Genomic DNA, 144,179 nt, shown 5'->3' on the forward strand with positions numbered 1-144,179 from the left:
TTAATATGCATTTTTTTTATATTTCCAGTTTGCTGACAGTATAGTCTGAGTACACTTGTACTCTTTATAAAATATATTGACAATACATTATAAGGTCATTGTCAGTACACACTTTGCAAAATTAAACCCCGTACTCATATACTGTAAAGTACTCCATATATCCAAGTACATTCTAACGTTAGCGCACCACCAAGTGGGAATGCAGGATGCAGGACAAAATAGCCTTCACTGCATTAAAACCATTCAAACCATTTTATTTAATTGGGCAATAAGAAAATCAATGATTTTGCAGACCTCTTCCAAATGGTTGAGATGTCACTGTATGGTAAAAGTAACAATATGCAATATTTACAAATAAATAAATAAATAAATAAAAAGATATAAAAATAGACTAAGGATAGAAAAAGTCATGTACAATACAAATGTTTTGTGTAGTGGTCCAACAGCTCGAAGGTTTTTGGGCATCCGTTTTAGGTTCACCTGATTTCTGAAGGCGATAAAACGCCATCGTATTTCTCAGCCAAGTGCTGGAGATGACTCAAATCAGTTAAGGTCAACACATTTCAGCACACTCATAATAGGCTCTATCAAAAAGAAATAACAGAGATGAATTAAAGCTTGCTGTGTATTAGGTATAACTTGGTTTCATTTAAACACATTAGGCATACAGTAGCCAACTTTAACATTTGAAAAGGAAACTTAAGTAAATTATTATAGTTTTAGGACATCTACATTACTATATATTTTCACTTGGTTGTGTTTACGTTTTTTCAACTCAGCTCTATATTGTACTGTAGTATACTAAAACGCCTGCAAAAAATTCCTCCAATTTGGAAACTTTTCCATTTCAGAGAACTTCACCTCTGACTGCTTTTATTATGCTAGCTTGAGTTATAAAGATGCATAATGCAATATCAGTCTTAACAAAGGTAATGGCATCCCTTAAACAAGGAAGAAGCAAAGTTTGTGAGTGAAATCCCATAAAAGCATACAAGAAAAAAGAAAACTAACTTCCCGTAAGTTCTGTCAGACAGTTGATGTTTTATAAAAAGGAAATATTAATTTAATGTAAAGTGTGCACCTGTTTTATGCACATTTAAAAAAAAAACTTAACAGGAAAAACCTGGAATGGACTAAGAATCCAAATATAACAATAAAATGAATGTTTATTGAAGTGAAAATGTTTATTCATAGAAAAATTATGCAGAAAACTGGGAAACAAATTCTCTATTTTTTAACACTTACTGATGGAGGTAAAAAAATAAAATCTTAATAATAAAAACATATATTTGGTAAAAATAATAATAATAATAATAATAATAATAATAATAATAAATCACATTTTTGCTACAGTTGAAAGAAAGAAACTCTTCTGTTGGATGTATAAACCTTGTATTGATTATTGTAAGAATTTAATGTAAACAGTAAATTCAGTAACAAATGTTTTGTTAGGCTTAAATGACAAAGTTCTTCATTTACAGCATGTAACCAGTATCTTCAAGATAAAAAGCTTTGTTCAAACATTAAATGTCAAACTCCTCATTTAAACATTAAACTGTAAATATTATCAGTGTCACATCTCCAGGATCTCAGGTTCAGTCCTAAGCTCGGGCTTCTGTCTGCATGGAGTTTTGTGTGTTCGTTCTTTGTCCGCATCAGTTTCATCCCACCTTCTAAAAACATAGGTGTGTAAATGGATTGTCTTTACTAAATTGCCTCAAGGTGTGTCTAAATGCGAGAATATGCGTGCATGAAAGGAACTCCGTCCCACCCAGGAGATTATCCTGCTTAATGGCAAGACTCTTGATCCACCATGACCTTGATCATCATACGGGGCTTACTGAAGATAAATCTGTGTAAATATTGGCCTGAAAAATTGGCCGAAAAACTCAGTGGTTAATATTAATGCAGATTTCAAGAGCATTTAACATCACAATGTCTAACATCTGTTTTTTTTTTTTTTTTTTTTTTTTTTTATACTGGGCTACCTTGAGCTGCCAATTCTCTCATAAATGCTTTATCCATAAACTGCACAAAATAATAAATTAAATAATGTAATGAATATACATTACACAACTAGACGATTTCTTGCTAGGTGTTCGACATGACCACAGTGCCTGGTGTTAATTCATTTTCTATAACAGCAGCTCTGATAGAAGTTACAACTTTAAGGCATCTTCTACAGTAATATTGTTTTTTATAGTTATGTATTTACAGTATATCAGCATGTGACATTATTATTATATTATTTTATTTATTATTATTAATTATTTAACTTTTTTGCTTCGAATGTATCAAAGCGCATTCCTGCTGTTCCACCATGACAAAGTGTATGTACAAACCTGTACCTTATCTAATGATGAAATGAACAGTTTGACAGCAAAATGAGAACTCCAGTTTTGCATGTTTAAAAATAGTTTTAAAAACAATGAGTTTTTATTAAGTAAAAGTATTGCAAATGAAAAAAGATTTTTTTTTGTCTTAAAAGAAAACACTTGATTACCAATAGTCTAGTAATAGGAGAAAGAGGGCTAAAAGAGACATACTGTATTCATTTGAAACAGAAAAAGAATAGAAAATAACTATCACACTAATTATATTGGATGTTGATGACATCCAAATGGCTCATTTCAAAAGTGATTGATTTGACATTTTAGGAGGTCTGGGCTTTTGATCGAATGAATGCCCCCACGACATGTTCTTTATATGTTTTGTCTAAAACTTTTTTGCTTTTCAAATTAAAAGTGTTGTTGTGATTTTGCTCTATCTGGTTATTTATAACGATCATGTAATTATAAAGGAACTACGGTACTCTTGTGTTTTGTTCTTTAGTATCTATTTATCATCTTTCCTCTCTCTGTCTTGACATCTTCAGAATAAACCCTTTGTCTAATTTTGCTGAAAGCTTTTTTTTTCCTCGAAATAAATGCTGACATGTAAATGTTGATATGGTGGAGTTTTCTATGAGGCGCATTTAGAGAAAATGTGCTGTTATGGGCAAATAATAATTAGCAGGATCCTAACTCTTTACACCACTCAGTGGATTATTTTCCAGTAACAGCACATTAATAGATTTATATTTATATACATATACAGTTAAATGTACAATATATAGGTATAAATGTTTGTGTGTGTGTGTGTGTGTGTGTGTGATGGCACGGTGTGCGCCAATGATGGGCAAAAAAATGGCTTAGTACAGTAGGTCACCTACAGGTGTGCGGAGGGGCGGGGTTGCTAGATTGGGCACGGCTGGTCGATGATCATCTTTAATGCATCTCAAGCTTTCTCCGTGCTATAAAAACGAGGCAGGGAGCTTTTGGAGGGGGGGGGGGGTGATGTCATGCACATGTGAGTAGGGTGATGTCATGCACCCCAGGGACTTCAAAGGCTAGAACTGAATGCAGTCATTTGATCACCACTTCAAGAAATGCACAATTCCCGCGGCATTTTTACTCTAGTCTTTCGTAATCCTGCTGCGGAAGAGGAAAAAAGGCTACTTCACTCTACGCTAAGGCACCCGTTCCCAGTTGGAAAAGCGGCTTATTAACACAGATAATAAGATGACTGAGAAAACCTCACCATGTAATTTCAAGTTTCATTATAAAGCTTCTAGATACTGTAGAAGTTTAGATAAAACCAAAAATGTGTGCTCGAGCTACCTTTAAGATACATGACATATAAGATGTGTGAGTGGTGGCTCGGGCGGGTAAGGCTTTAGCTTGTTGATTTTTTTGTATTTGAAGATCCGGGTTTAAACCAGACTCCGTGCTGTGCCAGTCCCATTCGAGATATTTAAGTTTAACCTTTGTTAGATGTTAATGTTTGAGATATTATAAAACTGCATAATTTGTTTCCTCTAACCAGTTTGTCAAGCATTTATTTATTCCAACATTGCACATTTATAATGCAAGTGAATCTGAGTATTTTAAAATTGTGATTAATCGTGATTAATCACACACTATAACTGTGATTAATTAGATTAAAATCTTTAATCGTCTGACAGCTCTCTCTCTCTCTCTCTATATATATATATATATATATATATATATATATATATATACAGTGGTGTGAAAAACTATTTGCCCCCTTCCTGATTTCTTATTCTTTTGCATGTTTGTCACACAAAATGTTTCTGATCATCAAACACATTTAACTATTAGTCAAAGATAATATAATTGAACAAAAAATGCAGTTTTTAAATGATGGTTTTTATTATTTAGGGAGAAAAAAAATCCAAACCTACATGGCCCTGTGTGAAAAAGTGATTGCCCCCCTTGTTAAAAAATAACCTAAATGTGGTTTATCATACCTGAGTTCAATTTCTGTAGTCACCCCCAGGCCTGATTACTGCCACACCTGTTTCAATCAAGAAATCACTTAAATAGGAGCTACCTGACACAGAGAAGTAGACCAAAAGCACCTCAAAAGCTAGACATCATGCCAAGATCCAAAGAAATTCAGGAACAAATGAGAACAAAAGTAATTGAGATCTATCAGTCTGGTAAAGGTTATAAAGCCATTTCTAAAGCTTTGGGACTCCAGTGAACCACAGTGAGAGCCATTATCCACAAATGGCAAAAACATGGAACAGTGGTGAACCTTCCCAGGAGTGGCCGGCCGACCAAAATTACCCCAAGAGCGCAGAGACAACTCATCCGAGAGGCCACAAAAGACCCCAGGACAACATCTAAAGAACTGCAGGCCTCACTTGCCTCAATTAAGGTCAGTGTTCACGACTCCACCATAAGAAAGAGACTGGGCAAAAACGGCCTGCATGGCAGATTTCCAAGGCGCAAACCACTTAAGCAAAAAGAACATTAAGGCTCGTCTCAATTTTGCTAAAAAACATCTCAATGATTGCCAAGACTTTTGGGAAAATACCTTGTGGACCGACGAGACAAAAGTTGAACTTTTTGGAAGGTGCGTGTCCCGTTACATCTGGCGTAAAAGTAACACAGCATTTCAGAAAAAGAACATCATACCAACAGTAAAATATGGGGGTGGTAGTGTGATGGTCTGGGGTTGTTTTGCTGCTTCAGGACCTGGATGGCTTGCTGTGATAGATGGAACCATGAATTCTACTGTCTACCAAAAAATCCTGAAGGAGAATGTCCGGCCATCTGTTCGTCAACTCAAGCTGAAGCGATCTTGGGTGCTGCAGCAGGACAATGACCCATAACACACCAGCAAATCCACCTCTGAATGGCTAAAGAAAAACAAAATGAAGACTTTGGAGTGGCCTAGTCAAAGTCCTGACCTGAATCCTATTGAGATGTTGTGGCATGACCTTAAAAAGGCGATTCATGCTAAAAAACCCTCAAATAAAGCTGAATTACAACAATTCTGCAAAGATGAGTGGGCCAAAATTTCTCCAGAGCGCTGTAAAAGACTCGTTGCAAGTTATCGCAAACGCTTGATTGCATTTATTGCTGCTAAGAGTGGCCCAACCAGTTATTAGGTTCAGGGGGCAATTACTTTTTCACACAGGGCCATGTAGGTTTGGATTTTTTTTCTCCCTAAATAATAAAAACCACCATTTAAAAACTGCACTTTTTGTTCAATTATATTATCTTTGACTAATAGTTAAATGTGTTTGATGATCAGAAACATTTTGTGTGACAAACATGCAAAAGAATAAGAAATCAGGAAGGGGGCAAATAGTTTTTCACACCACTGTATATAGACATATGCTGTGTGGACTATTTACAACTATATTAGAAACAATTTAAGTAATAAACCGCCATCTTAGTTTTGCGCCATGCTTCATTACGTCGAGCATTGCCACATTTTCCACACTTTATTTCACACTTCGAGACTGAACGTACATCATCCACACTCGGCTAAAACCGTCTCGGCTATTTTTATCTCTTTTATCATTCTGAAGTGAATATTGTATCTCCCCACTGTTACCTGCCTCTGTTTACTCTCTCTCTCATATGCAGAGGAACGACTCCACGCCAGCTGAGACGTTACTGATATTAGCCGCCTGCTTGATTGATGAACGGCCATGCGAGCCAGCTTTGTTTATTCTTTACTTAATTATTCACTTGCTTCAAAATGTCAAACAGAAAAAGGTGGGCAAGAGAGGCGCGGGTGGGGGGGTTGGTTGAGAGAAGAAGAAGGGTGTGTGTGTGTGTGTGTAAGTGGGAAAAGGAGCTTTTAACCTGTTGTAAGTCTGTTGCAACAGCTCATCACCCAAGCAGTATGTTTTTTCATGCACATCACTCCTACATCACTGACAAAGTTTCAAAGCGACAGAGATGCAGAGGAGGCAACGTGATGAGATGTGTGCACAGTGTTGTATGAAGTGACAGCTACATTTCGCTTCACAAGCTAAACAAAACAGTCCATAATAATCACCCACAGACAGAGACCGAGACAGACAGGCAGACAAACCGGCCAGCAAGTTCACTAATGAAGAACAAAAAATTGGCAACATAATAATAATAATAATAATAATAATAATAATAATAATAATAAAAGGTAATAACACAAAATAATTACGTTTTAACATATTTTAATGAGTAATAATAGGGGTAGCTCAGTGGTTAAGGCATTGGACTACGGTTCGGAAGATCCCAGGTTCAAACCCCACAACCACCAAGTTGCCACTGTTGGGCCCTTGAGACTTGTGATGAAATTTCTGGTGAATGAAGGTGTAAAAGCGATTGACATTTACAGAAGACTTTAAGCTCAGTACGATGATGAGTCTCTTAGTCGCAGTAAAACATTTAAAAAGTGTAAACGTACGTCTGTAAATGATGATTCTGGGCTGAGGATCTTATTATTATTTTCTTTTATAATCTTACTGTATGTTATTTTCACTAAGGTCTAATTCATCCTCCTTATTTTTCTCACCCTCTTAAATTATGTCCTTTACTTCCTCCTCATCCTTCGCCTCCCTTATCCTTCGTGTATTGCTTTCCCACATCCCCTCATCTTCTTCTTTCATCTCCTCCTCCTCCTCCTCCTCCTCCTCCTCATGCACATTCCTCTACCTCATTCTTCACATTTTCCACTTTCTCATTTCCATCATCTTGTCTGCTCTTCTTCTCCCTCTCTTTTTCCCACATGCCCCAATTGCCCTCTTGTTGTATTCTTTCTTCACTTTACTATTATAATTTCTTCTTCACCTCCTCCTTCACCACCACCACGTCAAACATTCCTTCCTCCCTATCCTTCACTTTCTTCTATTGAAATTCCTCCTCCCTTTCCTATTCCTTCTTTTACTTATGCTCATCTTCTTATCACCCATTTTTTCTTCTTCACTTTGTTTTGCACTTTTTCCTCGTCCATTTATTTATTTATTTATTTTTTACTGTATATCCCTCCTTCAATTCTTTTCCTTTGTTTCCTCCTCCTCCTTCACCACCACTGTCACTAACATCTCCAATTCCATTTTCTCCTTTTCCTTCAATTTCTTTTTTATTCCTTGTATTTTTGTTTTTACTTATATCTGTTCATTTTAGATTCCTCCTATTCCTTTTCCTTTGACCTATGCTCTCGTCCTCCATCACCATCTCCAACTCAAGTCTCCAATTTCTTCTCCTTTTATGTTTTTCATTTTCTCCTTCATATCATCCTTCTTCTTTTCCTCCATTTTCTCCAGCTCCTCTTTTTTTCTCCTTTATATCCTTTTTTAAATTCTTTCTCCAGTTTCTCCTTCTTTTATTTTTCAATCTCCGCTTTCTCCTCCTCATTAGCACAAAGAAGACAGTATATACATTATTATACAAACAACCAAGCTGTGTTCATTGGCATATTTGCTCGATATGTCTGTAGAGAAAAATGAAAGACTTTATTCCACATATTTCATCCAACTTAACAAGGAGACAATGGGTGCATCTTGTTAAACTTTACCAATAGTGCAATATTGTGTGCAAAGCCAAGGTAATACTGACCCATAGGAAGAAAAACAAAAAGAAAATATTTACACCTAAATGTCATAAAACCCACAGTGAATAATATTCAGCACACACATACACAATGAAAATACAAAATAAAAACTGCTAAATGTATACGAGCATAGAGTTTGTTTTTTTTAAACTGCAAAATGTCAATCCGTAAAAAAAATAAAAAATAAATAAAATCCAGTGAATAATCACCCGTCCGTTCTGCCTCGACTCTTGATCCTCGGTGTAAACTGATTAACACTGACCGACTCCATTTATACAAATCAATAACCTGGGTTAAAATTTGCTGAATAATCCCCAAGCTGCAATTTTTTTTCTAAGCTAATATAATCAAGAGGGAGTTGTTTCAGCCATCCATCCACCATGTCACAGCTCCAACAACTCCATTAGCAACAAACTCGCAAATAACAAATGCCTTTAAAAGCTTATTGGTGATTTCAGAACAGTAATCATTATAAGCAGATAAGTAAAGATGTACTGTACAGTGATTTAGCCTCAGGACATTTTTACACACGTCTTAGTGATAATATCATGTGCAAAAAGACAACGCCCTTAATGTTAACATCTGATACCAGGTGATGTAAACCGAAGTACAGTACGAAAATATCAAACACCCATGTACCCATCCTTAAATACATGAATCCTAGTAAAACAACAAACACTTCAGAAAGTGTGGGCAAGATGAAAAAGCAGGTCGACACACAACACAAAAAAATATCAGCTATTATCCGGTATGTTGTTCTGTATGATTAGCTAAAATTAGATATCGACAGTGTCTTCTTCTTCTTCTCCTTCTTTGTCTTTCGGCTAATCCCTTTCAAAGCAAATCATCTTCCTCCATCTAACCCTATCCTCTGCATCCTCTTCACTTCATGTCCTCTCTCACTGCATCCATAAATCTCCTCTTTGGTCTTCCTCTAGACCTCCTGCCTGGCAGTTCCAACCTCAGCATCCTTCTACCGATATATTCACACTCTCTCCTCTGAACATGTCCAAACCACCTCAATCTGGCCTCTCTGACTTTATCTCCAAAACATCTAACGTGGGTTGTCCCTCTGATAAACTCATTCTTGATCCTATCCATCCTTGTCACTCCCAAAAAGAACCTCAACATCTTCAGCTTTGCTACCTCCAACTCAGCCTCCTGTCTTTTCTTTAATGCCACTGTCTCTAGGCCGTAGAGCATCGCTGGTCTCACCACTGTCTGGAAAACCATTCCTTTATCAGAAATAAGCAATCATATCTAGCTCAGGCACGTTTTATAATCAAGTAATCATGACAATAATCGTGGCAGGTAACTCATCGCTCAGAAAAAGATGCTTGTCAACAGGCCATCTGGTGTCTGAGTAGGCCAATTTATGAGTGGCCGACCCTAGCGCCCTTTCATACTGCTTTTGGATGAGATGCCCATTGTTTGTGGCTAGCCAACTGGGTGATGGTAAGAAAAGCCTTTTTTGGGACATTCTTTCCTATCTTTTTTTGGAGCAAGCATCGCCTCCCCTAAATAGGACTCCTTAGTCACTCAGGGTCCTGCCAAATCATGTTGTTATCTCAAGGTCAGTAACAAGCGACCCATACTTCAGAGCTGCCTACATGTGGAGTTGAGACTCTGACTCCCAGTGCTATCCAAAACCTGTCGTTTCATCTGTTCTCTGTCGCCGTAGGAGTTTCTTCCCACATGCACTCTGTAGGTTTATAGTGAGGATCAGTGTGTGCAAACGAACCATGAACCATGTCCAGGATGTACTCCACTTCGTGCAGAGAGGACGTACAGTACAGTACAGTACAGTAAGGCTCCTTCATCATCTTGAGTTTGAGGTTTAACAGCTACAAAGAAGGGAGACAGTGTGTGTTTGAAGCACTTTGTTGTGTGTCCCGAAAGAGAATTGTGAAACAGTCAGACATATGATTTATTTTATGAATGCATGGATTATTTTTCAGGTCGTGCTGCTTGAACTGAGAGTTCAGTATCTCTTTGTCTTCTAAACCTCACAAAAATCTTAATACACTTTCTTTCACATGTTATATAAAGTGATATTTTGCCTCCACATGATCACCATCTGAACATGCAATTTGTGCGATTATCCACACTATCACCTCCATTTTTTGGGGGGGGGGGGGGGGTTGGAGCGGCGATCTAATAGTCGTCCTAAAGATAAACTGGAGCATGAAAGCCCTGGATGCATTATTCTGAATCGTCAGAAGCTAAGTGGAATTCCGGCGGATGTGCGATTGGAAGTGTCTCACCACGCTCTTGGTGGGAGCTGCTGTCCTGCACATCCCACTGCAGCACTCCCTGCCATAAAGCACCCTAATTAATTCTGTCTCCATCTCAGGGCTTCAGCTGGAATATTTCTAAGATGCAAAAATAATGATATGTGTGCTCCGCTGTTACCGTGGAAACCATGAATTACAGACAGCTGCAGGAAGGCGTTTCCCTGGCAACAGTGCAATCACACCCTGCTGTCAGAGAAAGAAGGCGGGGCTCAGAGTCAATCTCTTATTTAGTCTCGCTCTATATATATATCTGTCTATCTGTCTGTCTGTCTATCAGTATGCCTGTCTGTGCATCCTTTCATCTATCTATCTATCTATCTATCTATCTATCTATCTATCTATCTATCTATCTATCTATCTATCTATCTATCTATCCATCTGTCTGTCTGTCCTTAATCTATCTATATGTCTGTATATCTGTCCCTCTGTCAAGCATTAAAAAACATCAAAAGCATTAGTAAAAAATAGTTGAGGTTCAGGTTTTCTCTTGATGTTTCCCCTGAAATGAGTCTTCTTGTACACTCTTGGCTTCAGAGGATAATATCTATACTGTATTAAGAAACATTACTCCAAAATCCAGGAGACAGCATTTCAATCAACTTTTTGTCTTCAACTTTCATTAACAAATACCCTGAAATCAAGTAAAAAACAACCCAAGTGTAGTAAAATGAGCTTACTGTGAACTTAATGAAACTTTAGCTTCGTATAAATGAATGTTCTTCCTGAAGATTTAAAATAAGGCGGGGATAATAATGTACATAATGTCTGATGATAATCTCCTTTTAGGGTTTTTTTTTTGGTACTGTCTGAAAGGTAAAATCATGCTGTATGGTTTTGATAAACTTGTTTAGAGGTAAAAAACAGGGAGGGGCAAAATAAAGAAGAGAGAGAGAGAGAGAGAGAGAAGTGACATAATTTACACATCCAATCACAGCACAGTTTTGTTTCTGGGAACGACATTTGCTTTTAGGTCTGGTTTCTATTTGCACATGAGTTTGCGTTCACAGACAGAATCTTAGCATCACTGTTCACATACAGCCCTTTATATCTTACATGCGTCCGAAGGATTACACGTTACATCCACTAGATGGCATATCAGACACAAAACATTCCTGATTATTTAAATTCCCAATCGAACTGTACAATGTGTAGAACTTAAATGCACTATGATGTTAATCACACTAACCTACTGAGCTTTGCTTCCCTTTAAAACGTCCCTGTTGTTGTTGTTGTTGTTGATATGAGCCATGTCTCAAAATGACACACCTACAGTACATTTAAAAAGACGTATGAATCAAGAAGGCTGGTCTACCATGAAGATCTAGAGGTTACAGTTATAATAGTGTGCTAGTGCTATAGTGATCAGTATGAAAAATACAAACTATGTACTGTTTTTGTATTATGATACAAATTTCTTGTATTGTACTACTTTTCGTACTAATTTTTATGTAACTCATCAGTTAACATTAAACCATAAAATTATGCATAATTAGGGCATAAAATTATGTGCTTCAAAAGTTAGCATATACATTAATATTAGCCACCGTAGTATTTCAGCTAAGCTAACACTAAGCTAGCTGGCTTGTGATAACGGAGGTAAGTACTGTAGGTGTCTTCCAACCAGCAGCCAGACCCTTTATGTTCTGCCCATTTTGTCCATGTATAGATTAACCGTAGAGTCAGCTGTCATGATGGCAATGATCAAAGCTCACAGTTGAGCTTTAAACCTGCTCTTCAGAGAGCCATTACATCATGGAGGTTTATCTAGTTCTTTTTTTTATACAGTCTATGATTTTAACATGGAGGCACGGTGGTGTAGTGTTTAGCACTGTCGCCTTCCACCTTCAGGGTCCGGGTTCGATTCCCAGCCAGGCTCGATTCCCGTCTCTGTGTGCATGGAGTTTGCATGTTCTCCCTGTGTTTGGTGGGTTTCCTCCTGGTACTCCAGTTTCATCCCACAGTACAAAGATATGCAGGTTAGGCTAATTGGCGTTTCCAAATGGCGTTACCCTGCGATGGATTGGCACCCTGTCCAATGTGTACCCTGCCTCCTTGGATAGGCTCCAGGTCCCCACGACCCTGAATACAGTATAAAGCAGTATAAAAGATGAGTGAGGGTTTTAACATGGCTTTCTTTTTACTTCCTGGTTTTGTGTCTGTCATTGGATGGTTTGCTTACTAAATCCACCTGTTTTTAAATGTTTTATGTCTGTTTGTATGGCTTTGAAGCCTCCTTCCAGTTATACAGTAGTCGTGTTTCTTACAGTAGCATTTTTTTTCCTCATCCTTGTAATTATTCTTATTCTCCTCTGATTTGTTCCCATCTTTTATTCATGATTATAGACTTCCCCTTTTTGATGCTTTGGATTTTGATGTCGATGAAGATTCTCAGTCGTCCAGGTAAAGTTGTCCAGAAGCTCAGTCATTTTAAGTTGACTTCTTTTGGTTGGTTTGAAATAATTTGATTCTCATCCAAGTAGCTTCTTCCATCTGAGAATGTTGGTTCTGCTAGATCTATAATAATTGTTTTTATCTGATCTTTATATAATCATTGATAGACAATAGACAAAATTAATAGACAATAATATAGACAATAGAGAAGGTGAGAATGAGTCAAAGTAATTAGCATATGATCATCTCACATCTTAAAATGCTTGTGTGAGTGAAATAATTAGTGACGTTGATGATGCCGCTATATTGCTGATCAAGTGTACTATAAGTGAAAGATGGTTATCCGGGCTTTGAAACTGTGTTATGTGATGAACTGCAAAATTCTATAAGATTATAGAATCTTATCACTTTCCCAAGTGACGCTTGTAATCTGTTTAAAATCTGTTTAATACAAATAGTTTCACCTGTGGGGTCATAGCTGACACTCAAGGTGATAAATACTGTATTAAATATCAAAACCTTTAGGCAAAATCTAAAAAAAAAAAAAAATCAGACACATTCTCTTTAAGAAATGTATCCGGCGTCTTTTATGAACATAAGATTTTTTATTACTTTTTTCTCAAGAGTAAAAGTAGCGAGTGCTTGAAGCTGCACTCGTATGGATTTGTGCCTGCACTTCGGTTTGACCCTCCAAGGTAAAGCAAACTTTTCTTATTCTTTATCAGCAGGTGAAACTGTAGAGTTGAACGATAGATAGACGCATTTATACTGTAGAACAGGTCAGATTCCCAGACTGCAGCAGTTAGTTGACTTGTATATTTTTTGAGAAAGTGCATTAACTTTGTGTAAACAATGGCCGAGAGAAAGTCCAGCAGAGAGCATTCAATCAGATGTACTGTATAAGATGTTCTGGTCTATCTGCTGAATACAGATGTAGAAAAAAATGCTTTAAAACTGAGCAGTAGAAAAGCTTTAACTATTTTCTCAAATAAGGCTAAGCATCATATAGGCCGTGGGCTATTAAGAGCATCATAACAACTTAAAAGCCAGAAAGTTATCCTTTAGAGATAAGAGAATTTTAACGTCTTGGAGTTAGATACTTAAATCTGAATCTAAACATGCTTTTAACATACAGCTGTCCATCACAGTTTTTAGAAGAATTCTCTTCATATTGTAGTCTGATAGAGGATGGGATACAGTAGTAACTATTTTCATTATTGGAACTATAGCCAAAATTTGTGTACTTAGACGTGTTGGGGGTCTGTTTATTGAAAATGTAAAATTTTTTTTTTTTTTAAGAAATTAATGACTCAAAAAAAGATTCTTTCATTTGGATGAACAGGATTTAAAGAACCGAGTCACTAAAATAATTCAAACTTACCATCACTATTGACGACGTAAGTGAGTAAGGTTTGAGTAAGACAGGCAACAAAAATCACTTGGCAGTGTGACACAGCTGTACAAGCTCTATCCTCTCTTGTGACCCCTTAAATTTTGCCTCCCTGGTTGATGTGTGAAGTGTTCTTAATCCTCCTGGGGATGGATGAAAGAGTAGCATGAAAAGTGGGAGACAGGTCATGTCTAGCTCTGTTGAGGGAAAGGTTTACACTTTTGTAAAGATGGCTTCTTTCAAACCCCTCTCTCAAGCATCTCTGTCTACCACGTGCACATTGTTGTCCTCAAATGTGTCTTTTTAACTTTAAATGAAGGTACACTGCTGAATGTGGTCGTGAAGTGTCGCTCCTCCTGTGCTGAGGAGTGTGAGGAGCTGTATGGTCTAGTACAGAGCTTTGAAAACACTTCACTTCACTGCCCTTATAGACTATGTCACTCATTGTGTGTTTTGGTGTTCGATCTTTAAAGTGAACCAGTCACCCCCTAAGTGACATAAGAGGCAAGAGCTTCATTGCCAAGTACATTTGCATATACAAGGAATTTGTTTTGGTAAGAGGATGTGGGGTATTATCAAATAAATATCAGTGGTATTGCACAGTCTTGCACCTGTTGCACATAATAATATTGCACATGTTTTTATTGTGTGGTGGGGAAAACATTTAACTACTCATGAGGTAGATTGCCTGGGGGGGAAAATGTTCTTGTGCCAGTCTGTCTTGGTGTTTGGGTTCTGTAGCGCCGAACAGGTGGCAAAAGTTCAAAGAGAAGCCAGCTTGGATGTGAAGTGACGACCTGAGCTATGATACATTACATCACCTGGTCGACGTGCATATCAGGAAAAATGAAGGTGCAACTGCAACCGTGTGCAACCACTGTAGACCCCACAGGACCTACTGTTTTAAAGAGATGGACAGACCCAGTTGTCAAGACATTATCATTAAAATGACAATGCTCATGTCCATATTTATCCATCCATCTATCTAGAAACCTCTGTAGTCCAACAAGGAACCATAGAGACCGATGGTGACCATTGTATTTATTCCCATTTTACGAGCATGGTAGTAGAACCGTATATTCACACACTTAATTTGGGGATGCTAACTAGACTAATGTGCATGTCCTTGGACAGTGGGAGGAAACCAAAGAACCCAGAGGAAACCCACCAAGCACGGTGAGAACATGCAAACTGAGGTGGGGCCAATATGCTTGTGCATTTTTTGGCTTCCAACACATCAACTTCGAGAACTGACTTTCCAGCTGCTGCCTAACATAACACCCCCGTAACCAGACAATTCACCCTATCAGTGGTTTTAATATCATGGCTAATCAGTGTAATCCAAAACCTATACACACACCTGAATTTCTTGAATTTCAGGTCAGTACATGATAGTGTTTGGGTATAACAAGGAATTGTTTGGATATAACAACCTAGGAGACCTCCAGGCCCCTGTGGTGGTTCGGTTAGCTTTATTTTACTGCTTATATCACTTTTATGCCACAAATTCCCCGAGGGCCTATGGATGCTCCGGTGGAAGCCTATATGCATTAAACTGAGACTTAAAAGCATCTTTGCAGCACGGCCCTCATACATATTCTGTACATGTGTGTGTGTGTGTGTGTGTGTGAGAGAGAGAGAGAGAGAGGTTTTATGGTTGGATCTTTTGGGGACAATTGGCTAATCTGCCCAATTGTTTTTCACAGCTAAGATAACTGCTGTGGAAAATAAAATAAAGAATGAAAAAAGAAAACCAACCTGACTATTACTTATTTTTATTTTTTTGTAACTTTAGTACATAAGCAATAACAATGACCCTCTGTGACATTATTGTGGTAAACAATCACCAACGGCAAAAAAAACTGGCACTCGAATCAGCTAACGCGTCACAGATATTTCAATATACTTAATATGTTTCTGGAAGGACGGGGTGACATTATGGTTACTGTGTTGTAAGTTATTGGGAAAAGGTTTGCTTGTAAAAGCAAAAACCAGAAATAATTTCCCAATCCTGGTGAAAAAAAAATACAGTTGTCTTTCTACAATTATTAACTGATGGAAAGCGTGTGCAGATTCTAGACGGGATGAGTGCATCGTGTTACTAAATAATTTAGATTTGCAAATGATAATATCTGTTAACATCAATTTATTTAAAAGGAGTGAGGCTATGGTAATATTATTTTGTGAAAATGTAAAACATTGCTTTGGCAAATATATCAGTGTTTAATAAAGCAACTGTACACGGGGACGTTTTTTTTATATGTTATCTCTCACACTCATCTTTAAATGGATTCAAATCATTGTACAGTACACAGAATACTCCACAATGACCAAGTAAAAACAAGTGTTGGGAGTGTGTCTTTATTCACAAAAAACAAAGACAGTAATACCTCATTTACTATATACAATACAGTGTTGTGAAAAAAGTATTTGCCCCTGGAAGAGCATTAAACACATTTTAACATTGCATAAAAAGAACCCAAGCAAATGCATTTAAATTGCAGTTTTTTAATGATGATTTCATTTTTTAAGAAGAAACAAAAGCTGTCCAAATCTTCCTGGCCGTATGTGAAAAAGTAAACGCCCCTAAACCTAATAGCTGGTTGTGCCACCCTTGGCAGCAACAACTGCAATCAAACGTTTGCAAAAACTGGCAATGAGTCTTTCACATTACAGGAACTTCAGACCCACTCTTTCTTGTAGAATTGTTGTCATTCAACCACATTGAAGGGTTTTAGAGCATGAACGGCTTGTTTAGGGATCTCAATCGGATTAAAGTCTGTAATTTTATCTTCCAAAACCTTGATTTGCTGGTGTGTTTTGGATCATTCTTCTGGTGTGCACTTGAGCCTGACGTCATGAACTGCTGACCAGTAGAGCAGAAAATTCATGTTTTTATCAATTAGGGCAAGTTGTCCAGGTCCTAAAGCTGCAAAGCAGCCCCAGACCATCACATTACCAATCAGGCCCCTATGGTAGGAGCCTTTTCTCATTAAGATGCACATGGCAGCCTGCTGGGAGTTTGCCTGAAAGACCCTGATGGACTCAATGAAAAACAAAATCTACAATGACACAAAGATTTAACTATTTGGAATCAGAAAAAATCTGAAACTGCACATGACTTTATTAAAATAATCCCAGACAAACATGGTGGTGGCAGCATCATGCTGTGGGGATGTTCTTTTCTGCTAATTGAACTGGGAGACTAGTCACTATTCAAATAATGCAAATAAAATAAAGAAGTTAATAAAAGTGAAACTTTTTTCAAAAGTGCTCAGGATCTCAGGCTTGAATGATGGTTTCCAGTTCAACAAGACCATGACTCCACCAAGAGGAGTGGCTTCATAACAACCCTATAGTAACTATTTGAATATCGACTTTTTAAATATTGTGAAAAAGTTCGTTTTTGCTTGAAATTGAATGTGAAAGGTAAAATGCTCATATATTCCAGATTTACTACAGATGAAGTGTAATATTTTAAGCGTTTTTTCAGTATCCAGTATGTCAAAAATTTTGAATAATTAATTTCAAGTTAGAGTAATTTGCTATTTACACAGTTTAAATATTGTGTACCTCTCAGTCAAGTTCAATACATGTGCGAAAAGACACAGGATGATTGCTTCCAAGCTGTACTTTACTGATGCAGTAATTCAAGCTAAAAGAAGTCCAACTATGTTTTGAGTTAATAAATTAACATAGTTTTTCAAGAATGTTTGTATTATAAATTGTTCTTGAGTTATCATAGGAAATGTTAGAATTATTCAAGATACTGGATTTTTAATTTAAATTAGCCATAATCATCAACAAAAATGACTTGAATGTACTGACTTTACATTTAATAAATATATAGAATATATAAGAATTTCACTTACAGAATAATTTTAATTTGGTGAAGGAGCTACAATTTGAGAGAGATCTGAGCTTTTGTACAGTACATGATTAGTATCTCAAATCTGCTTCATTTTAAATAGAACCAGTGGGATTTATATCATACTGAATATTCAGCATATTCCATTGTTTTATGTTTTGAAGCTATAAAAAAAAGTTCGAGATGTTAAGTGAAGTGTTAGTGTGAGTTTTGCATCTTGATACATGTGCGATTATTTTAGGCTTTACAAGATTGTCTCACTGAAAAGTCAAATTTCAAATATTTTATTTATCTTTGTTGGCATATTTTATATTGGTATGTTTGTATATTTATGGTAGAATAAAGATAAACAGCTTATTGTACGTTTGACAGGAACGCGTGCTCTACTGTGTGCATGGGTTGCTTATTTTAAATAAAGATGCAAAAACTTCTGCATCTTGCTGTAATAACACATAATTTAAATAAAAAAACATTACAGCTCCCACAGTCTTACCACCCAGGCCTGTAGTAAAAGTCTCGGTGTAACCCCTGCGTGTGTGCACAGAGAAGCTAGCGGATCATTATAGCCCATAAACAGACAGCTCTGTGTATATATGAATAGATGAGTTGCAAGTTTATTAGTTTATATGCAAGCTTGTTGGTGTGTGTGTGCATGTGTGTGTGTGTGTGTGTGTGAGAGAGAGAGAGAGAGAGAGAGAGAGAGATGAAGACTCATCTCTCTCATCTGTGTTTGTTAGACTGCTACATTATTTAGAGCGTAGTACTCGGTGCCTGCAGTTTTCCTCCACACACACACACACACACGCACACGCACATACACGCACCTACACACACACGCACACAAACTGTAATTGCTTCCTTTTTGGATGTTCTAATCAGCTGCTGCTCTCCCACTGTAATCTCCCTCCACTCTCAGCACAGCAGGGAGGAAATCACACTCACCATAACAGCACACACGCACCACATCGGCGCCAGCACACCACCAAACACCTGGTTCAACCAGTTCATATTCATCATTTGAGTGTCCCTAAAATATCTTTCAAAAAAAAAACCCTGCTACATAGCGATTTTCTAAGCCTTATAAAGGATGGACTGTAGAGCATTTGGTGGTCAAAAATGTGAAGCATTTGATGGCAAAAAGGTCATTTGTTCTGATGAGTCCAGATTTAACCTGTTCAGTGCTGGGTGCATCAGTGTAGGAAGAAAGATGGATGAAGTGATGCTATGCTATTAATAAACTCCTGATAATATGCTTAGGGACTTGTATGATGGACCTTTTACATAATAATAATAATAATAATAATAATAATAATTATTATTATTATTATTATTTTTATTATTATTATTATTATTGCCTTCTGCACCTACTGACTCCCTGTGCTGAACTGGACTTCATGTTAATTTAAAGAATTTCTGTTATATTGAACTTTCAGCTGCATAACACACATGATGTTATATAATTTCTACCCGTTATCACCCAGATGAGGATGGGTTCCCTGTTGAGTCTGGTTCCTCTCAAGGTTTATTCCTATTGCCCATCTCAGGGAGTTTTTCCTTGCCACTGTTGCCGTCATTCTTGGCTTGCTCATCAGAGGCAATCTCATTATTAACTGGACACATTTTTCTTACACATACACACCTCCATTAATTTTTGTTTAATTTTTGTTAAAGCTGCTTTGAGGTGGCACGGTGGTGTAGTGGTTAGCACTGTCGCCCTGCACCTCCAGGGTCCGAGTTCGATTCCCGGCCAGGTTTGATTTCCAGGGCGTTTGCATGTTCTTGCCGTGCTTGGTGGGTTTCCTCCAGGTACTCCGGTTTCCTCCCACAGTTCAAAGACATGCAGGTTAGGCTAATTGCCGTTCCCAAATTGCCCGTAGTCTGTGTGTGTGTGTGTGTGTGTGCCCTGTGATGGATTGGCACCCTATCCAGGATGTACCCTGCATCGTGCCCTAAACCTCCTGGGATAGGTTCCAGACTCCCCGCGACCCTGAATACAGGTATACAGGCTGCTGTAATTTGTCTGAACTAAGCTGGCCCACAAACATTCCGTATTATTAAATGAAACCGTTCATGGATAAAATGTACAAAATCTTAACAGATTATAGGTAACAAAAAAACAAAGCAACAAAAAAAAAATTTTGTGTTTTTGTTTTATTCATTGCTGATTGTCATGATTATAATATTGTATATTATATCAGAACCATAGACTGACACCTATGATAAAAAAAAATAGAGGTGTCCCAATATTGGTAAATAACTAACACCAGTGAGAAGCAATATTTTCTGCAGTCACGGTACAGTATACACACTACGCAAAATCAGTATTGACGGAACATCTGTCCTTATTATGAGTTGTATTATAAATATATGAGAAAATGTCCGGAACCAATCAAAGGTTTGAATTTATTTACATTGTAGAACAACACTGGATTTGTTCAACCATGAAATAACACATACTGTATGGCATTTGGTGATTAAACAACATCAGTCAGTTGTTATTTAATTTAATTTAATTTTATTTTAACTGGCTCTCATGAAAACCTTCCCAGGAAATCAAGAACAAAGCTTACCCCTCCTGCCGTGGTAAAGTTCATTAAGAGGCTTTACAGAGCATAACTAGCAAACACATCTCAATACCAACCACTTAAATGAGATTATTGCGTACTTTGGATGCCTTCAGCATTGTTTTGCAGTGTGGAAAGAAATTAAAAAATCAGAAAAGTTACCAGTGACTGCAGGGATGAGGCAGGATGGAGGCGTTAACACACTGCTCTCTGCATCGGTGCCAGCGTTAGGTCGCGCTCTGATTGGCACGGCACTGGGCTCTTGGCAGGAGGGATGGCTACGCGCTGCACGCTACGAGGCAGAACAAAGCTAGCAACCATGTGGAGGTGCCAAGTGCTCATTAGGGCGTCACGGTGCTCCATTCAATGCCCATATACACACACATAAGCAGTCATGCATTACATACAGACTTACTGTATACACAGCTGTAGAAACACAAAGATCATTATTTGATATGATTGTGTTTGTGGAATTTTTTTTTTGTCTATGATACTAAAAATATCAGTAGAAATGGCATTACACTGTATGTGGCCTGAATTCTACATCTTTCGCATCTTTATATTGGATTAAATTTGATTAGATTTACCTTTATTGTCATTTACATGTGCAAAGCCAATGAATTACTGTTTGCAAATAACCAGAAATGCGTAAATGACATATATACAGTAAATAGCAAAGGTAGAAACAAGGCTATGGTAGTCTTCTATACAAAGGGATGGATATCAGAGGTACATGAGGTGCAGTAGTTATTTTAAATAAGATATACAGTATGGTGCAATATATATGTGTACCTTCTAAACTATATGCAGATGAGCCAAACTAGTTGTGCTGATAGTTACGTTCAGTAAATACAAGGCTTTGTGGATAGTGATAAAAAAAATAAAATAAAAAAACAGAGCACCTGGTGCTGAGGATTAAATGCTATTTTGTTGCTTTGATATAATTACACACTTTAACACAGACCTGTCATCAAAGGTTTATTTTAGCTACACCTCGATAAACTGGACTTTAACTTCAAGTTTGTACAGTAACTGTTATTAAATTTGTAATCCTCTTAATGGCTGAAAGCATCAGGAACAATAATGCATCATACACAGACGAGTATAATAATAAGAAAAGTTGAGCACCAAACAATGAACACTGAATAACCCAACAAATCATCTGTACTTGAAATCTCAATATCCGTACAGGACGGAATAAAATCTAATCAAACGCTTGCTCGGCTTCTGAACGAGAAATCCCGTCAATCGATTGGGAAATAAAGGTTGTAAATGGTCTCAGAAAGCATAATTTCTGTAGGAAGTTAAATGAAAAGTAGAATGCTTAAAATTCTGCATGACCTTGAGTGTGATATGGCTTTTACAGTGGCTTTGGAACAGAATCATCCCATAATAATTATATAATTTTTGTTGTTTTGCAGCCCGAAACGAAGGCAGTTGCGGTTTTCGATTTTTCCTGCTGAATTTATTTATTTAGTGCAACTTTTAACATCTAAGAGAGAGATATAACATCAACATGTAAGAAAGAAAAAAAATAAAAATAAACAGAATTACTGATATGGAAAATTATCACTCCTTCCTAAAAATGACTTGTAAACTCAATCAGGTGAAGCTAATCACCTTCTCAATGGCACGCAAAGCCATTTCACTTTCAACTGTGCCCTAGATGTGAAAAGCTTCCTGTGTCATTGAAAAAGTGATTAGTTTAACTTGATTGAGTTTACAAGTCACCCTGTTCCAAATCAGTGACTCAGCCCATCTCTGGACACGTATACATTTCTCTTATGTGTGTTTTGGGAACCATACAGGAACCTCTATACTAATATACAATAGACATTCATGGGAGAAATTGCTTTAAAATCAATATTCTTCAGCAGTCCAAGATTACTGCACCATAGTAAATGAACACAAGTAAACCGGTATGTGAGTTTGTTATGTGTATTGATCTACTAACTAATGGACTTGTAAATTAGGTGTTTGTGCTTATGTACTGGTCTTAAAGATAACAGAAGTTAAATCCATTAAAGAGATAAAACCTGGAAATATATTGTTTATAGCAGATTGCTGATATTCAGAATAATACAACTTCTGATTAGAGGTCATAACTCAAAATTACAAATTGGGAGAAAATAAAGAGTCGGGCACAGTGCGTGGTTACCACTGTTGCCTTGCACCTTTAGGATCCAGGTTCAATTCCCTGTCTGTGTGCATGGATGCCCATAGATGTTATTGCTGTGCTTGATGGGTTTCTTCCCATAGTGATGAGGCACACAGATTAAACTAATTGGCGTTCTCAAATTGCCCATAGTGTGTGAATGAGTATGTGTGTATGTGTGTGCGTGCGTGCGTGTGTGTTCCGTGAGATGGATTGTCCAGGGTGTACTCCACCTTGTCCCCTAAGTCTACAATGTGATGAGAACCCACAGAATTGGGACTAAACAGCTGTGGGTCCATAAGAAAACCACTTGTTACTGAGACTCATCAGAAAAAAAAACGCTACAGTTTGCTAGGGAGCGTAAAGAATAGTCTTTGGAACGATGGAAAAAAAAGTCATGTGATCTGATCAGTCCAGAATGAGCCAAATCCTGAGTGATGGGCGTGTCAGGGTAAAAATGGGAAGCACATGAAGCGATGCACCCATCATGCATAGTGTCCACTGTACAAGCCTCTGGAGACAGTGTTATGATCTGGGGTTGCTTCAGCTGCTCAGGTCTAGACTCAACAACATTATTTGGCAATAAAATGAAGACAGCTGACAACCTGAATGTACTGAATGACCAGGTTATCACATGCATTTTTTTCTCTGATGGCGCGATGATGCCAAGGTTAATCAGGTTTAAAATTAGAAATAGTGGTTCTGGGACCATGAGGGGGTTTCAAGCTAAAACCTAATGCAAATCTGGATGGAAATTAATGTTGTAAAGTTGCACAATGCTGATGAAACAATGGCATGATGAATGTGTGTAACAATCAAAAATAAAAGAAATCCAATGCAATATTAGATTGTGTAAAGTTATATTAGTAAATGACGGTTATACCGGGAACCAGAATAATGACTTTAAAGATTTTGCTGTTTTTTATCAGCAGATAAACTCAGCTGACTTCTTACACAAATATTACATCATGTAGGCTCACCAAGCTCCCACATTTTGGTACTTTTATGGATGGCTGATTAGCCTTCAGGTATCGCTCTAATGCTAAGAGCAACAGGCATTTGTCCATAATCTAGCCCTATCTATAATAATGCACATCACATGCAGGGGTGTCAAGTAACAAAGTACAAATACTTCATTACCTTACTTAAGTAGAAATTTTGGGTATCTATACTTTACTTAAGTAATTATTTTTCAGCCGACTTTTTACTTCTACTCCTTACATTTTCATGCAATTATCTGTACTTTCTACTCCTTACATTTTTAAAATAGCCTCGTTACTCCTATTTTATTTCAGCTTGTCATACAAAACAAAAACAAAACAAAAAAACAAAAAAAACATCCGGATAAACCGCGCCCCCCGGATGGAGCGAATTTGATTGTGGTTGGATGTGAAGTATAAACATACCATTCCGACACCCTATTGGTTGGGACGCGATCCATCCCACCTGCACATGACGTCACGTCACGCACTCCAGCAAGGACGTTTGAATAAAATTGCATTTTCGGTTGACAATGTTGTGATAAGTAGATGAAGATGTCCGTGATAGAGACTCAAGATTCGAGCGAAATGTCACAACCAAGCACCAGCACCAGAAAGGTAACAGCACCAGGAAGGGAACAGGAATGATTATATATATATATATATATAATATATAATATAAAATAAATATAAAATTTGATTAATCACTTCGATCTTGGATTAATCATTCATTCTGACAGCACTAATGTTTATTGTAGACGACCATACAAGGGTAATTGTTACTAAGCCTGTCCTGGGAAAACTAATTTTCTTGTATGTTGCCCTCACAGATTCCTGCACCTGAGCTTGGATGTAAATTTACATTCTAATAAAGGTTACCGATGACACGCCTCTAAAGTTTGACTTTTTGCACCATTAAAATACTTATAGGCAACTAGTTATCATATCTTCTTCTCCATATAACATAGTAATGCTCAGTCGTACACATATATGGTTATTTAATGTATTTGCATTGGACTTAAATGCATTCTTTCTCAACTGCCATATATAGTATCCCAGATCACTATGGCCGTTAAAAAAACAAAAACAAAAAAAAAAACATTTTTCTTTTTTTATGAGGTGTTAGTGCAGTATATAGGCCCGTGGCACAGCCTAAGCTTTTATCCTTAATGCTTTTTTCCCCTTCATGTTACTTTTACTTTTATACTTTAAGTAGTTTTGAAACCAGTACATTTACACTTTTACTAGAGTAAGCAGCTTGAGTTGATACTTCAACTTCTAAAGAAGTCTTTTTAAATCTTAGTATCTATACTTCTACTCAAGTAATGAATGTGAATCCTTTTGACCCCACTGATCACATGACATCAGCTTTGTAATTAAACAGTCTAAGGATCCACTAAGCCACCTATGCGACTTGAATCCGCTGTATGCAATGCTAATGCTGTCCTACACCCCAGTCCTCCTGCCTCAGTGGTGTATAGTGGGCGGTGTAAAAAGTGTCTCTTTAGTTTTAATTTTTTTTTAAACACATGACTGTTTTTATATTGGAGTATTAATTGTGTGATTAGTGATTGTTGAGTACATGGCAAAACATGCACACACTCAATGGGACAACACACACTGTTTCAAGCCTTGACGCGCTGGTTGATTTCTAAACACAAAGTTGAACTTTAGAATATTAACGAGCAGCTAATGTGCTAATGTGTTCCTGTTAGAGCTTTCTTACTCACACTGCTATCCCTGCTCTCCTGACCACACACTCGCCGCTTACTCTCAGATCACAAGTACAGTAAGTGCATGCGAGTGAGCTTGAACTAGAAAAAAACTGTCATTATGTCAGAACATCACGCAAATGTAATTGATAGAGAAACTTCAAAACAGGCCATAAATTCCCAAATTTGTTTTCATAGTTTATATTCTACTGATCTTAAGTTATACTGTATTTACGTCACTTAAAAGTGTGAAAGCGATTTTTTTTTTTTTAATCTTGATGCTAAAGTCTTACAAACCAGATATTTCCAGATGTATGGACATTCATCAGTATCAGTACTTTTGTATTGAGATTCGGTTCATTCTGTCTACACCTGCTTTTAATTCTATTTATTAAAAAAAGAAGAAAAAATGTCCATGGAATATCCATGAGCCTGGACATTAAAAACAAGGGGAACTACACAGAGCTCCATGACACCCGTGGTTGTTTAATACCAAATGGGTAAATCATTTCACTATTAGTATTTAGAATTATTGGAAATTCCTCTTCATACTTGGACTGATAATATGAGGGGCATTCAACTCAAACCAGAAGTTTTAATGAATAAAGGCATAAAAAAACGAATGATTTCAAGCACAGAATGACGATGAGACTCAGAGACTCTGATGAGAGTTTAAATGGTGTAAACATTTTAAAGAAGGCTGTACGGCCGTGAATGACGATTTCCGCCAAGGTTGCTTGGAGCTCACTGCAGTCGTTCCTGTGAACATTCAGATAGTGAAAAAAATACATGAATTATCACAATGTTTGTGTAAACTGTACACACAATCATCAACCAACACCACTTGCACATTACAGGAACGCGGCAAGGAGTTATTGCCAGATCCCCCATTCCATCCTGACCTTGCTCCAAGACATTTCCACATGTACAGGAGTTCCTGGGAGGCCAGCATTTCAGATTTGATGCAGGCAATTCAATCATTGATCAAACATTCTACCTTGATGATATCTAAGCACAAGTGGGATAAGTGAATTAGTGTAGCAGGGGATTATATACAGTAGAGAAATAAAGGGAGTTTTTTTTTTTTGCTCTCATAACTGTGTTCTGTTATTCTCCACAATCAAAAGTCCTGCTTTAATCTGAACACCCCTTTAATGCAGTATTACTTTGGATCCTGCTTTTATAGAAAAATAATCAAAAACAAGGATTAACATTCAATTTCCACAATGTAAGGACTAAATCAATGCAATATTAAATAAAAATGCTCAATTGAATGTAAAGATGTAAAGCATTAGATATAGAAAAGCTTTAATTCTATCCATGAATTAGATTAAGCTTTTAGCGTCTACCTCTAAATGGCAGAGGAAGCAAACTGGGGGAAAAAGCAATTTAACTGTAGGATAGTGCTGTTCTCCACACTTTCACAGCTCAGAGTTAGCAATTAGCCACAGCATGGTTCGCAAAACCCAGTACAACTCTGTGACCTTTAAGGTTTCTACCCTGAACTGAGCCAAGCTTCCCAAAAGCATCATAGTGTTAAATGATACAGCGAGAATCGTAAGGTATGTAGGCTATTTCTTTTTGGGTTTTCCCCAATTTTCTTCCTTATTTACAATCCCTTGTTCCACGCACAAAGCAGTGCACTTGATCACGGGTTAGAGAGGGATTTGGCATTCAGTCTTGTGTAGTTTGCATTCCTCATGAACAGAACAACATAGACAGTCAGGATTACTTAGAAGCAATTATCAAAGAGAGGAAGTAAACAACATTTTCAGATGTGTTTTTTTGCTGAAATGTTTTTGGATGCTAAGGGCCAAAACACACATACACAAGAGCCCTTCCCCAGGTAAGCGCCACTCACATGGTGTAAAAGAAAACATGATTTATCAGTTTTTGACACAGTATCTCCCTATTAGGTATAATCTGTCTGGGCAGCTGTGGTGATGGAAATTGAAACTTGGAAATGCTAAAGATGGACATCAGAAATAAAAATAGGGAAAGAAAAAAAAACGCATTGCCAAAGATTAGGCTGAGATTTGAATTAGTTCTTATGTTTCTTCTTCTCGCTGTTTTAGTTAAAAAAAAAAAAAAAAAAACACATCTAAGGTGTGTCATGACAATGCACTGGATCCAAGTTGCGAACTTGTGAATTTCTTGTGGTTTTCCCAGAAGTACCTGGTATGAATGTAGGGTGTGTTGATTACAGTAAAAAAAAAAAAAAAAAAAAAAGGGCTCTTTCTGCAGCCCCAGAAGATTAACACTTATTTTTTTTGTGTGGGAAAATTAGAACAATGAACAACGACTGTTCTGCGATGAAGGCAGTGTGAAGATGTGATTTTAAAAATAAATAAATAAATAAATAAATAGAAAAAAATAAAGCCACTTACACACCATGGTGCTGCTCTTTGGAGATTCAGTCCTTTCTCTTCACATACTGTAATAGGAAGTGTTTGCGACTCACTAACCCTCGCTCAAACTCAATTTTCCAATGAATGAATACTCCCAAAAGGGTGTGAGACACAGTGGACTGGCACAACGACTATGAAATGAATTACATTATGTGCAGCCATTTGTAAAATAAAATAAAATAAAATAAATATTGTCATCTATAAATGCCAATACCATGCGTCATTGTTTAGGGTCCTGTATTATATTTCCTATGTCTAGCACAGTGAAAAGGAAATTTTCTGTCCAGAAGGGGTTCTGTCCAGCTGGAAGAAAGATTAGGTCTATGGCCGATTATGAAGAAGCCCATGGTGAGTAAGAGCTGTTACGTTATTGGTTAAAGTGACTTAATATCTCAGTAGAAGGATACCCATGAACCATTAGCAAATGAAGTGGTGCAGCATGCGAACCTGGCTGCATTGTATACTTTCTTTTGTCAGCATTTTTTGTGTTGACGTTTCCTTTTAGTGAAATACTGCTTGCTAGTCTAGCTAGTTCTTCGCTCAGTCCATTTTCTAATTAAGCAATATCACACTCGAGGGAGTGCAGTCATTCTGAATATCAGCACAGCTGTGATGCACCCATAGGCACGGGTGCACACCCTGGGTTATGAAGATATTGAGACCTTGCTGGTATTCAGTACAACAGCACAACCTCAAGTGTCATGTTGCTTTTATACAACACTTTCTATACAACACAGCGACTGACAGTTAATGTAATTAACAGGTGTGAAAATTGTTTTGGGAGGCACGGTGGTGTAGTGGTTAGCACTGTTGTCTTGCACCTCCAGGGTCCAGGTTTGATTCCCGTCTCTGTGTGCATGGAGTTTGCATGTTCTCCCTGTACTTGGTGGGTTTATTCTTTCCTCCCACAGTCTAAAGACATGCAGGTTAGGCTAATTGTCTGTAGGGTGTGAATGAGACCATGCAATGAATTGGCACCCTGTCCAGAGTGTACCCCGCCACATGCCCTAAGTCTCCTGGGACAGGCTCCAGGCCCCCTGCGACCCAGAATACAGGATAAAGTGGTATAGATGGAGAGTGAGTGAAAATGGTTTTAAAATCTTCCTAGTACAGTGAAACCTCGGATTGCAAAAAACGCGGTTTGCAAATGTTTAGCAAGACAAGCAAAGATTTTTTTATAAATTTTGACTTGGAAAACGAGCAAGTCTTGGTTTACGAGTAACGAGTACCATGTATCACACATGCGCTTCTTGTTTTGACGCAGGGCGTCACATGATCATGATCAACAACTGATCCAACGGTTTTTCTCCTTCTTGCGCTGCGGAATTGTGGGTAATCGTCTCCCCTGATGGGTTTTAGTGCACATCTCTTACTGGTATAATCAGACAGAAGTTCTAGTCATAGGACCGCATTTAGCTAAAAGTAACACTGTAACTTTAGATGGCCTTTCTGTTCCATCAAGTGCAACAGTAAAAGACCTCAGTGTGATTATAGATTCCAGTCTTTCATTTGAAGCTCATGTAGGTAATATTACCAAGATAGCATTCTTGAGACACAGTCTCAGTGTTTAAGTCCAGACTAAAAACCTATTTATTTAATCAAGCATTTTTATAAATAGATTTGCCTTAGGTAAAGGAGCAGATCTGGGGGACTTATGGATGTAGAGTATTATGGTGAACTGGTATGTTTAGATGCTGTCCTCCTCACTCTCATTGATCACTCAGGTTTGTTGACGGTAAGGTGATTGGTTGCTTTACATCTCAGGGAGCCCTCATGTCTGTGTTTCCTTCTGGCTCTCCCTTTTAGTTATGCTGTTATAGTTAGTCCTGCCAGAGTCTCGGCTTGCACTCTACAGTAAATATACATTCACATTATACATTATGTGACTGCGACCATACCTAACTGTTATCTCTCCTTTTCTGCTCTCCCCTCTTCTGTTCTCTCTCCCTTTCTCTCTCTTCCCTATCTCCCCCTCTCTCTCTTCCCTCTCTCTGTCGAGCTACACATGTCGTTCCTGAGCTGCCAGTGATCCAGACTCCCTCTGCTCTCTGGACCTGTCTGACCCATCCTGGTGCCCTGCTTCTGGTTGGAGATCTCGTCTCATGGATGCCCCGTGTGTCTCTTTGGGATGCGTCTGGTGTCTGGGGATGGTTTCACTCTACCATAAAGACGGTTCTGGCCTCGACTGGTGTTGACAGCTGTTTCTCTGAGGACTTGACCTGGCAACGGTTGCTCGATAGTTCAAGACAGCAATTGTTTCCAAATACTATCTGGGCTCCATATTAACATCAATTAACATCAACTGTTATACTGAACTGCCTGCCACCGAACACACTGTATAAATTCTGATCAATTCCTGCTTTCTGTTTCACCCAAATGAGGATGTTGAGTCTGGTTCCTCTCAAGGTTTCTTCCTATTACCATCTCAGGAAGTTTTTCCTTGCCACTGTCGCCCTTGGCTTGTTTACCAGGGATGATCTGCTCATCTTGATTCATGCACACTTACAATCCATACAGACTTAAATAATTTTTTTGATTGTGTAAAGCTGCTTTGGGACAATGACAATTGTTAAAAGCGCTATACAAGTAAAATAAAATTGAATTGAATTGAAACAACATCTGTGCACTGGACTGTTTACTATAATACTGTGACCATGTGTGTGTGTGCATAAAACATATTTGAAATGCATATTAATCTGTTTTATATTGACTTTATATTTTGTTTATATTATTATTTATGTATTCATTTTTTGGGCTGTGAAACGAATAATTTAAGTTTCCCTTATTTCTAATGAGAAAAATCAATTTGGTTTACGAGTGTTTTGGAATTCTAGCCCACTTCTGGAACGAATTATGCTCGTAATCTAAGGTTCCACTGTACTATGTTACTAGAAGGTAAGGTAAATAAACCATGGAGGTGGTGGACAGTCCTGAGAACCTTGCAAAATTTACATCAGCTCCATTAACTTTCAGGTTTGGGGGTCGAATCCCAAATAGCATTAAAAAGAAAACTAGTGTGCTATGAAGCCATGAAGAAAACAACACGTTTGGTTCTGAGGTGATTCAAAACAAGTTAGAAGCAATTCCTAAGAAAACAATGTGTTGTTTTAGAAGATATAACCTTATCAGATTTGTTTTCTTGCTTTTGGCGGGCATCTGCTCTTAACTGCAGACTGCACTGACCTACTTTCTTCTATGCTGGCAACCACCAGTTAGTGTGATTAACGATTATTAGTAAACCGAGTAATACACACAGTTAATCGTCCAGTGCTGTTACTATTTATTATTACCACATGTGGAATGTCTCTCTTCCCAACCAAACTAACTGCTGCATAATATAGTAACATTAATTCACTTGGTCTCCTTTTTTGTTTCAGCTTATTGGGTTTATCACCATCCAACCACCCAGGTTTCCTTCAGCACTTGCTTCTGGTAAATAAAAAACACACTTTTCACAAGTATGTGAAAGTACATCAGATGAAGAGCTGGCACACCACGGCTAAGCGGTAGCACTTTCATATAACGCACAAAAAAAGGGTCATCCATCAGCAAGGCCAGCATCCGGTGAGCTTCCAGACAGCTGTGTTTCTTTCTGTGTGTCTCCTCCATCCGAATCTGATCCATGTGTAATTACTCTGAAATGGAAAATAAGCTTGGCTCGTCTCCACACCAGCTTTCGGTCTTCATGTTGCAGATTTTCACAGGCTAGGTCAGCAGATGTGATGCATTCTACAGCTTCACATCAGCACTCTAGCTCTCTCTCTCTCTCTCTCTCTTATGTACCTTTCCTTCAAGAATCGATTTGATGTGATTTAACCCAACCTACAGTACCAGCAGTTTCCTTGCTCTCTTTCCCTGCTAGAAACAAACTCAAGCATTGCTTTGCCTTTGAGCAAATTACAACAAACAGAAAAATAAAATAAAATAAAAATGAACGCTTCCTGTTGCATACACAGTTAGCATGCCTGTCCTCAATTTCCCTAAAAAAAAGGATAAGGCCTTATCTTTCTATCCTTCTCAATACTCCTATTCTCAAAAAAAAAAAAAAAAAAAAAGCTACCAATTAGAGGTCAAGGATGACGAGAAGCTGACAAGACAGCTACTGATAGAGAAATGTCCCAATGGAGAGAAAAAAATATGCTTTGTTTTTATAAGAGACCAGTTTCACAATCGTCGAAAAAGATGATGTAAAAACAGAAAGCAGTTGCTTGTTTTCTTTAACCCTACAGTAGGTCTGTAGGCTCTTCACTCTATACTTATAAACAAAATAAATGTTGCACATACTGTATATAAGTATATATTTCTTACAAAATGTATGTCTGTTAAATAAATAAGAAAAATGTGTCCATCAGCACCAGAATTCCAAATTCAGACGACATTGAAAATGACATTGAGTTAACATCTGCCCACAATACGCCCAGTAAGTCCAGCTGCTGTGAATAGCCGTTGAATAGTCTGATGACTTATCTTTTGTATCTTGGGAATACTAGCACCAGTAACGGCAGAATTTTCTGTACGATTTCCCATACAACACCATTGACTTAGTCTGTCTTGTCTTGATATTATCACTTTTGGCCTTCCAGACCGAGGGCAATCAGCAGTTATTGGTAATCTGTTCCATAACCTTTAAATAGTATTCCTGGAACGCCAAACCATCTGGTGATGTCTACTTGTCTAACAAAAAAGCACATCCAGAATGTATTCCTTACTTTTAACACCAGGACATGTCAGCTGGATATAATAACATGTCAGATTTCGTGAAGTTGCTTGGCAGTCCATAAGAAGATGCGTGTTCGGTTATTCATGAAAAAGTAGAGCTTTATTGAATATTCAGTGATGATAATTTTACCTTACCTGTTTTTTTACTGTGACAAGGCAAACACAATTCTGAATGACATTTCTGTTTTTGTAAGATTATTTTATAGTGGAACATTTCTTTTGTCCATGAGTATATTATCTGACGTGCAGGAAACATGTTATTACAGAATATTTTATAGAATTCGGCCAAGATTTTATTGGAAGCTCATACAGTGTCGCTCACAGACAAAGCACAGTCACACTACATCATCTTTCCAACTTCCTTACTAAAAATGAACAAGAGAGCTTTTATTGTCGACTGTGTGACTTTCTGGCTTTGTCACTATTTTGTGCAAAAAAAAAAAAAAAAAAAGCAATAGAACAAAATTTGGTGGAAATAAAATGAAAAAAAAAAAAAAACCTAACTCTGTGTACTGTTTGTATTGTGTGCAGCCAGGAATTATGATTACTTGGTCTTTATTTGTTCCTGTTTCTGTAATTTAATCTCACTCACTCATACACTCACTCATACACTCACTCTCTATACTGTTTTATTCCGTGTACAGGGTCAAAGGGTGGTCTAGAGCCTATCACAGGAGACTTGGAGTACAAGGTGGGGTACACCCTGGACAGGGTGCAAATCTATCACAGGACACACACACATACACACTCACTTGCATGTTCGTTCACAAACTGTAGGCAATTTTGGGATGGCTAATTAGCCAGACACAGTCCCAAGGTGGGAATCGAACACATACCCTGGAGGCGCAAGGTGACAGTCCTAAACACTACACCGTTTAATTGAATTATATTTAAAGTAATGAGGGTGTTTCAAGAAAGACTTTTGCACATTACTGTATATTGTTTCTCCTCACAAAGAAAAATAACTCATGTAGAGTAATATAACAATTAATAAATAATATAACTCATTATATAATATAAAGCATTAAACGGTGTAGTGTGTTGTCACTGTGGTGTAGTGGCTAGCACTGTGGTTTTGCACCTCCAGGATCTGGGTTCCATTCCCGCCTCGAGTCTACAGTATGTGTATGGAGTTTTGCATGTTCTTTCCCATGCTTGGTGAGTTTCTTCTGGGTACTCCAGTTTTCGTTCACATTCCAAAAAAGGGCCCAATTGGCGTTTCCATACTAGCCATAGCATGGGCTTGTGCCCGGCTTCCCTGGGATACAGTAGGCTCCTGCAACACTGTAGTGGATAAGTATAGGGAATGTTGAATGTGCATCGCTTAACATTAAGCAACAGGGTGGCTAATTGAAATAGCATCCAGCTAGTCGTTTAGTTACTGTAAGTTCAGCCTTTATTTGTGACATATACCTTACTGCGCAGTAAAATTCTATACGGTGCCCCTGGAGCAGAAAAGGTTAAGGGCCTTGCTTAAGGGCCCAACAGTGGCAACCTAGCCGAGATGTTGCTAGAAACCTTCGATCAGTAACTCAGAGCCTTGATACGCTCAGTCACCACTGCCCCATTTCGACTTGGCCCTGTAAGATAGTTGCACAATGATTGACTGAAAGAATGAATTATTTTGTGAGACTCTTTTTTTTCTCCTCCGTTTAGTGCTCTGCAGATCTCTCCTGATCTCCAGCACCTGCCTTAGTATGCAAAAATCAATTAAGCTTAATGCAAAACTATACTGATAATAGATTATTGACTGACTCTAAAAAAAAAGGAGGAAAAAAAACAGCCAGTGTTTAACAGCCGACCTGATAAGACAAATTAACTTTATTACTTTGTCCTTTGCTACTTTTCCAGTCTTTCTAAAACCCATTATCTGCTCAGCCTGTTGTACAGGTGTTAGCCCGGCATTAATCGCATATTTTTTTTTTTTTTTGCCAGGATAGAAATGTTCTCAGTCAGCCATGTTCCTGTGCCACAGGGTGCCTTTGTGTGTGCTCAAATTCAGATAATAGCATCGTAGGCAGCAACGGTGTCTTTTAAGTCTGTAAAAACTTACAGAGATCTGCAAACAAAGAGCCGTTAGAAACCACCTGGGTTCGAGACGGACATTTCCCAGAAGGGAAGAAGAAGAAGAAGAAGAAAAAAGAAAATTTCAAATCTCAAGAAGAAACAATAGCGCTATTTTAACACCCACGTCCCTTTCATATTTTCCCCCTATTTATTTATTTATTTATTGTTTTTTCAGTGTAAAAAAAAAAAAAAAAGGAACAGATGCATGATATAAATCCACAGATGCTTATTAAATAAAACTCATAAAGGGGGCGGTGTATTTGTTTGGGAATAAAATCACTCATTTTGTTTTTTTATTTCTTTACACGAAAACGTAAAAATGTGAAACACACCCTTGCAGAACTGACACTGCCTCTATACACAGGCAGTAACCCAGAACAATCCAGATAGCATCTAATTGGAAAAAAAAGCACAAAAATGCATCACTCTAATTACCTGTAGCACGCCATATATTTATGTCTTGTGATCAATACAAGCACTTAATGGCACCTGGTGTGTCTGCTTTTAATAAAGCACTCGTTTAGTGTTGAAGGAACTGAGAGCGAGAGGTTAATAAGTTGCACAGATACTTAGCTTTCCTCATTTAATTACTGTTCTGTTTCATTTTGTTTGGTCTGTAGCCGTGACAGTGATTAACGCGTAATAAAATATAAGAAACTTCAAGGTTCATTAACTTTTTCTTTCTCCTAATCATTATATTTAAATAATTGGCTTAATCAATCAATGCAGAACTAATCATTCTAAAAAATGATAAAATTTCATTTACTGCCTTATTACTGCGCGTTACCAAGGCACATCAGTTAAAGTCCTTGCATTGCGGTTGCCATGGTGACGGACACCGTCGTGCTCATGTCCGTTTTTCAACTTGTTACCCGATTGTGGTCACCTGTTCCGTGTTTAGTTATGATTCCCATGTTCATATTCGTTAATTTTCAAAGGCTAAACATTAGCCACAATGCAATTTAACTAAGTGATGACATCAGTGCAGCAACATTAAGCTGCATTTTCATCTCGACCTCCAGAGAGCGCTGCAGCAGCACTTTAATCTCTTAGTCTGTCTGGCTGTCTGCTTACACTGTACATGCATTCAACGTTCAATATGGAATAACACAAATTTCAGAAGGTCAAATTAGTGGGTGGTATCAAGCAAAGAAAACAACTAAGGAGACTTAAAGTTACCAGAACTGGGTTAAGAACCATTCATACATTATCAAAACCTGGAGAGATAATGGTGAACTGTCCACCTTGTGGAAGAAATGAGATTGGAAATAAAGAAAATCGTAAATGGAGGTCACTTACATGCTTGGTGAAGCTGCGTAATAAAAGAAAAAACTATAAAACCCAGACTAAACACTTGTGCGGCCATAAGAAAACCACTTCAGGAAAAGAAGTTTGAATTAGGCGTGTCAGGGTAAGAAAGGAAGCACATGAAGTGATTGCACCCATCATGCATAGTGTCCACTGTACAAGTCTCTGGAGACAGTGTTATGATCTGGGGTTGCTTCAGTTGCCCAGGTCTAGACTCAGTAACGTTATGTGGCAATAAAATCAAGTCAGCTGACGAGCTGAATGTATGGTGTTTCAGGTGTTTCACTTCCCTGAAGGCACGGCCGTATTTCAGGACTCAATGGTTCCAGGAGCATGAGGAATCATTTTCACACATGAACTGTGCACCATATCGCCGTCGGTAATTGATTTAATAAATGTGTGACTTTTTGGCCAGGCAGTGTACAGTAGTGTGATAAGTGATTATCACAGCCAACAACTGGGGCATCACAAAAGTGGATCTGACTACAGAAGGCTGCTAAGGGAGAGAAAGTTATCTTAAAGTTGAACATCAATGTATGTAATATTCCTTCTGTCAAACAACAAATCTAATCTGCAATCAAATTCCTCAGACTTGACCTCCTGCCATGAACCATGAAAGATCCTGTCTGGTCTGTATCAGTTTTGTCAAGAGGAGATGACAACACCACTAGTACTCATCTTTTTTTATTTTTGGTTTGTGTGTTTATATAGCTAGAGTTATGTTTGTGTCAGATAAACAAGCATGATGATTCGACAGCTTGTCAGTCAGATTGGTCATGATGATGCCTCATCGCAGGATGAAACTTATCATATCATGTCATGCAATAATATGCTTATGGACTGGTTAAATCAGCAGTACTTTTGTCTACCCTTGGACATGATCAAATACATTTCTATAACCATTCAAATATTGTTAGTTAGATTTATTTGTTCATTTTAACTGCTCCAGAAATGTATCCATATAAATTATAACTTAACCATTTACTGTAGGAAAGTATCTTCGTCCATTCACCAGGAACCTCGGTGTGATGTTTGATGGTGCTTTTAAATTTGATAAACAGATTAGTTCTGTTATAAAAGCCAGTTTTTTTTAACTGAGACTGTTGGCGAAAGTCAAGGCCTACCTTCCATGTAAGGAGTTTGAAAGTGTAATTCATGCTTTTAACTGGAACTTAAAAGTGTGAGCACATTACCTCGGTCTTAGCTTCACTACACTGGCTACCTGTCCGTTTCAGGATTGAGTTTAAGATTTTATTGTTTGTTTTTAAGATTTTAAATGGGTTGGCGCCTGTATATTTATCAGAGCTTTTACATATCCGCACTCCCGTTAGAGCACTGAGGTCGTCTAATCAGTTGCTCCTGGATGTTCCGAGAGCCAGATTAAAATATAAAGGTGAGCGAGCTTTTTCAGTGGTGGGACCGAAGTTGTGGAACGATTTACCTGCTCACATAAAGTCTGCTCAGAGTGTTGAAATTTTTAAGTCATTACTTAAGACACACTTATATTCTTTGACTTTTATTGAGTTGAGTTTTTGAGACATTTTGACAACTTTTAATGTATCGATTGATTGTGTGTGATTATGTTTTTTGGCATTGTGAAGCACTTTGGTCAACCATGGTTATTCTTTAAATGTGCTATATAAATAAACTAAACTAAACTAACAACAATACAATCATTAAGCATTCTGTATAATATTAATATTTTAGCACATGGAAACACAAAATAATTTATATTGGTTAGGTGTTTTTTTAAACACCTTAAGTGTGATATACTGTATAATACAGTCTCTCTCTCACTTTCTCTCTCTCTCTCTCTCTCTCTCTCTCTCTCTCTCTCTCTCTCTTTTCCTTTTGCCTAGAGGCAGTATGAAGGACAAGGCAAGTTTTCTGGCTTCCACAGAGAAGGCAAATTTGGATGCCAGGGTCAAAGGCCATTTAAAGTTTGAGCAGTTTTTAGTCCTTCAGTGGATCCCAGACACCCTGAGAAAGTTGAGGTTCACATTCTTCGTATCACATTTTTATAATGATAATATTATAATGTGGAAACGGAGGAACAGACAAGCGTCTCCTGGAGATAGAGAGAGAATGTGTGAACCAGAAGGTAATACACAATATTTTTCACCTGTGCCCTATAAGCACTTTTATTTATTGGTGTTTTTTTTTTTTGGACAGGAAAGTGCAGAGCTGAACAGCACATATCCGAGAGGTGTGTGTGTGGGTGTGTGGGTGTGTGTGTGTGTGTGTGTGTGCGTGTTCCAAATAAAGTGTCTGCTGAAAAGCCGATTTAAAAGTGGGAAAATAAATTCAATACAGAGACTTGCATCTCTTACACCTTGTCACACTGATGCCAAAACCCAAGATTGAAGGAGATACACAGCCATGGAGTCTTTACCCATCACTTTACCAGAGCAGTAGGAAAATGTCCATGCTCTGCTCCAGGTACAAGAACAGCAGGTGCTCCAGAATTTGAACCACTGAACCAGTGCCCTGAGCTGGACGTAAAGTACCACCAAGTTGTGGGACTGGCCGAAACCCAGACAACAACAGCTGCTCCTAAGCAACAAGGCCCACAACAGCCACAGAGCGTGATCATGCCTAAGGAACCCAACAGTGTTAAGTGAGATGAACGCACTGTAGATGAAGGCTCAGTCTGTTTATCCTCCAAGTCATCCTCATTTTCCAGGAGACCTAATCAAATTAAAGCATTTTCTGCAATTGCTTCCTGCATCACCCTCAATTACTGAATTACACAATGTTTGCTTCACTATTGCTTCATGAATGCACACACCCTGGCATGCTCTTATCCCCATTACTCACCATGACAGCTTTGTCAAATTCTTTTGTCTGTTTGATCGCTCCCCAAATCTTAATAAGCTTCTTTTTGCAGTGATCCTGGGCAAAAATACGCATATGCCAAATATGCCCTAGAATTTTGAATGCTGCTTGTGGGCAGTGTGTAAAACAAGCCAAAGCTGGAAGCTATATTCTGGCAGGGTCTAACCCCAGAAGTGCTCACCAAAATGACATGCCACAACAATAAATCCACTCTCCAGTCTCCAGTGCCTTTTTGCAGGCGAATCTTTAGGACTGATTGTCCACACTGTTATTCGAAAGCGATCGGATTGGATCTGGCCCTGTTCAGACTGGCAGCACAAATATTGTCGACCTAGCTGCATCGGTTGCTGTGGTAATGATGGTGGAGACGTGGAGACACTGTAGCAGGTGTCTGTGATGTGTCGTGCCATCTCAAAAGTCATGACTGATGGGAAAACATTGTCCTCAGGACTTGTGACAAAGGCAAAGGACATGCCAATTTCACAATCTGCCACATGCGCCATGACCACCCATGGCATAGTCATGGCCTGTCAAGACCAGGCCATCCATATCTGTGGGGTAACAAAAATCTGTAGAGAAGCTTATGATTAGGAGTATCTCCAGGAGGTCAATGCACCACATCCAAAAGAACCAAAGATAGTAAGGGAAGCACTTACATGCTATTTTCATGAAGTCATGTAAACGCTTTCTGCCTTCTTTTGGGAATTTACAGCACTGACAGTATCATGATTTTGAATGAAATGTTATATTTTTCAAATATACAAATAACCCTTTCGAGAGTAAAGCAATTTTTTTTTTTTACCTTTTGTACTTATTGCATTCAAACCTCAAGTGGCTTTGACCACTGTTTAGTTTTTTCTCAGACAAACTGCGATATTTTGAAAGAAATAAATTTAGATTAACATTTTTCCCATTACTTGTATAACTTGAAAACTTAACAAAGCTTAAGAAAAATTTTTTTTCAGAAATAATCAAAGGCCCCCCACAACCCTGTATACAGGAGGAAGCGGTGTAGATGATGAGTGAGTGATAAATGAAATTAGTAAAACATTCTTTAACAATGCTTGCATTACTTTTATAACTTATAACACCATAAACTGTTCTAGTAATCATCATTTTTTTTAATTCTAACTGTGACTGACAGTAAGCAAAAAATTCTCGATCTCTCAAATTCAAAGAGTCATTTTGGTACATCTGGGATCTTCCCTGGAGATAAATCAATAAATCAGGTCTGTGTGTGTGTGTGTGTGTGTGTGTGTGTGTGTGCTGTGGCTGTAAGAGCCCTGGCTGATAAGGTGACAATAAAGGCTCTATGGGCTGCAAGAATGGTTGCTGTTATGCTCTCAGCAGAATAAGTGGGTGATGTCTGGGATGGAACTGGGGGGGTTGAGCATGCTTACATGCCAGTGGCACAAGGAAGGTTGTCATGGACATCTTGTGTTTAGCTTGGTGTTGTTCAGCAGGCATCTAGAAATGACTTTATTATTCTTCTCCAATACATCACCCATACATTTTGGCAAAAACATCCACTGCTACAATTAATTTTGATAATGCGTAATACATTTTGATAATGTAAACATCTTTAAAAAAATTTATATTCACTGCCTGACCAAAAAAAAAATCAGCATAGTGATTTAACTAAGAAAATAATTAAGAGACTTCCATTGGATAATTACTGCAGGGTTTAATATGGTTCGGCTGGCTATAAGTTATTTAACCCTAACTGATGCAGTAAGGAGCTTCTCATTTCTTAAATACTGTGGTCATGGCAAAGATGTTATTCTGTTCCAAATTATTGTCCTGCATCAATCAAAGAAAACAATTAAGGAGATTGCTGAAACTACTAAAACTGGGTTAATAACTGTAAAAGGCATTAACCAAACCTGGAAGGGTAGTGGTGACCCATCATCTTGAAGGAAGAAAAAAATGTGGTCAGGAAAAAAAAATGGATAGCCATGAAAACACATGGATAAGGTGATGGTAGGTTACCTAAGCTCTTATTTAAATCAACTGCAATTAAATGCACCCATCATACCTAGTGCCTACAGTACAACCCTATAACCGGAAGTATTATAATATCAGAAGTTCAGATCTAGGTCCCATTACATGCCCAAAAATGAGGAAGGCCTTTTTATTTCCATTTCTTCCATCCTCTATTTCCTTGTCTACCATGGATCCATGTCTGTACTTTCTGACCATGTGGACTTAAACTTCCACTGCATGTTGCCAGTGACATAAAGGACAGTTTTAAATCCAATTGAGTGTGTAGAGCATCCAGACTGAGAGACATCTTTGGGAATCAAATTTAAATATGGTGTTTTTTTTTTTTTTTAAACCACAATTGTTATAAAATAATATATGATTCCAAGCATTACAATCTGAATAAGCCAAAAATCTGAACAAGACCTAACTGACAGCACCATCAAGATTGATCATCTCATCTGCAACCAGCAGGTATCCAAAGTTTCCATAGCATCCTCTGTCAAATCCAATCACTTTGAACCCATGCGACTAAAACGGGAAGGCCACAGTTAACAATAGGGAGAACAGGAAGGATGGAAAAATGGAGTATGGAGACCGTTATTCGTGTGGCCATCCCAATCACTTTGTCACTTAGTGCACCCTCCATGGCACTGCCAGGATTGTAACATTCTGCTGAATTCATACATGAAGCCCCGACAACACTGCCAGGAATCATCGCTTGTCCAGAATGTTCAGATATGACAGTCAGACCATGTCTTTTCACTTTAACCATCGACTGACTCTGAAGTGGCAGGCAATCTTATTTACGGTGGAACAGTCTACAAACTCCAAATTCCCACTGGACCACTTCAACCCCTCTTTATATTAAAGCTATCGAGCGGGACACATATAGAGTAGGCTGCGCATCACAAAGTGCACACAGTGCTTTTTCTTGTTTACCACAACCTTCAAGTACCCTCTAATCCTAGGGTTTCTGTGGCTGTACCTTCATGATCCTCAGTTAAAACTTACACACATGACTGGCAAGTCATTATGAAAGCACAGATCGATTAGCTCACCAAAGTGATTGACGGTTACCAGGGCAACAGGTCGCATCCACTTTGGCTCCAGGCTCCTTTTTCAAGCTTTTTGAACAGATGCACTTGTCAAGGCTAGATTAAGTGTTCTAGCTAACTTGTTAGCCCTCAGAGGTCGACAGCATTTTTGACTGTCAATCACTTTTTTTCTCTTGTCATTTTTTTATGAATAAAACTTTATTGAAGCAACCCACAAATGGTAGATAATTCTCTTTTACTCACTCACTCATCATCTGTTGTGCTTCATCCTGTATTCAGGGTTGCGGGGGCCTGGAGCCTGTCCTAAGAGACTTCAGGCATGAAGCGGGGTACACACTGGAAAGGGTGTCAATCCAACGCAGGACACACACACACACACTTATTTACACACTACGGGCAATTTGGGAACACCAATTAGCCTAATCTGCAGGTCTTTGGACTGTTGGAGGAAACCGGAGTACCCAGAGGAAGCCCACCAAGCACGGAGAGAACGGTTCTCTTTCCAAAAATGTTTATTACCAAATAAATGTTTGTTATTGAATTATTGTTCAAAAGAAAACAGATGTATATCAGATTCTCATCTCTACATGCGTTGGAGACCCGACTGCCCGCCCTTGCTTAGCAAAAAGTTGTGAACCCCTTATACATTTAGTTTGTGTTTCACGCCTATTACAATGTCCGTTTTTAAATAACGAGTCTATAATTAGAAAGTTTGAGTGTTCTTTAACTTTATTGTATTCCGCTTACTGTATGCCAATGTTTAATTACTGTACAACATGCATTATACAAACTAGTTAATTATTCTTAAATTTTGTTGCTATCAATTACTACTAGACTTACTACGTAGGTGTAGTGCAAACTTTTTAGACTAGTGCTTGTACTTTCACTTGAGTAAAAACACCTCTGTCCATCACATCATGAAAGAGGGAAGACATCTTTGTATGGTCAAACAGAAAGAAAGAGGGATGAATGGAAGTGATTTTTGGCACCATCGCTGGTCACTATAAAAACTTGGTCATGCAATTCAGACTCTCTGATGCCCCCTTTGTATTTCGGTGTTTCATCAAGGACACATTATCAGGGTAAAAGGGTTGGTCGAAAATTATCCGCACTCTGGCTGTAGTATTTATTTTAATTATTTTTAAAGAAAAGACAAATACATCACTTTTCAACATAATCTTATTGCTTTCCAATACACTTTGCCCATCTGTCAACAAGCTTTCAAATTCCTTTATTAAAAAAAAAAAAAGTTTTAAGCTAAGCTGCATGCCATGAACGCACACCTGTCTTCATTTCTTTTTTAAAGTAAATCATCGTCCTTAGGAGACCAGACAGGTTAAAGTCTGATGTAAGGTGGACTATAGGGAGGATGCTTTAACACACAAGTCTTTGCATAATGTCGACAAAAGTGTGAGATTGTCATGCAAGATTACGATGCCCCAAGATAGTAATCAGGCTTCAGCTCTTCTGAAGCAACTCACTATAACAAGCACTGTTGATTGTTGAACACTTTTCCTCATAATTCTAATACAGGTTCTCAAGAATCCCAGAAAACTCACTCACTTCTTCACCATCTATACCGATTAATCCTGTATATACATGTAGGGTCGTGGGGGGCCTGGAGCCTATACCAAGAGACTTGGGACACAAGGTGGGGTACACCCTGGATGGGGTGCTAATCCATCACAGGGCACATACACTCACACACTACAGGCAATTAAGGAACACCAATTATTCCAATCCACATGCCTTTGGACTGTGGGAGGAAACTGGAGAACGCAGAGGAAAACCACCAAGCATGGGAAAAACATTCAAACTCCATGCACCCGGACCCTGAAGGTGAAATGCAACAGTGCTAACTACTAAGCCACCATGTCGCACTCCCAGGATACTGTAAGCATACATTTTCCAGATGATGGTTAACTTTTGAGCTTTTACTTAGTCAGCAATTGGGTATTTTCTATTCCATACTGTACTGGTTACTCTCAGACCCTTAATATAACAAAAGTGTGGATAATTTTTGACTCAAATAATGGAAAAATTTCCAACCTTAGCACTATCTAACTAAGCACCAAGACCACACCGTGACCTTTTTTAAAATAAACAGTTAGATGCACTATAACTTTTCCAACTTTTTTGCATGTGATTTGAGATTTACTAACTTTTCATGGTCTTCAAGTATTTTTACTTTCCCCATTCTGTGACATTTTATTTGTACATCGCCTGACCTTCTGTCTGTCTTAACTGCGGTTTTGTCGTGTCATTGTTTTGGATCATTTACATTTTTATACACTGCATGCGCCATCATTGGGCAAGTGAGTATTTTGACCTTATCGTTATTTCTATGCATATTTTTTAACTCCACGCTATATGAACTCGAATGCTGTTTGGTTTTCAGCATTCTTGAATGGTACTGTATTTGCGTAATGAGGGAGGGTATGATCTAAAGTTATTAACACCCTGTATCAAAGTGTTCATAATTATATGGCACCTTCTTTACCTCAGGCATATTGGGCCAAAAAGAGATCTAACTGACACTGAAAAGTGAGAAATGCCATTCAGATTTATACAACGCTAAGCTAATAGGCTTAAATATCCAGGCTACTGAGGTTTGATCAAACATTTAGTTCCAAACAGTCAACTCAGCTGCAAAAAAAAAATGTGTGGAGAAGAAAAGTTGCTTTATCCTGTATTCAGGGTCGGGGGACCTGGAGCCTATCCCAGGAGGCTTAGGGCACACCCTGGACAGGGTGCCAATCCATCACAGGGCACACACACATACTCAGTCACACACTACGGGCAATTTGGGAATGCCAATTAGCTTAACCCACACAGCTTTGCACTGTGGGAGGAAACCGGAGTACCCAGAGGAAACCCACCAAGCACGGGGAGAACATGCAAACTCCATGTCCAATCGAGCCTGGCCGGGAATCTGAGCCGGACCCTGGAGGTGCAAGGCGACAGTGCTAACCACTACACCACCGTGCCGCCAGGTTAAAACACAACATCCATTAAACAAGCCGCACAAGTTACAATGTGGCCAAAGAAATATCTGAAAACTATTTTTTTTTTTTTGGTTTTCTGGACAGATAAAATGAGAGTGATGAGCTCACAGCTGGATCACTCCTGGCCTCCTAGGCACCACACAAGCAGGATGGAAGAGAGGTACTGGTAAGGGTTCCTGTTGCGGGGTGACGTCAGCTCCCAAACCTATTGCCAGTTGAAAGTAAAAACTATGTTCAAACAGGGGTACAGGAAGAAGTCTGCACTATTCAAGACGGACATGGTTTGTATGCAGGACAATGTTCCATCACAGGCATCCAAAGTACTCCAATGCTTGGCTAGGCAGAAAAGGCCTCAAAGATGACAGAATAATGACTTGGCCCCCTTTCTCACCCGACTTCAACACTTTTGAGAACTCATGAGTCCTTCTTACATAAAAGATTTACTGTGAGGGAAGATAATACACCTCTAAAAACAGCATTTATGAGCCTCTGGTTGCTGCTGCAGCAAAATCTGATGATCAACAGATCAAGAAAGTGACAGATGCCATGGATGGAAGACTCCTGGCTGATATTGAAAATGAGGATGAGCTATATTAGTCAATGAATAATTGTAATCCAAAAGTGTTGGTCATTTTTTTATTTATTTTTACAGTATACAGTATATTCCCCTGAGAAAGGCAACTTTCAGATTTGAGGTTAATTAACATTATGACTGACAGCACTATTTGTTCAACATTAAAATTAAATCCCAGGAATAAAATTTGCCTAATAATTGTGCACACAGTGTATACTCAGTAAACATTTTTATTTTACTCTGTATGTGTTATAAATTAAAACTGGCTCAAACTGATACTTGTGTACAGTATCAGCCCAGATGCAGGTGGTCTCCCAGAAAAATGAGCAAAGAGCAGAGAACTCATCACGATACAGGATGCAGCTGTATTGTAATTTTTATTGAAATTACATCCTCTATTAGTCACCCTTTCTTGGAATAAATTAAAATAAACATACAAAAGTAAAAAAAAAAAAAAAAAAAAAAAAGTAATTGGAAAGCATGTGCTCTTGCGAAATAACAAATAAATATTAAGTGTCCGTACCTTGGACGGGTCCTACTCCAGTTGTATCCTATTCACTGACCTGAAGTGGTCTTTAGGACTTATTTGAAGTGCGTATCGCATGATTGTGGGAACACTCACGGCAGGGGTGCTGTCTGCTGTTCCTTCCGGCTTCTCAGATCTCTGAAATGATATGACCATCTCTTTGGGCCACACACACACACACACACACACACACAGTATCGTATATAACCTTTAAAATTCAACAGTATACTTTTCAGACTCCGGCTGCACCCTGTATCATGATGCGCTCGCTGCTCTTTGCTCATTTTTCTGCGAGACCACCTGCATTAAAATCTGGGCTGATACTGTACAAGAGTATCAGTTTCCACCAGTTTTTTTTTAGAGCACATTCAGAATGTATGTGGTAAGGACTTTTCCACTGTACCATGAAGCTGTCATTCACAAACTTTAATTGTATTGCATTATGATATTCAGAAATATGGACTGGAAGAAACTGACTCTGGACCGACGGGTGCTTCTTCAGATGCTGATTACAGAAAAAATCTATCATAAAAAAGAGAATAATAACTGCATCTTGTTTTTTTTCTTTTCTTTTACACACATTTATCAGAAGAGAAGCAGGTGGGAACCTTCCCCTGAGTATATGAGCAGTTCCATCAGTCCAGATGACACTTCACTGTCCTCTTTACTCTGGCTTCTTAATTGCTATGCAGAAACGCAGAGCTCGGGTCCTCTCTTAGTCTATGAGTTATTCAAGGTTTGTGTGTGTAAACATAATAAACCCAAAGAAAATGAGACCAGGATAAGGAATATGTTTTCCTGTTGTGTGCATTTGATGTAATAGACACGTGTTATATATGCGAATATGCAATTGGAGGAGTTTTTACCTGAAAGTACAGGACAGCCAGTGCAAAATGGTTAAATAAGCTATGTGGGTTCCTTAAACCTATATTATAGCATCAGTTAAAAAAATAGTAATAATAATAATAATAATAATAATAATAATAATAATAATAATAATAATACATTTTTGAATTTCTGTAAGATTAAAAGCAGGAAACACAACAAAATGTTCTCTGTTGTCTTACTGAGAAGACTTAATATAATAATAGTATGATCTTAATAAGGAATTATTAAAAAGATATTCCAATCAAAAGAAATTATTGATGTTTTTATGAAATGTGAATGTGTATAAATCAAATGATAAAACTGTCCCTGATGAGCAAGCCGAGGACATCGACGACAGTGGCAAGGAAAAACTCCCTGAGAGGGCAGTAGATAGAAACTCAATATATGCAAATATGCAACTTCCACCTGTAGGGTCTGAGTTCAACTCCCATCTTGGGGTCTGTCAGCATAAAGTTTGCATGTTCTCCCTATGCTTGGTGGGTTCCCTCCCACAGTCCATAGACAGGCAGGTTAAGCTAATTGGTGTTCCCAAACTGCCTGTAGTGTGTTGTTGAATGTGTTTTCCTGTTCTGTGCATTTAATGTAATGGAACAAATGCAAATATGCAATTAAATTTTTTTTTACCTGAACGTCCAGGACAGCCGATGCAAAATGGTTAATTAAGCAATGTGGATTCCTAAACCCTTGGTATATGTTGCATCCCAGCTGTTTTAAAAAGCTACACAAGGCAGAGTGCCAAGAAATATATCCACTTTTACTCTCCGTGTTAAAACTTGCTACCTTCCATAATGAACATGCACTTAAACAGTATTTACAAAATGCTTATCAATCCGGTTTTACGCACAAACCTGATCCTGACCATGATCTTAATCGTCATGGCTTTATACGATTAAAAGGCTTTCAAAAGGATTTCTCGGTTTTATGGTATGAAGAGAACACACACACACACATGCAAGGCAGGGAAGTATGTTTGTTACATTGTCTGTTAAAAGGTGGCCATGTTCTTGTTTGCTTTTCCCTCCTGTACTGCGATAATAAAGAGGGAATTTATGAGCTGAATAAGGGCTGTTAAAGGTGTATCACTGCTGGGGATTCACAAAGCACCGTGGCACGGAGGTGCCCGAGGACTACCAGTAAGAATCACTGTCTCACATGACTTACTCCGGTGGAGAGAGAGAGAGAGTGTTTTATTTTCTCAATTATCAAATTTAAAACTTTTAAATGAGTTCTTAAATGAGGAGATAATCACTTTGGGGGCATTTTTAGGCAATTCAGCTTCATGGTGCTATTTTAAAAGTTTCTAGATTAAATGTTTTTTTTTTTTTTTTTAAGTTGAACTTTACAATGCACTCTCCGACCCTGACATGTTGCACTATCTATCTTTGTTTATTCTGGCAGCTACTAACATACTTTCTTAGTTGGAATGAGTCAGATGTTCTTTACACCCAAGATTACTTCACACACAGATTCCCAAAGCCTTACACACCTTGTGATCCTGCTGAGGATAAACAGCACACAGGGGCTGACTAGTGTTGTGTGTAGACTCGTCTTTAAACTAGGAGCTTCGTTGGAACAAGTGAAGAATTTGTAAATAAAAAATAAATAAATAAATAATAATAATAATAATAATAATAATAATAGTAATAATAATAAACTTTTTAACTTCTGTAACATTAAAAGCAGGGAACTTTTGAACATCTGAAATAGTAAAATCAGGAAATGAATCAGTAAGAAGACTCGATGTGATAATAATTTGGTCTTAATGAATTGTATTTTTTTTTCTTATTTTACTTAATTCTAAAGGTGTCGTGGTTAGCACTGTGGCCTCGCACCTTCAGGATTGAGGGTTCGATTTACATCCCAGCTCTGTGTGCATGGGGTTTGCATGTTCTCCCCGTGCTTGGTGGGTTTCCTCAGGTTACACTGTTTCCGGTGTATTTCAAAGACATGCAGATTAGGCTTATTGGAGTTTCCAAATTGCCTGTAGTGTGTAAATGAGGGTGTGCCCTGTGATGATTTGGATAGGCCCTAGGCCCCCGCTAAAGCGGTATAGATAAGTGAAGAGAGTGAATAACTGACATTCTGATATATCCTGAGCCAGTATGTTTGTCTCCATATTGTTTTATAATTTTCTTAAACAAAATAAATGAGCTGAATGTGTATAATTCCTGGGAAGTTAGTAGCATGGCTACGTTACAAGGTAAAGAGGTATTAGTGCCTGATCCAGCATCGACTAATTCCTCCAGACCACCAGGGGGCACTCTCTGTCAGTTTTTGAATTTCTTCTTAGTTGCCTGGCTGACATCCAGTCCATGTGGGAACACCTGTTTTGTGTTTCATATGATACGTTTCGTCTTTTGATGCTTTACTTGCTGAGCATTTTGTTACCATAATTTGTTTGCAGTTCTGTAAAACTTGCCTTGTCTCATTGTGCCTTCATCTACTTTTGAAGCTTCTTATGTTTGTGTTACTGATTACATACAATATTAAATCCCAAAATTAAAGGACACCTCCAAATTACTCTTCTGAGGTGGTTAATGATTTTTATCATTTGATTTGTTTAATATTATACACCATTTATACAAAAAAAAAAAAAATTGCAACTTCTGAAGGGTCAAATTACTGGCCTGCATCATATACCAAAAATAACTCATTTGAAATTACTGGAACTGGGTTATGGACACATTATCAAAATCACACGTTACGAATTTTGCTTAGCCATCATAAAGATTTAAATTTGATGGAATGGGAAAAAGGTCATGTGATCTGATGAGTCCAGATTGAGCCTATTCTAGAGTGATGGGCGTGTCAGGGTCAGAAGGGAAGAGCATGAAGCGATGCTCCCATCATGCATAGTGTCCACTGTACAAGTCTCTGGAGTCAGTGTTATGATCTGAAGTTGCTCCAGTTGCTCAGGTCTAGACTCAGCAACGTTATGAGGCATTAAAATGAAGTCAGCTGACGACCTGAATGACCAGGTTATCACATCTATGCAGCTTTTCTTCCCTGATGGCATGGAGCATATTCCAGGACTCAGACTGTGAAAGAGTCTTTCTGGGAGCACAAGGATTTAAAGGCAATCAATAAATCTTGGAGTGACTTTTTTTTTTTTTTTTTTTTGGCCACAGAATAGCATGCAATTGTTATTTTAAGTCTACCCTTTTTTATTTAAAATTAACAAATAAAGAACCACTGGATAATAAATAAGATAATAATAAAATAATACTCAAGGCATAGACAATGACCATGACACACCCTTGTCTATGTTTAATTTTGTACCGTAAGGCTTTGAATATACATATTTGTTTACATTTGCATAATTACAATTACATTATAATTAAATATAAAAGCAGCAAACTTTTCTTTAAGTTTTTATTTCATTCTTTTGAAATATGGACAAAAACCATCCATAACTAATGAAGGGAGAAAACCCTCACATTGTCCTTATAAAAGCTTCAACAGCCATGTGCTCGCTAACTTTTTTTTTAGTTTTAGTGATTAGGCAGCCAATGCTTCAGTATCTACTCGAGCAAGTCCTGCTATACGTCACAGGAAACTCATCAGCAATCTGTGGGCAACTGCTTCCTCGGGTGCTAGGCAACGCAGCCAGAGGAGCAATAAGAGGAAACATGCCACACCGGGGCACACTCTTGCTTAAGAACCATAGTCGATTCACTCAGCGTGGGGATATGGGTTCCACACCAGGTTTGAGAATGGATTCATATCACTCTGGTACAGGGACAATCATAAAATAAAACCAAGACACGTACAGTGGGTACGGAAAGTATTCAGACCCTCTTTATTTTTTTACTTTCTGTTATATTGCAGCCATTTGCTAAAATCAAGTTCATTTTTTATCCTTATTAATCTACACACAGCACCCCATATTGACCAAAAAACACAGATTTGTTGACATTTTTGCATATTTGTTAAAAAAGAAAAACTAAAATATCACATGGGCCTGAGTATTCAGACCCTTTGCTCCGTATTTAGTAGAAGCACCCTTTTGATCTAATACAGCCATGAGTCTTTTGGGGAAAGATGTAACAAGTTTTTCACACCTGGATTTGGGGATCCTCTGCCATTCCTCCTTGCAGCTCATCTCTAGTTCTGTCAGGTTGGATGGTAAACGTTGGTGGGCAGCCATTTTTAAGTCCCTCCAAAGATGCTCAATTGCGTTTAAGTCAGGGCTCTGGCTGGGCCAGTCAAGAACAGTCACAGAGTTGTTGTGAAGCCACTCCTTCGTTATTTTAGCTGTGTGCTTAGGGTCATTGTCTTGTTGAAAGGTAAACCTTCGACACAGTCTGAGGTCCTGAGCACTCTGGAGAAGGTTTTCTTCCAGGATATCTCTGTACTTGGCCGCATTTATCTTTCCCTCGATTGCAACCAGTCGTCCTGTCCCTGCAGCTGAAAAACACTCCCACAGCATGATGCTGCCACCACCTTGCTTCACTGTTGGACTGTATTGGACAGGTGATGAGCAGTGCCTGGTTTTCTCCACACAAGTCGCTTAGAATTAAAGCCAAAATGTTCTATCTTGGAGAATCGTATTTCTCACTTCAGGTGTTTTTTAATGTGTCTTGCACTAAGGAGAGCCTTCCGTCGGGCCACTTTGCCATAAACCCCCGACTGGTGGAGGGCTGCAGTGATGGTTGACTTTCTACAACTTTCTCCTATCTCCCGACTGCACCTCTGGAGCTCAGCCACAGTGATCTTTGGGTTCTTCTTTACTTTTCTCACCCAAGCTCTTCTCCCCCGATAGCTCAGTTTGGCCGGACGGACAGCTCTAGGAAGGGTTTTGGTCATCCCAAACATCTTCCATTTAGGGATTATTTTACATTTATGTTTACATTTAGGCATTTGGCAGACGCTCTTATCCAGAGCAACTTACATTTTTATCTCATTACACATCTGAGCAGTTGAGGGTTAAGGGCCTTGCTCAAGGGCCCAACAGTGGCAACTTGGTGGTTGTGGGGTTTGAACCTGGTATCTTCCAAACCGTAGTCCAATGCCTTAACCTCTGAGCTACCACTACCCCTGGCCCAGGATTATGAAGGCCACTGTGCTCTTAGGAACCTTAAGTGCAGCAGAATTTCCTTTGTAACCTTGGCCAGATCTGTGCCTTGCCACAATTCTGTCTTTGAGCTCTTCAGTCAGTTCCTTTGATCTCATGATTCTCATTTGCTCTGACATGCATTGTGAGCTGTAAGGTCTTATATAGACAGGTGTGTGGCTTCCTAATCAAGTCCAATCAGTATAATCAAACACAGCTGGACTCAAATGAAGGTGTAGAACCATCTCAAGGATGATCAGAAGAAATGGACAGCACCTGAGTTTAATATGAGTGTGAATCTGCAAAAAAGTCAAAAATTCTGTGTTTTTCTGTCAATATGGGGTGATGTGTGTACATCAATGAGGAAAAAAATGAACTTAAATGATTTTAGCAAACAGCTGCAATATAACAAAGAGTGAAATATTTAAGTGGGTCTGAATACTTTCTGTACCCGCTGTATTTTAATAGAAATAATTAGTTTTTAAAAAAGAGAAGAAAAAAGATTTCTTTATTAATACGCTGCCTGGCCAAAAAGAAATAAAAAAGTAGGCACCACTTCAAAAAGGACAAATTATTGGCCTGCATCAAGTACGGAGAACAATTAAGGAGATTTGAACTGCAGAAGAAATGACTAACACATTATTGAAACTTTTAAGGGAAGCACATGAAGGGATGAACCCATCATGCATAGTGGTCATAGTTCCTAGGACTGCTCCGAGGAAAACATGTGATGTCACTGTTTACAACACTGAGAGGCACAAAGTAGGCAACAAATTGTAGAAGGTGTTGTAGTTTTGTAGTTTTAGGGGTTTTTTACAGTTATATTAGTAGTGACTTTGGAGAAAAAAAAACTTTTCACACAGACAAAACTTCAACTGTACTGTAGATCCGTGCAGCATGACAGACCGCTCCAGTCACGCTGGTTTCAAGCGTCTATAATAGAGACTGTCATAATCTCAGCAAAATGAGTTTCTAAAAGAAAGTGAAACTGAAGAGAAGATGAGCGCGCTTTGCCCGCGGAGGAGGGAGTAAAATGTAAAGACATAATTAAAGGAAATTTCTGTGCTACTCTCATCGCTAAAGAGAAAAAGTGAGTGAATTTGTGAGAGTTAGTTTGCCAGAAGTACCCCTGAATGTGAAAAACGGTGCTGCACTGAGTTAATTAAATGCTGGAATGGAATTGCATCTTATAACAAAAAAATAAAAATAAAAAAATATATATATTTTAAATATATATAGTGTACATATACGATGATCATGTTGCATTCATAACCAGCTGAGTGTTAATGCTGTGTGTTTCCATTTCACATAAGCCTCATCATCGGCTCAGGACAATCGTTTAAACGTGTGTATATGGGTGATGCCAACAACTCCAGAGAAACCAGTGCCTTAATGCAGCTTGTTTTCATTGATTTTATGTTGCGTGGGGGGGAAATTTATGAATCTGGGCATGATCTGTGGTGCCGTAAGAACAACCAAAGTCTGATTTATTATTGTCGGCTGAGCTAAACCCAAATCATCACTGCTGCAAAGCTGCATCTTCGCTGTTTCTCTCTGTGGAGACACCATACGAAATGTTTGTTGGTGGAGCAGTTGCGTACCGCACACAATCTGTCACAAAAAAGTATTCCATTTTTGTCCAAATTAAACTTTTAATGTCATTCAATGCTACCAAAACGTTTCTTCTTTGCTTGAATGCAATTTACTCACCACTCCTAAAAAGGTAGGACACCTCTGGAGCGTGGTGGAGGTCGAAGTGATTTCCTATTTTAATGCTATTGAATTGCTCTTACTCCTAATCCTAAAAGTAGGATCGAAATTCCATCACCCAGAAAATTTTGCCCACTTAGAAGAGATTTCTTACTCTGAGAGAGTTAGTAAATACGGTGTTTTAACAATAATAATAATAATAATTACTTTAATAATTAACTTGTTCGATTGGTGTCCAGGTCAGTTGCCCAGTCAGTGGTTCACAAGACCTAAATAAAGCAGCCTATAGAGTTGCACACAATCGAGCATTTCAATACTGTTTCCATCTCGCCATTTCCTCTAAGACTAAGACTCTCCATAACACCCCCAACCCCAAGCAACATCCCCACATCATAACAGAAACCTTAAATATAAAACAATAACTGACATCTGCCAGCGGGCCAGAAAATAGCCATTCTCCACTTTCCATGGTATGAACTTTTTATTTAGTGACGCTACTCAAAGAACTTCCAAAGAATGCAAAACCAAACCAAAACATGATCTAAGGGAAGATGCTTAGATGCTTAATTTTCAGTATGAAGTAGAAAGTGTTGTGTGTGTGTATGTGTGTGTGTGTGTGTGTGTGTGTACGCACAGTTGGAGTGTGGGTGGCTGGTGATAAAATGTGCTCTAAAAGAGAGAGCACTGCTAAAAGTTGGAGGTTGTAACACATTTCATGCTTTTAGAGATATCTAAGTAAAAAATCTGGTTCATTTATTTCATATTTCATGTTTTATAAGTGGAAATCTTCTTCGCTAATTAAAATGTTTAACGAATGATACCAATATTAATGGAAATAAATATGTGATAACGAGGGATCCACTCACTTTGGTGTTAGTCTGGAGTTTATTATGCTCTCTCTCTCTCTCTCTCTCTCTTTCTCTCTCTCTCTTTCATCTTACTTTAACTTTGAGCTAAATGTTTATAATATATTATTTGATTTTTTTTTATTTAATTGCATTTATCCTATTTAATACTATATATATTTATTTATTTATTTATTTATTTATTATTTTTATCTAATGATTGTTTTTGATCTATCTATTCATGTTTTTGATCTATCTATTCATCTTCTGCCTCACTTCTGAGCTTTGGCAATACAAATGTCCATATTTGTTATGCCAATAAAAGCACCTTTGAATCTTAAGAGAGAGAGAGAGAGAGAGAGAGAGAGAGAGAGAGAGATGTGAATTCATGTAGTCATATTTTCCTCTCTGTTCTACTAAGAGGCACATAATATTGTTGCATAATGACAAATAGTACAATAATGTCCTTAGGTTTTGATGTGTGTGTGTGTGTGTGTGTGTGTGTGTGTGTGTGTGTGTGTGTGTGTGTATGAAATATTTGATTTGCAAAGCAAGATAAATGTCTGTATTTAAGGCTGCTTTTTATGTATGTTTTAATTATTTATTTATTTATTCGAGGTGAACAGGGATCGTTTCTTACAATCATAAACATCTGATAGAAACGTTAAACCTATACAAGACACAGAAGTGTGAAATATAAATGAGGAATAAAGAGACATCTAATTGTTCGAACAAACAGCAGCATTATCAACGGTTCTCTGTAACGGCTCATAAAAACAGCGAGTGCCCTTGAGCTCCTCACATAATTATGAATATCTGAATAGAAATTCGGCTCCATAATGAGAGATCTGGGGGAAGAAAAACACAGCAAAAAAGACTTATTAGTAGTATTTAGGATCTTAAGAATCCACTCACTCTGACGATAGTAGTAGCAACTAAATGAAAACAAAGTGCAAAAGTTAAGTCTCCTAGAATATTATACCATAGTGGTGTTGAATTCATGACTCTGATTGGTCGGAAGCTGGTAATTAATGTGTTTTATACTGTAACAGCAGCTGCAAATGACGGGTTTATATTCGTGTGCGTCCTTCATTATTTCTATGGTTACAGCTCATGCATTGCTCAGGCTTTTGTACCGCAGACTAATTTAAGACTAATGGAGTTGTTTATCTAAAAAAAAAAAAAAAAACCGAAAAAATAATCATTTGGCATAGTGAACATTTTCTGTTCTGGTGTAACATTCATGGAAGGAGTCTCCAGTGTTAGTGCTTTCGAAGTGTCAGTGCCTGCTACATGCTAAGCTCCATATTCAGAAGTCTGTGATGCACTGGTTGTCCAGATACCTTTCTACCATGGACAACATTGACTTTTTTTCAGCAGTTTATCAGACCAGGTGGGTTTACTTTTTAGTCCCCACAGGCATAGACGTTGGGTGGCCATGACCCTGTCACTGGTATACAGTATATATAATAATGTTAATGTTATTTATTTTACCCTAAAGTGTTGTTAATGTCATGGCTGATCGGTACTGTATAAAAGCCTTTGGGAAGTGCTGTTACAGTGTGATAGCTTATTACTGTACATCGCCCTGTTGTTAAGTATTTTCCTTTAAAAAACATTTTAAAAAGTGTTTCATTTCTTTCAGTGTGTTCCTGCATAATTTTATGCATAACGTCATATATAAAATACAATATTCAGTGTTTTAGTGTGTCTACTAATGCACTTAAAAAAAAAAACAAATAAACTGTACAACATGTACATCATTAACATCCACAGCAGCCATACAGTACAATGTGTTGTCCAAAATAAATGCAATAATAATTGTTATATTTAATAAATAAATAAACTTTCAAATATACCTTCTGATTCCTTGTTGTTGTTGTTTTATCATTTTATCACGTTAGCTTCATATGCATTCCAAATAAACGTTACATTCCACACCCATTCGGCCAGGTGTAGCCTGGACATGAAGGAAGACAATACTGTAGAACAAACCACAACCCTAAATGAAATCTCTCCTCGGTAATATGTGTCCCAGCTGAGCTCCCATTACCTTATCATGCCATGGAGCAGCTGATCATCTGGCTCTCTGACCACATTAAGCTTGCTCATACAGAAGTGAAAGCAGCGTCTGCCCCGAACACATCAGTGCCGCTTTAAGGCCCGGGACGATCTGATCTGGCGTTTTTCCAAAAAGGCTTTCTTCTGGACACCAGGGGCCTGATGGGCCTGATTATTGGCTGATCCAGTTTCACCTCTGAGCCCCAGGGGCTGAGACGAGCTTGTGCCTCCAATATCTTTCCAAAGATTTATAAACTAGATAGACGTTTTACTTGGATGTTGTGGAATTAACTGTTTTGATGTCGGGTGTAAACAGGATTAGGAATATTCAAGTCTGTCCAGTGAGCCGAGTTGTATCTGAGTCTTTTCTGGTAAATTTAGAATTAAATATTATAAAAAATGCTGTTACGTCATCTGAAAATAATTTTCGCACTAATACCATATTTTGGTTATTAAAATTTCTTGTTCTGTAGTATTGGCATTATATTTTTTAGACTGATTATATAGCACTCCGTACTCCCTGCTGCATGTTAAGGAAATGCCACTTATGAGGGAACTCCCTTTGATAAAGTTCCTCGGTTTGTAACAACCTGGGATAGCACCATTGCTGACATCACTTCCTCCTATGTTACCATGGTAACTTAAGAAGCTCCTTGGATTCCTGTTGCTGCTACTGTGGCAGCAAACTTCACAGTACTGAAATAAAATATTGAAAATCTATGAAAACAAACAGCTGGTAGAATTACAAAAGGTACATGTTTGAACTTTATCTAACTTGTGTCAATATATAGATTATAATTTCCTAAGAGATTATTTATGGATTAGTAGCATATGAACTAGTAATGAATTATTGATTAAACAGACAGTACTGTGCAAAAGTCGTGAGCCAGTCCTCATTTCTTCATATTTTGTTTCCAATGAAACAGACTTCCTTGTATTTTTAATGTAGTCTTGAGGAATAGTTCTCCAGGCTTCATGAAGACATTTTTGCCTCTTGTTTTTTGGCAAATTGTCTCATGTTCAGTCCAGTACCTGAGCAGTTTCAGAGGATTTTTGTTTGTTTGTTTGTTTGTTAAGCCACACAATGACTTGTGAATCATTTAAGCATGATAAAAACAGGTGCAGATGATGACAGATGATCAGGCCGGTGATTCGTTTACGGCTGATGCTGGTGGATTTAATATGAAGAATATATATATTTAATATAAAATTTTGCAGTGTACTGTACGTACATGTTGATTATTTACGGACAAAACACAGTATTGGTGCTTTATGTTGGTGCTTGTTTTTTATATTATACATATAATACAAAAAATGTCTGTGTCAAGGAAGCTACGCATGGAGTTCATGCAACATGGAAGTGGTCAATCTTGCTTCCTTAAAAATTTTAAGTTGCTAACTTCAGAGTGAAGTTTTATAGAGATGATTTTATATGTGCCCCAAAATGGCCTTTATTCAATGTCACAACTTCAAACAATAATGATTTAAATTGCAAATTATTCATATTTCTAAGTAAGTATTAATATTAAAATTGGTGTAAGCTTCTAGAAGCATATGACCTGTACATTGATTTTTGGTAAAAAATCTTAAAAGGTAAGATTAAATGGTGTCCGTAACCATGTCAAATTCATGTTGCAATATCTTAACAATTTTACATTTTAGAATAAAATGAACACTTTTTCAGGTTTATGTCTTTTCATGTAAAACCTAAACTGGCCAAGTTTTAGCTAAATGACAGTTAAGATCACTGAAAGATTTGAATTCCGAAATGTTACGGACACTAAAACATAAAAGGGCATAAAATTGTATTTAGCCAATGTGTTTCTTTTTTCTGATAAAAAAAAATATATATATGTCTATACATATTTACAAAAAAAAGCATGTATCAGGAGATTTAGAATTAAATATTATAAAAATGGTGTTACATCATCTGAACATTCACTTTTTTCACTTTTTAGCACTAATACCATGCTTTGGCCATTAAAAATTCTTGTTATGTAGTTTCGGCATTACATTGTATTTGATAATGATGAATAGTAAACAATCAATGCCAGGCATCCACTCCATTTGTGTTTGAGCGAGGCGCAGTGATTGATGAGCCGTCTTGCTTGTTGACTTTTTGGCCAAGTGATAATCCATTGTTTAGTTCTTCCTTACAATGTTCGAAAAAGTTCTCTTTGAAATGAGCAGTTTTGTTTCCTACAATTTCCCTAGCCTGTGCATCCACCTCACAGGGAACTACTAGTGTACATGATCTAAACACAGGTACTGAATCAACTGTTTCACTGAATCGGAGAGCTCCAACAATAAATCCCTGTTTGGGAAATAACTGATTCCACACAGCATGCCTCATGTAGAAAGTTATATCTGAATTATTTTATCCATAAATTAGTCACATACAGTATTTGTGCAAAAAAATAAAAAAAGGTTTCTGAAAAACATGTAAACTCCACAATCTCCTGCACAATTGTAAATGTATTTATAAGCACACTTAATAATGAGGAACCTCAAGTGTTTAACTTCAAATCATATAATTACTGAGTTATTGTAAGTTTATAAACAGATTATTAAGTTCACATTTACACCAATTAGCCATAACATTAAAATGCAAAACATTAAGTTTAATACTGTGTAGGTTTCTCTTGTGACAACAGGGCAGTTGTGGCCCAAGAAATCTCGGGGTGTCTGGCACCAGGGCGTTAGCAACAACTTTAAAATTATTGCTAGCTGTTTTGCTGGGTGTTCTAGTGTTTTTCTATTATCGCCAGTCCTGACCTTTTTTCAGTTATTTGTGCTACATTGGCTTTTCTGTGGGATCAGACCGGACAGCTGGCCTTTACTATCCACAGACATAGATGATCCTTATAAAATGACACAAAAAAATAGGGTAAAAAAGGATAAATTATAACATTATAGCATCATTGATTGTTTGTAAGATCTTTTATATTATTAACAAAGTGATACAAAGCAAATCCATGTGCATGTGAATTAAGAATATTGACATCATAAGAAATCATAAGCAACACTGCATGCTCTCTTACCAAGTTGTCATGTACAAATAAAGACAGATGTGCAGTCATATTAAAAAACAAAACAACAAACAAACAAAAAAACACCTGCTAGATCATTCCACTTGGCTTGAACAGTCTTTTATTACAGTAGACTTTAAATGGATTGATATTACATCATTTGACAAATGTATCATTTTGCACTGTGATATCAGTAAACATTATTAAGATGTAATCAAAAACTTTTAAACAAACACGACTTCGCGATAGAGAAAATGTGATATCAAAGCACTCCTCGATTAGCACACGTTTTAATTAAAATTTTGCTGTTTAAGCAAATGAGTTACCCTGAATGTTCTCATGCTGTAATCAGAGCTGACGATGTCATGGTGATCAGCCTGACCGCGATCCTCCACAAATGAGCACATTCAGCATCACTTACCAAAAAAAGCCTTTTTCTTTTAATGGCACTTTTTTTTTTTACTTGAGGTTTCTAGCTAATGGTAGTAATGTGCTGAGCATTCTGATGTGTTTGTGTGTGTGTGTGTGTGTGTGTGTTTAAGAGAGAAAGAGAAAGACAGAGAGAGAGAGAGAGCCAGTGAGTCTAATGAATTTGATGACCCTAAATGGCTATAAAAGCCTTTTCTCCCTCTTCTCTCCTCTGTTCAAGCTTCCATCAGCTCCCTCCAAAGTGGCTGGCCTAAATATTTTGTCATTGTGACGCCAGTTTCACTATTCAATTAAAATGAACTGCTGTGCATTACTTTAAATGGTCACTTTAAAAGGGAAAAGGCTTGCTTTTGTGATGAGTGTAATTCTATCAGAGCTCTTCTGTCATTAAAGTCTTTTTCTTTTTGTTTTGTTTTTGGGTTATTTGAAGACAGACGTGAATTCCTCTGGTCTCTTTTCACTGCAGAATGAGCTTCAGGTATGTGCGAGCGCTGAACACCGAACACTGTTCCAAACTGACCTGCTGTTCGGAGCACAAGCGACACCTCTTGCAAGCACATGTTTCAGGTTTATTTCTTTAGGTTCTTTTTAATTTGTTTAAAATCCTGACTATGCTCGACACCATTTGGCAATCAGCTCTTCACACTCAGCCTTATTTTAGCTGGAGCGCTTATGGCAAAACGCCAGACTGCTGAGAAGCCAATTTCCAAATGAGAAACTCATTCACTGATGAATCTTAACAGTCCTCAGATGCCTTTTGGACTTCTAAACTCAGAGATGTATTTTGAACTTTTAACTTCTAAGAATCCTCTTAGGAAAATACGTGGGCAGTTTTATATGAAATAATCTACAAAAGCATGGCTTTTAATCAATTTAAGTTTTCGGTCCAGCTTTAAAAGTTTTTTTTCATGCTCACACTCCTTCACAATCTGAGAAATCCACCAGGGAAGAAATCTATCCATTTAACCAGCATGTTATCATTCTTATTTTTCCATCCCTCTTTTTTTATATATGTATAAAGATAAACATTAAGCAATAAAATATACAGTACTTCAATGAAAAGAAAAACAATTACTTTGTTGTCATCTCTGAGCTTATTTTTTCTGAAATATACACACTATTAGCGTGTTAATTTACCAGGGTATGTGTAATATAAGTGTTGGATGTTTGTGTGCACCGCCTCGCTGTAGACAGTGTTCATATCCTTCACACAGATTCTCATCTCAGAAACATATCCCGGAACAAAGGTTGCTGCAGAGTCCAGGAAAATTGAGGCGATTTGCTTGTGCATTAAATGGCAAAATTTTACAACAATAGAGAGCATACAGTAGCTGTGTTACTTGGTGCCGTCTTATTAAATCTCTTTTGGAATTGGGCCACCACCTTTTTTAAACTTAGTTTACACTGGGATATGCAAAGAAAGAATTTCAATGTGCAGTAATGTACAGTATGTGACAAATAAAGGTTTAACTTAACATTCACCACCACTTCAGTATAAATAGAAATAATACTATAAATACTTTTTTATATTTACATACTGTAGGTTCCTTGTTAAAGAAGTCTGCCAACAGAGCAGTGATTCTGTGTGTTTGTGTGAGTGTGTGTTTGTGCATGCGGGTGTGTGTGCGTGCATGTGAAAGTCATTCTAGAAGTAGGACCTCCTCCTCTCCTTTCCCTCTCGTCTCACACCAGCCTGGAATGTTTAAAGATAAAGTGTAAGTTAATTTATTTTATTTTTACTTAGTATTTTGTATTTATAATATTTTTATTTTTATATTTTTGGGTTGTGGAATCAATCATCGGAGTTTCTATTATTTCTTACAGAAAATAATTTGCTTTGATATACGAGTGCTTTGATATACAAGGATGCTTCCTGAACTAATTATGCTCACAACCCAAGGTTTAACTGTGTGTGTGCATGTGCGTGTATATATATATATATACACACACACACACACACACACACACATTCATCTATCATTTTTCCTTCTCTCTCTCTCTCTCTTTCTCTCTCTCTCTCTCCCTAAATTGCTCAGATAACCTCTAAGTCTCTTAGTGCGTAGTAATCTGTAATAAAGTCCTCCAGCATTGGTTTCAGGCTAAAAGAGAGCAGTGATGAAGTAATGCTCTCCAGAGTGATGGTTTCTGGGGAGGAAGATGTAATAACAAACTCATCAGCAGCACAACAACAGGCAAGATAAGACACAGAGGGGCTCAGTGAGCTGGAATCGAACAGGCTCTCCAAACCTCTTTAAACACCATCACAGCCTGGCCTTGGGTTTATTCTCCATTTCCCATAATGCCACTTTTCTCTCTCAATCATATTGTGTTTGCATTACTGCCTGGTTTTATTGCTTTATTTTCCCCAGAATGAAATATTAAATTATTTATATACAGGAAATATAAATAACAACGCAAGAAACCTTGCAGTTGTCTTAGAACTGTAGAATTATATATATATATATATATATATATATATATATATATATATATATATATATATATATATATATATATATATATATATATTGCTTCTTTTTAAAAACAGATCTCATGGTAGCACTGCAGCCCAATTATCTTTTGGAGCTAAAATGCTTGAACTGCTGAAGAGGTGTTCTTAAGCGTAGTACCATTAGTTGTAGGAATATAATTATAGAAGAACATTTAAGACACTCTTGTAGATTTATGGGTAAATGTATTTTTGTTTGTACATTTTGAAAATAAAAAGATTCAGTTAGGCAGTATGTGTTAAAGAGAAAATAAAATGTAAATACAAATTTATAGACAAAAGTTTTCACCACACAAGGCTTTTGATTTAAAAAAAAAAAAAAGAAAAAAGGAAAATGTACATTTTACTTTAGAATTTTACATACAGATGAAAAAAATGTTTCATACAGTAATAATTCTGTACATTCTCAGAAGTGGTTGAGATTACTCACATCAAATTCACCAAGTGGGAAATGTTCAAAGTGGTGTAATTTTCTCTGCTGTTATCTGAACATTCATTGCTTTTGATTATGAGGTATAGTTTGTTAAAATGAGCAAACATTAACAAACATCTAGATATTTAGATATCTAAAATGGGAGGGTCATAACAGGAAGGGTATCCAGGGCAAAACTTGTGCCAAAGTTTGCGACTAAAATGATCTGATGTAGCGACTGTCTGTGATGCCTGCTTCGGGTTGTTTTTTGTTTTGTTTAGTGTTTTTGTTTTTAACAGATAAAGCCTAAGTTAATATAAAATTGCAAAAACAACTGACTTTGCGTACATTACGGTCCTTCCAAATAGCTATATATATATATATATATATATATATATAAAATACTACTGTAGATACATTTGATTAAATTGATACTCACATGCTAATAAACCCATTTTGCAGCACAAGTGTAAGCATCTATACTATAAAAACTAAGACTATAAACTATATTTTTATATTTATATATTATATATATAATATTATCATATTATTATATATTATATTGATTTCTCTATGTCCATTATGATTAGTGAGCTAGATATTTCCATACTATACATAGTGGAATGAGGACATTCTGTGTCTATTAGGTTTTTTTGATGTGTGTTAAGTAACACTTAATGCATCTGACTGAGAATGGTTATAACGCGTTGTATAATGCATGTTTATTTTATTTTGTGCAATAAATTATCTAAATAATACAATGCAACTGTCATTATTTAATTTTACCAGCTTGTAATTACCTAAGCTTTCTTACTAGCTTGTAATGTAGCTAGCAACTTTATGAAAAAAAAACTTTTTACATTTTTTTGACATTTTATTTATTTTTTATTCCTTTTTAGCATGTACAGTATACAATGGAATAAAATGCTATTTCCAACTCGCCCCTTTAAAGTCCCTGGGGCTTGTTCCATTGCCCTGCTGTTGTAGCACGTGCGTCACATACACTGCTTAGTTAAAGTCCAGTATCCAAACAGAACCCGAGTTACACCTCCCATGTTTTATAGCGCGGATCAATTAATGGAGTCGGCTCACCAGCCACGCCTAATTCTTGCCTAATACTTAAGTACATATTCTATGTCTCTGTACTTTAGTTGAGTAGTTTTATTAGCTAATGCTTTTTACTTGTGCTCAAATTCAAATTCAAATTTTATTTGTCACATACACAGTCATACACAGTACGATATGCAGTGAAATGCTTATACGACCGCCGGTGACCTTAAAAAGAAAATAAAAAAAACTATATACTGTATAAGGAATAAATATTAATAAAGGAAATAACATAAAATACAAAGGAAAATAAATGTAACTAGTAATAATTAACAACTGTACAAATAAGGGCATGTAAAAATAATAGAATATAGGAATATGGGGGGGAAATATATATATAAATTTTTTTAAAGTGTTTTAAAGTGGCATTGAAATGACTTAAAGTGTCAGAGTGGCAAAGTGTCATTAATGGCAGGTAAACATGTATTGTATAAAGTGACATGTGTGATTGTCCAGTCAGTGTCAATGTTTAAAAGACATTAACTCCTGTGTGGTGTGATGTGATTGAGAGACCTTATCGCCTGCGGGAAGAAGTTCCTCCTCAGTCTCTCTGTGTTGACCTTCAGGGAGCGGAATCGCTTCCCAGACCGCAACAGAGAAAACAGTCCATTGTTGGGATGGCTGAGGTCCTTCACGATCTTCCTGGCCTTGGTCCAGCACCGCTTGCTGTATATCAAGTGCAGGTCAGGGAGCTTGGTGCGAATGATGCGCTCAGCTGATCGCACCACCCTCTGTAGAGCTCGTCTTTCCTGCATGGTGCTGTTTCCAAACCAGGTCGTAATGTTTCCCGTCAGGATGCTCTCTATGGTACAGGAGTAGAAATTCCTGAGCACCTTAGAGGGCAGTCTAAAGTCTCTTAAGCGTCTGAGGTGGTAGAGACGCTGCCGGGCCTTTTTTACTACGGTGTTGATGTGACAGGACCATGACAGGTCCTGCGTGATGTGAACACCGAGGTATCGGAAGCTGTCCACTCTCTCCACTGGGTTCTCATTGATGATGGGGGTCTGGTAGTTCCTCTCCTGCTTTGTACTAAAGTCCACTATCAGCTCCTTTGTCTTGCTGACGTTCAGGAGGAGATTGTTCCTCTGGCACCAGTTCTCCAGATCTCCTCTAGGTAGGCCGACTCATCATTGTTGGTGATCAGGCCCACCACGACAGTGTCGTCAGCAAACTTGATGATGGCGGTGGAGTTGGTAGTGGCCACGCAGTCATGGGTGTACAAAGAGTACAGCAGGGGGCTCAGAACACAACCCTGGGGGGCTCCAGTGCTGAGAGTGAGTGAGGCTGAGACATGTCCGCCCATCCTTACTGCCTGTGGTCTGCCAGTTAGGAAGTTGGAGATCCACTGGCACATAGATGAGCTGAGTCCCAGGTGATCCAGCTTGGTGTTGAGTGTGAAGGAAATTATGGTATTAAATGCAGAGCTGTAGTCGATAAAGAGCATTTTCACATAATTCCCTTTCCTAGCGTCCAGGTGAGTGAGTGATGTGTGGAGGAGGTGAGAGATGGCATCATCAGTAGAATGGTTGGGGCGGTATGCAAACTGTAGTGGGTCGAGTGTGTCTGGTAGTAAAGAAATGATGAAGTCTCTGACCAGGCGTTCAAAGCACTTCATCACTACTGAGGTGAGAGCTACAGGGCGATAGTCATTAAGAGAAGCAGGTTGAGGTTTCTTTGGGACAGGAACAATAATGGACTCTTTAAAGCATGTGGGGATCACCGACTGAGATAAAGAGATGTTGAATATCTCAGTGAACACAGGTGCTAGCTGGTCTGCGCAGGCTCTGAGGATCCGGCCTGAGATGCCGTCTGGTCCTGCTGCTTTCCTGGTGTTCACTCTCTTAAAGGCTCTCCTCACGTCATGCTCGGTGATGATGAACGCGCTTCCGGCGCTGGCAGTGACTTCCTGTCTGCAGCCGTTAGCATTAGCATCACTAGCGTCTTTAGCTGCAGCCTCGAAGCGAGCATAGAAAGTGTTCAGCTCGTCTGCCAGAGTCACGTCCGCGTTCGTCACACCGGTTGTTGGTGCTTTATAGTCCGTAATTGTCCTTAGTCCCTGCCACAGGCTCCTAGAGTCACTCTGTTGGAGTTGTGACTCTAGTTTCCTCCCGTAGCGCTGCTTTGCCTCTTTCACCGACTTCCGGACGCTGTATGACGCAGCCTTGTACGGTTCCATGTCCCCGACGCGAGTCCCGTGTTGTAGGCAGCGGTGCGAGATTTCAGGGCGTCGCGGATGGTTTTATCCACCCACGGCTTCTGGTTGGGAAACGTTTTAATAGTCTTTTTCTCTACGGTATCGTCCGCTAATTTCCCAATGAATCCCACAACCGCTTCCGTAAACACGCTGACGTCATCATCGGAGCTGTTTCTGAACATGTCCCAGTCTGCGTGTAACGCGGCCACCGATTGGTCCGTCCAGCGCGCGACCTCCCTCTGAAACGGAACTTCCTGTTTCAGCCTTTGTTTGTATTTTGGCATGAGGAAGATGGCGGCGTGGTCGGATTTACCAAACTATGGGCGAGATTGAGCCTTGTAGCCGTCCTTGACTGTAGTGTAACAGTGGTCCAGTGTCCTCTCGCCCCTGGTGGGGCAGGTGATGTGCTGATAAAAGTTTGGCGCTGCGCGTTTGAGGTTGGCACTGTTAAAGTCCCCCGCTACAATAAGCGCAGCGTCCCGGTGTTGTGTTTGGTGCTGTGTGAGTGCCTCATGCAGCTCGCATAAGGCAGTGTCCATGTCCGCTTGTGGTGGAATATAAACGGCACTGATTATGACCGATGTGAACTCCCGAGGTAGATAAAAAGGACGACACATGATGGATAGTAGTTCCAGATTTGGTGTGCAGAAGCGTGTGAGAGGAACAACGCTCGCACTGTTGCACCAGCTGATGTTTACCATTAAACACACGCCGCCTCCCCTTGACTTCCCCGAGTCCCGCGTCCTGTCCATGCGGTGAACCGAGAAGAACTCGGCCGGCTGGATGGCGTGGTCCGGCACCGCTGGGTTCAGCCATGTCTCGGTGAAGCAGAGGAGATTGCAGTCCCGAATGTCTCTCTGGAACTTTATCCTGGCCCTGAGGTCATCGAGCTTGTTTTCCAGTGACTGGACGTTGGCGAGCAGGATGCTAGGCAGAGGTGTGCGGTGTGCGCGGGCTCTCAGCCTGTTCCTGACGCCAGCTCGTTTCCCTCGGGGCCGCCGCTTCGCGTTGCGTCCTTTGTTGTCCCTCAGGATCTCACTCGGCCAGCTCGGATCCGGAGTTAAAAACGTCGAATTGTGAGTACATTGTATACCAATAGAAACAAGAGTGTCTCTGTCATAACTAATGTACTCCATGGTGGTAATTTTGCCGATTTTAAAACACTGAAAACTAACTTAAAAAACAAAAACAGAGAAAAGGTGGTCGGAGCAGTCGTGACGGCAGCCGACCTAACCGGCGCCATCTTGGAAGCTACATCCTAAAACAAATGTCTGTACTTTCTACTTCACTACATACACTACCACAGTGTTTGAAGCAAAAATAAAGCAGCCACTTACAGTACTGATTTTCATGCATAAATGCATGATTTGGCTTTTCTTTATGAAACTTTTAATCATGTAACAGGCGTTTGAAATCAGAGAGAGAGAGAGAGAGAGAGAGAAAGAGAGATTTTACCTATGACCAAAAGGCTATCATGAGCTAATACTGTACAAACTCAGTACTTTTAATACGTACAGTAAGTAAATTTAAAAATGAGTACTGTTCTACTTTTACTTAAGACAAATGTACTTTTACCTGCGTAATATTTTACCGAGCCTTACTCTACTTTTACTTAAGTACTTTTATGTACTTTGCTCACTACTGGCAACACAGCAGGATGCATGACTACATCATTTGCAAATACACAACAGTGTAAGATGAGTCCAATAGCAATAAATATACAGAACATGGGCTGATGGGCTGTAAACTATTGGTAGGCAGGCAGCAGTATATACGCACAGTGTCCCATAAAGTGTCTGATGCAGCATTATAAAGTGCAGTGGTATTTAGAATTTCATTTTATTTAAAAAGGGTAGTTCAACTGAAGTGTGGAAGCTTTAAATCCTGAATGGCTTATAGCATGACAAGGCAGAAATAGCAGTTTTATATATTATATTTACTTTTTTCCACTTTATTAAGTTACTACTGTAGTAGGGCGTTGGGGACATAGTGGTGGCTTTGCGGCTGCCATAAAGAACAACCAGGTTCACATTCCAGTCAATGCCCGACCCAGACGCTGGTTGCATGGGTGCCTTTAGAGCCGGTCCCAAGCCCGGATAGAATAGGAGTGTTGTTTTTTTATAAATCTATGTGTCTGTATTCATTTACTCATTCTCTAATTCTGTATAGGGTCACGGGAAGTCTGGAGTCTATCCCAGAAAACAGTGTGCCAATTCATCACTGGGCATCCAGCGCCAACTATCCTAACGTTTATGTCTTTGGACAGTGGGAGCAGACCAGAGTAAAAAATGCAAACTCCATGTACACACACGTGAGGCTGGAATCGAACCCTTGAACCTGGGGTGCAAGGCGACAGTGCTAACCACCATGCCACTGTGCCACTGTGTGGCTATTTGTGCAGAAATGAATACCGTATGTATAAAACAACAAACTGTACTGTCCTCGGTTATTGAAGTAATTGTTTAATGGTGATGTGGATAATCTGTTACGATATGCCACTGGTCTGAAAGTTCTTTTTTTTTTTTTTTTTCAAAGAGCTATTGCACCACCACAAACCCCATCCCACCACCCCCTCTCTCTTTTTTTACTCTCTCTCAGCTCCTCTGGTGATGGATTGTTCGTATCCTCTTCTAATCACTCATTTGTCTCCAGCGCAGTGTGTCCTCTGCTTGCTCTGATAAACATGTTAGAGCTCTCACTCTGGGCTTTTAATGGCTTGGCTGAATCCTCTCATCTAGTATCTACAGTACGAATGCAGCATCTATCTATTTCTCTCTCTCTCTCTCTCTCTGTTTGTCTGTCTGTCTGGCTATTGATCTATATATCTATCTATATATATATATATTACTCTGTCTCTACCTCTTTATCACTTTCTGGTTGTGTCCCTGTCATGTGATATATAGACCCAAATATGATATAATACTATGTGTTTCTCTTGCAATCACATACTGCATACTGTATAGCAACACTAGTATATGTATCACCCTGCTTTCTCAGCACTGTCACTGCTATCCTAACATCTATTTTATATCACTGTTGGGCGTTTTTTTCCTCCCTCCCTGTGTCTTGGCATGGAGTGTGAGCATTCTCTCCTAATCACTCGTTTAGCTCCAGGGCTGAGACTCAGGCTTGTCAGAATTTCTGACACATGCTGCCAATTCATATTTTCTGTTTTCAAGGCTTTGGGTTGCACTCTTCTGCCTTTACTGTGGCCTCAATGGAGCGTTAGGATTATAAGTAAGAAAGAAAAAAAATACACTTATGGGCATGCTGTTATTGGAAAATAATCGTGTGGTGTGGTATTGTAACTACCCTGAAGTCTGATCCGTTTTCTATAAATGTACATTACAAAATTACAAACATAATATCCTATAATGACAACCTAAAAGAAGTTCTTCCATTTATGGATGATGGAGGCTACTGTGCTCATAGAGATCCTCAATGCTGCAGAAATGTTTTTGTACTGTTCACCAGTCCTGTGTGCTGATACAATCCTGTCTCTGAGGTCTACAGAGGCTTCCTTGAACTTCTTGACTTGGTTTGTGCTCTGACTTGCACTGTCAACTGTGGGACATTATATGGACAAGTTTGTGTCTTTCCAAATCTTGTCCAATCAACCGAATTTACCACAGGTGGACTCCAATAAAGTTGTAGGAACATCTCAAGGATGTTCCAGGGGTAGCTCAGTGGTTAAGGCATTGGACTACAGTTCGGAAGATCCCAGGTTCAAACCCCACAACCACCAAGTTGCCACTGTTGGGCCCTTGAGCGCGGCCCTTAACTGCTCAGATGTGTAATGAGATAAAAATGTAAGTCGCTCTGGATAAGAGCGTCTGCCAAATGCCTAAATGTAAATGATCGGGGAAACAGGATGATCAGGGGAAACAGGATGCACCTGAGCTCTATTTTTAATGGCAAACGGTGTGAATTCTTGTATACTACCATTCAAAAGTTTGGGGTCACTTGCAAATTTCTTTGTTTTTGTTTAGTGATTTATTTTCTACATTCTACAACAATACTGGGGATTTCAAAACTTGCAAAACATATGCAATTAGGTAATTATGTAACAACAAGAAAAACAACAGTTAGTTGTTATTTTAAGACACAGAGGTCAGCCTTTCTGTAATAGTTCTTGCAAGAACAGTATTGTCAAGTGCATTTGCAAAATCCGTCAAGCACCATAATGAAACTGGCTCTCATGAAGCCCATCCCAGGAGGGCGAGACCAAAACCTACCTCTGCCACAGACGAGAAGTTCATTTAGAGTTATCAGCCTGAAAAATGACCAATTAACAGCACCTCAGATTAGAGGCGTTATGAAGTCTTTACAGAGCAGAAGTAGCAGAAACATCTCACTATTAACTGTTCAAAGGAGATTAATGCATTTTTTGGATGCCTTCAGCATTCCTTTACAATGTAGAAAGAAATAAAAATCAGGAACCATCATGGAGTTAGAAAGTGACCCCAAACTTTTAAACGGTAGTTTAAAAAATATTTAATATATATTTAAAAAAAAAAAAAATATATATATATATATATATATATATATATATATATATATATATATATATATTTTTTTTTTTTTTTTTTTTTTTTATTAATTTTTTTATTTTTTTTTTTATTTTTTTTTTTTCAGGCTGATATATATATATATATATATATATATATATATATATATATATATATATATACAAACAATTAATTAAATCCATTTTGAATTAAGGCTGTAACATAAGAAAATGTGGAATTATTTCCTCAGTACTTTCACTAATCACCCTCAACCACCCATTTATATATTAAAAAAATAATAATAATCCCCTTCTCAACTGTATTTGACTAATGGAACTTAGTTAGTAACCTAGTAACCCAGTGTAAGTTTCTATCTGGAAACTTCAAAGCCCTTTTTGTTTGCCAAATGCCTAAATGTAAATGAAAATGAAAAAAGTGAAGTGGCGTGAATACTTTCTGGATGCACTGTAGTTTCAGTTTTTATTTAAAAAACCAACAGCTTTACCCCGGACTTATATAAAGCTTTGATGCTGGAGACTCCTTCCAAAATCGTCTCATTATACAGTATTACCTTCATGAGTACAAGTGCATTAAATAAACCTGTGTTTTGAGTTACAGTTGCACTAATGTCAGAGATGCTGTTATAGAAATTTATTGAAACCTTTTGACCAAAGAGAAATGAGAATTAATGAGCACTGTGGTGTAAAATATTAATGCAATACTTATCTACAGTCGGTCTGAGGCAATGCTTTATGGGTATTTAACTATGTACATCTATTCCTAGTTGTTTAGAGTTAAAGAGCTATGCATGCTTTTTATTTTTATTTATTAATCTTTTTTACAGATGCATTTTTTCACAGCCATAATAACATCTCTCATCTTCAGCTGCTTCTCCGTCTTTAAACAGATTTGTTGCTGTACAGAGCTAATCGGCTAATACATATTTATTAGTGCCCTATAGGACCAGCTCTCTCACTAATCGCTCTCCCGTCTCTGGCATGGTGTGGACTGAGCGGTGATGATAAATATTTCCGCAGTGAGTTCAATGACAGAAAAGTTAGGTAGACTTACATGTATGTTCTGTAACACAGCCTGTGTGTCAGCTGTTAGAGCCATGACTCTGCTGGAGCTGTAATGAGATCATGATTATGTGCTCTGAGTCACTCACACTGACGAGTGAGCTGTGTATTCAGATCAAGTGTTAGTGCTCTGATCACTCCGTGTCTGTCTCATAGTTTGTGTGTGTGTGTGTTACTGCAGGTTGCTAATAAATATGTTTAAATTGACACTCTGCAGTGCAGCTCTTCATTCCATGGGCCATGGTCAGATCAAAGAGTCTCTCTCTCTCTCCCCCTCTCTCTCTCTCTCTCTGTCACACACACACATTCTTTCCTAATCACTAGCTGTCTCTCGGGACATCTACTGTAGTTACTATACAGTGTGTGTGTTTTGTGTGTGTGTCTACATATACAGTGGCAAGTAAAAAGTCTATAGTGAACCTTTTGGAATTTCATGGTTTTCTGCGTTAATTTGTCATAAAATGTGATCTGATCTTCATCTAAGTCGAGAGTATTGACAAAAATAGGGGGTAGCTCAGTGATTAAGGCATTGGACTACGGTTCGGAAGATCCTAGGTTCAAACCCCACAACCACCAAGTTGCCACTGTTGGGCCCTTGAGCGCGGCCCCTAACCCTCAACTGCTCAAACATATAATGAGATAAAAATGTAATTCGCTCTGGATAAGAGCTCCTGCCAAATGCCTAAAATGTAAATATAATGTGCCTAAAATAATGACACAAAATCATTTAGATCTTTCATGTCTTCATAGAGAACAACCATTAAAATCCTCATAGTGCTAGCAAAAAAAAAGGATGTAAATCGTGTTTGCTCCGCACAAGAAGAATCAGTTTATGTGAGCCATTCCGCACCAAAAAGAGGTTTCAGAGGATCTATGATCAGTTCAATTCAATTCAATGTTAACAATTTTAATTGTCACAAAGCAGCTTTACTCAATCAAAAGGATTATTTAAGTTTGTATGGGATGTGAATGTATATGAATCTAAATGATAAGATTGTCCCTAAAGAACAAGTCGAGGACGACAGCGATAGTGTCATCCCTGAGATGATAATAGGAGGAAACTCTAAGAGGAACCAGATTCAACAGACAGGGAACTTATCCTCATTTGGGTGAGAACGTATAGCAGGGATTGATCTGCAGTCATACTTTGTGTTAGGAGGCTGGAGGTTCAGTATAACAGGAGATGTCAATATGAAGTCCCGTTTGTTATTGGAGGCTCAGGTAGACTGTAGGAATCTCCAGTCTTAAACTATTGAGCGAGTGCAGTCACAAGTCCTCAAAAACAACAGTCAGCATCAGCCGAGGACAGGACCGTCTTCATAATAAAGTGGACCCGTCCCCAGTCACCACACTCATCCCAGACAGACCACATGGGGCATCCATGCGATGAGATCTCCAACCAGAAGCGGGACACCAGGACGAGTCAGACAGGTCCAGAGGGCAGAAAAGGTCCAGTTGGAAAGAGTTATGAAGTGTTTTCAATGAATTTAGAAATTCACCAGTCTACACTTTGGCACTGTTACTCTAACAAAAATAGGGCACCCAATCAAAATGACCACAAAGAAGACCCATCAATGAGGTAAAAAAGCAAACCCGAGTGATAGACAAAGATTTATGGACACCATTGGAACTGGCTAGCATTTGTAAAACATTGAATAAACAGGGTGTCCATGGCAGAACACCACTATGTACTAAAAAGAACACTGTTGCATGCCTGAAGTTTCTAAAAGAGCACACTGACACTCCGAGGCAATATTGGCAAAATGTTTTGTGCACTAATTAAACTAAGATTGAACTATTTGGAAAGAACATGCAGCACATCTGACGTAAATAGGGCACTGCATATCATCATGAAAACATCATAACAACTGTAAAGTACAGAGGAGGAAACATCATCATTTGGTCCTGCTTTGCTTCATCAGGGCCTCGCCAACTTGCAGTCATAGAAGAAAAGATGAATTCCCAAGTGTTTTAAAAAGATTTTCAGGAAAATCTGAGAATGTCTGTACATCAGGCAAAACTCTGTAGAAGTTGGGTGATGCAACAGAACAAGGATTTAAAACACAAGAGCAAGTCCACAACAAAATGGCTTCAGAAAAACAAAATCCGCCTTTTGGGGTAGACAAGTCAGAGCTCAGACCTCAACCCAATAGAGATGTTGTTAAATGACTTGAAGAGAGTCATACACGTGAGACCTCCAAAGAATAAAAAACATTCTGCAAGGATGAATAGGCTAACATTGTTTTTGAACGATGTGCGGGTCTGATCCATAGTTACAAGAAGCACCTGGTTGAGGTTATTGGTGCCAATAGGGGGGATTAACCAGTTATTAATTCCTAAATTATTAATTAAGGGGGTAAATTTCTATTTCCACTAACATTTCATGTTGAATGAGGGTGTTCAATAAAGACACGAAAAAGTAGAGTGTTATTATTTTAGGCTATACATTATTTGCCAATACCCTTAACATGAGATGAAGATCAGATCACATTTTATGACAAATTAATGCAAAAAACCATGAAGGTGTCAGTCCATCACAGGGGACATTTGGGAATGCCAATTAGCCTACTTTGTATGACTTTGGATTGTTGGAAGGAAACCCACCAAGAATGGGGAGAACATGAACACTCCACACACACACACACACAGAACCCTGGGTGGCAATCGAACCCTCGACCCTGGAGCCTGGAAATGCAAAACCACCGCACTTACCACTACCTCATAAGCACTAACCATAGAGAGCGACAGAGAGAGGTCAGAGATAGCTCAGTGGTTAAGGCATTGGACTACGGTTCGGAAGATCCCAGGTTCAAACCCCACAACCACCAAGTTGTCACAGTTGGGCCCTTGAGCAAGGCCCTTAACCCTTAACTGCTCAGATGTGTAATGAGATAAAAATGTAATTCATTCTGGATAAGAGCGTCTGCCAAATGCCGTAAATGTAAATATATACACACACACTTACTGGCTGTCTCTCTGTTCTATTGTTGTCTATCCACAAAAGCTCCAGAAAGTACCTACTTTATATACGTTATGTTTTATATTTCACTCCCCCTCCCAATCACTGGGGATTAATTCCTAGCATTTTCTCTCCCAGTCAGTATTTCTCCACTACATTATGGTACAGTATGTACTCCGCTGTGTTAGTGCGCTGTGTAGATTTTCCCTGACACTCCCATTGCAGCCTGGTTTGTACCATTTCAAAGGTTCATTCTGATTGCGTCGTACTTGATGAAGCGCCACAGTCTGCAGTCTCCGTGATTAGATCGTGCTGTTATTAAAAGCCTCATGTGTAATTAAATGAGAGTAATACCAGATGAGTAGCTCAGTTACAGAACAGCTCTCCTTTGACCCATCTTCTGAAATCATTTCTGTTGATGAACACAAGAAAGTAAAATGATTAATACATTTATTTTTTTTATGGTGATTTACACATAAATTAAGGAATGTATAGGATTATCCAGACAATATATGTGCTGTCGTCCTTGGCCAAAGACATTTGGCTGCAGACTGAGCTGATAGTAGCAAAACAGTCCGCTAATGTTAGCAGAGTGAGTTTTGTTTATAGTAGGGATTTTAGCCAGGATTTAGCCACATAGCTAATGTTACTTAGCTAGCAAAAAATTTAATATATATATTTATTTATATATATATATATATATTATTACACAAACATACAATGATCAGCCATAACATTACGATCACCTGCCTCATATTGAGAACCCCCCCCCTTTGTGCCACCAGAACAGTAATGACCCGTGTGTTCTGGTACCTTCCTATCACAACCAGAATTAACCTTTTCCATAGCTTTTCTTCTGGATCAGACTACACAGACCAGCTTTTACTCCCCACATGCATCAGTGAGCCTTGGCCACCCATGACCCGGTCACCAGTTGACCGGTTTTCTGTTCTTGGGTCACTTTTTTTAATATGTCCTGACCACTGCAGCCTGGGAACATCCTACAAGAGCTGCAGTTTTGGAGTTGCTTTGGCACAGTCCTCAAGCCATCAGTTGCAGATGGACATAGGTGAGATACATTAGGCAACAAGTGTTTTTTTTTTTGTTTTTTTCCCTGAAAGCAGAAGAAATGGGCAAGCATAACAATTTGAGTGATTTTGACCAGATTGTGATGGCTGGAGGACTGGGTTGGAGCAACTCCAAACCTGCAGCTCTTGTGGGATGTTCCTGCTCTGCAGTGGTCAGGACATACCAAAAGTCATCCAAGAAAGGAAAACAGTGAACTGGCAAAAGGGTCATGGATGACACTGATGCACATGAGGATGGAAAGGTGTCAGAACATACAGTACAATGCGATAGAAAGGTGTCAGAACACACATGGCAACGCTGTTATGGTGGCAAAAGAGGGAACTAGGTGGGTATAAAAGTGTGGCTGATCGGTGTATTATGAGAGTACCAACTCGTGTTTATGTTAGCTAGCAAACTGCTTTGCTCTGTTGGTTCTATCTGATTTTGGTTGTCAGTTTGAGTCATCAAAGCCAAAGATCAGCTAATTGTCTAGCATTAGCTACTGTAGGAAGCAGGCTTTTGTAAAAGACTATAGCCGTAGCTTTTGGTACTCAGCAACAAGGCAACTGAGTAACTATACATTTTGTTTGTTTGTTTTATATTAGCTAGCTTTCTGTATTACTAAGGCAATGATGATATTAGCTAGCTAGCTAGCTAGGCTACACATTAAAACTTTCAAATACTGTATTTATTCCATCCAGTATGTTAGTACATTGATGCTTTAGGCATCCTGTATACTGTATACTGTAGCACATGGTTTGTGATACAGCCTAATCCTAAAGTTTGCAGTAGCATTTTACTACCAGACACGGCAGAAATCTATGATATTACATCAAGTGATTAAGTTAAATGAACATGTTTAATGTGTAGTTTTTTTTTTCTTAACACCCACATCGCTAATTTAGCAGTGTCACACTTAGGTCTTACATTAGGAAAACCAGAAATATAGACAGATAGAAGGCCATGTACAGGCTGAGAACATTCTACACCCACATGTCCCCGTGGTAAAATGTTTAATGAGGTGTGCAAATATTTTATGGCAAACAGGAAATGAAACTCTTCAGAGAACCACAAACTCTCTCTCTCTCTCTCTCCCTCTGAATTACAGTCACACTAAAGCAGATAAATCTACAGATGGTTGACCAAAATAGCTCTGTTGAGCTTTAAGAAACTTATTTATTGATTTATTTATTTATTTTACTTAATTATTTTTTGCTTGCATGATTTTAGGGTTCTCTTGTTGGGGTCGTGTTAATTATCACTTCCATCAATCCACTCTCTTCTTCAGACTTCTGCTTCACACTATAAGGAAACCTTTTCACTGCCGAACGTCCTAGTGGTTTTGTTTTGTTTTGTTTGAGTGTGTTAAAGCTCTGAGTTATTGATCGGAATGTCAGTGGTTTGAGCCCTAGCCCTTCGAGGTTGCCATCGTTGGCCCTTTAGCAAGGCCTTTACCCTGTCTGCTCCAGGGGTGCCATGAAATGACTGACCATGCTCCCTGACCCCTGCCTACTAACAGAGCTGTGATATGCAAAGAATAAAGAACTTTACTCTGCACTAATGTATATGTGATGAGTAAAGGCTGAACTTAACTTAATCAGCATTCTAAATGAAGTTATTATATATTATATATATTTAAGTGCTGATATCTTCCTGAACCAAATGCACTGTTGGTTCATTTCACACATACAGCGTTCAATGGACAGTGAACAATGAGTGAAAAGATTTTTAAATAACCCAAATGAACAGAGCTGCAAGAAACTGCTTGACTTTAATAAGGGAATGGGTGGGTGGTTTTTATATAGAGAAACATTTCTGGACAAAAATCTGGCCACTTTATATATGAAAATGATCCCTCATGCTCCCAGAACTGCTCTTTTACTTTTATTTAAGTCTTGGAATATTCCCGAGTCATCATCAGAGAAGAAAACCTCCATACTGTAGATGTGATAACCTGGTGATTCAGTACATTTAGGTCATCAGCTGACTTCATTTTATTGCCACATACTGTGAGTCTAGACCCGAGCAGCTGAAGCATCCACAGTTCATAACACTGCGTGAAATGGCTATTACGTATGATAGGTGCATTGCTTCATGCTCTTCCCTTCTTACCCTGACGAGTCTACAGTATCGCTTTGGAACAACCCCAAATCTGGCGCCTTGCACCTCCAGGGTCTGAGTTTGATTCCCAGCCAGGATCGATTCCCATCTCTGCATGCATAAAGTTTGCATGTTCTCCCCATGCAGAACATGAATTACTGAATGAACATGCAGTAGTTAGCATCTCAGCTGCTTTTTAGCATGGCAGAGCATGCTGGTTATGTCAGCTTGATTTGGAGAAATTCTCTTTCCACTGTGTTTTGCTCACATAAACATTCCCTGTGTAATATCTTAGCATAAAAGTCATAATGTGTTAGAATAAGCACTTTAATATAAACAGGGGACAATGGTGCTGGCTTCGTATTCATTTGTGCACGTGATCGCTATCTTGGAAATGACTTTTAGGCAGGAGTCCATCCCACTGCCGGTAGGAAGTTAATCGACTCTGCCTTGTATTTTCTCTGCCTAAGTTTATTCCTACAAGGATTGTTCAAGCCAAACCAGGACTTTTGATTGTACAGAATAACAGAACACTCTATTTATTTCTCTATATAATATCCTGCTACATTAATGCACTTATCCCAGTGTTTCACTAGTGACTGGATACTGGACTTTCTCAAGGTAGAAAGTTTTCTCCGTATGCCGGAGCCATGATCAGATTGCCTGCTTCACGTCTGAAACTCCGGCCTCACAGGAACGTCTTTTCACGTGGAAATGGCTCGGAGTGAGGTCAGGACTGTACGGGGGATGTGGCAATAACTTCCAGCCGAGTTCCTGTAATGTGTAAGTGGTGTTGGAGATTGATTGTGTGTATATTTTACACACACACACACAGATGAGTCTCTTTCGCAAGTTGGATCGTCATTCGCAGATGGACGGCCTTCTTTAAAGCGTTTGCAGCGTTCACATGTTTTACTGCGGCTAAGAGTTCCATCACCGTATGTTGATTGCTATCGTGTCTTCATTTACCAGAAATGTCATCACAAGTCCCAGTTTGACTCATGCATACGGTATACAGTACAATTATCTAGACTGCGCTGCAATACAAAAATAATCCACTTACCGTAAATTATATTATCGTATATCCAGGCTGTCTATTAAGTGTTTTACTTGATTTATACCACAGTGTTGTTTTGACTAGTCAGAGAGTTTTGCTGCAAATCACAGGTTTATATTAATCCACTTTGTTTAATACATTATTGTTTCTGTGGTAACAGCACGCACAGGGACTTACAGTACATCATAATGAATTCTCGGCAAAACAGATATAAAACATGTAAAAATCTTGGTTTGGTGATTAAACATAAAGAGATAGAAGAGAATCACAGGAACGACCGCAGTGGGCTCCACGCCACCTCGGCCGGGATCATCAGTCGCACCGGGTGCAGTGGTAAAGTTCTCGCCCTATTATCCAGAGATCGCTGGTTCGATTCCCGGGTGATGCTGTAACCTCTCACAGCTGGAGGTCTAGAGAGAGCCTCTTTCTCAGAGGAGAGGGATGAGAGGTAATTAGTGCTCCCACAATAATCCCGACTCTACAGCCAATCAGCTGCGTCTGTGAGCTCACGTACTGTAAGCGGAAGGAGCGGATAGCGCTGTCCTCCGAGTGTGTTACGCTGCCCCCAACCGTGCATGAGCCAGCAGTTCAAAAAGATGCAGTCGGTGGTTCGGAGAAGACACGTGATAGGCTTCGGCCCTCCCGAATGAGTGGTAGTAGTAGCCTTAATGTGGGAGCCCCCTGGTGACGGGGAGGAATTGGACACGACTAAATTAGCGAGAAAATCTAGGAAAACCCCCCCCAAAAAACATTTCCACTGTTTAAATGTTTTCACTGCAGCTAAGAGTCTCATCATCGTACTGAGCTTGAAGTTTTCTCTAAATGTCAATCGCTTTTACGCCTTTATTCTCTAGAAATATCATCTGAAGTCCAGGTTTGATTTAAACGGCCCTTGTAGATACAGTAAGACGTGTCGTTTTGCTAATGTAAAAAAACAAAAAAAAACAATGCAAAATTCTTCAAATGATTCAGATCAGGGTCCGCCCTTAGTGTTGAAGTGAAAACACTTATTTTGGCATTTTATTAGAAGAGAATGTGTGCACTGTGTGTGTCTTGCTTGTACGTAGCCGCGGAACGATCACGTGACAGAACCATCTTCATATTGGAGAAAAAGGTGCTTATACTAGTTTTCTTCCGATCTTTCTTTCCCGTTCCTTCTCTGCACGTGTGAAACAGACAGATACCATGAGGTAAGAATACTGCTGATATAAATACGGTTATAAATAATGTTGCGTTTGCACACGTGGCAGGCGTGTATGTGGAGAGGCGGCTGGTAGTGGATATAGCAGGTAGGAAAATAATCTCTTATTCTTCTTGCTCTACACCCACTCCAGGAGCACACAGTTTCATATACGACACACACACACACACACACACACACACACACACCTATGTGCAAATAATTTCAAATTGGCAAGATTTTCTGCACACAGTGCATGTTAGTTAAGAACAGGGAGGCTCAGGCAATAAGCAGACCATCACTCTAACTGTGAGTTAATTGGCACACACAGAACCGCGCGCACACACACACACAGAACCGCGCGCACACACACACACACACACAATCCCGCAATGTTGCTCTTAATCAGATAAGCTGCTCTCAGCACTGTGTCTATACTCTGGCTGTTTTTTCAGCTCACTCTGTATGCCGGGACACAGTGATGCTCTGCTTCTCCACTAACACACTTTCTCACCTACCCACACACACACACACACATACACATGCATATAGGCCTAGTTTTTTAGCTCGCTGCACCCACGCATACGAGTAAAGTTCATGCCTGCGACTCGATGTGCCCGTCAATAAACTTCACAACATATGGCACGTCGAAGAAAATGCCAAAATATATAATCATTTGTGTGCTTTAAAAATACATTTATAATCAAAATCATTAATTTGTTTAAGCTCCAGCAAAACAGCATGTCCAGGCTAATCAGAATCAAAAGGTCACTTGGTTTAATGAGCCTGAAGGGAACAAGGCTTAATGAGAAAACCCGTAAGTCAATGATTAGTTCAGTGTGAAGAAAGACAAAAAAAATCTTACTGGAGCTCGAGAATTAATCGAATGTCAAGAGGAATTGTGAAAAATTGTGACTTTATGCATTAAATATGATCAACCATGTGTGTGTGTGTGTGTGTTTTATGATTGTGGTGTACAGAGTTATAAGCTCTGTGTGTCTATTTGAACTTTCTGTCCAATCACCTCTGAGTGCATCTTTATTTAATTGTTCAGCTTCACAGAGACAGGCGATTTGTCTCAATTTGAGACGAAATTATTAATTCGCTGAGGCTTTATTATGTTATTGTTCCCGTAGTAACTTCTGATTCAGTCCGATGTGTTCAATAGATGCTCGACTTGACCTGATTATTAAAAATGTACCGTGGATTCACTGATATGTTGACGATTCCCGTAAGGACATACGGACAGAACAATCATTAATCGACAATCAATATGATTAAATATTGCGTTAAATAATAGATTCATCCAGCTCATATTATCTTTTCAAGTGAAAATATGAACTAATCCCAGTAAGAATATTCAGTTTAACTTTTTCTAATTAATGTTGATCGGTGCTGGTGTTTGTTTACATTGAGACAGTAGTGCATTAGTAGATTATTATAATGTAGATTATTAAATCCAGCACATAACTGTTCATAACATCACTTTTACTTTTTATACACAAAAAGTTTTATTAAATTCTGTCCAGCGGTCGATTTAAGACGCGGCCACAGTTTGACGCATGTGCAGTACGATGTCTAAACTTAAGGTTTCTAACCTGGCACAAAACTGTTCATAACTTTACCTCAAGTCATCATTTTGATTTCCATTCTGTCCAGACAGTTTTGTGTGATGTTGGGACAAAATCTTCCTAGACAGACATACAGATAGACAGAAAGACATTTTTCTGAGACTGGTTTCGGTTCCTCCAATGTATGAAACATAAAGATATTTATTGAAAGAGCAAGTTTTGATCAACGTACAGACAAAACCTTTCTTTTCTTTACTGTATATAGATAACTGAGATTTTCTTCATGGCCTCGGCATAATAAAGCTGAGAGCTGTAGCCATAAACTTTTTCAGTGAGGTCATCCTTTTTTTTTTTCCACCGGATGAAAAAAAAAATTATGACCTTCTTCTGCGTTTTTCAAGTTGCACTTAATTTGCTTATGATTTATATTGAGAAGAAGTGATGCTCATGCAGCTAATACTCTCTCTCTCTCTCTCTCTCTCTCTCTCTCTGCATTACCATCACGTCCGTAGCTCTGGCCTGAGGATTCTTCATGTCTGTGTGCTGAGCCCGAGTCTCTCCAGTCTATTAGTCTCTGATGAGCAGAAAACTCTGTACACTGCAGTTTACTCTGCTGCTTTTAAACACAGCACTGGGACCATTAGCAAACTGCAGAGAGAGAGAGAGAGAGAGAGAGAGAGAGAGGAAAGACAGACCCCAGGTGTCTAATAGAGAGACTGAGAGAAAGAGAGAGAAGATTTGAGCACAGCAGGTAACATTCCCATTCTATGCTGTAATCCTCGGTTCTAGGAAATCCTTGCATGTTGAGCATTGAAACCTTTGCTTAATCTTAAATGTTTGTTAAGAAAAAAAAGGGGCAGGAATTATTGAATATCAATAAAAATAATAACATTTAATAATAGCATTATATTTCCATTAACCACATTTGGCAGGCATCATTATCCAGAACAGCTTATATTTTTTATCTCTATAAATCTGAAATCGCTTCATAGTGATGTAGTGGTCAGAGTCGCAGGTTCAACTCTGGCCCCAGGGTCTGTGTGCACGGAATTTGCCTACTCTCCCCGTGCTCTGTGGGTTTCCTCCAGGTTCTTCGGTTTCCTCCCATAGTCCAAAAACATGCAGGTTAGACTCTTTGGTGTTCCTAAAATTGCCTATTATGTGTGTGTGTGAGTGTGTGTGTTCTGGGTTGGAATGGTACCCTGTCCAAGGTGTTCCCTGACACGTGCCCTAAGTCCAGCTCCAGGCCCGCCGTGACCATATGCAGGATAAAGCGGTATAGATGATGAATAAATATACAGTACATCGGAGTAGTTGGGCTTATAGGGCCGTGCTCAGGGGTATTCGAACCTGCGACCTTCCAATCAGCCATGCAGGACCTTAACCGCTGAACTAATAATAATATAATAATAATAATAACTTAATTGTCCACACAAAGCGAAGATGTTTGTGTGTGTTCAGTGCCATGAAATTGGTCAGCAGACCTTAATACGCTCTGTAATTGGCGACATCCTTGACCTGTCTTAAAAGTGAGGACCCTGCCAACATCTCTCTCTCTCTCTCTCTCTCTCTCTCTCTTGATCAATACATGGTTGATTATAGGTCCAGCAGGTAAAAAGAAAATCAGCAGTCAAGAGTCCATCACTGGTAAACCCATCCAATGCAGAAGCACAGGAACTTATTTGGTCTTCCAAGGAAGGAGGGATAAGAAGAGATTTTTATTTTAAATAAAATAAATTGCTGCAGCTATTCATCTCATGGATCTCATTAGTAGATCTGTATCTAAGATTAGTGTTAGATACAGTATTTTACCATATTTAGGATTATAAAAACGTTCTTCACACGTACACTTTATAAACACACTGTTAATTAGTGTAACTGATCCCACTGAGTGCTGATGAGATTATTTGCGTACAGGACCACGGCTCGGACTGTAGCTGTAACACGAATAACAGATGTTTGTATTAATGTACGCACATCATGGACGTTATTGTTCCTATAGTAACAGCTCAAACACTGGGATCTGTAAGACAGAAACTCGCTCATGAAGCAGGTCACACTTTAGATTTAATAATATCCTTATATAGTTTATCTCGGAGTTTATCTTAGATCACTATCTCGTCTCGTTTAAAGTGTGTCATAGTAATAATGTACGCACAGCGCTACGCTACCGCATTAAATGTACATTCACATCAAATACCACACAAAGATTTATCAATAATCTCCCTAAGTTATCAATTATGACTGGACCACTCGATCAGTCAATATTTCGTTATACAGTACCTTAGATAATATAGCTCCAATTAAAAGGAAAATGGTTAGAGATAAGAAACTCGCTCAATGGTATAATGACTACTCGCACTTAAAAAAATAAAAAAGCTCAAAAATGGCGTCAAACTGTAAATTGTTAGTATTTGAAATAGCATGAAAGGAAAGCGTCTTGATCTATAAAAAAAAAAAAAAGCTCTAAGTGCTGATAGATCAACGTAACTCTCCACTCTTATAGAAACTAACAAAAAATAATCCTAGATTCTTATTTAATATCATAGCAAAATCAACCAGGAGTAGGACCACTGCAGAAATCTCCACATCAACAACATGCAGTATGGAGGACTTCATGAACTTCTTCAGTAACAAAATTGCAAATATTTGGCAAATTTAGGCTTTGAAACCGGACAATGTAATAAACATTACCGCGGATGATAAACTAACCATATCAGATCAGCACCTAGAATATTTCACTTCCCTTCAAGAGACCAGACTCACACCTCTTCTGCAAAATCATCAGCTTGTGTATTAGATGTGTTAAGCTGCTTTGCGACGTTGACAATTGTTAAAAGCAGTATACAAATAAAATTTTATTGAAGTAATATTTCTGGGAAATGACCCACTTGGCTGCCTTCCTACTACATCAAACCTAATTTAAAAAAAAAAGTCTTAATATTTAGTATTGGTTTTTGATAGAAGACATTTATGGAAAGTGTCTCAGGTGTCATCAGTTTATAACAATCACAATGCTTTGTTAAGTTTCCCACCGCATGAGAGTTTTCAGGACAAGGCACGTTACTTTTTGCGGTTTCTGAGTAAGATTACAAGCTGTGGTTTTTTTAGATCGAAGGCAAGAAAAAAAAATTCAAGTACGGGAATGACTGTTTATCATTGCGCTTAAGATACAAGTGAGAACAGGAAGTAGGACTATCTTTTAGCAGTTTGAGTCAAAGCGGTACTTCTGAGTGTGCAGGATAGCAGTTATGAGAGTGGGCATGCTGCCTTAGCGGTTTACTGTCGCCTCGCACCCCCACGGACCAGTTCGATTCCCACCTCAGGTCTGTGTGCTTGGAGTTTGCATTTGATTTGAATTAGATTTTTGACCATGTGGATGTGTATATACAGTATGTGTGTGTGCCCCTGCAATGGATTGGGACCCTGTCCAGGGTGTACTGTACACTGCCTTGTGCTCTAAGATCTCTGTGATAGGTTCAAGGCCCTCCTGCGACCCTGTACTGTATACAGGATAAAGCTGTATAGATCCCATTTTTTACTAGTGATTGGACACCATCAGGGTAGAAAGTTTTCTCAGTACGCAGGAGCAGTGATAGGACTACCTGCTTCATATGCGAAACGCTGGCCTCCCAGGAACTCCATTAATGGCCCAAACATGTGGAAATGTCTTGGAGCGAGGTCAGGACTGTATGGGACTGTAATAGAGTTGAGTTCCTGTAACATCCAAGTGGTGTTGGTGAATGATTGTGTGTACAGTTCCCACAGACAGATGCAAGTTATTCCAAATTTTCCCGCAAGTTGGTGGCAAGTTATTCCAAATTTTCGAGGATCCGACGTCTCATTCGTTGAATGTTCATGAGACCGACTGCAGTGAGCTCCGAGCCACCTCGACCAGGATTGTCATTCACAGACGTACGGCTTTCTTTAAAACGTTTGCACAGTTGGCATGTTTTACTGCGGCTAAGAGTCTCATCACAGTACTGTGCTTGAAGTCTTCTGTAAATGTCAATCGCTTTTACGCCTTCCTTTACCAGAAATTCCATTACAAATCAGGGTTTTCCTTGAATGCCCCTCATATGTATAATACTCCAGACTGTTCTGTAATACAAAAACCATCCACTTATATATCTCCTGTGTAAATTATATTATCATATAACCAGGCTGTCTGTCATGTGTTTGTCCTTATTTATACCCTGGTGTTGTGTTGACTGGTCAGAAAGTGTTGCTGCAAATCACAGGTTTATATTAATGCGCTTGTTCTAATACAGGACATTATTGTTCCTGTGGCAACAACATGCGCAGGGACTCACATGCATGTGGAAATGTGAAGACAGAATTAATTGCATCATTGGTGAGCTTGAGTAATGTTTCAGTGCATGGACTTGTGAAGTCAGTGTCCACATTGACAAATCGTCATCTTCAAATGTTGAGAGATTAGAGAAAGACGAATTTGTTCAGCTACCAAGACTAAATGAAAGCTAAAATGTGTGAGCGTTTTTTTTTTTTTTTTTTGGCTAGAGTGTCTTTCTGGCTGTAAGACAAAATTCATTTTTATAGGTTGCCATGGTAACAGCTAATTCACAAAGAGATGTATGGGCGATGCTCCACATTAATTTTCTGAAAAGTTGCTATGCTGAAGTTTTCTGTCCGGAGGAGTATAGAAGGAGTCACCAGTGTCAGTGCTTCAAAGCACTAACAGAGGGGAAAACGTTCAACTTTATTTTTTTTTGACACAAAGCTTACCGGTCTTGAGGACAGAGGAGTTTAGGCTTTCTGGATTCTCAGTAACATGACAAGCTCAGGATGTTTGCTGTGGCTGGTTGAGGCATCTGCTGTTTTACCTGCCATAAATGTAAGTGATAACAGAAAAATGACGTTCTGTCATCTTGTCATTCCACAATATTATAAACAGAGAAAAAGTTTAAATATTAAATGTCATGCCTTTAAGCTCTATACCACTTTATCCTGTATACAGGGGGGCCTAAAGCCTATCCCAGTAGACTTAGGGCACAAGACGGGAAACACTCTGGATGGGGTGCCAATCCAACAGAGGGACATACATACATACAGTACACACACTCACACACACATTCAAACACTACGGGCAATTTGGGAAAACCCACTAGCCTAATCTGCATGTCATTGGACTGTGGAAGGAAACCGGAGTACCCAGGGGAGGAACTGTCTTCACCAAGCTTGGAGGGAAAATGCAAACTCCATAAACACAGACCTGAGGACTCTGGCAGTGCAAAGCCACAGTGCTAACCACTATGCCATCCTGCTGCCAGCTATTATCTTATATTGGACAAAATCATACCTATTTATTAACCAGTGGATTTTTTTATTTCAGTTATACTATTGCTGCGTATGCATTCCAATGCTCTAGTCTCAAATGATATTTCATATATCAAATTAAGTGAATACCCATAGTTTACCGTGATGTTTTTAGAGCAGTGCATTCCAATGCTTTAGTCTCAAATGACATTTTATAAAATAAAGTAAATACCCATAGTTTACCATGATGTTTTTAGAGAAAAGGGAATAGGATATAGTACTGTATACATTATGAATTATTGTCCCTGAAGCTTTTAGTCCATAACAACTTTTTTTTTCTTTTTTCTTTCTTTCATTCAATTTCATATTATTTTACTTACATTACAGTAAAATGATAGACTCTTGATTGAAAAATAAGATTTGGCAAAAATGGTGTGTGTTTTAGAGCTTACTCTATGTTGATGGATTGGACCTGACTACTGGTCAAGACAAAATCCATTTCCTTAGATAAGGCTGTTTGTGATGGAATGATATAAAGTACAAAAGTTGGCTAATTTTAGAAGTATAATCATTTGGACCGATATGAGATGAGACAGTACGACAAAATAGGATTGGAAATCTCATTAAGTGAAGTTTCATATCCTGCTGGCCCGGACTGTGAGCTCTCGCGTAGCACCACGGCAGTTCAAAGGCAGCCGTGCTGCAAATTGCTTTTCTCATACACATTCCTCAAACTTTATTCGTTTTTGCCTGAGAAGGCAATCGAGCAGGGTGGGTGGATGAATGAAATATACATCTAAGGCAGCTGGAATGAAGGAGGGAGGAAGGGGGTGGGGTAGTGGGGGGGGGCTCGGCAGCTATAGCAAGCTTTGGTCACTCAGACTGCTGTCAGTGGTGAAGGCAGAAAACCATTTGTTCCTTATGCATCCATCTCAATCAGACCCTCTATTGCACCAAGAGATTTTACATGTTATTTTTTATTTGTCTCAATTGGGCCTGATGCTTAAACTTCAATTTCAAATTGACTTAATTCAAATTTATAACATCACATAGATTGAATTAGATGAATTATTAGATGGATAGAAAACCTGTTGTCCAAGATGTACATCAGATCAACCAGCACTCATATCTAACAACACCAGACACGTCTACTATTAGGGATCAATCCAACCAGAGACAGACAAACCCAACCAAACCCAAGATGCCCAGCTCTCCCATCCATCATGCTTTCCAATGTCTGGATAAAATACTGGTCTACATCCAAAAACTGTTGGACTACACAGCATGACTTCACCGACTGCTGTATCTTTCTTCACAGAATACAGATCACACACCCCGATAGTCTGTTTATTTTTGCTGGAGAATTCAAGCATGCAAATCTCAAGCCAGTTCTTCCTAACTTTCATCAGCACATGAATTAGAAACAAGAGGTGGAACCTGCTGGATCCTGTTTAGTCCATTTTTCCAGCACATGCCACGGAGAGCCCCAACCTTGTCTTTTCAGACCACATCTCTGCCAATCCCTTGGAGCATCAGATGCTTCAAATTTGTTCTGAGGCAGGTGAATATCTGGGCAATGGTGACTCTACCAACTTGGAGAATACATGGCATCAGTGACAAGTTACATACATAGTCTCCATGACCATCACTACATTCTGCAAACAGAAGCTGTGGATGACTGCAGTGGTACAGTAATTAGGATGCTGAAGACATGAGACTCTACCATTGCAGTCACATTGCAGGCCCTAAGTACAATGAGCGCTGAACTGTCCCAGGCCAACTGAGAAAGCAGGACTTTGAGGATTCTCCCACTTCCTGGACAGCAGCAACAGGTAGGTATTGTGGGAAGGCATCTAGTTTATTACATTTAGGCATTTGGCAGACGCTCTTATCCAGAGCGACTTACATTTTATCTCATTACACATCTGAGCAATTAAGGGGTTAAGGGCCTTGCTTAAGGGCCCAACAATGGCAACATGGTGGTTGTGGGGTTTGAACCTGATCTTCCGAACCGTAGTCCAATGCCTTAACCACTGAGCTACCCCTGGCCCATTACAGGACATTAACCCCTTCCTGTAGCAGGAAACATTTTCTATGCTCAGTTCAAGGCACAAAAGGATGTGGCAGAATTAAAGAGGCTTGTCATAAGGCAAATGACTGCAAACTCAAAAACCTTTTTGGGCACGCCAGGAAATAGACAACACCTAACAATTGGGGCATTCAGTCATTACGAAAAAAAAAAAGGGGGTCACCCAGGGCTAAACACAATAACACATCAAGGAATACCTCAGAGTATAGTATGTTGCTGGAAGATTTTAAGGAATAAACCATGTCTATAAACTATAACAATCTTAGAGATTACCCTAGGGCAATTGTGAAATCATACAGTTGTATAGAATGTCAGTGTACCCCTATGGAATTACACTTTCCCAAAATCCCAAACCTGTTTCAGGATAACAATGCATGTGTACAAAGTGAGCTCAGTGAAGACATGGTTTGCCAAGGTTGGAGTATAAGAACTTAAGTGGACAAAAGATGGTTAAATCTGCACAGCCGTAGTCCGAAAAGAAATGGTGGAAAACATTCTCTGTGCATTCCCAGTACAGGACATCAAAGTGGAACTGAAACTGGGACAGGATTTTCAACAAGCATAGAGTATATGTGTGATGGTAAGGTGTCCCAAACATTTTGACATGAAATATGTGTGTACACCTTAGAGAGTCACCAATTAATCCAGCGTTGTAGTCTAAACATGAGGTTTGAGGAGGTTAGGAGCTTATGGAGATACAATTCAACATGGCAGCACAAACAGAACTCTTGCAGCTCTACAAGGTAATTAACAATACCCCAAGTCAACAATTTCCTCCAGTTTTCTGTACCAAACACCTACCACGCAGACTCTGAGAAATACTTAAACAGGTACGTAATTCTATATGTTCCACCTAAATAAACTTTGCTAGAAAGATTTCATGGAGTTTTCTTGGAGCTTACAGTAAACATAAAAAACCCGCAGGCAAAGATAACTAGAATAAATATGGCAAAGACAACAATGGAAAAAAAATCGTTAAAATAATTGTATTATAATACCATGTGTGGTTGCAGGACTGTGAATTGATAGTGGTGTGGTGTGGACTCTGGACTCTGATAGTGTGATAAACCGTGTCAATGCTCTACTATGTTTAACTTCTCCAGTCTTTTAATAGCACTGAGGCACAGGCACGGAAATGGGCCAACCTAACATCTGCCTAATTAAATCAGAGACCTATTTCTGACATGTGTTACAAATGTGGATGCTATTTAACATCCTCTTGGTGCCATCATTAACACTAGCGTAGGAAGAAGGACTGTTTTCTGTGCTGGGGGAATTCCCTGCTTTTCTTAACTGGGCTTGTAATTGTAGTTTTATTTTTTATTTTTTTTGTTTTTTTTAAATACATTATAATTATTTGTAGAATTTTCTTCATTATAAAAAACATTGCATTATAAAAAAGAACTCAAGTCAAGGACATGCTGTATTACATCATTAGAGCACCTTCACTCATACAGTACACGTACAGTACATTAGAGCACCTTCACTCTTGGTCAGTCTTAATGGAGCCCTGGTACGTACTGTACGTCCCCCCTTGGTGCAGTTCTTTAGGCAGCTGTGAACACAGAAATTCCATTCAAGTTCAGGCCAAAACAACCAACCTGAGAGTGTCTGAGTGAGGTGGCCTCAGTCTACTGCAGTGAGAAAGCAATTCACCTCTGAATTGACCTGATCGCAGGAACTGAAGTAAACACACCGTGTGTTTTCTGTTGCTGCAACTTTTGTGTAGGTATGAAATGCTGAACATGTCCTGAAATAATCTGTGCTGCGGGAGTGTTACTTGTTTGGTATATTGGAAATAACAAGAAAATAATAAAATAAATGCTGATTGTGATTCAATATATTTTTTATATATTGTAAATATTGACGGACAAAATAAAAAGTTTGTAGAAATAGTTAAAAGGTTTAAGTTGAACATAATCTGATCAGCTTTAATGTAATCAGTGATATTATTAATGTTATATTATTATTATTATTATTATTATTATAATTTCTGTGCTCAGTCTTTTTTTAGTTGAGTCTCAATTTCTATTCCTGTATTTCTGATCAGTGAATAAAGAAAAATACATTCATTTTTTCTACACTTCAACACTTTGGATTTGTTTAACTTTTTCATAACTATATGGGATGTGAAATCAAACCAAGTGGAACAGCAGACATACCAAAAGTATGCATTTCACACTGATTCATATTCAGCAAGCAGACTAATATACTGTACTGTACAGTGGAAAACTGACCACGTGGCTCACTCACTCGAAATTGAGTCACATATTTTCTTGACGTTCACTTCGAGGTTGAGATTCACTTAGCTGTCACGTGCACCTTACAGAACAGTGAAATGTTCTGCAAAACCTAGTTAGGAAGTCAGAGTTCAGGGTCAGACAGGATACAGCACTGGAGCAGATAGGTCAAGCGCATTGCTCAGGGGCTCAACAGTGGCAGCTTGGTGGTGCTCAGGCTTGAACCACCAACCTTCTGATCAGTAACCCAGAGCCTTGACCGTTTGATGTTAATTTATATGTAGTGATTTGTGAGTTCACTTTGAACATTGGACTCAGAAGTGTCCCTTAACTAGCAAAAATTTAAAAGATAAAGATTAATATTTAAAATTGAACATTTAAAAGTGTCCAGTCAATCACCTATTTTTCTTCTTAACAAACAGTTAATTTTTTTGTTAAGTAGACCAGACCAGATAATAGATTTCACTTACAAAAATCATGTTGTTTGCGACACTTAAAGAGCTGGGACCTGTAGAACACCTGGATCAAGAATAATGGATGCAAAAGGAACATCTTTAAAAGTTGCACAAAGAAATTTACCGAGGAAAACCAAGTTGAAGTGAGAAAGATGAGTACACATGGTAAAAAGGTCTACAACTCCAATCTACTTTCATTAAATCATAAAGTTTGTCTAAAATGTCATGTTTTTAAAAAGCGTGTGGAATGATCCGTGTAAATGCGTAGCATGCAATTAATTTTTCTGACTGAAAAAGTTAAAGAATTTTATTCTTTAAACAAATATCCATACGTCTACAAGCTCTCCAAAATTAGTCTGCTTATAATGTTTTAGCTGAAATACAACTCAGATCATGCTTTCTGAAATCATGGATTTACTTCACTCCTTTTCCAAATGCGCAGTTTCAGTGTCTATAGCTTGAATTCAGAACAAAGGGATGGTAAAAGTCCACGTCCGGGGCATTATCAAACATTTCCCAGTTATTTTCTGTTTGTTTGGTTGTTTTTTTCCATCCACAAGTCTGACAAACAAAATAAGGACTCAGTCACTCACTCATTGTCTATATATTACGGGCCAGGGGTAGCTCAGTGGTTAAGGCATTGGACTACGGTTCGGAAGATCCCAGGTTCAAACCCCACAACCACCAAGTTGCCACTGTTGGGCCCTTGAGCAAGGCCCTTAACTGCTCAGATGTGTATTGAGATAAAAATGTAAGTCGCTCTGGATAAGAGCGTCTGCCAAATGTATATTGTTTTTTACTGTATACAGAGTTTCAAGGGACCTGAAGTCCATCCCAGGAGACTTAGGGCACGAGGCGTGGTGCCAATCCATTGCAGGGCACACACACATACACATTCACAGTCTTTGGACTGTGGAAGGAAATCAGAGTACCAGGAGGAAACCCACCGAAGCAATGGGAGAACATACAAACTCCATGCACACAGATCCCTATGGGGAATCGAAAACGGACCCAGGAAGTGCAAGGCGACAGTGTTAACCGCTACGCCACCGCGCCGCCCCAAAATAAGAACATGAAATAAAATGTATGTAAGAGTGTTAATTCAAAATGAGAGCCTCAGTATTTAGTAATCTAAAAGATGAAACACTACTAAAAGATAAAAAAGGCTCGGTGTAGCTTTAGTGGTTAGTAGCAAGACACTAACCAGTAACATCTAACCAGTAAGGAGAGCTGGGCTGAGCTGAGGACTGAACCAGGGGAGGATTTTATGGTGTGTAGGGGGAAATAGGGGGAAAACCTGATTTGCTTGAAGTGCAGCTCATACAACATTGGAAAAAGGAGAAAGGAGGGTGGGTTTTTTTTTTTTTTGTGTGTGTGTGTGTGTGTGTGTGTGTGTGTTATTGCAGACTAGAAACTGATCTGAAAGTCTAAAAATGATGAAAAGGAAATTTTTCTTGATAGGTGACCTTTAAAGTACCTTTAAATAGAAACATTTTCAGTCTCATATGTGTAGTGTAGTGTGCTAAGATATCTGAAAAGTTTCAAAGATGGAATAACTAGAGTTTGCTGTTTTAGTTGTATCCTCTCTTAATTATATAAGTATAAAGGAAAGCAGCGGATGGACAGCAGAGGCCAGCGGGGTAGGACAATGAGTTTCTAACTGCACCATCTGTCTACACAAGACGTGCAAACAAACATGACTGCTTGTTAGCTGGAGAACAGTTGGACCAACACAGTGACTGACTGACTGACAGTAACCTCAATCTCACTCACACATACTTACTGAATGTTTGCAAAACTACCAATCTTTCCTGTTCCACACTAACTGTCGCACAAACACTGAAAATGCTTCATCCAGTGCGTCTTGGTCTCTCTGGTGTTCTCTAATGTCCCCCCGCCCCCCGGGGGTGTCGGAGCACATTCATTCAGAAACCTCACCCATCAAGCAGAAAACGACTCAGAGCCTGATTTCTTACATTAGGCAGTACTGTGAACCTGGAGGTCCTCCAGAACTTTCTCTGGCCGTGTCTTTTGTAGGTCAACAGCGTACGTTAATGAGCGCTGGTCTTCGTTTGGACCGCTTCCTCTCTGCTCAAGGTGACACAAATTGAGTGTGTCCATGGTGACGGGATGCACTACGAGCTTCTGGATGCTGTCTGGGTCTGGCAGCGTGATGACAAGAGCCTTCATTTCCCCTCGGGCTATGTGCTAGTAATACAGCACGACACAAGATCGACGCAACACTCTGGAAATTTCACTCAGGCGGCAGAGAAAGGGGGGAAAAAAAGCTTGTCTTTTATAAATGACTAATAAATGCTTCCTGGCCAGGTTTTTTGATTGAATTGTGGATTGTGTTTCAGAACAGCGAGCACAAATATGACATATGTAACGTTACTGAAGCTAAATCTGCGTCGTGTTTAATCAAATCCGCCAGTCAGGTGTCAGATAGAAGATCTGAAACAGTTTATTACTAAAGAAGCTTTGTTTTATGTTTCTAGCAGAAACGGCATGATCATGATGAAGTACCAAACTCTGGAACTCGAAATAAAATTGGAGTCAGGTTGGAATGAATGGAATTTTTACACCACGAGATCCATTCATCAGGGGTGCCGGTAGGAAATACAGCCAGCTTTGAAATTTGCTCCTGTGACTGCTTAATGCTTTATTCCACTATCCTGTTTGTTTTCTGATATAATTAATCAGAATATAAATATTCTGATAAATTAGAAAATATTGAGTAATCTGATGTTGTTGAAAGTTCACGAAAGAAGACTTTAACTTCACTATGGTATAATTTACAGTATGTCTCAAAAAAAGATGTACTGAAAAAAAAAAAAAAACATATTGTGGCGTGGGTGGGGTTTGAGTAATAACCATCATGCTTTGCGGGAGGGACTGTTATGTGTTCACCGTGTTGGGGAAATGTGTCTGGGGTAGTGGCTTCGGCCAGTGTGTGTGTGTGAATCAGAAGTGTGTCTTGTTGATTGTTTGCGTGACTTTCGTGCTATGAAAAATAAAGTACTCCCAGCCATTTGCATTGGGCAGCAAGGAAGCTCACCCGTCTCTCCACGCTCATTGGTAGCTGTGAAAAACGCTACATTTGGTGTCAGAAGTGGGATGGAGAGTAGCGGGTTAGAGCGGCGACCAGAGCGGAGCTGCACGTTCCAGGTTCCGGCACGGGACCTTGGGGGGGATTCCTCCAGTGACGCAGCACCGGAGCAAGCTACAGCTCCGTGCCCCGTCTGCCAGCGAAGCGACCTGCAGCTGCGCCTGCCGGCCTACAACGGCGCCGTCGATCCCCACGCGTTCCTCGCCCAGGTAGAGCTAGCCGCCGACTTCGCGGGCTGGTCCTCGGCGGAAACAGCCGTCCGGGTGGCCCTTTCGTTGGAGGGTGACGCGCTGCGGGCGTTGGAAGACCTCCGGGCTGATGAGCGGAAGGACTGGGCGAAGCTACGGGAGTCGCTCCGTTTCCGGTTCAGCGCAGGTGACCGTAAGGAGGCCGCGTGCGAGGAGCTGGCAACCCGCGTGCGGAGTGCCTCCGAGCCACTGGGGGCGTTCGCCATGGACCTGAGGTCTCTCGCGCGCAGAGGCTACCCGGAGTTCGGGTCCGTCCAGCAGGAGGAGCTAGCGCGCCGTGCGTTCCTGCGGGGAATCCGGCCGTGGCGGCTGCGCGAGCACATCCGGTTAGCGGCATCGGCTTCCTTGGCTGAGGCGCTGCGCGAGGCTGAGCGCGCCGAACCCATCATGGCAGAACGCCACGGCGAAAGAGCCGAGCGACCTCCCGTGACTCAGGGCCGCTCGGTAGGTGAACCTAGCCGGGGACAGGGACCGCCGGATTACCGCTGCAGTGTTCTCAGGCCTGAGGACAACGTACCCCAGCAGCCGTTAAAACTAGCTTCGGGGGGCGCCGAGGTGAAGCCGGCTCCCACAGCCTTCTTTGTTTCCCCAACTGCCGGGTTCAACCTCCGGTCAGGACGTGCAGGAAATCGCTCGGGGGTCTACGTTAACTGTGGCCTGGACAACGTTTCGCTGCGGGCGCTCGTGGACACTGGCTCCACAGTTTCGCTGCTGCGCTGGGGCGTACTAGGACAAGGCGATCGCGGTTGTATGCTGCCGGCCCCAGCCGTGAGCATTCGCACCGTGTCGGGGAGCTATCTAGAGATACGGGCCTGTCGCACAGTGCGCATACAAGTAGGTGCAATCATTCTTTTTCATCCATTCTTGGTGGCCGACATTGAGGATGATTGTATCTTGGGGTTGGATATTTTGGAAAGGTGGGGTGCAGTACTTAATCTCGTTGACGGAACGTTGCGTGGTAGCTTCGGGTTAGCCAGGTTGCTAGTGCCCAAAGCGCAGCCGGACATGTTAGTGGAGCACACCAGGGGGGCGGAACTTCCGGCGGGCGCGCCATGTAAACATCCGGTAGCAGACCGAACGAGAATAATGGCCGAGCTTATGCAGCGTAGCAGCGTAGGGCTCAGTCAGACACAGGCCGACACCGTGAAATCCCTGCTACACGAGTTCGCAGACATTTTCGCGGTTGATGAGAGCGAGTGCACACATACCAACTTGGTGCAGCACACGATTGATACGGGTAACGCAGCGCCTGTTCGGCTACATCCGAGACGCCTCCCATTAGCTAAACGAGCTATCGCCGAGCAGAAGCTGCGCGAGATGGCCGACTCGGGCGTCATAGAGCCAGCGTCCGGACCGTGGTCTTCACCCGTTGTGCTCGTGCGTAAAAAGGACGAATCGTGGCGGTTTTGTGTGGACTACCGGCGGTTAAACGAGGTAACGCGTAAAGATTCTTATCCGTTACCGCGGATAGATGACGCGCTGGAGCACGTTGCGGGCTCGGCGTGGTTTAGCTCGTTGGATTTGCGTAGCGGGTATTGGCAAGTAGAGCTCGCCCCGGAAGCACGACCAAAAACCGCGTTCTCGATCGGCCAAGGGCTATGGCAATTCCGGCGCATGCCGTTCGGCCTCTGTAACGCGCCAGCGACGTTCGAACGGTTGATGGAGAAAGTGTTGACGGATATTCCTCGCAACCGTTGCGTCGTTTACCTGGACGATTTATTGGTGCACGGCAAGGAGTTTGAGCTCGTGCTAGCTAACTTGCGTGAAGTATTTTCGGCTATCCGGCGGGCGAATTTGCGGCTCAACCCCAAAAAGTGCCAGCTGTTGCGGCGGGAGACGGGTTTTCTAGGACACGTAATTAGTGCTAGAGGTATTGCCACCGATCCGGCAAAAATTGCGGCCGTGCAGAATTGGCCTGAACCACTAAATGTGTCACAACTGCGCACCTTCCTCGGGTTAGCCTCTTACTATCGCCGGTTCGTGAAGGATTTTGCCACGATCGCCAGTCCGCTGCACGGCCTCACGAAAAAGAATCAGCCGTTCCGCTGGGACAGGGCGCACGCGCATGCTTTCACTCGGTTACGGGAAGCTCTGGTCACGTCGCCCGTTCTCGGATACCCTGACGCGTCTCGTATGTTTATCCTTGACACGGACGCGAGCGATGTAGGGCTGGGGGCTGTCCTGTCTCAGGTGTCCGAGGGTAAAGAGCGTGTTATCGCCTACTTCAGCCGCGCATTGTCTGGACCTGAGAAAAATTACTGCGTCACGCGGCGCGAGCTGTTAGCGGTCGTCGCGGCCCTAAAACATTTTAGGCCGTATTTATACGGGCAATCCTTCTCGCTGCGGACCGATCACGCTTCGCTGGTGTGGCTACTTAGTTTTAAAGAGCCCGAGGGGCAGTTGGCGCGCTGGTTAGAGCGGTTGCAGGACTACGATTTTACCGTCCAGCACCGAGCTGGAAAACTGCATGGTAACGCTTTTATCCCGCCGGCCGTGTAGCAAAGAGCATTGTCGGCACTGCGAGCGGGTTGAAGAGCGCGTGCGTGGTCGCGACATCGAACACTCCCCGACCCCCGTGAATCGGAACATTCTCCCTGCGCAGTATTTCGGAGTCTCCGTCGGTAATCCGCCGTCCGAGCCAGCGTGCAGCCGAGTTACCGCGTCGCCTAAAGCATCGCCTGTAGTCGTTCCGCCTGTGCTCCAGATGGACTGTGATCAGCTAACTGCCGAGCAGGAGAAGGATCCGGCGCTGCAGCGGGTGCTGGGGTGGATTAACGCGGGCCGGAGACCGGATTATGCCGCGGTTGCTCACCTGGGGCCCGAGGAAAAAGCTCTCCACTCGCAGTTCAACCGACTAGTGTTGCGGGGAGGTTTACTCTACCGTCACTGGGAACAACCGTGCGGCGCTGGAGAATCTTTTCAGCTGCTGGTGCCGCGGAATCTGCGGTCACGAGTGTTGGGAATGGTACACGGGCATGCGGGTGCGGGACACTTCGGAGTCACTAAAACGCTGCGGCGGTTGCGCGCTCGCTTCTACTGGCCGGGCTGCCACACGGATAGTGAACTCTTTGTGCACAGATGCGACATCTGCACGGCAAAGAAGGGACCTACCCAGCGCTCGCGGGCACCTCTGCAAGACTTTCGGGTGGGGGCACCCATGGAGCGTATGGGCGTGGACATTCTCTGGCCGTTTCCTATCTCCGATCGCGGGAACCGGTATGTGCTGGTGGCCATGGATTATTTCACTAAGTGGCCGGAGGCGTTTGCTGTCCCTGACCAGAGCGCTTCCACCACGGCTCGAGTGCTGGTGGATGAGGTGTTCTGCCGATTCGGCGCCCCGGAGCAGTTGCACAGCGATCAGGGGCGTAACTTCGAGGCGGAGGTGTTTGCGGCGGTGTGCGAGCGCCTCGGGGTGGAAAAGACCCGCACCACGCCCCTTCATCCGCAGAGTGACGGCCTCGTGGAACGCTTCAATCGCACGCTCACCACCCAACTCGCCGTGCTTACCAGCGACCGTCAAAAGGATTGGGACGAACATTTGCCTCTCGTGCTTTGGGCTTATCGCACAGCGGTGCAGGAGTCCTCACAGCTCACGCCAGCTGCGTTAATGTTCGGTCGCGAGTTGCGCACGCCCGTGGACCTTGTGTTCGGGCCTCCTCCACAAGTGGATTTACCCGCGAAGCCGGGGATGGATTACTTTTGTGCTTTAAAAGACAAACTGTTTCGTGTCCACGAGCTGGCGCGTAGACACTTGGCGAACGCCGGGGTGAAGCAGCGCCGCTTGTATGATACTCACAGCCGGGGGCGAGACTTTGCTGCTGGGGAGCAGGTTTGGGTGTATTCCCCCGGAAGAAAAAGGGGGCTCTCGCCTAAGCTTATGTCGCACTGGGTGGGCCCCTGCACGGTCGTTGCTCAGCTGTCCGACGTAGTCTACCGGGTGCGGTTGACGGGGCGGTCGCGAGTGGTCGTGCTCCACCGGGACCGGCTCGCTCCCTACCAGCCCCACGTCAGCAAAACACCGAGCTCTGTGGAGGCCAGTCCGCCTCAGGAAGAGGGCTGCGCCCCGCCTTCCCCCGCAAAAAGACTCCGGCATTCACAACGCCAGCGCCGACCACCGTCACGCCTGCTAGACTGATTTCGCCATGGTGACCGGGGACGGTCGCGGCTCGGGTGGGGGCAGTGTGGCGTGGGTGGGGTTTGAGTAATAACCATCATGCTTTGCGGGAGGGACTGTTATGTGTTCACCGTGTTGGGGAAATGTGTCTGGGGTAGTGGCTTCGGCCAGTGTGTGTGTGTGAATCAGAAGTGTGTCTTGTTGATTGTTTGCGTGACTTTCGTGCTATGAAAAATAAAGTACTCCCAGCCATTTGCATTGGGCAGCAAGGAAGCTCACCCGTCTCTCCACGCTCATTGGTAGCTGTGAAAAACGCTACAATATATTTTAGACTCATTCTATATAAAGTAAAATATTCCAAGCCATTTTCCCCTCTTATTTTGAGGAAAGTGATTTACAATATAAAAAAATAAAAAAAATCTAGTATGTCAAAATATTAGAATATTTCAGTCAAGATAAGGATTTACAATGCATAAATCATGAAAAATTATGTCTACGGTGGCCCTGAAGTGCAAAACAAATTAACAAAACTGAAAACAAAATAACAAATTCAAAACCAAATTAACAAAACGGAAAACAAATTAACAAATTCAAAACCAAATAACAAAACCCAATCTATTTTTTGGGGGGTGGGGTTGTTGTTTTGTTTTTGTTTTTGTTATTTTGTTTTCGGATTTGTTAATTGGGTTATGAATTTGATCATTTGTTTTCCGTTTTGTTAATTTGTATTGCACTTCTCGGCCAGTCCGATACAAACCGGAAAAGGTAGGTGTAGTTTGCGAATGAAATGCTTACCGCTAATTGAACGAGACATCTGTCACTCAAGATATACAGAAGTACTGTAGTAGCGGTAGATTCGTGTGTGTATGAATATGCAAACATTACTGTGGTTTCAAGTATGGCGTTCTTACGGTGGCCCTGAAGTCAGTTTTGTTAATGTGTTTTGCACTTCACGGCCATCATAGTTTAAAGTGAAGCAGAACACACAAGAAATAAAAGATAGAAAAACAAGTTCCTACTTCCTGTATATCTTGAGTGACAGAGGTCTCGTCCAATCAGCGGTAAGCATTTCATTCGCAAACTATACCTACCTTTTCCGGTTTGTATCGGACTGGCCGAGAAGTGTAATACAAATTAACAAAATGGAAAACACATTAACAAATCTGAAAACAAAATAACAAAAGCAAAAACAAAACAACTTCTGATAGTAGCTCATCCATGTTGTTGTTCCCACTGACCATGGTACCTTCACACTGGACAAAAAACTTGGATTCTGTGACTCTCTGCTCTTCCTTGAGACTGTGAAAGCTTGGTTTAGGGTTTGGGTTAGGCATTTCCAAACTTCCCCCTGTAAAGAACACTTTGGACCACTGAGCAATAATCCAGTTCTTTTTCTCCTTAGCTCAGCTTCTGATCTTGTCTCTGTTGTCTCGCAGCAGTTGTAGCTTGTCTCCTGTCCATGGTGGCTCTGGATGCACTGACTCACTCCATGTGAAGCTTCCCAAGGTTTTCAATTTGAAAACCCCTTCTAAAACACCTTTTCGTTCAGGTTTTTCCCTGTCAGTCAAGTTTTCATGAAAATGCCTAAATACAACACCATCTGTACCATCATCATCACTTACCCTTCTTGTGTTGATGATGGTTTTCTGTACAACTGCAAAGTCAGCAGTCTTCCCCATGTGTGTACTAAACTAGACCATGAGATACACAGTACAGTATGTATACTGTATGAATAATAAATTACACAAACAAAAAATTATATATTTTTATATTTTGAGATAATGGGTTTTTTTTTTCATTTTTCAGGAGCTGTAATCTGTAATAATGAAAATACAGGATATACTGCATTTCTTTTTTATAAAACTAGGTTTTTCCACAATATTTAAATTGGTGGCTTAATGGTAGGTTTCTCGCCTGTCATGTGGAAGTCCGGGGTTCGATTCCCAGCCAATGCCCAAACCCCAGCCAGTGGATGCAGTGCGTCAGGAAGTGTAAAACTTGTGCCAAGTTGTTGTGTTGATGTGTGGCGCATTCATGACGGAAGCAGCTGAACGACAAACAAAATATTCCAATTATTTCTATTTCTATTTTTCCTAGTTTAATTTAATTTTTCTATTTAATTTCTATCGTATTTCTTTTATTCATATTTATTTCTTATTTGTAAACTTTAATTCTCTTTTAGGGTCAATGGCAGTCGTATAAGCATTTCACTACATTTTGTACTGTGTATGTTTGTGTATGTGACAAATAAAATTTGAATGAAGTTGAAAATTTTTCAAAATGCATTGTATTATAAGGTACAAAAAAACATCATCTCAGATACCATGACCTAACTGTTATATCTCCCCTTCTGCTCTCCCCTTTTCTGTTCTCTCTCCTCCTCTCTCTCTTGCCTCTCTCTGTCGAGCTACACATGTCGTTTCTGAGCTGCCAGTGATCCAGACTCCCTTTGCCCTCCGGACCTGTCTGGAGATCTCGTCGCATGGATGCCCCGTGTGTCTCTTTGGGATGCGTCTGGTGTCTGCGGATGGTCTCACTCTACCATAAAGACGGTTCTGGCCTCGACTAGTGTTGACAGCTGTTTCTCTGCGGACTTGACTTGGCTGCGGATGCTTAATAGTTCAAGATTGCAATTGTCTCCAATAACTACCTGGACTCCATATTTACATCAATCAACATCAACTTGTATAGCTGAACTGCCTGCCACCTAACACACTGTATAAATGCAGATCAATTCCAGATTCTGTTTCACCCAAATGAGGATGGGTTCCCTGTTGAGTCTGGTTCCTCTCAAGGTTTCTCAGGGAGTTTTTCCTTGGCACTATCGCCGGCGGCTTGCTCACCAGGGACCATCTGCTCATCTTGATCTATGCACACTTACATTCCGTACAGACTTAAATAATTCTTTTAATTGTGTAAAGCTGCTTTGCGACAATGACAATTGTTAAATGCGCTATACAAATAAAATTGAATTGAATTGAATTGAATGATGCTTTCAAAATATTACATTTCCTTTATGACATTCATGTCACCGTAACCCTTTAAGGTCTTGGAGCTCTTTGTGAACATTGAGATTTTAGCATTGTTTAAACCATTAAACCTGTCTTTACCCTAATGACAACCCCAAAGCAGAAGTTTAGAAACATCTCTAAGCACCAGCAGAAAAAAAAGAGTGTGGCTTTTTGCTCAAAAGCATTTTTCAGCTTGTTTTTTAAAGGCAATGAACAATCGTATATCAGGTCTACAGTTTAGCGCAGCACATCAGCCTCATCTACAGTACACGCCTGCGCTCGCAGCACCATAACTAGTATCTGTTCTCTTCACAGTTATTCATCTCAAATCCATCTGGCCGTTTGCTGTGCCTTACCCCTCTCAGCCCGGCCCTCACAGCTGCTACAGAAACACTTCACTGGCAGTTTCATCTCTTTCCTTCAGTCTTAACAGACTCCCTCGCTCTCTTTTTCATTTTTAGAAATGAGTACTGCAGGCAACCACCACGACCAAGAGAACATGAGGTATGAATCATTACGATTTAAAAATCAGATCCAGAAAATCTTGCTCAACACACGTGAACAGGAAGCAGTCAAAAGCCAGGACCATATATGGCAAGGGCTAGATGAACTCAGTGTTAAACGGCACGTGGTAGTCACGGAGCGGCATGCACAGGACTGGCACTTTTACTTCCTGACCTTCTGAACAGAGAGCGGAAAATGATGTGTCAGGAAACACGCACCTCATCTGAGGTCACAGTGAAACAGAAAAACACACATACAGAGTGAACAGGTTGGTCAAAAAGCAACTGTCAGTTTTAAAGGTGGAAGAAAAAACTTCACATAGAACAGAAAAGTACGGCATTATAAATGATATGTTACAAAACTACAAACATTATATACACTTTGGCATTTGTTACAAAACTATGATACTTTACAAAGATTATAACCAAACAAATGCATTTTACATTCATTATAAACTACAAGCATTACACAAAATTGTATCTGATATATTGTTCAACCATTACATATCTACACTCAGTATAAAACTATTTTTAAATAATAAAAAAAAAATTTATTTACACCATAATGTACATATACTGAGATACATCTGTTTTTTTTTTTGTTTATCAAAAACCTAATCAAATTTTATTTGTCACATACACAGAATGATATAAAGTGAAATGCTTATACGACTGCTGATGACCTAAAATTTTTAAAAATGAAAAGTTTCATCATAAAATAAGAGAATTTTTACAAGAAAATGGAAAAAAAAAACTTTAGCTTTAAAAATAATTTTACATTTACATTATGTACAAATAATAAGGTGATACAATATTTAAATAATAGAATAAAATAGGAATATTAACAATATAATAAAATACAGAAGGGACAGGGAATGTAGAACCATGTTTAGTTATGGCCAAGACAATGAGCAGAATAATGTGCAAAGTCGCAGTTCAAATTTCACAGTTCTGTGCAAAATGTGCATGTGTGCCATATGTACTGTATATGTGTGGTGAGCGTGAGCGTGGTGTGTAGTGAGATTGTTTTTGAGGAAGCAGATCAGAGTGTTAAATCCTATGTGGTGTTGTGGTTGAAGAAGCTCCTCCTCAGTGTTGGCCTTCAAGGAGTGGAAACTCTTTCCCGACTGCAACCAAGAGAACAGTCCATTTTTGTGGTGGTTGAGGTCGTTCACGATCTTCCCTGCCTTGGTCCAGCACCGCTTGCTCTAGATTGAGTGTAGTTCACGGAGCTCGGTGCAGATGATGTGCTTAGCTGATCGCACCACCCTCTGTAGAGCTCGTCTTTCCCTCTGTAGATGCTTGTCTTTCCTGCATGGTGCTGTTCCAAAACCAAACAAAAAGGTTGTAATGTTTCCCATTAGGATGCTCTATATGGTGCAAGAGTAGAAGTTCCCAAGCACCTTGGAGAGCAGTCTAAAGTCTATTAAGCGTCTAAGGTGGTAGAGACGCTGCTGGGTCTTTTTCACCACGGTGTTTACTTTTATTCTGGCCCAGAGGTCATCAAGCCTGTTTTCCAGTGACTGGATTGGGTGATAAGCATACTGTAAGTGTCCTGTGTGCATGGGCTCTCAGTCTGTTCCTGACACTGGCTTGTCTTCCCTGGGGCTGCCGCTTTAAATCCCATCCTTTGTTCTCCTTTTGGATTTTGGAGCTTGGAACCAGGATTTAAACCTTCGAATTGTGAGAACATTGTAAACCAATAGAAATAGAAGTATCCTTATCGTACCTAATGTACTCAATGGTGAATGTTTTACCGGTTTTAAGTTACTGAAAGTTAGTTTTAAAGACAAAAAAAGAAGTCGGAGCAGTCGACCTCACCAGCGTCATCTTGGAATTTCACTTGTGTAAATTAAATCATCAATTTAGTAACAATAATTTATTTGGCAACAAACTTTTTAGAAAGTAAACCATCTACTGTTTGTGTACATATTTTTTTCTGGGTTTCTACGATATAGCTTAATTTACAAAAACTCTTGCAAAAAGAAAAAAGGCACTGGCATCATCGACAATGAAGAACATACTACTGTTTTGCTTCTTTATAACAGAGAAGTATAAAAAGCAAGTTTATATAAAATTAGCGCTATTAGAAACTTATTACAATCACAAGTGTAATAGGAAATCAAAAATGTGTCTTGCCTATGAATGCCCATCTTTGATCTTTATTTGAATAATTCTTGCAATCCCCTAAAATTCTATGAAGTGAATTTACAGGAAACAAGATTTCTTTCATTTCAGTTAAGAGAAATGTGTCAAAATAGTGATTACAGATGCAGAAGATAGGGTTTATGTCGAAACCTTAAAGATTTTCTTAAGCTTCTTTCAGAGTCACTTTTGTGTCTTTGAAATGCTTGATGATGCACTTGGATTGCAGACTTGCGGTGTTCTTTTTATCAAAGTGTCTGCTAAAAAAATAATAATAGTTAATTGCAACCAAAAAAGTATTTTATCTGGCTGAAATTATTATCTGGTTTATAAATGATTGTACACATTTTTTTATTATCTGTGTGTGAACCTTATCAGTATAACCTGAAATGCTTTGCGTGCCTGCTGGGAAATATCAAAATCCTTCTGAGAACGTGAACCTCCTGAGTCCAGCAGACACGGCTGTCAGTGGCGGGTGAGGAACAGGGGAGTGTTACAGGAATAGAAGAAGAGGAAAAGAGTGCAATTTATCATTCACTGGTCTACTGCAGAGGTGAGACCGAAAAAGCACAAGAACCCTTCACTCAAGCAAAATTGCTTCTGAGAAAAAAAAAAAAAAAAAAAGGTGAAATGAAAGCCTTTAAAAAGAAATGCTTTAAAAAGAAAGTACATTTGCACCTAAACTCATGGGACATTTTATTAATTGAGGCAAGAAAAGATATAGAGCTCAGACGTTGGTGCTGTGTTGAAAATAGCAATTACTCTAGGTATGGTTTGAATATAAATAGGGGGTGAAAGAAATCTTCTGAAATCTTCCTTTTTCTTCATTCTTAAGAAAGCTGGATACCCTGGTCAGGGTTGTAGAGAATGTTCAAGGGGAGAAAAGGAGCATAAGCTGGGAATACAGAGTGGATATGATAATGGTCCATGGACACACAGTCTCACTCACATAGTGACTTACGAATAGTGGTAACCCAACTCCAATAGAGTCACCTATCCGTCTTTCACAGTGAGGTGAAGGGAGAACCTGGTGGAAAACCCCAATGATGGTAACCTGAGCTCAGGACCAGATATTGTAAGATTATAGCAAATAATACAGTAATACGTAAAAACAAGTGAAAAAATAAAGGGAAATAGTGAATTATGAAAAGTGGCTTACTATCAAACTATTAGATATTTTATTTAAGCAATAACACACTCGAGGTCTTGCTGTTGCGCTGGTTATCAGCACCGCTGTGATGTGATCGTAGGCACGAGAATGTGCACAGGAGGTATCACAGCCATGCTGATATTCAGCGCAACAGCATGATCTCAGATATGATATTGCTTCTATACAATATTTTTATTTTCCACAGATTATGATTTGTTTCCTTATTCATCCTGTTATTTTACTTCACTAATATAGTCACATTAACAGAGTGAAAGTCGTTTTACATTCTTACCGGTACCATGTAGTCTAAAGGTGAGCAGAATAAACCATGGTGCTGGTGGACAGTCCTGTAAATCTCATAAGTTCCTCTTCATATTTCCACTCTAGAAAATCAGCTTCCAGGGTTCCGGTGTTAAATCCTAAAATGTGTTTAATGTGTTTAAAGCTAGGGCTCTAGAGTGTATAATCACTTGTCCAACACCCCAAGTAGAGCCCTTCATTGGGGATTAAAGGGCAATTTGGGATTCAGCCATGTGTTAGAAGATCGCAAATCGCCTTATATGTAGAATACAACAATACAAAGGCAATTCGGAGCAACTTAAAAGCAGTTATTATTGATGTGTTTTTATACTGAAAGTGCTTCTGTTATTGGTTGTGAATGTGGGTTTTGGCAGGCAGCTGCTCTCTCCTCAGTACTGTACCCTGTACAGACCTACTGTCATTCACGCTGTCACCAAAAGTTATATATATATATATATATATATGTATTTATGTATTTATACTGTATATACTCTTAATATATGAAATGGAATAATTTTTATTCATATTTATGTGTGACATTTGTTCAAGGGGTGTTCAAGTCAAACCAGGACCGCCGTCTTTAAACCATTTGCAAAATTCAGAAGTGGTGGTGAGTCTCATGACCATACACTGTGTGTAAATGTCATTCAGTTTTACACTTTCATTCATAAGAAATTTCATCACAAGACCTGTAAAATGTATCTTTTATATATATATTTTTAAATATCCTGCCTGGACAAAAAGACTAGACAAAAAGTCCCAGACTGACTTGAACGCCCTTCTTAGAATTCATACTTTTTTCATGTATTGTGACATGTGCATCTAATGAAAAACAGAGAAATTATACTTTTGAACCTGAGCAATTTGATAGGTTTTCTTACAATTTCATATGATATGTCCATAACACTCACTTTAACCGTTAAGAAGTTAAAGTTAAATAGGAGTTGAGTTGTGAAACTTTGTTCTGTGGTTTCAGCCTCTCTCTCTCACATACAAATATCTTGTATGTTTCATCTCAGATTTCTCACCGCAGCGTTATCACTATTGATTCCACAAAAAGTTTCTTGCTCTTGGACTGGGGTTTAGCAGCGCTGTGTCTTGTTGGATATTGGCATCTTCCAGATGAAAGAGGAAATTGTAGATTGCGTAACAAAGGACCCCGAGGAGAACTTCTCAATATAATGAAAGCTTCTTGGAAACATAAAGACGAAGGATGTAACTGAATATGAATGCATTATTTGGGTTGAACATAATATAATACTGTCTAAACAGATACAGTTACAAATATGAATAGGAGAAAGGAAAAGATTTGGATGGAGACTTACAGTAAATCTCATGGGACGTAACCAAAAAACGGTGTGGTTTTTCTTTGCTGTCAGCATGACGGAGCACGAGGCAACAAGCACGTCCATGTTCATTAACATAAACTTAAAGAGTTACTGAAATAATAGGATTTCGTTAGTTTGGTATTAAATATTATATGGATACACAAACCGAAATAATAACAGTAGAGTAAACTGTCAGAGTTGGCTTTTCGTTCCCACTTAAATTAATGACTAAATGTCTCGGAAATGTTGATGCATCATCATCATTTTTTTTGTTTTTCCCGACAGTGTATGCTGATGCTGCTTTATATACTTCCAGAACGTCACGGCAACCAAAAAACCAAAAGACGGCGAAGAAAAAAAAAAATAAATAGGACGGAGCGAGGGTGTCGGTGGGGTAAAAAACTGAAAGGCCAGCCTTGGCAAGCTCCGAATAGGACATCTGTTGTGTGTCGAAGCTGTCGAGGCTGTCTGAATTAGCTCTGCTCTGTCAGTCGTGTGTGTGTGGGTGTGAGGCACTTCAATCTGGCACATCCTTCAGCCTTGTGTCTCAGTGTCCATCAAAAAAAGGAGGCTTCAGTTGTTGCTCAGCTGGACGCCACAGATGGGGCCGTGTGTCCATGTGTGCTTATTTGTGTTTGCGTCTGAGTGTGTGTGTGTAAGAAAGAGGCAGACTTAGGTTCTGTCCAGGCGTATACAAATATTTGTGAAGTTTTATCCTAAATCTTCTGACATCATGTCCAGACAAAATAAAAATCACTCTCTGATTCTGAATCATCAATATAACGTGTAAAAAAAAAAAGTAAAATAAAACAATTTTACAATTTTATGTGGACAAAAAAAAAATCTAAATGCCATCATCACAACCTATTCATTCTGGATGTGTGTGTGTGTTATGAATGCAGGAGGACTAATCATGTTACTCATACATGTTGAACAGGCTGTTGCTTTGTAGTCAGTCATTTCTTATTAGATAATTTAACTTTGTTTCATGATTACAGCCTGATGTCAGACTATAAGACCACCGATGAATCCATCCATTCTGGTGCTATACACCATGCTGCGAGCGAAAATTTTTAATAAAGCCTGTGGATGAGTTTGTCTATATCATTCAGGTGAAAAAAAAAGTTCTCAGCACGCTGGAGTCATGATTCTCAGGATGGATCGGGATGTCTGTTTCACGTCTGAGACACTGGCCTCCCAGGAACTCCTTTAAAGTTCCAAACGTAGAAGAGACAGATGTGTCTCTTCTGAAAGTTGCCGTTAAGTGTTCGGCCAGGATCGTTATTTACGTACGGCTCTCTTTAAAACATTTGCACAGTTCAAATGTTTTCCTGCGGCTAAGAGTCTCATCACCGTCCTGTGCTTGAAGTCTTCTGCAAATGTCAATCCCTTCTACGATTTCATTCACCAGAAATCCTGGTTTAACTTGAACGCCCTTTATATACAGTAAAATTGACTCATCCATCGTCTATACGACTTAATCCTGTATACAGTACATGGTCCTGGGAGGAGAGTTAGGAATTTTAGGGCACAAGCCCATCAATCGCAGGGCACATACACGCTCATTCAGTATGGGCAATTTGGGAACACCAATTAGCCTAACCTGCCTGTCTTTAGACTGTGAGAGGAAACCAGTGTACCCAGAGGAAACCCCCCAAGCATGGGATAGAACAGGCATGCACACAGGCCCTTAGGCAGGAATCGAACCCGGAACCCTGAGGCGCAAGGAGACAGTGCTAACCACTATACCACCATATAAAATGTACCTTTTTTGTTTACAATTTTATGTAATTACTGGACTTTAAAAACTTTTTAAAATGTGGAGTCATTCACAGAAGAAATGTGATCAAAAACATCAAGAATAAATGTGATCAGAGATCACTTAAACACTTGGAGAAGCTGCATCATGAAAAATGGATAGTAGAAACCAGAGAGATGTATAATTGTCAAACACAGCGTGTGTCCACACACACACACACACACACACACACACACACACACACAGGTTTTAGTTTGCTAGGAAGCGTAAAGATTAGACTTTGGAATGATGTGAAAAAAAGTCCATGATGAGTCCAGATTGAACCTATTCCAGAGTGATGGGGCGTGTCAGGGTAAGAAGGGAAGCGCATAAAGCGATCATGCATAGTGTCCACTGTACAAGTCTCTGGAGACAGCGGTATGATCTGAGGTTACTTCAGTCGCTCAGGTCGAGACTCAGCAACGTTATAAGGCAATAAAATACCCTTGTACCAATTAATAGAGAGATCTTAATGTTACAAAAAAGCGTCTTCATGTCTGCTAAGACATTTATTTTTAATAGTGGTGTTCCTATGGAGACCATGGTTTTCAAATTATTCAATAAAATTAATGAAAGCGGGACGAGCCTTGAACACTGAACCTTGGAACTTGGAAATGTAACAAAATTCATTCTACGTACTCTCAATAACTTCAAGGGCATTTAGGTAACCCTGCTGTGTGTGTGTGTGTGTGTGTGTAAGGGAAGGTTAGGCCTTATATCACAAGATGTCATGCTGTCACAGGTAAAACCTCGTAGAGCAGAAGACCGGGGCAAAAGGATGGAGGACGATGGAGGACAGTTAAAGAAGTGCGGCAGACACAGATTCATATCCTCCAGCTGCTTTTAAAATTATCTTTCTCAATTATTCATCACGGGTCTTAAAAATTTCATTCCTCATGTGTAGGAGCCAAATGCTTCCTACAGCAAAAGAGACAGAGAGAGAGAGATGAGACACCTGAATTTACTATAAAATTCAATTTCATACCCTTACTCTCTCTCTTTCTCTCACACACACACACACACACAAAACTGCTTTTTGTAACCCATTGCTACAAATATACGAGCCGGCCATTTGACAGGCCACAGATTATAGAAGATATTAAAAGTGGAGAGCAGTGTGGTACAGTTGTGCCGGGAGCAGAATAAGACTTCTCATCATAACTGCCAGTGTTCCAGCTCTCCAGCATCTCTCTCTCTCTCTGCTCGTCTCGTCTCGTCTCGTCTCATCTCTCTCTTTCACCCTCTCCGTCTCTCACTATGGAAATCCAGACTTCAGAGCTGAGCCGAATCAGACCGAGGATTTGTTGTGTGTGTTACCGGGTGTCAAGGTGAAGCCCCCTTTTTTCTGAGCGCTGCACCTTTGATCTCCACTCTGACAGAATAAGGATATAAAAAAAACAAGAAGAAGAAGAAGAAGAAGCCTGCACTTCTTAGCCATCCACAACAACCTGGATATAAGAGCCTACACAACAACATTGTCCGTTTTGATTGATCATTATATTAGTTTAAGAATCTTTTAGTCTTATAGATCAGTCTATACGTGAGGCTCATCTACTCATCCATGCTACGTTTAGCGACGGCCACAAACTACATAGAAAGCAAAGGATAAAAAGAGTTAAAAATGCAGCTTAGCCATGTCATTAACGTCTGATTTATTATTCACTCGTCAGCTACCGTAGACACAAACCAAAGCCGCTTTTACACATTTCTGAACTGTTCTGGATCTCAGTTGCTTGAATCCATAATCACCTACGAATTAGCCAGGCGTTAGCTATAAACTACCAGTTTTAACTTTAAACATGCTAACTTTATACACATGTGGGGAAAAAAAAACAAACACTGAGATTCTCTAAAACTTTACTTTTTAACTAAATTTATGGTTCACCAATTTATTTGTAATGAAATTGTTGCATTAATTGTTAATAAAGTTTGTTAAAATTTATTATGGGATCAATAAAGTATCCAGCTAGCTACTGTTACTGTACTTTACACACTTTACTCTGATTCCTTTGTGACTATCCAGTGGATTTTAACTTATAATTAATTATATTCCAACACCTTCAAGTCTTTACATTTTCAGGATTTTTATTTGTTTGTTCACTTGTTTTGTTTTCCTACAGATTATCTCTCATCTGCAAACCTATTTCACATTCTTTATCAGGCAGTAATATTGTTTTTTTTTTTTCCATCAGTACAGGTTGTGTTTGAAGCATACTGTAAAGGTGAGGATGTTAAAGTCTGTGCAGCGGACGTGGAATGAAGTCATTTAAATTCTAAAAAATTTTCTTGTTTTTGCCTTTAAAGGTCACATATTTTACTTGGTCTTAAACCGGTGAACATACAGTACTGTGCAAAGGTTTATGTTAAAGGAGGATATCTTCTTATATGAGGTCAAAGGAGAGGGGACGTCTTACTGGCTGGTTTTTTTTTTTTTACTTTGACTAATACAAAAATGTGAAAATGTGAAAAAAAGTAAAAAAAAAAAAAAAAAGGGAAGGACTTTTTCACTAGAGAGCCCTCTGGATTGCTGATAAGTTGTACAAGTTGAAAGAATGGCTGTTTTCAATTTCTTCATAGTTTTGTACAATACCTGCCCTTTAAATGATAACATTACTGGTTTGTTGATTCATTGCAAACATTTAATCTGTTTGTCGGTACTGTATACAGGAGAAAATGTGTCCAGGAAGCCACACAAATACAGATACAGTAAAAAAAAAAAAAAGGTTAAGAAATCTCATTTTGAAGTTTAACAATGTGTGTATAAATTGAATATTTTCAGCTCTTCCTGTAAGTGGTATGCAAACAATAGTGATGAGAAACTGGATCTCTGAGACCGATGAGCTCAGTTTTAGGGATTTTCCAGTCTGCCTTCACTATCCCAGTCTGAATGACGATCTGTTAGCAAACAATAGGTCTTATACCATTGTGTTTGTTTCATCGTCTCTCAGCCGTGAACTCTCCTGTTGGAGGAATGCTGTTGGGAATGCACAACCTTTCCGCGCAGGTCTTCAGCCATAACGTGTGTGTTTATCATTACTGAATCTCTGTAGCTGCACTGAAAGCAGCATGCATGACGGTAATGACACGGCATCTGCGTTTGTTGGATCCTAATGCATGCGAGTTGAGTGACAGCGGACATGCGGCATGGCGCAGGTGCTCGCGATGCAGATCACTTCATTAAAGCCTGTTACATGGCAACAGAGAGATAAAACCTTCCCGGTTTAAAGGTATTCCTCCTTTCAGTCGTCTCTCAGCAGGACTCCATCTGTCGCTTTCTCTGCGCTCTGCTCTCCATGGGAGGCCCCGGACTAATGTAAAACACCGCTTTCTTCTTCGCCGCATTTCAGAGAACAGACGGTTCGACACTTCTGACGCGGCTTCGACTTTGTTTCGTTTCTACAGGCTCGCTAATGAGAGTTTGAAACTCCTGAAGACGAAAAAAAAAATAAAGATTCGCCACATCTGACAGCATCTGTTCGATAGTCTGTGCAGCTGTTTATAAATATGGAAAGATAAGAAATGTGGTGTGAAGGGATGAGAAGATTATTCCATTTATTTTTACATAATTAAGGAAACTCAGTACGGGAGGTACAAACACAAACACACACACACACACACACACACACACAATACTAAATCAAAATGACTCATCACACCACCCTCTCAGGTTTAAAGTGAGAGCTTGGCTGCCTGATGTGAAACTTACCTACTGTACCACCCCAAAGTTGATTCATTTCCAATAACAGCACTGGACTGAAGTGCTTTATACCTATATCTATACTTCGCCAGTTTCCCTGCTGTTACGTTTTTATTGATTTAAGAACATTTAACTTTGTTCCAAAATGCTGAACCTGGAGACTCCTTTCACAAAATGTTCCATCAACAAATATCACCAGGAAAAATCCATATGTTAAGTTTTAAGACAACTATTTCTCATATGTACATTATAGCCCAGTGAAATGGTTCTTTCACACATGACAGTTAGGAGGCAGAGGTCAGAGAGGATACAGCACGCCTGGAGCAGATAGGGTTAAGGGCCTTGCTCAAGGGCCCAACAGTGGAAGCCTGGCTTCTTTTTTTAGTTATGTTATATTTTTACTCTTCTTTCATTTGTTTCTTTTCATTTTCAGTTATTCTGTCAGTCTTTTTCTTTATTTCCTATTTACCTAATTCCTTCCTTTCTTCTTTTCTTTTATTCATTCTCTCACGCACTCACTCACTCACTCATCTTCTATACCGCTTTATCCTGTACTGGAACGCGGGGACCTGGAGCCTATCCCAGGGGTACGAGGTGGGGTACACTCTGGACAGGGTGCCAATCCAGCGCAGGGCGCGCACACACACACACACACACACTCATACAATCACATGATTATTTTTACTCTTCATGCATTGTTTTTTACAACTGGTCTTTCCTGTTTACCTGTTCTTTATATTTTCTTTATTTTTCCCTACATCTTTTTTTTATTTTCTATTTACATTGTATCCCTTTATTCTTTTTACTTTTCTTTTATTTATTCATTTAATTGGTATTTCTTTCTTTTTTATTCAACTCATACTTACTTCCTTTCTTTATGTTTTATTTCTATTATTTTACCCTTCTTTCACAATTTTTTTTTTTTTTCATTTTCTTGCAGACCTCTTTTATTAAGAAGTGGAAAATTAACAAACAAAATGATATTAAGATTAGGAGCATAAATACGAACTAGGAATACCATTACCACACAACAAACACTAGTAGCTCTGTGGTAGGTTTCTGGCTTGCCATAAAAGGGGGGGGGGGGGTGACATCAGAAAGGGCATTTGCCCTTTTGCCGTAAAAATGGTCCGCTGTGGCGACCCCTTGATGGAAGCAGTCAAAAGACCAACAACAGCATTTCAATACTATAAACCATTAACCACAATACCATTTACACTGTAAATTAAAAATTCTATTCTACTTTTTGCTTGCTTGTTTGTTTGTTTCTTATTTATATTCATCTCCTGTAATTTTTGTTGTTTACTGCCCTTCCACCTTCTTGTTATCGAGAGGCTTATACAAAGTAAGGATTTCATTGTACCTATATAATACCTGTACACCTATACCTGTAAACATATTTTATTTTATTTTATAGGTGAATAAGCAGTTACTATACAGTAGAAATGTCATCGAATTGAAACTGAATTAATTATATAAACCCGATCAGATATACAGTAACCAATCAGAACGCAGATTTCCTTTAAAGGAGAAAGAAGAAGGGATGGTGTTAATATGTTCTTCTCCATCACTGTACATAACACACATCATCTCAACCATCGAGGACTAATCGAGGACCATTATGAGTTAAACTAATGATTATGCTGGTTTTATTGCTTTAGAAGCTGTTGCTGGCTCTGAAGATCTAATTAACTCTGCAGCCTTGATAAAAAAAAAAAAAAAATCAAAGAATCAACGTCATGCTCCTGTAAATCAGTGCTTTTAGACATTCTTCTTTTTTATATTGAATTGAACAAATTATTTTTTCTTCTTCTTTTTTTTTACCAGTTGAACGCTGATGTTAATCATTTTCAATAGTATTTTATTTATATTTTAATGACTTTTCATCATTAACATCATCATTTATAACAAAATGGTGATTAAAAACAAGACCAATGAGAGTATTGTAATGACACATCTGTCTGTTAGTCATTTGTTTCATCTTCGGTAACTTTTTATTCCTGGTCACAGTCTCTCCCAGCCAGGAGTTTTCTTGTTTAGATTGAATTATTGTTTTAAGATGCAACTACATTTAAATTTATCCTTCTAGCAATGTTTGTTTGTTTTCTTTCTTCACACTGTATATTGTATTGGACAGTTCTTTCAGTAATCATACATTTTAATTCTTCTAAATGACAAACACTGTGGGGGGTGCAAACTTTTGCTCTCAGCTGTAACACAAGGTCTCTCTCCCTTTTAACCCAAAACCTCTAACGGCGAAGGTTTAGTTTTTTTTTTTTTCTTACTTTTCTTCTTTCGTTCTTCTTCCTTTAGTGCATGTTTGCTTGTTTTTTATTTCTTCAATACATTTTCACTCATCCTTTAAGAATTTTCTGTTTTTTCTTATTATTATAATTTCTTTCTTTCTCTTTTAGTTTTTTCTTTCCACCCCTTCTTTTTCGCCCTTCTTTTCCTTTTTTTGTTAATTTGTTTGTTCTCACTTAAATTTTCACTTTCTTTCTCCTTAGCGCTTCCTTCTTAAATTCAGCTATTGGCTAATTAGCGATGTCTTTTGTCCACCGGCAAATCCTGTACTGTTACGGTACGAGTGCACCGTCCTGGCCGTGATGAATATTTTGCAGATCCACATGTTCATTCTGTACGTTTTGGTGGCAGAATCGTACAGTATGTGAGGAGGAATAAACATACATATACATAAACATCAGCAAACAGCCGCACAGGTCTTATAGACATCAGAGAAAAGTTCATTGCTGAACAGTGCAGTAATGACTTGCTTGGACCGCACATCCTCACATCACTGGGGCCAACATGGATTTTCTGCATTGAAACAACATTGGTGTATCATCATGGCCAGACCTTTCGCCAGATGTTTCACCATTAGAACATCTCTGGGATCAGTTAGACAAAAGAAGATGACCAGGACAACCGGACACCTTGTCCAACTTGTCTGTACTGCCCTACAGGAAGCATAGCACAGAACCCTCATGACATCCATCACATGTCTAATTGGGTCTATGTGTTGGCTTTCTTTGAGGCGCATTCACTCGATATCGACTTCATAAACTTGAAGGTTGAACACGGCAGCTTGGTCCTGTCGACCTCAGAATCTCCATAATCTCTGGAGCTGAACATTTAGATCTTCTGGTGCAGATGGACGTGCGGATTTCTGTGTAAAAGCAAATTTTATAATAAACAAATCTAATTGTGTAATAAATTTATATTGCAACATGTCCATATCCAGTATATAATATTTTTACTGATCATACTTTGTTTTTTTTTTTTTCATTGTTTTCTTATCTACTTCACATTTTTTCTTTCTTACATTCTTTTATCTGTATGTGTGTGCGTGTTTGTGTGTGTGAGTGTGTGTGCGATAAAAGACAATCGGATCCAGACTTCCTTCACAAAGCTGCATCATATCCTGTGCTCACATCTGGAGTTGGTTCTCTGATCTGCCGTGTTTATACACGAGGCATCTTCAAATTGGCAGTGCTCTGTGTGTGTGTGTGCGTGTGTGTGCATGTGTGTATATGTGTGCGTGTGTCGGCATGGCTTACTGTAGGCTGAATGACACCCACACACACTGGGTGCGGTTTAATTCCAGATCATTAGTCCTGTTCGGGGGAGTTTGGTGGAAAAACAGGAGCTGAAGCTCCATCACTTTTTCTCATCACGTCCTGGACGCCTTTAGAATCGGAGCTTGTATCGTGTTTTTTGTGATTTTTATTTCTTTCTACGCTGTAAAACAAAACTGAAGGCGTTTATCCAAAATACACAATTATCTCCTTTAAACAGTTGATATTGAGATGTATCTACTACTTATGATCTGATAAGCTTCATAACGTATATATACAGTGTAAGGACTCGAACCTTGTGGGGGGGTTGATTTCTGCTTGTGTTTTTTTTTCCTTTGTGTGTGTGTGTGTGTGTGTGTGGGTGTCTTGTTGTCATCTCTGTAAGCTTCTGTCACCAAAACAAATTCCTTGATTGTGCAAGCGTACTTGGCAATGAAGCTCCTTTTAATTCTAATTCTCATTAAGTGCCCACTCTTTCGCGTGTTTTTTTTTTTTTTTTTTTTTTTTAATAAATACTAAAAACCATCTGATCATAGCAGCTCTCTGCATTAGGCAGATACAACCTCAGACAAACAACAACCTATAACTCTAGGCAATAATAAGTACCCCCTTAGTGCTAATCATCAGCCCTTGATTACCTGATGTGCAGACCTCTATAAAAGCAGAAGTTTTGGCACTTCTCTGGTCTGAAGCATTCAGGTGTGTGTTAACATGATGCCAAGAGGGAATGCCATGAGCAACGGTCTTAGAGAGGTAACTGTTGCTGAACATTAATCTGGAAAGTGTTATGAAACCATTTCCAAACAATTTGGAACTTTCTACAGTGAGAAAGATTATTCACAAGTGGAAAGCATTCAAGACAGTTCCCAAGCCAAGCTTTCCAAGAGTGGACGTCTCATGCTAAATGTTTGTTTTTATGAACAAAATAGGGATTTTTAATGTTACTAGGTTTGTAAAAGTTGAATGCTATAATGTACAGTATAGTAACCTGTACTTATACTGTATTTGCCATTGTGATTTCTTTCATAAATGCAAGATATTAGCTTTCAGCTCGATGGGCCCAAAACAAACGTATACACACTTAAACAGTTGTTATCTACTGTATGACATTTTTTAAATTTAATTATGTTATGTTTAATTACATTGATGGTATCATGTGACCATCAGATCAGAGGCATATATGCTTCATGTTAAAGTGTGTATACTGTATGTTATTGTTGCTCGGGTCATTCGTGATGTAAATTTATCACCTGGAACAAATGTGTAATTTGAAATTGAAGCAAAAGTTCAGTTTTGGGCGGGACGGTGGTGTAGTGGTTAGCACTGTCACCTTGCATCTCAAGGGTCCGGGTTCGATTCCCGGCCAGGCTCGGTTCCCGTCTCTGTGTGCATGGAGTTTGCATGTTCTCCCCGTGCTTGGTGGGTTTCCTCCGGGCTCTCCGGTTTCCTCCCACAGTCCAAAGATATGCAGGTTAGGCTAATTGGCATTCACAAATTGCCCGTAGTGTGTGATTGGGTGTGTGTATGTGTGTGTGTGCCCTGCCTCGTGCACTAAGCCTCCTGGGATAGGCTCCAGGTCCCCGTGACCCTGAATACAGGATAAAGAGGTATAGAAGATGAGTGAGTTCAGTTTTTTTTTTCTTTCTCAGCCTTTTCTGCCCTTTTACATTCATACTTTAAATTAAGTAAGGCTGTATTTCAGCCCGTACTAGACGATTTATTTAGCTGAACAGTTGCACTTTCGCTTGAGCAAAGAAACGAATGCTAACACACAGGAGATCACAGTCTGGTCTGTTTTGCACAGTTGGCCATGTTGTACTGCACCAGCTGTCTTATTAAATCATGCTGCTTATGTAATTTATTTACTTTCATTAAATAATCACATAGTACTAATTTAACTGGCACTTTTTGTTTTTTCTTTTCTTTATTTTGCATAATAATTCCTGCACTGTTTAGACAGCATGAAATATGGGCTTCATGTACATCTGAGATATGATCGAATAATAAAAAATGAAGAAGCGTCGGTCCTGACAGAGCAGTAAAACAGCAAAACAGGGTGAATGATGGATGCAGGTGATGATCTGGCTGGAGCTTACTCCAAGCCAAGCACAGCCTCACTTAACGATACAGGGTAAGGTCATGCCAATTAAGCAGACTGGGAAGGGTCTTGAAACCACGGCTGTTTTTTATGCTGTGAATGTTCTCATGAAATTTTAATCCCGTAATCGATGGAGGGATGAGAAGATAATCAATATTCATAACGATGCTGTGCCATAATCTCATGCAAGTCTCCATATTAAAAGAAACGTCAATGTGAGCTGATAAACAATCATAAAACTTAAATAAAAGAATAAAAATCAGTGACATGAAAGGAATAAACCACTCGTAATTCAGGATCATTACTACACGCTTTTGTTTTATTCTCTATTTCTTTAATTCCTAATGAACAAGGAATAAAACACTTTGGAAAGATTGAGCAGTCAGACTCCCGAATCCCTCTCTAACCCCCCCATCAAGAGCACTGCTTCGTGTGTGGAACAGGGGATCATACAACAAAATGTGATTTAACACTATTTGGGGTCCAATGCGAGAACCCAGCGGTTTTAAAGAGGAATAAGGTGAGCTCATAAAGTGTATCTTAATTATATCACCATCCATGATTTATTTTCATCACCTTTAGACAAAACATAGATATGCAGGTGAGGGTTTTTCCACTTAATTTTTATTATAATTATTGGTATTAAAACTCAACCAACATAATATTGATATTAAATTTCTTTTTTTCTTTTCCTAAAATTGCCAACAAGGCGATATCTCTTTTTTTTTCAGTCAAATTATTCAAATACTGTATATTAAAGGAGAGGTGTACAGGACAGTGTTGAGACCAGCGATGCTCTACGGAGACGTGGCGCTGAAGAAAAGACAGGAGGCAGAGTTGAAGTTAGCAAAGCTGAAGATGTTGAGGTTCTCTTTGGGAGTGAGAAGGATGTATAGGATCAAGAATGAGTTTATCAGAGGGACAACCCACGTTAGATGTTTTGGAGATAAAGTCAGAGAGGCCAGATTGAGGTGGTTTGGACATGTTCAGAGGAGAGATGGTGAATATATCGGTAGAAGGATGCTGAGGTTGAAACTGCCAGGCAGGAGGTCTAGAGGAAGACCAAAGAGGAGATTTATGGATGCAGTGAGAGAGGACATGAAGTTAGTTGGTGTGAGAGAAGAGGATGCAGAGGATAGGGTTAGATGGAGGCAGATGATTTGCTGTGGCGACCCCTGAAAGGGAACAGCCGAAAGACAAAGAAGAAGATAAAACAAAAAGCAGAAAATAAGTATTTTATTTCATATTTTAAAATAAAAAATGGCTTATGAGAGGTGTGTGTCAGAAGCTGAAGATCATTGCGACACTTAACCCTGTGTTTAGATTTTGTTCTAAGCGCTGCTGTCCTGGGTCAGAGTGACTTGGTTCGATGAATGTTAAATGAAAAACGAGCAAAGGAAACAAGTTTGGAAATAATAAAAAAAATAATAATAAAAAAATTGTCCTATTGTTGCTCATACTTATAAATCAAGCTTTTATATGCTGTTCTTGTGCTTTATGCTTGTTGTTGTTGTTGTAGTTCTGAAAAGCTGAAGGTAATAAAGTAGTCCAGAAATTGTGACAGTCACGTGATATTAGGGTTGGACCGTATCCAATTTTTGGCACCTTTAATCCTTGGGATACAGTATTACCATCTGCATAAGGATAATGAGGAGATGTGTGTGTGTGTGTGTGTGTGTGTGTGTGTGTGCGTGTGTGTGTGTGTGTGTGTGTTACTAATCCTCTATACTGCTTTACGCCTGTATAAAGCTATGCTAAGCTCGCTGTCCGTTGTCAGTGCTATTACCGGTAACTGTGTAAAAGTTACACCCCTAAAACCTCAGTGTAGTTTTAGATAAGAAAGAAAAAGTGGCAGTTTGAACACACTCTGAGGAGTTTCACACACCATTTTTCTTTAAGCATTCATGCTAAAGTTTTTAGAGACGTGGACGAATTTAAATCCACAGCATATCCGCCTCACCTTTTTCTTCTTGAAGGTAATTAAATGGATACTGCTGCTATTTTTAAATACCCCACGATACGATATTACGGGACTAACATTAACATTTAGGCATTTGGCAGACGCTCTTATCCAGAGCGACTTACAAAAAGTGCTTTAATGTTTACAACTGGGGACTACATCCCAACCCCAAGTTGTATTAATTCATAAAATGTAATAGCCAATCATGATCCTGTTCTGCAAATATAGACAGACAAAGGAGTGAAGTAAATACTCGTGGTGCTAATTCTATTTAATATTTTTACTGTATATTTAAACTTTTGTTGTTGAGAATAGAAGCGTAAATACTTTTCCTGTTTTCTTAGACCACTTATTTATTATTCTGTATACCATGGACATCACTAGACTCCTTTTGCTCGGACATTTACCCCAGTATAGACCTGCTGTAACCTAGTAAAATATCACATTCAGGGTTTAACAAGTTTATAATTGTCAGCAGTTTAATTTAGGTAGATAATACTAGATGAGGTGTACCTTGCAGTTCGTAGGCGGTCAAGGTGAGAACCTAACCACGTATCAGTAAATTAAGCATGATGCCGCAATGGGACTAAATTAATTTGTAATAAATAATCTTTATAACAACGATCTTATTTCGATTCCAAGTCTAGCAAATGTAAAAGCTTAAATGATTACATGCGTGTGCCGGAGCTCTAGATGATCGCATTGCATTTCAGTTGAGGAAGAAGAGCTTTTTAAGGTTAATTCACAGTTGATTTAATTCACCTGACTCATCAAAACTGTTTTACACTCCCGGCCCAAGTCAAGAGCTTTGGCTAATGTCCAAATCAGTCATCAGAATGAGGAAAACAAAGTCCTATCTCAATGACTTGAACCCTGGTGGGGTTGTTAGGAGTCAGATTAACTGGTTTGAGTATTTCAGAAACTGCCGATCTCCTGGTGTTTATACTCATCTATAGAGTTTGAATGAGTGTGAGAATGCTTTGTCATAAACCGCTGACTCAATTCATGAAATTATAGTTTGGGTGAAATTTTCTTTGCCTCCAGGTTTTTTTTTTTTCTCTTAGATAATGTTTTGTTATTGTGGAATGAAGAAAAATGCGACAGTTATGCAGCAGTTTCAGCAGAAGCAGTAATAGTAGCCCAAGGAAGGGAAGTTCATATTTAAGCAATATGGCTATATATCGCTGGATAATAGTGCTGAGTTGCTGGGTATAGCATGGCTGCGATGCAGCGTTATGCATGATGAAATCATAGTTATGCTATATCCAGCAACCACAAGGGTGATATTGCTTTCAGAAATCAGTTCTGCAAACATCATTTATTATTAGTAGATTATAATTTCTTCCATGCGGAGCTGGGATTAAGCTAGTTTCTATGTTGGAAAGAGCACATTAGAACATTGCATTTAACAAACAAGAAAAATAAGGTGTGATTTAGGTGTACCAGTGCTGTTGTAGAGCTTTAAGTCAAATGAATGGTGTTCTTTAGCAAAACACAGGAAACAAATAAACAAGACTTTCCTGCGAATCTGTGTTAAATATCTTCTACCAGAACCGAAGCTCTATAAACACCTCAGTGATGGATTTGTCTCCCTGCTCTTCCTTCTCGCCTGCGGTCGCATGTGTCCGCTACTCGCATTTGTCCCGAGAAACATGACTTATCTCGTCTGTCACAGCGATACAAGCCTCGAGCTTGAAGAGAGTCCGGAGTCTAACTTTCATCTCCCTCTTATTTCTTTTCCTCTTCCCAGTCATATTGTCTGTCGTCTGTAATGACCTCCACTCCATCAGGTTCATGCAAAGCTTGAAGTGTCTTTTTAGATGGTTTTGTTTGTAGCAGAGCAATTTGCAGAGCAGCGCTTACAGGTTTTAGTTCATTAGTGTAGGAAACATCGCGCTTTTTAACTGTTTACAGTTACACCCAACATGGTGGAACATCAGCGAGGTTTTGTTCTCACTAACACACAGCGTGTTACCGCAAAGTGTGATGCTCGGTTCTGGAGACTTTCCGTCTTAATATAGGCACCATCAAGAAAACAAAGCCTCCGCAGGTCTCACTTTAAAAATACACCAGAAATACATGAACATGGGAATTTAAAAACAGGGAAAGACTTGCTTAAAATTAAAAAACATAAGGCTGCACCTGGCCGCATGGTGGTTTAGTGGTTAGCACTGTGGCTTTGCACCTCCAGGGTACAGGTTTAATTCCTCGGGGGCTGTGTGAATGGGGTTTGCATGTTCTTTTGATTTTCTCTGGTTCCTCCAATGAAGTGTGTGAATGTTGACTGGAGGTCCCACCACAGTTGTAAAAAAAAAAAAAGGAAATAAATACATTATTAGTGCTGGAAAGTGTCTCACCTAATTAAGCCTCTATTTGTCACATAGACAATACGGCACATGAAATTCTTTCTTTGCATTCACCACATCAACAGCTCCTGTCTGAACCTGATCTTCTGACCAATCAGATCAAGAATTGTTGCTATAACGTGCATTGTCTAAGTAGCTAGTGCAACAATATCTCTTTGGCAAGAACAATCAATGAGTATCCATAGAATACATAATCAATGACATACAGCACCTGATATACACCATGACATCTTAATAATAAACTAATACAAATCTGATGTCTTGCTTTATCTGCTTTAATGTTATTTATGTTGCAAACTGGTCAGTTTTTAATAGAAATAGGGTGGAGTTGAAAGTGGGTGTAACTACAGCTCTGAGACAGGCGTCGGTGTTTTTAGCGGCTGTAACAGGGAGATGGGTGGGGATGACTGGAGCTATACTGGAAACATAACGAGCCCTGTAATTTAGATGTCTGCTGCTAATTTGGGCTTTAGAACTTATTTGCTGTGTACTGTATTTTCAGCATTGCTGGGGGAAAAAAGGATGAAGTACAATGACTTGAATAAATGAGGTTATACTGTAGTAAGTCTTGAGTTTGTCTGGAATTCAGTAGCTCTTAAAAGACAGAGCATTTTTTGTTTTGTTTTGCATTATTGTGTTTAAATAAAGATATACTGTATATGAGGTTGTTATCGTGTAATATAGAGTGGCATACCCTTTTTCCAGCACAGCCTAGGCAATATAATGACATTGATTGGATTTCATTTTAACAAACTATATAAACATGACTGAGCAAAAAATTTAAAATGGGTCACACGGCTAAAGAAACAGCACAGCCACACATGATCACGTGTTTTTATGTTTGTTTTTCGTTGTTTCTATGACAACCAAAAAAAATATTTTTATAATAATATCAATAATAATGTGAGTATTTGTTGAGTTTGAAATTGTTGGGACGTCATTCCCATATACGTGTTTTAAAAGTAATAATATCTTTAGCTCTGGTTTTCCTCCAAAGACATGCAGATTGGGCTAAATGGTGTTTCCAAATTGCCTGTAGGCCTTGTTTACATGAGCATAAAATTTTTGGATAAACGATCGCGCTCTGAACGTCCTAGACCTTTATGTTGTGTTTTGTAGTGGCGCTCGATTGACTTCTCCACTGACGTTCGTTTGGCTCTAACGCCAGCCTGCAGTCCAAATTGTAGTTTGTGTGTTAACCTGTGGGGGCAGTGTGTCGGAAACTGCATATGAAAGCTCTTGTTTTATTTGAGGTGCCTCCTTTTAATATGGATCATTTTGCTATATTAGACATTAATCTTTTTTGTTTTAAAAATTCTCATAATATGGCGACGTAGGGAGAGATATAAAATCGCCACCACTACCCTCTGACTGCACAACGTCGAATTAAAGGAAGTTTTTTTGTGGTTTATGAAGAAATGCGAACATTTCCGCGCAAGTTTTTCAATTACTGTCAGATGTCAGTTTCAGGGGTTTTTGTTGGTCAGTTTTTTTTTGTGCTTTTTTACGCATTTCCCTATGTATAGCATGTAGGATCATGGGATATATCCGGTCCTCCGAAGCGTAAAATGAACGCAAAGAAAACGCACTAGAAGCGTTTTCCTTGCGTTCGTTGGGATTTGAACGGCAAGAAAAAGCTGCATACAACGTTTTTTTTTAACGCCGTATAAACACGCAGCCGGACAAACGCACGTCACCAAAGCCCGTGTGAACACTCGGCGCTTGATCCGCGCTCACCGGACGCTACGAACTCCAGAAAAATGCTCGATTTTAACGCCCGTGTAAACAAGGGATTAGTGTATGAAAGGGTCCCGCGACCCTTTACAGGATAAGTGGTATAGAGGATGAATGAATGAATGTATAAACATATTGTTAGCTGGCTAGTTAGCTTCACCAGATGGCATCAATGTTACACAACATTATTTTGTTTGTTAGCCAGCTAGCTATCTCATACAAGTTCATTCATGTTTCTAGACGAGCTATCTAGCAATGATTCTCACCGGTTTTTATACGGTATTAACTATATTTAAAACAAAACATTGTAAGACAGTGTAAATTTAATTTACAACATTCACACTCTTAAACAGCCTAAGCTCTGGCTAGCTCACTTAGCCAGCTAATGGCATGCGTGTCAGTGTTTCCACAGGTTGAAATGCCATTGTGCTGTGAAATGCAGATATCTTCATGGGTTTGTTTACTCTGAAGCATTTCAAAGGGCTGATAAATTTACTGAATGATTAATGAGCAATGAGTTAGGTAAATTTATCACTTGTCTCCCCTGTCTCAGACGTTGCTGCTAAGCATCAAGCATTTAAAGTGTAGACGTTAATCAGGAAAATAAAGTTTATTTTTTATTAGGTTTTAAAGCTAAATTATTTCAAATTATGCACATTTAAATGGCAAACTGTATTCCAAGTTGTGAATCCAATGGTCATCAAAAACATATTTTAACTTTTTTAATAAAGTCGGGTAAAATATTTATCATACGAGATGGCAGCACAAAGCTATAGACACAGGGAGCACCGACCTTCATAAATCATCCTGTGTACATCAGGAGCTTTGCAACTGCTGCTATTCTGACCATGTGCATTACCACCTCTGCTATTTCATCATCATGTACAGCAAGTTGGAACAAAGAGCAAACATAAAATTATAAGTGAAACTGGTCATATCTGCTACAAAGATGTTTGACGTGATTTGATAAGATTATGCAATGTGGCAACGAGTCGTTCAAGGTGTTTTGAGGGACAAACACACAGCGGAAGAACATCACTGGAAGATATCGAGAGATCAGGAAGACCTTCAACGAGCTCAACCCCAGAAAATATCAAAACAATTCGGCAACTGATGATCGAAGGAGAACAATCCACAACATACTGTAGCTGGTGTTGTCGGTGTGTCATATGGAACAGTCCAGACGATCCTCATGTGTGATTTGAACATGCACCGTGTTGCTTCCAAGTTCTTCCCCAGGCTGCTGATCAAGGAGCAGAGGGAACATCGTGTGGAAGTCCGCTTAGAACTCTGTCAGCGTGCCGTGAATGACAAGTCCTTCATGTCGAGAATCATTACCGGTGACAAAACTTGGGTGCTTGGGTACGACTCTGAGACTGAGTGTGGAAAGGCGAGATAATCTTTTTCAACTTTCCCAGCATTGTGCATCATGAATCATGAAAACTGCCAGGTTTTAAGGTGTTTAAAGTGACCGGATCGGTGGCACAAGAATCTCAAAACGTTTTTGATACCACCTCATATTATGATTTCATTCGCATTCACATATTATTGAAAAGGGTTCATTTAAACCCTTTAAACGCTCTTTATTTGTTTGTCTAAAGAACAGAGAAATACAGTACAGTAACATCCTCATTTTTAGCTTTACCTTGCACTGTTATAAAGCACTCACACTGGAGACTCCTTCTATAAATGTTAAATAAATATCTCCATACACATACATTAACTTAAAAAAAAATCTAGTACTCTAAAAAGTGTTATTAAAAAAAGCCTTTTATTTAAAATAAAAAATTAAAAATCAACAGTGCAGTGAAATAAATATGAACGTAATACAGTGTGTCAAATCTAAAAGGCTATATGTGGTGTTAAATTGGAGAACACTGATGACCTCATACTATACTATACTATACTGTACAGTATATAACTATAATATATGGTTTAGGATTAGCCAGATTAAGATTAAAGAGGTGTGTGTGTGTGTGTGTGTGTGTGTGTGTGTGTGTGTGTGTGTGTGTATATCTGTGCATGTGTGTGATTAAAATGGCTGTGAAAATGAATCCCTTATTCATTATAGAGTGGGGAGAGTCATGTTGTCTTCGTAAAGTACGTTCTATTGTACTGATATTCTTCCACTAAATAATGCATTTCAGTAATAATGCAAATCTAAAATGAACCTCCTGACCTTCATCTCTGTAGTTTCAAATATCAAATAACCCAAAAAATTGAAAAGGAGAGAAAAGGTCAACAAAAAAAATTATATCAAATTTATTATTGCATAAATTTACATCCCCTACATTAATTCTGAAGCTACTCTAATGCCAGTTAGCCTAATCTGCATGTCTTTGGACTGTTGAAGGAAACCGGAGTACCCTGAGGAAACCCACCAGGCACAGGGAGATCATGCAAACTCCATGCACACAGATCCAAACTCTCGTCCCTCGACCCTTTTTACAGAGGCAGAAATAGGAAAAGTATGTACTAGTCCAAATACTTATGGACTTGACTGTAGCGTTCTTTTGCCCACGACCTCTAAGAGATGATTGACAGGCTGCCAAGAAGCTGTTGTGGATGTATTAACATGAGGTCGCATTTTAACTTTTTTGGCAAACAGAACCTTCGGCCATGTTGAAGATGTAAAACCTCTTGAGTGTCAGTATGAAGATATAAAGTGGCTTGTGAGTGTGTGGAATTGGTGTCTGGTGTCGGCCCTCAGGCAGATCATTTAAAGAGTCAGACAGTGTCATGAATCTGGTAGACATTGTCAAGATTCTGCATGACCTTCATCCAGCTGTAGGGAGTGTACAGGGACGGAAGGAGGAACAAGAGTGATGCTGATACTGCAGGCTTTCCTAATACAACATTACATCCAGTCTTGTCCTCAGTGTGAGTGTTTGGTGAAATGGTGTAAGATCTTAACTGAGATATGTAGATGTGGGATTTAGAGGAATTTAAATAATGTAAAGAATATCTAGTGAAATTAAATATGAGAACTAAAGTAGCAAGAATACTATTTACAAAGGGTGTTCGAGTCAAGCTGGGACTTTTGATTGTGAAGAATAACAACAGTTCTGAGAGTAAAAACTCCTTTTATTTCTCTATATAATCCCCTGCTACACTAATGTGTATATAAGTATTTGCTCCCCTGCTTTCACATGCATATGAACTTAGTTGGAGTAACATCCAAGTCTTAATCCATAGGGTTTAATATGATGTTGGCCCCGCCCTATAACAGCTATAACAGCTTCAACTCTTCTGGAAAGGTTTTACAAAAGGTTTAGGAGTGTGTCTATGGGAATTTTTGTCCGTTCTTCCAGAAGTGCACTTGTGAGGTCAGACACTGTGAGGCCCGGCTTTATGCTTCATCCATGTCTTACTTTGTTGGAACAGGACGAGGCCATCCACAAACTGTTCCCACAAAGTTGAGAGGATGAAAATGTCCCAAATGTCTTGGTATGCTGAAGCATTAAGCGTTTTTTCTCTTATTTTACATCTGAGCCCAACAGAGGCTTGTTAGAGCTTAGAGTGTACCTAAATTATCCAGAGTAAATACTGACATAACCTTCTGGACTTTTGGACTCCAGCCTAGTTACTCATAAAACCAGAAGAGCAAGTCTTTTTTACCTTAAAAATAAATAAATAAATAACCACATTTTTTCTTTTTTTTTTTTTCATAAATTCATGTAAGCCTTAAAAATGTAAGAGAGGAAATAAAGCATGTAATTACCACTGACCCCTGAGGGGCAACGGAACGAGTCTGCGGTATATTAATTAGTAGTTAGAATGTTAAAACAAGTGCACATATGTGCCAAGAGAAGTGAACAAGCTCTGTACAAACCCAACTCCTGCTTACAGTCATTACTTGCTGTGTCCTTTGTCTCTGATGCTAATGACTGTCTTTACTCTCTCTCTTTCTCTCTCTGTAGGTCTCTGTCGAGTTGAAACACAATCCCTCTCTCCGCTGCTTCTCTTTCCTGGGGAGTGAATAAAGCCAGCAGTCAGGCAACTCCACTGAATCTAAAGTAGATGAGCTTGTCCAGGTGGATCTGCCTGAAAACTGCATTAAGATGTTCACATCAGCGTTTAGTTTGGATCTGTGTGGCTCTCGGCTTGTTTAATGAATCCAAGGTCAGACTCCACCAACTTGTGTTTGTCTTCATGCTTTAAGGTGGAGGTGGAGGTCTGGGAGCTTAAATTCTTTAACATACTGTATGTACCTTTTAACAAAGATGAACGACAGACTGGAGAATTTTTTTATTTTTTTCCAGAATGATCGTGCCTTCTCTCCTGATTAGCGCTCCTGTTAAACGGTCAGTACATTTAAAAAGCCAGATTAACTAAAGGATAAAATACAACAAGAACAAAGCTCCCATCTGTGAATAGATAAAAGGAGGAGCAGATGAAGGTTGGATGTAAAAAGCATTTTTTTTTTCTTTTCTTTTTACACTTCCGTAATATAGTTTTAATGGCTACATGCAAAGCAAACGGGATAGAGGGTCAACCTGAGTTCATAAAATTCATATAAATTCAAGCATTATTAGATTCTGTTTGAGTTCATGATAATTAATTTACATTTTTGATTTTCAGGCCTAATTAATTAACTACCATATGTCTCGTATAAAGCGCACACAAGAAATAAAATGAAATTAAAAAGACTAATTGTATTTATTTAGTATTTTCACTGTAACTTTTAACAATATACCTTCGGTTCATTAAATAACAATTTTCCAAAAGGCAGCAAAAAAGTCAGAACCGATCCTGTGTAATCAGAGCAGATGGTGATAACGAAGAACAAAACAATTAAGAGTGTGACACAACATGAAGCCCAATCTAAAGCACAGTTACTATTAGTCAAAGTTGATTATTTTACTATAAAGTCTTATACCCAGAGCAATTAGTTTCTGTTTTTGTAAATAACCCTTTCTCCTTATGACCTTTTTTGGTGCGTACTTTTATACTGCAGAGCTGCAGAGTACCTGAGCCCCACTACAAGCATTTTAATGTTTGAAACATGTGTATGGTGACAACAACAAAATATTAAAACCTTTACACAATTAGTTATATGTATTAGTTATCAGTGAAAAAGCCGGCACAATGGTGTAGTGGCCAATTGGCGTTCCCAAAATTGGCCATAGTGTGTGAGTGTGTGTGTGTGTGTGTGCCCTGTGATGGATCGGAACCCCATCCAGGGTGTAGCCCACCTTGTGCCCCAAGTCTCCTGGGATAGGCTCCAGGCCCCCACGACCCTGTATACAGGATAAAGTGGTATAGATGATGATGATGATCAGTGAAGCGAGGTACCACTTATGTTCTAGCAGCTGCAAACAGACATTTCATCACCAGTCTCTTTTTTTTCTATTTTGAAATAGTTATGACAAAAATAGGGGAAAAAAGCAGCTTTTCAAGTTACAATGAAACCACAAAGTCTGAGAAGTCCTCTACCCTGAAGAATGCCCATGGCCAATAAAAAAAAACCTAAATAAAACAATACATCCTTTCATGAGTAGGGAACTTGGGTTATAATGGACGTCTTAAGTCCAATTTTTCCATAGAGAGGAATGTATAATTTAATGTGGGAGACTATTTAAAAAAAAAGAAGCATTCATCCAAAACAACATGGTTTTGAAGCCATTTCGCGTATGGGGGTGTACAACATGGGGACAAATGGTCACTGTTCTGGAACGGTTCTGAAATGTTATCCATGGCCTCATATTTTTTATGGAATCAACAACTATCAAGCTTCATAAATTATCTAAACAGATTTCAATTAGATAAAAATTACAACATAAATAAATGAATAAAGAATTAAATAAATAAATAAATAAATAAATATAAATAAATGATCATAAACATCCCACCCCACCACACACCCCTCCCTTAGATAACTGCTTTGGTTTAAATTCATGAAGCTTAAAGAATCAATGTCAATGATAAGAAAAGGACAGGGCAGAACAGCCATTTTGCCCCGTCACAGTTGGGTTGTTTTGCCCCACTGGCACTGGCACTTTAACTTTTGCCTACTATGTGAGTTGACTCAGTGATGTAATGGATGAGTTTGTCTGAAACGCCTTTCTAACACTTCCATAATTATTCTGTGATTAATGAGGAAACTCACCTTAGAATAAAATGTTCCTCAATCATATACAGATTCTGTCTGTCTTTTTCCCCTCTTAGGTTGAGCCTGTTGTTAGGTTGAGCCATCACAGGACATCACACACTGTATGCACACACATACTCACTCACAAGCTCAAACACACACAATAAGCAATTTGGAAATGCCAATTAACTCACTTTATATCTGTATTTAAACTGTGGGAGGAAACTCAGCAAGCACAGGGAGAACATATACATTTATTTATTTATTTTTAAATAAGAGTGCAGGTCCAATCTGTAGATTATATGGCGCGACCGTGAGCGCCAGAGTGAATGAGTGCAGAAATATAAACCTGTGATTTATCTTGTAGTCAGAACTACTGTCAGGGAAGCAGCTTTAGACAGTGACTCATCAGTTTCTGACCAGAATTAAGAGTTAAAGCACATTTTGGTGAAATATCACAACAATTCCTTAAATGACTTGACGAAATACGCCAACATGGTAACAAAAGATGAAGAAATCCAAGCTGCATCTATTCAACAAACGTTTCCATTTGTTCATTTGCCAAACATTCAGCGTGTCCAATCAATCAGTCCATTGTGACTTCAAATTTAGCTAAGCTTTTAACAGATACAATAGAAACCTTATGCCATAGCGTCAGAATTGTTCTGACCCAACGCCCAGACATTCAGTATATGTTGTTCGCGGTTTGAATGACAAGAAAAGTTTTCATTTCTGATCAGGACGAATTGTAATGGATGGATGGATGGATAGATGGATGGATGGATGGATGGATGGATGGATGGATAGATGGATGGATGGATGAATGGATGGATGGATGATTTAAAATAACCAGTAGCAAGGATAGTAACATAGTTGGCATGTACTGCAGTACATATGCAGGAGATGACCCATGCTTTAACAGAAATGTCTTAGAGACAAACAGAACATACTATAAAGAATGAATTAAATATGTGGTAATATAGACAAATAATGATCCATACTCAGTGGACAGAATAGTACAAAATGAGATGTGCAACCAAATTATACCAATTAAAAGTGACCGCAGTGCTAAAAGTGGGTGTTGCAAGACTGAGGTAATAGAAAACAATAGAAATTTGGGTACATAATGAGCAGATACATAATTATAACTGTAGATGGTGAGTCTGTTATAAACGAGAGCTACACGTATAACCGAGGACGAGTAACGGTTGAGGAAGCATCAGGACTGAGGGTGTTTTCACATTAGGCATGATTGACTCGTACCATGCTCAGGGACGATTACACTTGAGATTGGCTTGTGCTACACGCACACAGGGTTTTCGGAGGAGACAGATGGCACTTATGACATCACATCTGAACAGCGATCTACAGTACTTCTGTTCTCAGGTACCATCGGCTTTTATATTTAATTCGATCCGTGCCTCAGTACGCCATGTCGTTCTTGAGACCACCTTTTCCAGTAGACTCTGGAATGGTCCCTGAGCATGGAACACTTGTTTTCTCACTGATCAAATACAACCAGACTTTGGGCTCAAGTGTTTTCAGAAACGATCCCCAATGTAAAATGTCCTAAGAATCCTAATTCACGGGCAGGGTAAAGAGATGTTAGAACAGTGTATGGCCCCGGAGTCAATAGAGCAGCTCTGTAAAAAACGTTGCCATTGAACATGCTCTAGAGCTTGGCAAAGGTGGGTCCATTCAGTGAGTGACTGGTGTTGGACATGATGGACAGCATTTTGTTTATGGTCCTCCTTTCCAGCACCAGTCCAGTTTAAATCCAACCACAGATCCAGCTCTTTTAACCACCTTGTTCGATTGTGTTGTGTCTCTGCTTTTTGAGGTCGCAAAACTACAGCACATGAGAGATCACTGGCCACCATTGATTGGTAGAACATCTGTAGGAAGGAGAAACCCCATGCAGGAGAATATAGAATTCTAGACTGATCAGTTAGTATGCTACAAAAAAACATCAGACATGATATACTTTATGCTCAATTGTTTAGTGCAATATTATACAGGGTGACCTGAGAGTTTAGATCCACAGGCAATTTTCTTCATATGAAACTTAATATTTGGTGGCTTTGAAACGAACAATAGAAGATGGAATAAAAACCTTGTGATTCTTCACAAGGAGAGGTTCCTACATAAGATTTATCTTTTTTATTATTATTTCTTATAGAACCGAGCCACCCTGCCTAGTGCTTAACTCACCGTTTGAGATGCAGGTCAGATTTCACACAGACATCACATATACACTAACTGATGTGTAGCAACAAAACCAAGTGCTGGTAAAGCCTGGGTGAAACGGGAGCACGGCAAAGGAAAAAAAAATCCCCTTTAAGACAATTCCATGTCATTGAAACTGGTTCAAAGCCAAAAACTGAGCCGTTTATTTCTAGATTTCTTTACCTAAAAATAACTCACACTTTTAAGAGCAAAATGAGGTCATAAAAAGAATATAAATAGTTGAGCAGTTTCTTAACCAGTCCAGGATCAACTCAAAGCTCTCTGATTAGATTTGACCTTCCCCAAGATCATCCCCCAGCTCTAAATCTGGAAACGCGGCTGAAACGAGAGAAAAAGAGGAAACACACTTAAGTGGTTGGAGACCGGCGGAAAACGGAAACCACTCCAGAGCCGCTCTGAGTACGGGGGAACGGGGGAACGTGTGACGGCAAGATGGTTTGCTTCCAAATGAAGTGCTAGAGTGTACTGTCTCCAGTGGGCACAGGGTTCATCTGTTTCAATAGAGTTCAGATTGCTGTCTCACACACACACACATACACACACACAAAAACAAATACACACACACTGTTCAAACAAGCGTCCTCCGGAAGCTCTGTGCGGCAGAAACAAGCGGCAGTAGATAAATCATCACCTGCACATAAATACCACTTCTAATTGTCTCAGCTATCTTCATTTATCAAAGGTTGAACTACTGACATTTTCTCAGTCTGTGTGTGTGTGTGTGTGTGTGTGTGTATACATCATGAGTATAATGGAAGGAGCTGTGAAACTCCTCAAAAATAACCTCAGACTTTAAAGCTTTTACGTTCTGTATTTTCTCTCACACACTCCTACACACTCCCACTCACACACACTGCAGGTGCTCAGCTGTTTTACCTGCAGATCCCTGCATTGTTCCACACAGCTCTCTCTCTCTCTCTCTCTCTCTCTCTCTCCACTCTATCTTCCTTTAACCTTGTTTCTCCTCTAGCATTTCAATCCGGGCTTGGTGTATCCGTCTGTGATACGTCTGTGAAGACGCACCAACGCCAGCGGACGGTTAGGACCATGTGGGGTTGACTGGGGTGTTAATGCACAATGGTCTGTTTGATGACACGCTTGACCCTGTTAGATGGTGCTGTCGTTCCCGCTTGATGAAATGCTCTAAATGGAGACTTCAAAAAGCATCACAAGGTTAAAGGTCATTAACTGGACGAGAGAGAGAGAAAAGGTGTTTAAGCACTGTGTTTATTAACACACAACTTGAGGTAGTCCTGACCCCCTAGCTCAATGCTCAGGTCTAAATAAGGATCCCATTCACTCACTCGCTCCTTCAATGTCTATACCGCTTTATTCTGTATTCAGGGGGCCTGGAGCAAATCCCAGGAGACTTAGGGTACGAGACGGGGTACACCCTGCAAATTAGCTGAATCTGCATGTTTTTGGACTCTGGGAGGAAACCGGGGAACCCACCAAGCACGGGGAGAACATGCAAACTCCATGCACACAGAAATGTGAATCGACTCTGGCCAGTAATCGAACCTGAACCCTGGAGGTACCCACTACACCACCGTGACGCCAATAAATAAAGATCTATCTATCTTAAACCAAACTAACCGATGACTGTACATAGGTAGGGGAAGTTACATTGCTGATATCTTGCAACCCACAGATACACACATACTCACAGATACACTACAGGAAGTTTAGAATGCTTTGCAGTGTGAAAGGAAACTGCAGTACCTGGAGGAAACCCACAAAGCAACCTCGATGCGCATGAGAACAGCATTAATCCTTAAAACATGGTGCCGCCCTGTTTTAAAAAAAATAATAACACCAGGAAATGAGTTCTCACTTTAATTATCAAATCCATATCTGTCTCATCATGCGCGATGATAAAATTCACCCACACCAGCCTTATCATTATCTCTTCCCTCCACTTATCTCTGTTCACATCATTAAAGGAGTAATCACTGTTAAATCCAAAGTTAAATCCATGTGTGTACGGGCCGTGCAAAGTGCTGTGCTGTTTCGATGATGTAACGGAGCCGGAGCTTTACAGATATATATATATACTATTGTTTTAATTATGATTTTATTTTTGTGTTTGGAGAGTTTGCCTCTAACTCTTACATTAACCTCTTTTTATTGCACTTCCTCATTCCTTATATGGTAACACTTCATAAGCATTGCCGGAACATATTCACTTCCCCGTAACCCTTTTGTTTCCATACAACATGCACATGGTACAGTATTTGACTCAGAAAATGGATTATTATGGATATGGCTTATATACCTCATTTGTCTCTTAATAAACCAGGGAGAACTTACAGACACATCATGCGTACCGTGTGCCAGTAAGTGTCTCGAGGCTTGGCGGACATTTCATGCAATTCTTACATCATTTTCAAATTTAACATTCATATGAAGATGGCTTTGGACTGAATTGATGCAAACAGGTTTGCTATGATGGTTTGTGACTCCAATCGCTTGAACAGTTATAGGACTGAAATTGCTACAAACCCGTTCACACCCAAGTCTCCATCAGTGAACAGCCAGTAATCTCAACAAAGTGGACTTTATACTAATTACCTAAAACACATTTTCTGCTACACAAACCCCCTTTAACCTCAGAGCACACAGTTATACAGAAGAAGGAGTTTATTTATGGTCCTGCTATCTGGTGTCACCCAAATGAGGATGGTTTCGCTTTGGAGTCCGGTTCTTCTCCATGACATTTTTCCTCCCCTCTGGCTTGCTCATTAACAAGCAATACAACTTAAAATGTTTTTTACTTTTTACCTTATATCCAGGAATTAGTTTTTTTGTAAAGTTGTGTTGATGGAGGTGCGAGGCCACAGTGCTAACCACTACACTACCATGCCGCAATTTTTTTTTATTAATAATTAAATAAATAATCTACCATATAATTTTAATATAACCTAAACCTCTTCTAAAAAACATACAATCAAGTCTCTTTATATACAAACAAAAAAAAAGATTTTCCAAATTAAATTCTAACAGCGTTTTTACACAACTGGATAAAATTCTTTTTTCCTTATTATTATTATTATTATTATTATTATTATTATTATTATTATTATTATTATTATTATTATCAATTTATTTATTTATTTGTTTGTTTGTTTTTTCATTTATTTATCTGTGTATTCATTCTTCACTTTGTGTGTTTGTTTTGCTGGTATCAGACTCCTGGGTGTTTTATCCGTGCCATATCCGTTTCATCATATAATTTGAAAGTTTATTTATAATGTCTTAAATTTAAAGTGTAAAATTACCTTTATTCCTGTAAGAAGCTGATTACAGCGGCAGCCTTCAGGCTTTTCCAGACTGACACACGAGTGGACTTTTTTTTGTTAGTCTCACAAGTGTGAGTTTCCCAAAAGTTTTGTTTGTACCCGGGGCGTCAAACCTGTATTTCGATACTACAGTGGTGGCAAAAGTCAAGCAAACATTGGTGGAGTTCAATGCTTAAATGGCATTCTCGAATGTTTAAACTAATGACAATCAAGATAATAAGAATACTTTGGTACTACAACAATCAATATTTAGTATGAAGCCCTTTATTCTGCAAAACCTGCTGCATCCGGCTGGGCGTAGGGTCAAGTCCAGTGTTACTCTGGGAGAGAAAGTGGGATAGGAAAACCAGTTTGTCCTCAACTCACTTGGGAGGGGAAAAAAATAAAGCAGACCCTAAATGAAGACGGGGAACTTTGCCTAGATTTGTCCTGACATGGAGACCACGGGGTGTTTTCCATTGATAAGAAAGACACCCGACCGTTCGATCTGGTTTCGGTGTCCCCAGAGGAGTGATGCTTGTTCTCATTAGCTTTAACAGGGATACCTGATCATGGAAGAGGGGCTTTGTATGAGCGAGACCTTGTGTAAGTCCCTCAGGCTCAGAGGAGATGGATACAGGAAGAGTCACATGAGGCACTATCAGCACAAGCTTTTCCTCTTCAAGCTACAGACAGAACTGGAGCTCGAAATTAGAGATAAAGAAGCGTGCATGGGCAATATCGCCAAGAGGTCGTCTCTCTCTTTCTCTCTCTCTCTCCCTATGTACAGGTATGTGTGTGTGTGTGTGTGTGTGTAGAGAAGAAAGAAAGAAAGGGAATGACAAAGACAGCTTAGTACCTGACGCTGTAATCAGAGTCAGTAACTCAATAAAAAAAAAGGAAAAAGAAGAAGAGGAAGAAAAAGAGCAAGAACAACAGCTTTGTCCTTAGAGGTTGAGAACAAAGCTGCTTGTGGACAGATTTATGTCCAGACCGCAGAACCTCTTTTTTCTCATTTCAAGCTATAACCGCTGCTGGATGAAGACTCAATACACAACCGGGCTGAGTCAGAGCTTTCTTTAAAACCGTCTGGGAGAGAGAGACAGAGAGAGAGAGACAGAGAGAGAGACAGAGAGAGAGAGACAGAGAGAGAGACAGAGAGAGAGAGACAGAGAGAGAGACAGAGAGACAGAGAGAGAGAGACAGAGAGAGAGACAGAGAGAGCTTTAGATAAATCCAGATGTATGACTTTGAGTCAACTTAAAGGTGAGTGAGTTTGAAATGAATAATTTTACAAGAGGGTTCAAGTCAAAGCAGGACTCGTCGTCATGAGCAGAAGAACGAAGGTGTAAAAACGATCGACGTTTACAGAAGACTTCAAGCACGTACGGTGATGAGACTCTTAGCCGCAATAAAAAATAAAGAAGGCCACGAGTCCATGATCCCGACCCGAGGTGACTCAGGGCGCACTGCAGCCGTTCCCGTGAACATTCAGTGAGCTTTGAAAAGTGACAGATAACTTGTGGAAACTTGCAGAAGACACACATCCATCTGTCACCAGCACCACTTTTATATTTACATTATAGGAACTCTACATCACCCATATAGTCATTCCCAGACATTTCCACGTTTGGGAAATCAAAGGAGTTCCTGGGAGGCCGGCGTGTCAGACGTGAAGCAGACAGTCTGATCATGGCTCTGGCGCACTGAGAAAATTTGCATTAAGCAAACACTGGAATGAGTGCATTAGTGTCGCAGGGGATCATATAGAGAAATAAAGAGAGGTTTTACTCTCAGGACCGTGTTGTGTTATTCTGTACGGTTTGACTGGTTCGACTCAAACACCATTAGTATTTGCTAGCAGTAAACACTTACATTAAACAAAATAAATAAGTGTGACACCTAAAAATTAATTTAAAAAAAAAAGGAAACTAAAAAATTTTAATAAAATGTATATAATGATTGCATTATGCTGTTATTTGTCCGATCTCTAATGCACAATCCCTGACAAGATCTTTAATGAAGATCTCTAACGAACAAAGCAGATGTAACAGTGTTGCTGTAGGAAGGACTTTCTAAAATGACAGGAAGGCAACTCATCTTTCCAGTTCACTGAGTTGTGTAAAGGTTTATGAGTCATGCTGCTTTATACTCTGAAACTTTTGGACTAGTGAGAAGTGAATCAGTGAACCGGTGACAAAAAAAAAACAAAAAAAAACTTTAAGCTAGACTTATACTGGAGACAAATAATCTAAGAGTAAAATAGAGTTCCTTGGGCAGTGCATCATGTGATTAATGTCTCACACATCATCCTCAGTGCGGTCGGGAAAACGTGGATGTCTGAGTGACACTGGTGTGATGTTTATCTGCTACGTGATGAGAGAATGATTCGACTCTGGATCAAAACAACTGCAGGAAGTGAATCAAACCATCAAACGAATGACTTTGTAGTGTTTTCATGTTAGCTGCTAAACTGCACCAAGGGACCAAGCTGGTGAATGATGAACGTCCTGCACAAACTGGGAACAAAAAGAAACTCGTGTTTAAAAAATAAATACATAAATAAATAAATAAATAACTAGTTACAGTTATTACAGTGTATAATTATGGAATCTTTTTATATTTAAACCCAGCTCCGTGAAGAGTACACTCCCAGTCCGGTCTCCTCCGTCATTATGCGCAGCGTGACATCGAAAGTCCGCAGTGTTCAGGCTCCGAGTTATTCATCAGAAGGTCGTCGGTTTTTAGCCCCAGCTCCGCCAGGTTGCTCCTGTTGGGCCCTTGAGCCGACCCTTACCCCTGTCTGCTCCATGGGTGCTGTATAATGGCTGACCCCCTCCTACTAACAGGACGCTGGGATTATGGGTTAAGTTATGGAAAATTATGAATTTTACTATATAATAAAGACCGAACTTACAGTAGAAACAAATCAAACAAATCTAAAGAATCGTTTATATGATTCTGATTTTGATTTAAGTGTTTGATCCCATATTAGGTACACCTTGTGTTGAATTATTACACACACACAGTGACTGTCATCATACTTCAGCCTCACACTGTGAGTCACAATGTTATGAAGTGTTTTTATTTCTTTGAATCTGAATTCATAGCGACTGAGCACACACACACACACACACACACACACACACTTTGGCAGTGTTTCTAACATGATGTTGTTTCTTATAGTCTCTCATTATGTTGACTCAGTGTAGCAATTCCTAAAATAAATAGAAAAAGACACCCGTCCACGCCGGCTGCTGCGCCTCTGATGCTGCTTACTGACGACATTCGAGCAGATGCAGCTCCGGCGCTTTGAGGTGGGAGGTGGAGCGTGTTTGTGGTTCCTGTGGCTTCGATCACGGCGTGGCTGTTGATGACACTGGGCTGTTTTGAGAGTCTTGGCTAACGCTTTTTTTTTTTTTTTTTTTTTTTTTGCTGACAGGGGTGTGTTTTCCTGCTGTTTCAGCCCTTCTATGTACATTACCGGTGTGTTTGGCGTGTTGTTTGTCCTGAGATGCAATAAACTTCCTGTCTGCTCCTTCTCTCTCTCTCTTACACAGACAGGACTGCAGACCCTCCGCACACAGGCTGGGTTTTTTATTTCACACGGTGTGAGGTCTAGAGGCAGTGGCTGGTCCCCGGGGACGAGAGGTATCCGTAGTGCTCGGGCCGACCTGCCTGGCACCAGCTGTTGGGTTCACAGGACTGAGAGAGCAGCATGCCACATGACACACCACCGCTCGGGCTTTTACTTTGCCTACTTTTACCTGCTATGGAGAAATCACGACGATGTCATTATAGTGATGTTTTCCATTAAACTCAAAACCTTGGTTATAAAATAAAAGCGATTTGAATTTGGGTTTATTTTTCAGTTGATGGTTAAAGAGTTTGTAGAAACAGTTATAAGGTTGAAGCTAATAAATAATCTGATCAGTGAAAAATATGTAATATTTTCTAATATTTTCTCATTAATATCTATAGGTGCAGGTGTTTGTTTACATTCAGCACGTACTGTAGCTAATTAGTCTTTTTTTAAGTAAGTCGGCACATAACTGTTCATAACTCCACTTTTACTCGACATTGATGAATATATTATGATTTATTTTGATTTATTTATTTATTTTATTCATTATGATTTATGATGCAGGTTAAACATGAGGCAGATATCTAAGTACTGCAGAAGTTTCATTTAATTCCGTCCAGACAGTTTTGCGTGATGCTGTGACAAACTGGCTGGACAGACATACAGACATACAGACAGAATTATTTCCGAGACTGGTTTCTGGTCCTTTTATCTAGAAATTTAAAGATATTATTAAAATAGCGAGTTCTGATCGATGTACAGATAAAACCTTTCTTTTATTTATACATATCGCTTTGAAACCTATTATTTTAAACATGCATCCAAATTTGGCCCAGTGGTGGCGCTAGAGTTTTTAATTGGTGCCAAATTATTTTTTCTATGTATATGGGTAACCATAGGAAGTAAAAGAAGACAAAACATACTCCTTCTATGCACTCACTACACATTTTATTATTATTATTATTATTATTATTATTATAAAAATTTATTATATTTTTTAAGTCCTAAATTCAAGCAGCTGTACAAAGTACAAAGGAAGATTTAAGCTGCAGGGTGAAAAAGGGTTCATCATCCTCTGTTTTTCTCTGTGTGTTTTTCACACACCTGTTCAGTAATTCCTCATGTACAAATAATGGCATCCGTCTGCTGAACCTGTTGCCATGGCAACCACACACAGCTTCAGTACAGAATGAGCAAGAGCAGGCGGCTATAGAAGCCAAGAATACGGTGTGTGTGTGTGTGTGTGTGTGTGAGGCTATGTGTTGGTATGTTGATTCCAAATTGATACATTATTATTATTATTATTATTATTATTATTATTATTATTGTTATTATTGTTATTATTATTAGAGAACAATACATATTTAATAAAAACATAGGAATGTTTCATGTATATCAATGTATAGATATATGTGTGGATTTTAAATTCATGTAATGTAAACAATAAAGCACTTTTTGTAAGTCGCTCTGGATAAGAGCGTCTGCCAAATGCCTAAATGTAAATGTAAATGTAAATGTAATAAATCAAAAATTCCAAGAAATGTGAAAGTGCTAAACCCCAAAGCTAAACTTTGCAGTTTCATGAGGAAGGAGAACAACGCGATGTGTAAACTGTTAAAATGTCCCCGTGCTCCACCTCAAACCACAAACCACGAGAAAGAATTCTGCTTTTATATTGTGTACAAGATGTAATCCTGCCGCTCTCTGCGTTATATCCACTGAACCCACGCTCTCTCTGTGTTGTAGTGAGGTACGAAAGACTCTGGACTAATCACTGAGTTCAAATCCCAGTACTCTCACTAATGGGTTCTTGAGCGAGACACTTCACCGCCAGCTCTTCATCCCTCAGACCAGTGACCGTGATCTGCAGCACTCACAGCGTAGGTTAAAAGCATCTGCTCGTTGTTTAATAAAGTGGGTGCATTTTACTTAATTTAATAAATAAACAAAACAAATCCAAATGACTAAACTATTAAAACCCCTTTTCTCTACGCTCTTCTATCGATAGTTAAAAGTTACTACAATAAAAACTTAAATTGCTCCTCCATGGACTACAGACACAATCCTTTATTATTTTAGATGAAATCTGTTTCTTTTCCTAACACTGTACTCCAGGGTTACAGGGCGTTTTAGGTTCGTTGTTGGGTTTCTGCTGAGTTCTTGAGGTAGATTAATGTTCTTAGCTTGCTGAAAGATTTCTCCACAGACCCTTTACGAGTTCTTCTACAAAAAACCGAAGGAAACCCATAAGTTGTCCAGATTCAGGATTAGGTTTAGGGTTATTGGTACATTGAAATGGTGCTTTAGGGATCTTTGTGTTCTTAGCTTGCTGAAAAAGTTCTACATAGACACTTTATGTGTTCCTCTCTGGACCATAGAAGAAAAGTGGTCTAGGTTTATGGTACTGTTAATATTAGACTAAGTGTTTGGTTTGATTAATGTTTTAGGGTTCTTTAGCCCTTAAAACTCAAGTGGCGAGGATCCGTGCCGGGAACAGAGCATTAGTCAGTGATTGGTTTTTCAAAAAAAACTGCTTATATGGAAGTCCCGCCAGTGTGTGTGTGTGTGTGTGTGTGTGTGTGGACAAGGGAGGCTTCAGACATCAAACTTTGTGTTTGGGTTTTTGGACATGTCAGACAGAACCCAAATTATAATTTCGGCGCCACGCCTTCTCGCCCAACAACAGTGTCTAAGCTCACAAATGGGCTTCTGGAGGAATTGTCAAATGGTACTGTACATAAACACACTCCTGAACCACGTGGAAAGCCTTCCCAGAAGAGTTGAAGCTGTTATAGCTGTTATAGGGCGGGGCCAACATCATGTTAAACCCTATGGATTAAGAATCGGATGTTACTCAAGTTCATATGCATGTAAAGGCAGGCGAGCGAATACTTTTGGCAATAGAGTGTGTTTATATACTCTACATGGTGTATCTTTATAAAATCACTATTAAAAATAGTTTAAAATGCTCTGCCTTTTGTAGATTTTTATATAAAGTTCTACCTTAAATAATTTTGGTATCATCAATAATCTATAATTATACACAGATTATACTTGCACTGTATAGATCAGTTTTTATTCGGTTTCTTTAAAGGTTTCTACATAGACATATTTTAAATAAATATTTTCACTCTAGACAGCTAAAAAAAAAAATCTTAAATGTTTTAAATGAACTCCATCATTGGTTTAGGGCTTCACTGGTTATCTTGGGTTCTTTAGAGAGCTTCATAGCTTCTTAATATGGTTTTACTCTATGAGTAAGAGGGAAACAGTTATAGTGTTATACACACAATGTTTAACAGTACCTTCATGACCAACCAAAGAGGCCTTCATTATTCAGGATTAAAAACGTTTCTCCTAAAAGTTATTTTAGTTATACTTTCATGGTAAGTTTCAGTTCTTTAATTGGGTTCTTTATATAATATGTGTGATTCTCCATAGACAAGAAAAATAGTTGTGTCATATAGATTTTTTTAAACGTGTAGGTACTTTACGGTAGGTTCTTGATAACACCTATAAGTGCATAGTTTGCCAGCTTCCTAAAATGAAACCCTTTCTAATAGTTACAGCTCATTAATTGAGTATATACTGTAAAACCTATCATTTGTGTTCTAGATTAAGGTTAGAGTCAGATTTAGAAAGTTCTTCGGGTTCAACCCTAGAAATGTTCATACCTGCAAGGTTTCCTCCATAGATCCGTCCAGTTAAAGGAGTGTTCTAGATTCAATCATTTTGTCTCGGGTCACTTTTAGGGTTACAGAAAAGGTTCCGTGTTCCTTGAGTGTTTCATAGGTGCCAAGAAAAAGTATTTCCCCCCCTTTCAGTGTCTTATACTGTATGTATGCATATTTGTCAATCTTATCTCTGGAATGGAGATCATTTCACTTGCTGAAGAATATAAAGTTATACAACACTCACTGGCCTGGTGTGAAAAGGTAAATGTCCCCAATCAACAAATTCCCCTAATCTAATTGATAATTTTGCTTCAATAAACTAGAAACACCCAGGATTGATACCTAAATAGAACCCTTCAAGCAATATGAAATAGGCAAAAAAGTCTCAACAAAAAAAATATTCAAATAGATAAGTTGATTAAAACCATTTTGGAGGGTCTGAGACTCTACAGTGACTCTCACAGTGAGAGATATTATTTACGAATGGAGAAAAATGGTGAATCTTCCTTGAAGCAGCTGGTCTCATAAAATTCCTTCAAAACGGTTCGGGAATCATCCAAGAATTGTAAAAAATCTGAAAAAAACATCTAAAGAACTGCATGCCTTGCTCGTCTCAGACA

Source organism: Clarias gariepinus, chromosome 4 (assembly GCF_024256425.1).
Source record: "Clarias gariepinus isolate MV-2021 ecotype Netherlands chromosome 4, CGAR_prim_01v2, whole genome shotgun sequence".
NCBI classification, from domain to species: domain Eukaryota; kingdom Metazoa; phylum Chordata; class Actinopteri; order Siluriformes; family Clariidae; genus Clarias; species Clarias gariepinus.